Consider the following 139,920-nt stretch of genomic DNA (forward strand, 5'->3'; position numbering starts at 1 on the left):
ATCTGAGCATATTGTCGGCACCTGATGCCCAGACTGAGCATTCCTCCACAAGGCACTAAGCACTACCTTCAGGGATCATTCTCAAGAAAAGTTTAGAGTATCCTACAAAAAATATTTGAATCTGTCTAGAAGAGAGCTCACCTCTGAATATGCAGATAGGTCTTTGGAAAACTTCAGTCATGTAGCAAATCTTTAAAATCTCCACAATTCTGAACTGGACAAACTGCAGGTGCTGTGTGTGGTCATCAAGTCATTTTGGGGAGCTACTGGCAGCCCTGTGCATAGAGATGGATAAAAATCAGAGGCAAAGCTGTGTTATAAAGGATTTAATTACAGAATCTCTATCAGTGTCAGAATTTTAATTGGCTTGTCAATGGAAAAAACAAAATTATTGCTACAGAATTAATGCAGTTTTAATTAGAAATAATGCTTAAATTAAAATTTATTATAAATTCCTTATTGTAAAGATGCCATGATGGTTATTCTCTGTCAAAGTATTTGCATTTGTAAGTGAATAAATAATATTATAATAGTACTTGTTTTTCACCTTTCATTACTAGATCTCATTAGTGTGAACCTCTATGAATAGGATGATCTTAGATAAGTATTTGAAAGTGTTTATGAAACATTAATGAGTTCTGTCCACAACCCTTGGGGGGGAAAATATGCTCTTATAACAATTTAACAGTTGGATAAACTAAGGCAGGTGGTTTATGCAAATTATTAGAGGTCAACACAGAAAAATAGCACCTCTCACATCCTGAATGCTCTTATCCTCCATTAACAGTTTCTGCGCTTTTTCTGTTTCTATTTATTTTATTTAATTACAATTTAAAAGACTCTTCTAAAAGGCTGCTGCCATAGCTGCAGGCAAGGTAGAATCTGGAAAAACACACAGTACCCTGATTAAATATAAATACATTCAAACAGACAAAATATGAGGCAGGCATCACAATGCTGTAAGTCCATATTCAGAGCCACTGTAGATTGTACATAGGTTTTAAAAGGTAGATTAGCTGGTGATAAAAAGAAAATTCAGTTCCACATCCACCTCCTTATTTCTTCCCATGTTCCATCTTCTGTTGTTTGCATAAGAAAAAGATCAACATATTAATGGAAAAGAATAGTCTGTCTCCTGAGCTTAAATGGGAGGGGGTTTGTGGAAATCTACTGCCCAATCTATTGCATCTGGAATCTGACTATACATCAGAGCCACATTGGCAGTTGTACCGTTTTGCTGTTGTACAACAGTACAGACAGGAAAGGCTTTTCAGATTACTATTTTTGCAATAAATAGTAAGAGGCAGAGTGTGTGGATGCCTATGTATTTCCCTAACTGGAAGAAGCCCTCTCTGAGGAGGAGCTCAGTAGAGTACTGTCACTCCTGGCAGAGGCATGGAGGGGCTGCAGGGGGGGAATTGCATGGGATCCACTGCTCCTCCTTATTTTATTGAGAGCATGCCTGTGCCTCATTTATTGATTTGTAAAATCACCCTGACAGAAATTTAAAATCTCTTCTGATCTGTAAATGAAGTTCTATTTTGAAGCCACTATTTAAGCTGACCTAACAAGCCATGTTGCTATCAGCTGGTTTGTAAACATGCTGAAGAATCATTTGACAAGCAGGAGTGATGACATTTCTGAAAGATTGTCACAACATTAGTTATTTAATACTGTACTGAAGTCAAAGACATTTGCCTGTGTGGGGGAAAGTTTCTGTCACAGATCAAACATACTAAGCACTGAGTATTGGCTAGATTACTAACAGTTCAAAGTAAGAATTAATGTATGCCTTGAGGACTGAAGTAGTAGTCTAGAAATAAAGTCTTACTGATATTTTGTTGAATATTCAGTTGTAGATGCTAAGCCTGGAACATAACCAACAAGTGATTAAAGAGATAAATACTGTTCAATTATAGTCTCAGCAGTTATGTTTTCTGGTTATTTTAAAATTAACTTTAGGAGTAAAGATACATGTTGTGATTTTGAAACACAGTTTAATTAAACCTAAATTGATTAATTTTAATGCTCATGAAGCTTTAGGTAGTTGTTTGGAAAAGATGAAATAAACATGTAAAATATCTGGAGACTTGCAATCACTGCAGTCCTCTTTTCTGGGAAGCAAAAATCAACATTCATATCTATGTTGGACAGAACAAGCTAATAAATGAAAACCATCAGAAAGGTTCATTTGCTCTCCAAACTGTGACTGCATAGCAACCAAGGATTTTCATACAGAAGGTGCTGTGGTCCTTTAGTAGATGGATACCTGCTTATTTTCTAGTCACAGTAAGCATTTACTGCTTTTTAATCCATGTGGTTCTGCAGAACCATTATAGGCACTTACAGGGACACCCAAGTGCCACAGCACTGTCAGACAGGTGACACAGGCACAATCCACACAGGGAGAGGGAAACTTGACTTGCCCATGCAGAGGAAACACCTCTAGGCCCTTAAAAATAGCATCTCTGCATCTGAGACTTGGCCACATCCCAAAGAGTTAGCCAACATGGGAGCCAATGGTGCAGTTCAAGTGCTGACATTTTGGAGTAAAACTGTCAGTTTAGTTTCTTCCTCTCAGGCAATTCAAACTCTTTGAATGAAAGGTAGTTCTTACATGATATAGTCATGTTTATCAAAGGAAGCAAACTGACTGCATGATAGGTAAATATGTTTTCATATCAGATTATCAATCAAAAATAATATTTTAGAAGAGCAGCCTCCAGAAATGTCCTGAAGACATTTTTTTTCCTAGCCACAATATAATTATAGAATACCATTACGAGAAAGACTGTTGTTGTGTTAAAATTATCTTGGTAGCTGTAGATTTGCTACAGTAGCCTTATTAAAGCAATCAGAAAATACAACAAGTAATCTTGAAAGCTCATAAGCATATTTGGCTGTGACTTTCATCCCATTGACATCAAAGGAGTCAGTCAATGAATCATGCCTGCTCCATGAGTCTCACAGGAGCAGGAGAGAGGGAGACGAAAGACACAAGGTGTCTTGGAAGATACAATAGTTTTCAGGATAATAATCAACTAATGTGCCTAAATAACACCAATTTTTGTGAATCCACTGTTCTTCAGTGATTGCTACTTTTGAAAGAATATAAAAAGTCTTTAATTGGCCTGAAAGAGTGAGCATATTTCCTTGACTCCTGGTACCCAAAGAAGAATTGTTTAGCTGTGTGGTTAAAAAGGTGTCAGAAGAATGGACATAGAAAGAATTGAATACAGGGAAGCCAGAAAATGAGAACATCTCACCGAGCAGTTCACTGACAAGAAAAACACAGGTTTAATACATATCATAAACGCCAAAAGCTTTTGAGACAAAGCCATAAGGACCAGCAAATAATTCTGTTGTCGGTGGAAAATTGTCAATTCTCACAAAGAAAGCAAACTTCACACTGAGTATACTATAAACTAGTGGATTTGTATCCACCGTTTGGATAGAAGGAAACTTCTCCCCAACTTCATTTAGTGCTGCAAAACCTGTCTGAGGCACCCCATTGCAATAAAAAGAGAAAGAAAACCTTCAGACATGTACTCAGGCAACTCCGAGACCCACGACAAAGAGGACAGAAGCATGAGAAAGGCCCAGTTGTGCAAACAGCAAAGCGAGGGAAGTGAAGAGATGGCTGAAACAGGAGAGTGTCTGAGAACATAAGGACAAGACCTGCTGCCACCATAGGACAGCCAAAACAAAAAGCCATATTCTGAATTAAAAAGACAATATATTTACTTTCCAGAAGATCTATGACCATATAGTAAAAATAAGAACACAGACAGGAAAACAGATGACATTCAAGAAGCAGTCATGCCAAACCTTAACAAACCAGTACCCAAGAAATTTTAAAAACCTCCCTTGCAAAACTTTCTGGTCCAAATACCTTGAAAATCAGCCTGCAATAATTTGAAAGCAATTGTAGGTAATGTAGAATGCTCAGTATTTTTAGATGCTACAGTTTGTTATGCAGTGGGAGAGTTTAATCCCTCAAGCACAGATGGTCAGTTATGTTTCCTAGTTTCCCTTGAGTTCAGTGCTTTCTGATAGTACATCTCAAGTGCAGCCATTTGCAATTTCATCAGACATATGTCTTATAAACCTCCCTCTGGTGCAGCACAGATCTGCTCTCTGGCAGAAACAGCATTATTATTTTAAAAGGGAAAACAGATCATTATTTGCAAGTTCTTTTTATCACAGTGTTTTCTAGTAAGTTTTCAGCTAAATGAAATTCTTAGTGAGAACTAGCCATTTGCCAGACAGTTTCATCTTTTTCAAAAAGCAGTTGTATTAGGTTTGCATGACCAGGTTTTGGTAGCAAGGGGGCTACGTGGGAGGCTTCTTTGAGAAGCTGCCAGAAGATTTCCCTACATCTGATGAAGCCAACACCAGCTCAAAGATGGACCCTCCACTGGTCAAGGCCAAGTTCATCAGCAACAGTGACAGCACCTCCAGGATCATGTATGTAAGAAGGGGAAAAAGAAATTGAGCAGCCAGAAGGAAGAGTGAGACTATGTGAGAGCAGCAGCTCTGCAGACACTCAGGTCAGTGAAGAAGGAAGGGGATGAGGTGCTCTGGGCCCTGAGGCAGAGATCCACCTGCAGCCCAAGGAGGACCTCACACCAGGTGGATGCCTGTAGGAAGCTGTGATCCTGTGGGAAGAAGAAGCAGGCTCCTGGCAGGACCTATGGCCATGTGCAGAGAGGAGGCCATGCTAGAGCAGGCTCCTGGCAGGACTTACAACCCTGTGGGGAACCCAGGCTGGAGCAGCCTGTTCCTGAAGGACTGCACCCCATGGAGGAGACCACACTGGAGCAGTTCATAGAGGACTACAGCCTGTGGCAAAGGCTCCCATTGGCAATGTTCATGGAGCATTGTTTCCCATGGGAGGGACACAAATGGGAGCAGGGGGAGTGCATGAGGAGTCCTCTTCCTGAGGAGGGAGGAGATGTGTGATGAACTGACCACATCCCCTTTCCCTATCCCCCTGCACCACCGGGGTGGGGAGGGAGAGAAAGGCAGGAGTGAATTTGAGTCCAGGAAGAGAAGGGTGGAGGGAAGGCTTTTTATAAGATTTGGATTTATTTCTCATTACCTTGCTCTGACTTGCTTTGTGAAAAATTCAAATAATATCCCAAAGTCAAGTCTGTTTGGCTGGTGACAGTAATCGGTGAGTGATCTCTCCCTGTCCTTGCCTCAACCCATGAGCTTTTCATTGTATTTTCTCCCCCCTGTCCAGCTGAGGAGGGGAATGATAAAGAGGCTTTAGTGAAAACCTGGCATCCAGCCAAGGCCAAGCCCTCACAACAAATTGCCAGAAATCTAAATAATCTAATTTATTTTTTTCTGGCTTTTTGTTTGTGTTTTTTTTAGTTGTCATTGTGTTGGCTTTTTTTTCTTTAAAAATCAGGATTGTCCCTGTGGTAGTTCATGAAAGCTGTAGCTGTCTCCATTCCCCTGTGTTGCCCAGCTTTTCTAGCTGGTTTAGATATCCCATGACAAGTCCTACAGCTGGGAACTCACAGGGCAGGTCAAGGGAGGAGCAGTTTGTTTAAGAAGCCCCCACAGCTGAAGGCTTTGGAATATGAAGCATGCAGACTACTGCTCCCATGAGACGCTTGAGGTATCAAAACAAAACCATTTCCAGTTGAAAGCATGAGCTTCATTTTTCATCATAAAACATAATTTTCATTAAGAAAAATAATTTCTGAGCAGCTCCAAAAACAACAGTCGAGTGGCACACACAGTTCAATGGCTTATTAAAACCAAAGTGGGGAATTTGCATGTAATAAAATTGAGGCACAGCCAGGATATTCTCGGAAAAAAAAGAACCAGGAGACCTTTGCGAATTATTAACAGTCACAGATGCCAGTGAAAACACATTATCCAAAACCCGTTACCTCCAAAGTCCTGCACCTCCCTAAGACTCTGTGAAGGAAGTAATCAGGAAGGATTTGGGAAAATTTAGCAACTAATAAATGCCTACTTTTGCCAAAGTTGAGTAAAACTCCTTTCTTTTGCCAACAAGTGAATGATTCAACATGTGTACCTCTTTCTCCATCTGTATTAAAATGGAATGGTCTTTCCTGTATTTGATTGCTGGGATTATTAGAAATACCAAATCTACAGACAGGATGCATATTACCTAGAAAAGCCTCTGACATTTTCAGCACAAACTGATGCAAATCCCCCCAAGTGCATCTTCGATAACCAAAGTGTGGCATGGCAAGTCCAGGCTATTTCAGAGTACTAAACAGCTCTTGTTTACCTGGCCTTGTTTGCCATTTTGGGATTTATTGGCAGCTGTGAACTTGTAAAGGCTCTCAGAAAGTGGGCACTGCCTTAAGGTCACATTGCAACAACTTAAGAAGCTTTCCCAGCAAAATACATTTGCCCAATGGCTCTAACAGTCAGGACCTTTCTTTTCTCTCAGTGATTTTTCTGTGCTCTCAGAGACTATGTGAGAGGCAGGAAGAAAGCAAGGGCAGAGCTGTTAGGAGCATCACCAGAAGCTGTGTGACTCCCAGCAGCGAGCTCCAGCCCTGGGGCTGGCACCCTACCCCAGTGCTGCCTTTGCAGGGGGAGCAAAGGACAGGCAGCCACGATGGACAGACAGCCACAAAGCAGCTGTGGAGTTCATCCATAATTGCTACAGCTGTCCTAGTGCTTCAGCAGCCCTGGAATGGAGGAAGGCTGGTGGAGGTAGATTGAGGAAGGTTAGGCAATAAAGACAGTGGTTTGCCAAGAGTCGAAGAGCCCAATCTGAGAAGGAAAGCTACAATAGCTAGTCAAATCTATAGATTATAGGTCAAAAATCTGCAGGGGAAATCCACCATTAAGATTGTAGTGGAAGAGCTTCCTAAAAAGGGGGAATATTTGAACATTGTTCTTTGCTACAAAGTTCATATTACTTTTTCTAGGCTCATATTACCTCTCAAGACAGCATTTTTTGTTCAGGCTTCTGTTTTTCATTCTGTACTTACAAAAAAGAAAAAGGAAAAAATCAAATGAGAATAGGTGCAAAAAACCCCATTAGAATGATCAATGGTTCATTACAAGGTGTCTAGTGTTTCCTGACTAGCATTTTTTAAGCAGATTTTAGAAAGAGATTAATGTATAGTTTATAGTGCTTAGTCCTGTCTTTCTATATTCATTCTGCCTTGGACTCTAAAATATCTGTTGGAGTCAGACTCCTTTCCTAAAAATTTTAATCTTTACTGACTTACATTTCCAATGTTTCTTCAAATAAAAGCAACTCCTGAAATACAACCGTTTATCTCCAAAGCTACATTTGAAAGTATATCTGCACACTGTTCCTTAAATCTGTTTTGTAAATTTTCAGTCCTATAATTTACTTATTTGCCAATGGATAGGAAAACCATCAAACTGCATGCTATTTATGAATTCATAAAGTGGTATTTGACCTCTACTTATGCTGTGAGGCTTGAGGACAAGCACAAGGACATTAAGCATCCTGTCCCGCTTTCCATCCATACATATCCCTGCCGAACAGTTTCCCTCAAAGCACCTGAACTTAGGGCAACCCATAAAAAAGCTCCAGCTGGAGTCCAGCCTCCCCCACACTCATCTGTTGAAGTCATCCAGGAGAGAGCAGGTGCCATGACAGTGACCAGACCCAGACTTTCCTCCCCAGGTGTACACCAAATACCTGCCTGAGCCCACAGCAAAGCACATACCAGCTCATAAACAACTTGGAGGCTGGGCGTCAGCAAGGGCTTGAAATAAAAATATCGGGTTAGACATGTCAACAGTGCTTCTTCTACACATGGCTGCAGAAGTGTATTGCATGACACTCATTCATGCCGACAATTACAGAAGCAGAACTCTGTAAAATTCTCTTTATTTGTACATGTATATGAAAAAGATCAGTCAGTCCCAGCAGAGAAAGGTATTACTTAGATGCAGACCGTTGCTTGTATCTCCTGATAACAACAATAAAAAATACAACTCTTAGGTGAAATTGCCAACTCTCTAGTCTTTTGTTTTTTAAATATATTATTGATGCTGGTGTTAGATCTTGCCTGATTTACTTTCATTTGATCCAGGCCTCTACAGAAATCTGTTGCCTAGGTAACAAATGCTGTGCACCATAATAAGGCAAATTGCTGTTGAAATAAATAGTGATTATGGCCCTGGTTTTAAAAGTATTATCTTTCTCTTTGTTTTAAAGTATCCTTGGGTACAACTGTGATCCCTGGCTTTGTTCACTTGCATCATCTCCTTGCACGCAGCCAGGGAAGAGAGAGTGCCCACTCATCTCTGTGTCCTCCACCTCTGCTCCCTGAGCAACACTAAGTGTGTTTGTATGGATATTTTCAAATGCTATTAAATTCATCAGGGGTGCATCAATACAAAGTGCAAAATTCCCATCAGAAAGAGCAGGGTTTGATGTTATTCTTGTTCAACATCTCCTACAAGGACTGCTTATGTGTGAGTGCCGTCTCACAGTCAATTCCACATGCCCTGCCCTCACCTGGGGCCTTGCAAGCCCATTCATATCAATCAGGTGCTGGATTTGTTCAGCATACGTCACTCTTCATCTAACAGTTTGGTGATTCAGAAACAAGTATGGGCTTGAAGGAATCAATAACAATATCATGCCTAACATTCCTGAATTTGTATTCCTAAAGTATTTGCACTGGAAAAACAAATGTGGAGGGGAATAGTGACGGCTTCTTCCACTTATTGCCTTATTCATCAGTTTTTGGTAGAGTCTGGTGGTCGCAGCTCTCATGTGCAATGACCACCTCTAGGGAAGCTTCCCTGTGGGTGCACTGAACTAGTCATGAGAGAGCACTGACTGTGGGGAGTACTCATTCCCCTCTCTCTGGGGGTTCCAGTCACAGTCAACTGCAGCACACAGCTGAGACAAAGTTCCACACTTCATGTTTTTGCAGAGTAATCAGGTCCCAGAGCAAGGAAAACTATTGCTAAGCAGATATGTGAGGAACAAGATGCAATGAAACCACTTGAGAGACTGTAACTCCATTGCACATGAGAGCCATCAGCCAACCCCTCTGCAGGAAAGGAGCACACAGCCTCCCTACTTGGTCCAGCCACCCGTGCAGGGGAAGGAGGATGCTCAGGTTATCACTCCACATGACAGCTCCTCTGGGTGCAGCCCACGTTTCCCCCTGCAGGAAGTGGGGTGCAGAAGACAAATTTATTCAGATGTAAAAGACATCTGTCTGTAAAGAGTGACTGCAATTCTATCCCTAGATATACTTTCCATTGACACCAGATTTACTGGATTGTAATGAACTAAAAAAGCCTAAGTGATGTTCCTCCTCTGGATCAGCAGACCTCAGGAGTGGTGGCACTGTCTTTAAATCATTCTCCATCTTAATGATTTTCTTGTGATTTCCCATGTGTTTCTACCTCTGTAACACCTTTGCTTACCAGAGCCTTTAGGCATTCTGCCTGATAAACTATCATAGATCCCAATTCAATAACATAGATGTGGCAGCAGCTAGAGATGTGAGAGGATATCAATAAATGTTCAAAATAGCATTTTACTCAGGAAAATTACTTCGCCCCATTAGGAGAAGGCTTGGGGTGAAGGCAGGCTTGGTTTTGGACAGGAGTAAGGCTGGTCCTCCTCTTGGCTTCACTTCACTTGTCAGAAGGAGCTGCAGCTCATGGGGACACATCTGCATAATCACATCATCACATCAGGTTTTTGCATGGCTCAATTTGGTCGAGGTGCCTTTTAAATGGAGTCAGGATTACACTGTGGGTATCCTTAGACGCCTGTTGCTGGTAAGGTTTGTGTACCTTTTTCAAAATGCAATAGGAGCTGAAGCATCAGCAGTCAGCTGATGTAAGTGATGCTGATGTGAGCTCTAGACACTGCCCTGGCAGTGGAGGTTTAGGCAGGCTTTAAAAGCTCCATGCTGAGCACAAAATGTTCAGCAATGGGAAGTGAATTTTCACCTATTTTAGCTACTTTTTGATACTTCAAAAAAATTTCAGAACATGGATTCATTGCCCCATTGAGAAAGAATAAGGGGGGTGGGAAAGAATATGGGCCTGGTTTCTTTAAAAGAGCCCTGAAACCACTTAAAAAGAGTAAAAAGAGTGTGTGTGTGTGTGTGTGTGTGTGTGTGTGTGTGTGTAAGTGTGTGTGTGTACATGTATGTACTGGGGGGTAAGAAGGCAGAGGGAGTCAAAGATATTTTATTAACATAACCAGTTCTTTACAGAGTTTGACACACACAGTCTTATCTACTTATTGAGACTATTTAACATCACCTAACTCCAGATAAAAATCTCTTCCCTTCTCCCCTGCCCCCTCTTTGCTGAAACTTAATACACAGAGACTAATACGGCACAAACCGTCTCACTGAGCTTTAAAATGTAAGAGGACAATTTGTCACCTTTGCCATTGATTGCCAGCCAAGTTACACATGGCTCAGGGGCTCGGTGGCCACCATTTGTCACCGTGCTGACAGTGAAATACAGCTCAGCCTATTGTTCTGCAGAAGCACCCTCAGCCCAGCAAAGTTTGCAGGATGTTGTCCTGTGTTCCCTGGGAGACCCTGCAGTGCTTCATTCCCTGGATGATCCAAGGGGTTTGGGACAAGTCACAGCCATCAGGGCAATGAGAGAGCTATTCCTTGGAACAGCTTTGGAAACTAGGGGTTACAGCATTGCCAGCCTGGAAAGGGTGAACAAACATCGTGCTTTGGGGAAGATCATTATATCTTGGATGATAAAAGGAAAAAAAAATCACCTTCCTTGACAACACAGTGTATTTCTACAGTAAGCTGCTGTTTGTGAATACTGTGCTCTGCACACTGGGGGCTGCTATTCCCTCTATGCACGTTTCATTTAGGCAAGGAAAAAACCTGAATCAGACTGTTTACTTGGGTGTAGCTACTCTCCCACCGTGCTGGCCAAATTTGCCTTGTAGGCTTAGAAAAATAGCTATGGGCCAAGTAGGCTGTCAGACAGCTATTCTTTACAATTTGATGCCCACAACTGCATGGGTACAATTGTGAGGCACTTTGCATTATGTAAAATACACACTCACACAATCCAAGTAACTGAGCACTCAATATGTATGAAAAAGCTCTTTGCCTCCAATTTCCACCTTCACAACAGGAACTAAGTTTTCCAGCTGACTCCTGAAGTCTCAAATTAACATCTTTAAAACCTCAATTTAACACTAGAGATAGACACAAAAAATCTTCCTGCTTTCCACATTTCTGCATGTGAGTATCCCAGAACCATCTGCATTTTGGCAGCACTGTTTGAGCACACATCTTTCATTTCAATCTTAGCAGAACTGCTTCATACCCTGCACCACAATAATGTGGCCTTTGCCCATCCTTTGAGAGCTAACCTGGTAATCAAAATGCATTTAATCCTAAACCCATGCTGTGATAAAGATGTTGCTATTCTAATTAGTGTTCTAATTAAGTACCTATTTTGTACCTATTTGGGATGGCAGGGGTGCTTTCCTGTCAACAGAAGTAAAACTGCAAGACAGCCATATGCAGCCAGATCAATGGTCCAGTTCCATCAGTATTCCCCCCAGCAGCAGCAGCCTCTGACCTTCCAACTTTATCAACCAGACTGCTGGCTCATCTACATAAAGGCACCCTCAGTTCTTCCCATCTGAGGATGCTTCTGATCACATGCATAAATCATTCAGAGAAGAGAAATACTTTCTTTCCTACATGAAAGCTCAAAATGTTGCTCCTACAGTGATAAATATATATTTGATGCCAAAAGGAAGCAAAAGCACAATAAGAAAATGGGCAGAAATACCTTGGAAATGGGAGATCTGAATCCCATCCCACCGGGCAAGTGGAAGGATCCAAGTTCTGACCCACTCCCTCAAGTGAGCCCCTGGACTGCCAAGCTGCCAAAGAAAAAGAGAAGGAAAGATATTCAGATTGGTTACAGGAAACAAGATGTTGGGACCTCAGCTCTTAGCACTGTCAAGGGTTTCAGACTTCCAGCCCACAGGTTTGGAAGTATCCTGGACATGGTATCTTCCTATCTTCTAGCATCCTATGCTGCCACATTGATCACATATGTGATTCTATATTTTAAAATGTAGCAGCACATAAGCTTTGGTGAAAGAATACAAGCTTTAATTCTAAGAGTAAATATTTGTACTTCTGCTTCTAAGCACTATGGTATTTGACATTGTTCAAATTAAAGCTCCAAATGTTAATCTGAGGCTCTAGTTGGAGTACAATGAATACAAGCCTTCTTCTTTGCTTGCCCAGTGACCTTAGCTATTCTCTCCAAAAACAAAAATTCTTCCCTAGGATGTGCCCGTGATTTCTGGCTCATCACATAAGTATTGCTGTTATAAATCCAGTAGGAACTTGCTTGACATGTGTAAAAAGACTGACCATTTCTCTTTCTTGTGTTTAGCTATACATCATTTCAGAGTAAGGAGAAAGGGAGTTTGGTGGGGTTTTTTTTATTCTGATCACTGATCTTTTACTGTGAAAAAACCCATAATTGTTAATTATGCTGGGTTTTGTTATTCATGCTGGTATTTTCAAATTCTAAAAGTTAGCTTAATTGGATTAGGCTTCCTAAGGGAGGATTCAAATAATTTAACAGCAGAGTTGCAATCACAAGAGTCCAGTAAAGGCTCTAGCATGTCAGATAGATGGGTCCACTCTGCCCAGTACTATATCTGAGAACAAGCTGACTTCAGAGGCCTGTGAAAGGATGCTGAAACAGGGTAAGCACCTTGTAATACCCCCTCAGCCTCCAACATTTTGCAGATGCTGAGCTTCAGTTTGCATATTATAAATAAACCTTGGCAGGTCTTTTTCCTTGGGCTTTTTAGAAGAGAAAAGTCAGGCTAAGACTGGAAAATACACTGAGGAAATGAGATAAATATCAGAGCTCTGCTAAAATCAATAGATTTACATTTGAATAAAGCCAGTAGTAGAGAAAAAAAAAAAGGTACATTTTAAAGTAGGCTATGGATAAGCAGAGGAAATCATCTTAACTGATTAAAGAAACAACAGGAATATGCCCTGGTATTGTTTTATTCATCTTCAGGTTGACTCCCAGCTTCAAAATGTAAACCCCAAGTACTCTATAATTTTTGTTCACACTGCTGAACATCTATACTGTTACTTCATTTCTGCACACATGGCATTATTCTAATCATATAAATAGTAAGATCCACAGCAGCACAATTTGCAGTTATATTCTCTTTGAAATCAAGCAACTACCTCTTGGATATGATGCACATTCTATTAAAAAATGCTGCCATATATATACATATATATATATATATATATGGTAGAAATTATAGCAGAATAAGCCAAAACATCTCAATGTACGTAACCAATGACTTTTGCTTCCCATCTACACAGGGATGCACCAGCAGTGTGTAACACCCCTAGCAAGTTGTTTACATAAATCATTGTTCTGGCCATTTCTGAAAAGGGGGTATGATGGTGCTGCTGTGTCCACCCTCCATTCCCTACTCCCAGCAAGTAGGGAAGCAGTGAGTGTGCATGGTTTGTAACTCAGTCTTGGGTGCATTGTAGCAGTTTGGAGGAGAAAGCAAGAAGCCTGGCAGCCAGGATAAGACAATCTGGGAAAAGCCCTCAGAGTACTGGCAAGGTCTTTGTCAAATACTGTGCCATGGGTCTGGAGGATTCTCTGCAGTCTGTCTCCCTTTGATGATACAATTGATTCTTATCTTTTTTTTTGAGAATTATATGAAGCAGAGCTGTAACCAGAAAAAGCAAAGGATCACATTATGATGGATATGATCCCAGGAAAGTGATGGAGCCACCATTCCTGGGTCTATTTAAAAGTGTAGCAGTGGTACTCAGGCATGTGGCTCAGTGGTGCACTTGGTAGTGCCTGGTTAATGGCTGGACTCAATGAAATTAAAGGTCTTTTCCAACATAAATGATTCTATGGCACAGAAATGAATGTTTTCACTGTCACAATACAAGACCAAACTTTATTGTCCTCCTAAAACTCTTTGTTTAACTTTGATCAAGCTAAAAAAGCATCCTGGGAAAGAAGAAAATTTGAATTCTGAATATCTTGGAAATGCTATAATCCTAGGATTTGCTTTCAGTATATTCCCTGTGTTTCCAGTTCTGAGAGGTGTTTCCAAGCTAGATTTGGCTTAGTTGTACTGAGTACTGACAACAGAGCTAAGGAGGCGTGGACATGGACAGGTCAAAATACTTAATGTTCCTGGCAATCTTAAATTCATAATGAAGCTTGTTACAAGAAGGGCAGTTCCTTACTGCCAAGAATACTGGTAATTAACTTGTTTGGTGGAAAACACGAAGATGTTCAGTCCTGGAACAATTCATCAACTGCTGTCTTCTGAAACCATTTCAAGAGTCTTGGCCCAGTTTCCATTGAACATGTTCAGACCAGAAACACTGTCACACCTTGTACCTTCTCATATCTCCCTTGACCAGTTCCAGAAGGGTCATCCTTCTGCTACAAGAAATTTCTGTCAGAGCACCTCAGTTTATTGGTGCAACAGTGTTAGGGAAAATGTAATTCTTCATTAGGATAAGTTCATACTTAGTCACATAGCTTCAGGGAGAAAAGTTTAAAATAACCCCTCCCTGAATGAAGATAACAAATAACTAAAATTTCTAAACTTTCTATGCTATGACTGTCTGAAATAATTCATGTTCACATCCCATCTTTCTTGAAGAAAAAAGAAAAATGCTTCTGTAAAAAACAAGACAGAATAGGGAATTAGAAAAAGTTCTATCCATGAACTTAAATACATCACTACAGCCGAAACTTAATCAGAATTTTAGCTGCACAAAAAGCCAAGAAATAATAATGGCAGGGGTAGATTATGTACCTATATAACATACAAAGTTCTCTAGTCTTCATGTTCAAAGCCAAGCTACTTAAGCAACCATAGAGCAAAATCCCTTCCCCTCATCAGGGAAAAATGTACGTATATATGTGTATGTGAGTGTTTGGAGAACTAAGCATAAAGGTAACTTCATATAATGAAGTATTGTCTTGTTAATGTGCTGATGACAATGCCCCTCGTCCCATGCTGTGGCTTATAACACTCTCTGTGAAACAATGTATTGTGGTAGTTTGTTCAGTTTATTTGAGTGCTGCATTAACCAGTGTATTTCTGTTTTGCAGTGCTGGGAGCAGCTAGCCTTGAGATGCAGGGCCACTGCCCAAAGGAGCAGTCAGCCCCACACAGACTGTTCCCCACGCTGTGCCACCTCACCTTGCAGCACAGCCACGCAGCCTCTGAGCGCCCTGGACCAAACCTGCTCCTGGGCAGGTGAGGTGTGCTCCTGGGGGAAGGTATTGGAAATGGTGGAACCTTCTGAGGGTGCTGTTATTGGCACCTCACTCCATCCTGCCTGCCTGCCTGCCTGGGAGGTCAGCCTCACCAGAGCACAGGTCCATGCATCCACCCACAGAGCTGCTGGGAAGCAAATACATGCCAGTTCTGAGAAATGCCAAGGAAAGCTGAAGCTGCAAGACAACAATGCTGTGAGCAATGTTTGATATCTGCTCTCAGATGATTACTGCTGAATTAATCTCTTCAATTAACACCTTTGTGGGAGGTACCTTTTTTAGGACTTTGAGTAATGACTCAAAGTCATTACATCCTTCCACTCCTGGATTTTGTGCTTCGAGCAAGAAGTGCAGCCACAAGCTGATTCCAGCTGCCTTGAGAAAAATAATGGGACCAGTCAGGTTATCTGGCAGGTTTCCCCTTGGGTTCCTTATTTGCTGTTCCTTTTATATGTAAGTTTGTTTTCCATTTGAGTATCAGTTCATGTGGCTCTCAGGATGGGATTCACCTAGCAAGAATGCTAAATTTCTGCTGAGAACATGCTAAAAAGGGGAGTCTGAAGAAGGCAAAATAGTTCCTCTCCAAAAGGCCCCATCTCTCTTCATTGACTACAAAGAGTATTTGGCTAGTTTATATTACACACCAGGCTTTTGCACTCTCAGAATTAGGTGAGGTAAATTTCATTTTCATCAATTACAGGAGCTTGAGCTATATGTTTTGAATTCTGAGGTGATGAGCTCTATGAGAAGCAGCTTATCAATGAAATTTGGGAATTTATGTCAGCTTAAAAACTCTGGTGGGTATCAACAGGAGGCAGATCCAAGTCCCTAGTTTCTTCTGAGCCCCCTGCTCTGTTCAGAGGCATTGACCATTAGCTTCTGTCATTATTCCAGGTTTTAATCTGAGCATGTACTGGGCAATCTTCTCACTAATAACTATTTCAGCAAATAGTAAGCACATAAAGGATAATAATAGTAAACTTTTCAGAAGGTTAATAAAATGTTTACCAGAATATCCTGTGAAACCACAGCGGTATAAACCAAAGCTCTTATTCAAATTTTAACCCTCAAGTCCACCTACACAAACCAACAAAAAAAAATTACCCTCCTTTGGAAGTACTTTGAGAGCAAGTAAATAATCCAACTGAATACTGCAGTTAGACCTGTTTTGTTTTTCTTAACCCAGTATTTTGCAGTGGGGATGCTGACTAACTCAGTTAAAATCTGATAGTCTGCTACTATTTTCCCATCATTTCCCTTGAGGGATAAACAGATTTTTTTCCAAATTGACTGGGAAAGCACAAGAGTTAGGAACTTCACAGTCAAATACCTGCAATAAATTTTAAAAACAATTAAGGAACCACTGTGCACATGTGGGTGTGCAGTTCACAACCAGTTTGAATTAATTTGTCTTCTGAGACCTGAGTGACAAACTCTCAGGCTAGCTTTGAACAAAAACAAACTCCAAAAGAAATTAGTACATTCTCAAAATCTGAAATATTATATTAATTTTAAGAAAAATTAATTGGTTTTTAAAATATTTGTTCTTATGGACTTCTGGGACTGACATTAAGACATGGTGGAACCACACAAATGTTTTGAATACACTAACAAGGATGATGTTCCAAAAAGAGACTAACCAGATTAGGATTTGCTAAATCTTGAAAAAGTGACAACCAGAGGAAAATGTAAGGCTTACAAAGAAATCAAAGTATTACAGGGGGAAAAGATGTAGGGAAAAGAATATTCATTGTTTCTTAAAATACAGGAGAAGAAAACAAATGGAATGACAAGGCAGAGAGGTTAAAATATACAGGAGGAAGTGTTGAAGGGTTTTTTTCCACACAGATTTTAGTTAAATAGTGGAACTCATTGGCAGAGGACACTGAAGGCCATGTGTGTATGCAAATACAAAAGAGGACAGGAAAAGCAGATGGAAGAAATGTCCATCAAGAGCAATGAAACAAAACTCCGAGGAATCAGAAACTGGCTCAGGAAGACTTCTGGGTGCAGACTGTTGGAAATTTATTAGAAAAACAGGGAAAATTGTCTTTGTATGTTTGCCTCATTCTTGTGCTTTTCCCCAAAACATATGTTTTGGGTGACTCAGAAGTTTGACAAGTTTCTTGGACTTCTCTCCTGTTCCAGTGTAGCAATTTTTATATACTTATGTTGTCAGTATCTCTCCCTCAATCTCCTTCATTCTTATGACTACAAACACTTTCTAAAATTTCCCAGTGAAACCATAGCTTCCAAGTGCCTTTTGTCAAAGCTGGTGAATTTTATAATACATCCCAGGTCCATTATTCTCAAGTTATCTATCAGGCCTTTGTCTCCACAAATTTGGTCACATTGAGAACACTGATCTATGTTTCTTGATACAAGCTTTGGATATAAGGAGACTTTCCCTTCACATGTGTTCTTTCTTAAACACTATCAAAACAAAATCTTTTTTTAACAAATACAGAAGATGTGTCTAGTGACATTCTTCTAATATCAAACAATCAAACTGCAGTAATGAGCATGCATTTTGTGAATAACAAGTATGGTGAAAGCAATTATTAAAATGAAACAGAAAGCTCCTTTTAGAGATTTTAAAACCATATTTGATGGAATGCATTTTCTAACTAGCCAGAAGTGTGAGTATGAGAAATATGCAAGAGCAAAAGCCAGAACAATAAGTGAGTGTTCAGCCTTAGAGGTGAAGGAAGTATGAGCAACTTAAAAAGAAACTGAGAGCTGGTAAATAGGAAAAAATAATAAATGCAAATAAATCACAGCTGCAGAGGGAATTAAAGAAAGTTAAATGTTTGATGATGTGAAATCTAAGTAGTTTAATTCTAAGTGTTAATTATTTCAAGTGCCTTTTGCAGCATGCTGAGTTTAGTGAAACAGTATGAATCACTGTCTAGCCTTAAATATGAACCATAATGGAGTTTATTTCAGTGATGGTGTCTGTTTTCTGATTTTTCTACTACAGCAATCCCCAGGCATTGTTTATTTGGGGGGGTTGAAAGCCCTTTCCCTAGCTTCTGTACAGCACAACAACTCATCTTTCACAAATGTTTTCATACCTGAGGTTAAATAGGCAGAAGTGCTATTTTTCATTCCCTAAGGGGAAGAGCTGCCTTGACACAAATATTGATATCACTGTTATTTCAGCTGCCAAGAGTTTGGTCTCAGAATGGATCCATGCTGCACATCAAGCTGCAGCAATGTTTTACTGGAGCTCTGTGTCAAATATTGGCTCCTACATGTATGGGATTTGAGATCCTGGTGCTGTTCTTGGTAAACTCAAAATGCAAAGACATCTCTGAAGTTGCCATAATATGCCTGGGGTTTTTTTCCCATGCCTTGACTCATCAGGGAGTCACTGCTGATGTGCTGAAGGAATTATTCAGATCCTTCAAAAAAAGAGAAAAAAAGAGAGTCTTTGGCTTTTTTCACTTTTCATTGATTCACTGACTCATTGGATCCAGTAGAATAGAGCACTTCAGAGTCCACATTCAGGAGAACACAAGATAAAAGATTCCCCTGATGCATATACCCAGACTTTCTCAGAGGTGAATTATGAAATTCAGTTTATATCACAATGAAAAATCACGTATGGAGTTTTTCAGTCCTTATAATAGCAGCCTTCAATAATTTAAGAAAAACTAAAATCCAGGAATAATTTGCAAGTATCGCTACATCTCAGTTCAGCATTAGTTTTTGTGGATGCTATAGAGGGAAGAATTGTCAAGTTTAGACTATGACACTGCTCATGAGAGAATGTCTCCTAACTTTCAAACAGAAAGGAAGCCTTAGGAACTTATGGAGTTGTTTACATGAATCAGAGTAAGATCATGTCTACATCAATAGAAGTTTAAATGTTAACAAAAATTCTGTGGTAAGAAATGAGCTAATTTTTGCCATGAAGTACAACACATACTTATGCCACTATGTAAATAAGGATGATAAAATGTGATCTAGATATTATCTCAGAATCCACGAGGTGGCAGTGTCATAGTTTTCTTAGTATTGCATGCTAAAACATTAATATTATTTTTAAAAACATTATATTTTATGATATCACATATCATTATAATATTAAGCACCTCCGACTGAAAAATTTGGGGAATTCTTTGACATATCTCCTTCATTTCTAAAACCTGTCAAGGAAAAAATTATTTTCCTAAGAAAAGGTAGAAACTGTTGTATAAAGACATGGAGCAGAGTTCCTGTGAGGCATCTGTCATGGTCTTGGGTGTTCAGTGTTGGGGTGTCTACAGAAGCTTGTGAAGGATTCTGAATTCAGATGTGATCATATCCTGCAACCAGAACATCACATCCGAAAATCAGCCAGTCTTCCAAACCAACTTTTCTTTACAGTGATAAAAGTAAAGTAAAAAACAAATGGCAATTTCTCCCTATTTCATTTTTATTACGAAAACATTGACTTTGTAATTTATAAAAAATATGAAATATTATGCCTATTTTTGCTCATATCAGATCTCTTTAACAAAAAGCTCCTTATCTGGAAAACACAAAATATGTCCCTATGTACATGTAAATATATCTGCATTATGTTTTTTAAATAATAAGGCTGCAGAACTGCTAAGAATATCTAAAGGGAGAAATGTGCTTGTCCTATTCTACTCTTCCCCGGGAAACACCACATCCCTATTGTAAATGAAGGAAAAGGTCATGAAGAATTTAGCAAGTGGTTTCCTTTGAATTCCCTGGCTCGCAGTGCCTTTGCACCCGCAGTTTGCAGGCTGGTGTGTCAGTCCCCAGGGCTGGGGCTGTGGCCATCTCCCAGCTGCTGGCCCCGTGCCCAGTGGAGCCGGGTGGCCCGCGCGGAGCTGCCGGCGCTTTGAGGAGATTAATGTGATTGGGTAGATCACATCCATCAGGATCCGTCAGATTCCCAGGAGGATGATTAATTAGTGTCATCTTATTTAAACTCAGGATGTCAATTTCAATCTTTTCTACATCCAACATGAGCTTTCCTCCCTTCTTCTAGTGAGCCCTTCAATAAACACCAGGCTGTGTGGGGCCATGAATACACAGAGCTGTTATCAGCAGAGCTGGTGCTGGGATTTCCTAACTGCTGGGATTTCCTAGCTGCTGGCATTTCTAGCTGCCTCTCAGAGCCAACTAGCTGCACAGTTGGCTAACTCAACCTGTCACCACCTTCCAAAACAACTGGTTAGGCTCTGTGGCAGCTTTAGTGCTCTTCTTAAAAATTCGTGGCTGTGACTGTACCTCTTCCTTCTCTCCTGACCTCTCCTCTGTGTGATCTCCACCTCGCTGTCTCCAACTCTCCACATGGCTCTGACTCTTAGTCCCTTTCACTGTTCTCTCTCCTGGGATAATCTTGCCCACACATAACATCTCAGCTGTGGTCCCAGTTCTTTTGCCATTCCATACTAAGTTGCATGATGAGGATGACCACCTTGAGGTGCCCACTTACAGGTGTCCACGTGTGAGCTGGCTACTCAGGTCACACTGTGTGGTGGTGTCATTTATACCAGCAGCCAGGTCAGGAAACAGGCAGACATCTGGAGTCCCAGCACACATAAGGCACACTTTACCCTTCTGAGTCAGTCTTTCATCTTCTCTGAACATCTTCCATCTCCAGCAGCTCAGGTCAAACCTGGTTAAGACAGAGCTTTCAGCCTTCCTCAAAGCTTTGTCACCTGTGTCCTGCTGCCACCTCAGACCTACCTGCAGATGCCCACACCTGGCCAGTCTGTAAATCACAAGTTCTGTCTGAGGGAGATCTCTGTAGCCTTTCAAACCCATCTGTAGCCATTCAGAGCAGTGGCACTCCAGCTCTAATACTGGGCAGAGGATCAGGCAGAACCAGTTCTGCATCCCCTCAAAAGGCACGGAGGCAGCTTCCCATCCAGGACAAAAGCATGCAAGGTTTACACTCAAGATGAGGAAAAATACATTAAGGTTTGATTAGGCAGTCCCTTACCCTTTAACTTTCAGATTTAAATGGCCCCCTGCTCCACACAAATTAAATGTTTATAGGCTGTTGGAATTACCAGGATGGAAACAATAGAAGAGAAACACAGTGTTCAGTGATCAAAATGTCTGCAATTTCTTTGTGTCCTTTTAAGAACTATCTTCAAAACTACCGTGACAGAAGCAGATCAGGAGGTCAGCTAGATCAGGTATTTCATTAGCCATATATTAAATGAAATTTTAATAAAATTGTTAATTTGCACAACTAGTGAAATTTTCCCTGTATATTTTGCTACACTTTTAATCTTAACAAAAAGACAGAATTCTACTGTGTGGTCTAATGCTACCTTTCATAATGAGAAAAAAACCCAGAAGTCTAGAGTCAAGCAACTTAGGATAAATTTAGGAGCTTTGTAAGTGTTGGGTTTTTATGTTTTTACCTGTGGATTTTGTTTGCTTTCTTTCTCAAAAGCAAAGTAGTCTGGTACAAAGTCTCTTGGACAACACTGGAGATAACTCAGCAGGAATATTTCCATTGAGAGTTGATCTAAATTAATTAGTTTTGAAAATTCCATCTTTTGCATTTTCCTAGGTATTTCCCTCATACCACTTCAGGCAAAAAACAGCTGGGTTCTTCTTATCTGACTACCTGTCTATAACTGAGACCCAGATAGGAAGATGTCCTACATTTTGAATCAAGTGTATGAACAAAAATAAAGTGATTCATATTTTAGATGCATTGACTTAAATTCTCAGAGGTTTTTCTCTCTGTTTTCTCTCTGTTGCTGTTTACTATAAAAGGGGACCAGACTGAGATCCTTGGGCATCTCACAGGGCACATGAAGTGATCTGGGTCTTGCCTGGGTGAGAGGATGGCTGAGAGCCCACCTCTGACACAGAGGCCACCCCACAGTGGTGTGATGGGGCTGGAGATCTTCCTTTCCTTCCTAGAAAGCAGCAGCCTTTCCTTTTTATCTCCAGTCACACCTCCACCCCAGCCACTCCCCTGACATGTTTGGGCTGAGATTAAGCTTGTCTCCTGATTAATGCCAATAGGATGTGTGCAATGAGACACATCACAGCCTTCTAAGATAATGCTAACAGTTATTACATCATAATTGTCATTAAAGAGCACTAACACATACCAGCAAAATGTTTGCAATACATTTTAGCTCTCAGAAAAGCATTAAAAGCTACTTTAAGATGTAAAAGATCTGTCTAGCTTGCACATTCAAAGGAAATTGAAAACCTCCAACAAATGGCCATTCCCACACTGCCCTCAGTGCAACTTCTGAGAGTTTCTCAGCCCTGTTCCTGTGTTTCTCTGGGGACTGAGAGAACAGGCTGAAGTGACCTGGGTGCTTTGAGGCACCCAGCTGACCTCACAAACTAGCTGGACCAAGGTGACCAGGGTGACTTTCACATGGTGACCAGGATGCACAAGGCAGATGATCTAAATAATTATGATTTCTTCCCTCATGAAATGGTTGCAGACAAAAATCACTGGATTTCACAAACAAGCAGCTATGCGTGCAGCCAAATAAATAAGTTACTAATGTATAGATTAACAACACAACATTGGCAAAAGGAATATTTCCAGAATTAGCATCATAGCTCATGGTCCCAGTTTCAAAGCTGTGATTTTAATTTTATTTTCACATGAGGCTTACCTCTCTGACCCATTTAGACATCAAAACAAACCCCATTTCTTCTAGGATTTTTGGAAATTCAGAAAGATAATTCTACATTAGACCTACTTTCATCCCTCAGCTTCTCTAGAGGTTTCCTTCCTGTCTTAACCTAGTCAAGATAGTGGTTTTCTCTGTTCCTCAGTTCCCTATCAGTAAAATAAAGCTAATAGTACTTCCCAGTAGTGACTTTTGGTGAAGACTAAGACAGCAGGAGTTTGAGATTTTCTTCAGTATGTTAGCATGGGAGACAGCAATAAGAGGGAAGAGCCTATGTAAAAATGAAGAAAAGAAGGGTAAAAATCTTTCCAGTCTCTTAGTTCAGAGTCAAACTTTAGGAGCAAACGTGGGAGTCAATCAGAGCTGGATTTGTCCTGATGGTAATTGCAGCTTTTTATACGATCATTTAAATTGTCTGTCAAATGAAAATATTTCTGTATAATGAGCATGCTATTAAAAACACCCCTGCCAAAGTGAGGGCAGACACAGTCACCACATCTATGAGGGACTGGCACAGATTCACAGCTACCACTGGCCTGGTGAACACCAGAGCACAATGCCTGAGCCTTCTGCAGCCCTCCACAGCAGGCTGGGCAGGTATTCAGAGTGAGTACCATGATTTAATTTGAAAAAAAGCATCAACTTCCAGTCTCTCACTTCTGATGTACTCATTATACAGCTAAATCTCCCGAACTGGACAGGTTTTCTCCTACTGGTTCCCTCTTTCCTGCTGCCCACTTCTTGGTGGGGTGCTTTTGTTCCTTCTTAGAGATAAAATTAAATCTATGAAAGTGACCAAAATCAGTAAGGTGTTCTTACAAAACCCACATTTTAACTTTGAATTTTCCCTTTGTTAAAAATCTCTCAGCAGATAGAGGGAAGTGAAACGTAAAATTACCAAGCTGAAGTAATCCTTTTTGGTTTGGCTCAGTATTTCCTCTGAATTCCTTGTTTCATTTGATTTGAAAATGTTCCCAAACTGAAAGTTAAACTTTAAGCTCACCTGAGTACTTGCTGGTATGTTTAAACATGCTTTCTCCCTGTATGTTACACAACAGTGCTATTAGCTCCCAAAGGAGTACAAACAATAAAATTGTAATAATAGTATAAAGACACTCTGAAATTTTTCCTTTTTTTTTTTTTTTTTTTTTTTTTTTTTTTTTTTTTTTTTTTGGTGAAGAAATGTACTACTATCAGTATAGATGTTGTTAAGGACACAAATATTTCCTGGCTACATATTATGGGTGTGCTCCTGCCTAATTTAAAATTATGGGACTTTAACGTTGACTTCATTCTCCATAGTATTACATTCATAATCAGCACATGTGTCTAATTAAATAATGAAAGTTATTGAAAGGAATAATCTCCTATCAAGATCCTCATGAGTTGGGCTGTATCCTAAACCAGCCTTATGAAATAGAGCTTTTGGCAAATACCATATGCTTACATCATTAGAGAATCAACTATGTTATTCTAAAGTTAACTTTAAAATGCAGATTCTTTAATGATAATGAACCAAATCCAAGCCTGAATTACAATAATTTGGCTTGGTAACAGAATACACTTATTTATCTTTAAAAATGTATAAGAATATGTATTGTACATAAAATGCAACACAATCTGAACCACATCTGAGAAACATCTCATATTTAATGACATTAAGTAAAAAAACACAATGAGATTTTAGAACTGCGCTCTAATTCTTCAAGGAGATGTAGAAAACAAATTTTACACACTCAAGGTAAAGTGACCAGGTTTTCCAAACTGACAAATATTTTTGTGTGTAAGCCCCTGGATGTGGGGAAAATATGATGATGACATCTAGACACAGCACTTCAAGACTAAGCATGTCAGGCAAATTGCCACTATAGACAACATCAGTCTGAGATTTTGCCAAAGACCTCCACTTTGGTAGTTACAGAGAGCTAGGACACAAGTTCCCAAGTCTACAAACACTTGTGTATGCAATTGATTTCATTACCAAACCATTCTGAAATGCCTCTCCTTTCTTTCCTCTTGACACATGGTTAATGTTATGCCAAGAAAATATAGATCAATACAGGATCTCATTTCTTTCTGTATTCTCTGGCATTTTATGGAAGTTTTACAAAGATGGTTTCTGTTTAAAGTGCTTTCCTCTCTCACACCTGCTGAAAAAAATTATTGAGGAAAAAGTCTTTGACTTAATTTGAAAACAGGCAAAGTGCTATAAATACAAGAGCAGAAAGTAAAGGGGCTTTTTCTCCTCAAAATCTCTGTTCCACTCCTTGGAGATAGTCCTTACAGCAGCATTACCTTAAGCAGGAGCATTCTGAGATACTTTCAGACAAAGGAGAAATCTGAAGGTGATGGTTCTCTTTCAGTGCACAGGAGTTCACCAACAGTATTATTTGTGCAAATGGCAACTGCAGAGCTGTGTCATGACCTGCAAGGATGAGCACAACTGCAAAAGCCAGGCTACAAATGCCTGTGGCACTCAGCATCACCTAACCTGGGCAAGAGCTTAATTTTAGGCATCTGATTATCTCTAGTGAAGCTTATATCCTCCAGAAGTAGGCTGAATCAGAACTGTGTTTGCTCATGCATGCTCACACCCGTGTTAGCCGAGTCACACCCTTCCCCTGCTCACCAGATGCACACATAGCTGGAGGCAGGATTTGTTCCTGTGCTTTTAAATAGGCAGATTTTCTATTTTCAATGATCTGGATGCTATGCCCTTTTAAAATAAAAGCAGCAAACTGAGGGGTGCAGGAAAGGCTGCACCTGCAGGAATCAGACTTAAAAGAGACTTTAGGAAACTTTCTAGCAGCTAGTCCAAAAATAATCCTGGAAATATAAAAATCTGAGTAATTTCACTAGTAAACAAAACCAACAGTTAAAATAAAGGGGTGGTGGAATTAATTTAAAATGTACTAAAAACAACATCAAGAAAGAGTTAAGCATTTTAACTAAGTGTGCAATAGCAGTGAACTTATGAATATTATACATAGCGATTTCTTCCCTTTGAAAATATTTTAATTCTGAGTATCATCAGGTTTGTTTTCAGTTATGCAAACAAATCTACTGTTCCAAAGTGGCACATGTATGGTACTGGGTTTGGATTTTGTCACGAAGCAGTTCATGCTGAGCTATGCTAGGAAAGTTCTCCACATCATGTGCTGGAAAACCTTTGTGGCTGCAGTGTGAGCTCAGTGAACACACCACAGTCTACAGCACTTCTGTCATTTTCAGGGACATGAGCATAAAGACTATTCAGCTTTCCATCCCTGAAATGATTTCTTGAGTTTGTATCTTCAGAGATACTCATTCAGGGATTTAATGTATTTCAACACCACTAGGAAAGAAGGCAAGGTTCAGGTGGGGAGCAGTGAGATCCATACCATCTCCTCCTCTCCCTTCTGGAGAGTGAGGTGCCCCCTCCAGTTAAGCTGATGTAAATCTCAGCTGCCATGAGCCCACCCTCCTCCTGGGTTTCTGACCTCGTCCTTTTGCAGCACTAGCACTCACATTACTGCATAGCAGATGGATTTGAAGAGCTAATCTATCTGTAAACTAATCTTTGTTCTTTTGAGTGATTAATTTTTGCTGGATTCCTGAACTTCATGTACCAGTTTCCCACGTGATCACCAAGGCTCTGGGACTGGCACAAAAAGGACATAGAGCCATGGCAATTGAGACTTCAGATGCACTAACCCCATAAACATTTTCCTCCATTTTCAAGAATTACACTTGAAGCATTCACCATTTGGATTTTAGAATGGCCCAGTTGTGTTCATTTACAAGCAGAAAGACAAGGAAGAAAACAAGGAGGAAAACCTCATCAAGTTAAACAAAAGACTTCTCTTTGCTCAGAAATCACCTATCATCCAGAGTGCAATAGGTGGAAACACCTTCTGTTATGATCTGTGTTTCAATACAAATAGAGAACTGCCCAGGGTAGCCTAGTGGTTAGAGATTAGGACTTCTAACTGCAGATTTCTATTCCTGGCTTTGCAAGGGACTTTTGCAACCACCAGTCACAGGCTGAAATTTCTTCCAGTGACATTGTTGACCCTCTTACAAACAAATAGAAAGTACTTATTTAGTTTTCAGAAGCTATGGGCTTAGTTAATAAATGGCTAGGTAATAAATGCCATAAAATGCAGTGATGATCAAATCTTTGGCATCTAGAGATCTTAGTAGCAATTGTGATATTTAGCCCGGTTTCCAGAGAGGCAAACAACACCATGGGCATTTTTTCTCCAAAGCCCAACCCCCAGTCAACACTGTCTCCCTGCCCACTGTGTGCTTTTTGAGCCCAGGAAAGACAGTGAAACACAGATTGTGTCAGAGTGACTTGAAGGGACAAAGTAGTCACAGGAAAATGTGCCTCAGGCACAACCCCTTCCCTGAGCTGCCCCTGGCATTCACAGCCAGGCTGCCTTCCAGTGAATAAGGGTCTACAGGAAATACAGCTGCACATTACCCCAGCAGGCTGTTGCACTGTAATTTTCCCCTTGGATCACTGGTCTGTCAGGCAGTTGAGCTGGGTGGGTTCACCTAAGGCTCTTATTTTGTTTATCAACCTCCAGAGAGACTCAGACTCAGCTATTCTGAGTCCCTGTTGCAGGGTTCTGCGACAGGAAGGTACCTGATACCCACCACGATGAAGCTCAGCTCCAAAGATTTTTGTCTTGTGTGTTCTTAAGCATTAAATTAATTCCTTTCCGCTGTCTTGCTCCTTCTGAAATCATTTACTCATGAGTAAGCTCCACTAAGTCAGAAGTCTCTGGAGCCTCACAATGACATTTGCATTTTATATTTGCTCCCAAAGGTGTGAATGATTGCAGCAGAGGACAAATAGTAAATCCTCTGATGGTACCATATAGCTGTGGTGCCATGTAGTAGAGTGTGGTTCTGCAGCAAGGCACAGTTGATACATGTTTGATTCTGCACCTTTAGAAAATGTGGTTAGATCCAGATTTGCAGAGGTATTTAAATATATATTTTCCTTATTGAAGTTCAGTATAAATTGGATACATAGGTCTATAAACTTCATTTTGCTACCTGTAGTTATGATAAATAATTTCTCAGGTTTTGAACAGAAGTCACAGTGAAACCCATAAAACTGAAGTGGACATTTTAGTGTGTTGAGATGCACTACTGCCAATGCACAGAAGTCATCCTGTGTTTTCATTCCTCATGTTTACACTTGAAACTTTAACTTCAACATAGCCCTGCAACTCATTTTTCTAACTCTATCTTTGTATTCTTGGAAATGTGATAGGGTTTGCTCATCAGCTTCCTATCTCAAAACACGTCAGGGCTGGAAAGCATGTGCCAATACACTCCCTGGTGTGTTCCAGTTCTCTTACTGAACAGATCACCCTCACAGACTCTCCTTCACACTTTTGAATTGTTTTTTCCAGTGCCGTCAGCTTTCTAAAATGTGTCACACCATCTTATGCCAGACTGAAGAGGATCAGCTCCTTTTGGACAGGAGAGAGAGATTAGGAAAACTTATAAAGAGACCAGGATGATGAATAAGAAAGTCACCGTTTCTTTTTCACCCATAACTGCACCTTAAAGGTACTTCAAGCCCCTGAGAAGTTGTTCATGGTGCACATATATCATTGCAAGCATGATGAAAGGAGTATCAGATGATTATCAAAGCCTCAGTGTAGTGTCACTGTCTCATAAAACTAACCTAAAATAACATGGCATCAGCATGGTCGAAATGGAAAGGAAACATCTGTTTCTCCTTTTTATGTTAGTGACAATCTATTTGTTAGCTTTAGAATAGCACAGGCTGTCCCACTGATAACAGCCTGGGCGCTGGCTGCTCGGCCCAGGCAGGTGCACAGCGAGCTCAGGAGCAGCCTAAGAACAAATAATATGAGGGGCTGTCCTTAGGACCAACCCCAGATTTAAATCTTTTTCTTCATCATTTTCTTTCAAAACCCTTAAAGCAGATTCTTCCAAATCTGGTGTGGCTGTATGGATGCACAATGACTGACTGATCTCTAATTGAAGCCCAGCAAGTAGTACAGTCTAATTGTAGCCATGCTTTTCCCTGGGAGGGGCTGGCACTGTCTTCCTTTTCTAACTATTGCTGAGTATTAATTGAAATAAAGGTTATTGAAGTAAATGAACAGATTTCCAGACACTTGAAAGAAATGAGATTACATCAGTCATGAAGTTTAAGAGACAAGTGCTGAATTCTACACCTGGGATGGGACAACACTGGATGGACAGACTGGGGAACAAGAAGTTAGGAGACCAGCACTGTGGAAAGGGAGCCAAGGTTACTGGCTGATGGCAAGCTGAATTCGAGTCAGCAGTGCCCTGGCAGCCAAGAAGACTGATCGTGTCCTGGGGGGCATCACCAGCCAGGCAAGGGAGGGGATTGTCCCGCTCTGCTCTGAGCTGGGGCGGCCTCACCTCGAGTGCTGGGGGCTGGTTTGGGCACCCCAATAATAGGAAAATATAAAGCTGCTAGAGAGCATCCAAAGGAGGGCAATGAAGATGGTGAAGAGCCTTGAGGAGAAGCCTTATGAGGAGTGGCTGAAGTCACTTTGTCTGTTCAGCCTGGAGAAGAAGAGATTTCTTCTCCCCTCTTCAATGAGGGGAGACCTCATTGCAGTTACAACTTCCTCTCAAGGGGAAGCCGGGGGGGGCAGGCTGCCCTCAATCACACTCCTGTTTTTGCACAGAATCAGCTTATAGCTAGGTTAGATGTCTTTATCACTAGTGATGGCAAGTCTGTAGAAAAGAGGAGACAGATAAATTGTGAAAGACTAGCAGAAGACTAGCAGAAAGGTGGCTAACTGCTTTTCTAAAATGTTTTGTTCTCTTGTACAGCTTTGTCTTTGTGCATGGTGACATCCAAGGCCTAAAACAAATACACACAATATTTAATTTTCCTTACAGAATGTTTTGATGTAAGGTCTGACATTTTTCCCATGGTTAATCATGAAACTGGGCAGTGTTTCTTACAGTTCCTTGTACTTCACTCACAAAAAACATTCATCGGTTTAAATGGTATGATTAAGGGGAGCAGAGTTGGGGCCAAAAAAGGAAGCAAGCAAAGGGAAAATAGATGTCTGCAGTAACTTCTATTGGAATATGGAGCCTTTCACTTAAAATCTGGTTTAAATCAGTAGCTGCTGAAACTCGTTACCAGAAAAAAAGATGGATCCTTTGCTGCATGCCCCAGTGTTGAGACTTGCAGTCTCTCGGCAGCTCCACAATTGTACATCGCACAGGCAGTATTGCTGAGTGACTCAGTTTCTCAGCACCTCTGAAAGATGAAGTCATCATCTGCTTTGCAAATCTTGTGAGGGAGAAACCCCAACCTGTGCAGTTTAGTAGGAAGCACGCATGGGGGAAGACAGCTACTTGACAGTCTATATAAATAAGGTCATTTGTTTGAATTACATGTGGATAGACATTTAAAGCACGGTCAGCACTGACACCATGATGGTGCAATATGGGCTAAATTTGTTCACTATTACACAGCCTGGGGGGGTCTCAGGACAAGCCTAGGGGTGCCCATATCTTTATCTCTTAGGGTTAGGCTTTAGTATCAGTCAGGCACTGACACCTGATGGTGGGTGCCCAGCGGCCGGGAGTGAGGAGGGAGGCTGTTCCTACACCACTGGTACCCACTTGGCCTGAAAACACCGAGGTGCAGGACAAGGTCCACCAATGGTCCTCCTGGCTTTCTCCATCCGGGGAGTGACAGCCATCCCTCCTGCCCCCGGGCTGGGGGCGCCTGGCCAGGAGGGACGAGGGGAAGAAAGGAGGGGAGGGGGAGCGAGAGAAGGAGGCCCCCTCCCTCCTTGCCCCCACCGCGCACCCGGGCTCCTGCGATGTGGTGAGTCACAGGCAGGTCAGGACCGCGCCGGAGGGGCGGAGGGAGCGCGGGGACCGGCTGATTTACCGCTGGGAGCCGCCACCAGCGCGGCGGAGGCGCCTGAGGGAAGGGCGCGGAGAGCCGCCCCGCAGCCCAGGTGCCGTGCGGGAGGGAGGGAGGGAGCCCCTGCCCGCCGGGGCGCGCAGCCCCTGCCTCCCCCAGGTAGGGACAGCAGCGACAGCGGGGCTGGGCCGGGGGAGCCCGAGCCCGCGGGGCGGAGGGGAGCGGCGGAGCGGCGCGGGGCTCGGAGGTGAGGCGGGCTGCGCCCCGCTCCGCCCCGCCCGCCCGGGCTGGGCCGGCCGCCGGGCCGGGAGCGCCGAGCCAGCCCAGCCCAGCCCGCCGGGCGCAGCGCTCGCCCCTCCGGCCGTGGTGCCGGCGCGCAGCCCGCTCCGCTCCGCTGCGGTAAGGACCGGCACCCGCGGGGGGACGGCGATGAGCCGGGAGCGGGGGAGGACGGGCAGCGGCGCGGTGCTGCCTGTGCCCCGCCCGGGAACTTCGCGGGAGCCGCCGCTGCTCCGCCGGGGCGGGCCGGGCGCCGCGGGGGCAGGTGATGGCGGTGCGGGGCAGGTGATGGCGGTGCGGGGCTGCGGGCTGGCCCCTGCCCCGGCCGGGCTCCGCAGGGCGCCGGGACACGGGAACGCTGCCGCGGCGGGGTAGGGCAGGGCGGCAGCGCTTGCCGGGCAGCGCTCGGCGGGCAGGCGGGCAGCGCTTGCCGGGATGCTGTGGGCAGCGCCCTTGGCCGCAGCCGGAGCCGCTGCCCCTCCCGCCCCTTCCCGCTCTGCAGGAGCGCCGCGGGGCAGTGTCCGGCACTGCAGCCTGGAACTTCCAACTCGGAGACGGCGGCTCCGCGTTTGTGGTGGCCGGTCCGACCGCCTTCCGAGAGGCGCAGGGTGAGCCTGCGGGATTCCCCAAGTTGGGCATGTGTACTTTGTGGTTGTGCGGGGTTCACAGTTTTCCTTGCGGTATGGCCTTTTTGTGTTGTTGTTGTTGGGGTTTGTTCGGGGCTTCTTTTACCCATTTTTAAAAGCAGAATTTGCTTCGAACGGTAAACAAATCGCAAAGGGCTCATATAATGGCATTCCACCACTGTTTCAATGTCAGCATTAAATTATGTGGTCTTAGGCTTTATAAAACTGAATGCACTCCTTAGAAATTGGAAGTTTTGCACATACATCAATAAGGATTAATAATCAAATAGCAGTATTGTTTAACAAACTGTGCGTTTGTAACCTGTAGGAGGTTTATTCAAGCTGCAGTGCATGCTTTTCCTGAAGAACCTATGCCCTGTGTGATAGTTCATTTGCTTTCATCCCACAGGTGCTTTTTTCATTGTCCAGCTGCAAAAAGAGGATGGTGTCTCTTTTTTGTTGTCTTTTTATTTTAGATCTGAGAGGTTTGGATTCATAATCAGGCAAGATAAAGTGTCCTCACATGTTTCTCAGAGAGCTGGTTAAATGTTTACAGATCATACACTGCAAGAGCAAAAAGCTAGCCTTTGGCAGGAGCTGCATGTTGAAAACAAAGTAACTTGGAGAATGACTGTATCGCTTGTTCTTTGTGCCCTAATCCTTCTTCAGCACTGTATGATTCTTTTTCTGTCTTCTAATACAAACTGAATCATTTGGAAACTGGGATATTTTGTAAAACATTCATCTCGCTATTTAGAGAAGAGAGTCAACTTCTGTGCCTTTTTGGTGGACAGGGAATGAATTGTCTTTATTATCATATAAGGATTTTCTCTTTTTTTCTCTTCTTTTCTCCCTTTTTTTTTCTTTTTTGTTCCTTTTTATTCTTTTTCCCCTTTTTTCCTCTTTTTTTCTTTTTTTTCCCTTCTCTTTAGAGGCCAACCACTGCATAGCAGTTCTTTATTAGTAAGCTAAAGTGCACATATTGTGGCTGGGGAGGGGTTCACAGACGTGTTATTTGCTCAAGTGTAGATGACAGTGCAGCCATAGATGAATGGGAGCTCACTGAGTCAGGGCAAGGCAGCCAGAAAGCCAAAATTCAGCAGAGGTTCAATGAAAAGCTCATGAAAGCAAAACTAAGTAGCAAATGCTGTCTTCCCAGTACTGCCTTTTCCATCCTGATTCTCCTGCATTTATGATTTTCGGGTACCTTAGCTGATGACCTGAAACCTCTTCTGGCTTGTCCAATGCAATCAAAGGGGGAAATCCATCTACTCTTCTTCTTCTATGATCTGCAAATGTCTGCTCTGTATTTTTTCAATTCAGAGGAGAAATTCAAAGCCTGCTGCCTCCCAAATCTGGCTTCCAGAACTCCAGAGACTAAGTGGCACAGCTGGCTGCAGTGTAAGAGCAGCAGTCTTGCCTTCACAGCCACAAAGGGAACCTGATGCCGGCAGCATGCTGTGCTGGGGTAGCCAGAGAGGCAGAGCTGCAGCAGTGGGAGTCACAGAGCACTGGGTGATCTGCTTTGTGCCATGATTGCTTCGTGGTGGGCATGTGTCTAGACTTTATTGCTTCAGGCAGAAAGCAAGGAGAGGTCCTCCATCTCCATCTGTGTTTGTGAAATATCTAGTGTAATGGAAACCCTGCTTGGGCTCCCTCAGCACTACACATAGTTTCTTGACTGAGAAAGGGATAGGGTGTAGCTGAACAGCATTCTCTGAAACTACAGAAACACAGAATTCAATAGGGGGTTACAAGGATCTGTTTGGTGCAAAGCAGAAGGAATGCATGCAGTGTGTGACACTTCAGACACACCTTGCCAAGATTTTGGGTGGCAACAGCACCTTTGTGGTGGGCTCCTGTGAAACCCTTATGTCCAGCCTTCCTACCTCCCTGTTGCTACCTTGCTGTCTGTCCTTTGAGCTGGTGGTACAACTCCATGTTTCATTAGGCTGTTACCCCCAGATGAACCACCAACCTGTGCATCTTGTCTGGTTTTGTTTCCTATGCAGAGGTTGTATTTGGTGATTAAACCTGTGCAACACACCATGGTGGTCATGCCACACTGCCCAAGCAGCGTGCCATCACCAAGGAGGCAGTGCCACAGCTCCATGAAGAGCTCTGAGGATGGCATCTTTCTGCTACAGCCAAGATGAGGAGGTTTCTGTTGTTCTCTTACAAAAACGATGTGTTTTTCCTGGCAGTGGCTTTAAAAATCTCTGTCTCATACATAGCCACTGATGCAAACATGTTAGCAGAAGCCATTTTTAAATCAGTTTCCTTACCCAGGGGAAATGTGGTATAGACAGGGCCTTCAGGAAACGAATAATTAGGTGACCTTTTTCCCCCCAGAATATCAGGTCTGTTTTATGTAGAGCTGTTTGAAGTCACACAAATTCTCATTACTCTCCAAATCTCTAACCTTGCCTTGTTTAAGATACCTTTTAGGAAATCAAATCAGTGTTTCAATCTAATTTCCAAAGGCATTCAAACACATGGTATGTGTGCTAACTTGTTTCCTCTAGCATTAACAAATCTAGCAAATTGCCAAGCTATTTGCCTTGAGGAAAGCTATGATGTTGTACAAGAAGATAATGTATTTTTTTCTTTCTCCAATTTTAAACATTAGAGAAAGGAAAGAGAGGTAAAGTTATCAGACCATGTTAGTCCAGGATATAACTCCTTTGAAGCAAACAGTGTTCCCAAGTAGATTGCCATGGTTTTTGATCTGTTCTGGGACTTTTTAGTCACGCTGTGATCTTTTTCAGTCACTTGATGTGGCTGAATGGTGACTGAGTCCTCTTGGCTCAGATGGACTTTCATTGAATTAGTTGCAATTGAGTCCACCAAATATAAGAGTGGAAAATAGATAGACTTTTAGTGGAGATAAATAATTTAAGGGGCTTATAATCCTCAAATTTTAAGAATTTTATAATGCTTGTGTTTCAAGGAGAGGCTGTGTACATAAGCCAGGCACAAGGGTGCATGTGATGCAACAGTAGCAGTGAATGGTCTGAAACGTCTCCTCTGCCTCTCCTCGCCAGTCGCCAGGGAAGCAAGTGCTCCAGAACATTTAATTTTTCAAGCAGTTGTCAATAACAGAAGATTTTCTGCAATGCTGAGGAGTTTAATAAGCTTAAAATTCTTAAACGAAATGCTGCTTTTTCTGTGCGTCCTACAACTCTGATAGTTTCTTCTGCCTGTCCCAAGAAAATTAACATTCAATTGTCCTTTTGTATGGAAGGCAGCAAAAGGTTCTTGTCTGAATTAATGATAAATTTGATTGCAAATGCATGTGGGAGGAAAATTGCCAAATGCTTTCAGAAGATTTTCATTTTGCCCAAGTGTTCACACCATGGCCATCACCATGGTATTTGATAGCTATCCCCTTCCTTGTGTACGTTGCAGCTTTAGCCTCACATTGAGGGGTCACACTGGCATATCTTTTTTTCCTGCAGTCATACAGAAGTAACAATTTTTTATGTAAGTTGCTTTCCTTTACTGCAGTTCCTTCATTTTGATGTTTATCCAGCTAAACAGTATCAAAATCTTTTTTGACATGTATGGTTATCATTTCTGTGAGGGATCAGTGACCTAGCTTGATAAATTTAAAAGTTCAGCAATAAACCTAAATATGTGACATTTATTGAAATTCATTCTTTGCCATGGAACTACTTTCTTTCAAAAGTATTGAGAATAGTAAGGGATTGCATCTGCAATTTGATTAAATCTACAGTTGTTACCATTTGCCTTCTGAAAATTGATTCTCTCCCCTCCCTGTCCCCTAGCTTGACATGCTTATTGATTAAAAATTCTGTATTGGCCTAAGCCAGCATATATTTGTTAGTGTTTGTGTGCTTCCCATGCAATTTCAGACAGACTTTCAACTGTGGAGGCCAACTCTATTCCTAAACTATTGGAAATGGTAAGGTTCCTTAGCAATTGTTTTAAACTATATGATGACACATCTTTGAACTCCATTGTATGAAGGAAAAATACCTTCTGACTGGAGAGAGGTTTCCTGTTTATGTGTGTGTTTGCTGGAATTAAGCCTTCCCCTGTGTGTTGGCTGAGTATTTTTTTTGTAATCCAAAATGGCAACACAGCAAGTCACCTCCAGAGTTTATTTTTTGGACAGGATACAGGTCTTTTATTTTCAAAATAGCATAGCTGGAGTTGATGATGAAGCACAGGGGCCTCTCAGTTACACTTCTACAAGCAGACTCAGTTAATTGAGGAGGTACACTTATAAAGACATCTAGATTTAAGCAGTAAGTAATTAATTTTTATTGACAATTTTATATTATGTAAGTTGCTCACTTCCCACACAGGAAGTTTTTTGCTTCAGCCAGATTTTCTTTCAGCATAAGGATATGAAATTTGCCAAATATATAATATATTTTATAAAATGGCTAGAATCATAGCTTTGGTTGTGACTGAACAGTCACATAAAATCTGCTTCTCTTCAGAAAGAGCAGGCCAGCAGGTGGCCTCTGGGTGGTAGCCCTACTGCAGGAGGATGGCATGTAATACCTGAGGGGTTTTCAGCTGCTCAGATATGGGCAGGTGACCAAAAATATAGCACATATAATACTCTTGCCTCCTGGAGTCTGGGGTGTGTATATTTGTTACCTCGTGGCGTGCCCTTGTGCCCTACCTGCCACAGCTGGACCTCCTTCAGAGGGGAGAGGTGATGACACTCAGAAAGGCACTTTGCCTGCAATAGGAACAAGGCTGGACCACCATGAATTTAGGCAGTAAAGTTACAGTTATTTATGAAATACAGTGTTAAGGTTTCTGGTTTGCTTCAAATAATGCTCATTTTAAACAACTGTCTGGGACTGGGAGAAACCTGGACTAATGGACTGATTACACTGAGCATTTGTTAGGGCTGAGAGCCACATGGCCCTGGTGTGGCATGTCCACACCCAGCTCCAGCTTTGCTACCCCTGCCCACATCTGGCAGAGCTGCCCTCAGCTGAATTCCAGCCCTTTATCACCCACTGCAAACACTCAGGCCTCCAACAACACATGTGGGTCTTAGGAAACTGGCTTTTGTTACCTGTTTTTGTGGCTGTGCCACTTTTCTGGTAAGAACCCTGAGCAAGACTCTGGTCTTGTGGGTGTCCCTGGGAATTTTGCCACTGACTCTTCATGAACACTGGATTTAGCTCTAGTTTCATGTGTGTCTGCACCATATTTGAAAAATGGATTTCCTCTTCTCTGACTTTAACAGAAAGCTGATATATCTTTTAAATTTTTCTCATTAATAGTTGTACAAGTTGTTAAGGCCTGTAGGAACTATCTATTTTCATGGAAATTTTATGGAAACAAATCCTTTCTGAGCACGTTTAATGAGTTAGATGAAAACAATTATCATCTACATTTAGAATTACATTTATGTTTCTTAATTACTGTTTCTTTTTTTTGTTTGTTTATTTTTAGTTTGTTTGAGCTGGATGCTGAATCTCACCTTTCTTTTACTTTGTTTTGAAACTAATCTAGCTAGTGAGATTTCAAGCTTGGTAGAAATAGACCTATTGTGCCATTGTCAATGCCTAGAGACATACATGACTTTTTATTGTTTTGTCCTTAGCTGTATCATAAGTAAGAGTGTGTTTTGGATTGGTTGACCCAAACTAAATCACCAGAATTTTAGGACCATCAGAGATATTGATTAAGACATTGGGGTTTGCTTCTCCCCCTCTACACACCCACATCATGGATGATCCTGTGAGGATAAAAGTAGCAAATTTCCAAGTAAGCCCAGCATTCCAAGTAATGCTTGGAATGCTGGGCCAGAGAAATGTCCCAAATCTGTGGATTGTCCCAAAGCACGACTAGAAAAGAACAAACTGAAATAACTCCACAAGCTTCATTTGTCTTAGATACATGCTGGGGTAACTCAGACTTGGATTGCTCTCTATCTTTGAGACCATTCTACATTCAAAATTGTACTAGGATTTCTGTCATGGGAATTATATATCCTTTTATCTATTGCTGTTATATATCCTGATATCTGTTATGGGTGTTATTATATGGGTATTATTATATATACTTTCATGTGTCTTCTCATCCAAATAGACCAGATTCTGTTAGGTCTGAGAAAGCAGGATAAAAGAGAGTGAGGCAGCTTTGCTGAAGACAATGAGAGGTGTTGGTAGCTGAATTACTGATAAAAGTTGATTAATTGCCCTCTCCTGATATCACTGAAAATGTTAAATAAGTTACTTTAATGATATTCAGTTTTCCTGTCTATTTCTAGAGAGGGGGTACTAATTTTACATGTTATATATTACTGTCTTGTAAAACCTTTCCTTAAACTCCTTAGGTTTATTTCTTTTGCTCTTTGGATTAGAGGCCAATATTTTTCCTGAGGGAAAATGTTCCTTGTTAATACTCAGTATTCAATATCATTCTTACAAATGCCCAAAGCTGAAGTAAAATATATATGTTTGTATAATTGCAATATTAATAATCTTTTAAAGGGTAGATAGAATGCAAACAGTAATAGGCTGCAGTAAGCAGTGAGCCAATGTGGAGCTCCCTGTGTGATAAAGCACTCTGCATCAGAGAAAATAATCCAAATTTCACCCTAAAAATATATTTACCATCCATTTAGATAAGTGGAAAATGTTGTTCATGTTTGAAGATGCAATTTAGCTTGCAGCAGATGATTGAAAACTATCTTAACTGTTTAACTCTTCTGATAAAGGAAAAGAAAACTTTGATGAGGGAAAACTTTGAACACTTTGTTTTTGCCTTCCTATACATGTTCAAGGATGGAGTGCTGCAGGATAATGAGTTTTATCACTGTGTGTGTTTGCAGCACCTTCAAATAGTAAATGGGGGTTTTTCCCTAGCCAGGATGTAGGTGCCTTTAGTTAAAGTCAGGGTGTAAATTCTATCACCTGCAGTGGAAAATATGCTAGAGTTGAAAACAGAGGACCCAGATGCATGCTGTTTTTATGCTTTACTTTGATTTCTTAATTTCCTAGTATTTAGGGTATATTGAGCCTATTGCAGTCAGAATCTGAAATTCCCAAGTGTCTGTTTTGCCTGGTATTGCAAACACTGGCCTGACAAACAAATTACCAGAGTACATGACATGGTGGCAACATTTCACTGTGTCCTTTTCCCTTCTCAGAGGAATGAATAGCTTCTTTTCTGGGAATGTCCTCTCCTGTGACATTTTCAAGACCTTGTCAGCTCTCCACCATAAATTTCCACAATGGGAAAATCCTATTGAATCTAGCATGGGAACCTTACTATAAGTTTCTGAATTATCCTATGAAATTTAATATTCAATTTGTTTGTGCTTCAGAACTGCATGTTAAAATATCATTACATTTTATCTTCCATTAAATCCCATAGAATTCAGTTATTATTTCTATCAGATTACATTTGATTTTTGTCCTTTTTATCCTGACCTTTTGTATACAAAAGAGAGGGATTGTAAGGCATATCCATTTGTGAGAAAGGGATGATTCTCTCCTTCTCCTGGTTATATTCAGAAAGACCTAACCAACAATAGTCACCTTTTTTTTTCTCCTGGGTGACTATGGAAGGCTACATAAGAGGAAGTGTTGTGAATGCAGAACATGCTAATAGAAGTTGAGAGAGGTGAGAGCCAGACAGAAGGTAAGTAAAGTCAGCACAAGTGCACATGAAATCACAAAAATCATTAATGACATTCTAATGGCAGAACTGAAGCCTATGATTTTCATGCAGAGCTATAAAAAGGGAAAACATGTTGTATGGTCATTTTCAGTTAGAAGACCTGTTTTCCAGTTCTGTGGAGTTTTCTTTCCTTCCTTCTGAAAACACGTTTACAAAAATAAGTATGTATTTGTTTTTCTTCAGAGGTAAGCTGCCCTGATAAAATCAGCTGGGGTAGAGCTCAGAGACAACTTTGCTGCTTCCTGAAGATGGCCAAGTTGCATTTTTGTTTGTTTGTTTTCAAATTGAGAGGTTTTCATATAACATACTTTGAAAGAACTTCTTTTATGCAAATAATGCCACAATTCTCTTGTAGGTGAAACACAAGCTGAGCCAACCTTTGTCTGCAGGTAAGCAGGAATGGCTTAAAAATTCCTTTGACTGCAGTGGGAGAGGTCCCTGCTTATCTGAGCAGAGCCTGTGCACCCAAAATCCCCTGCAGGGCACAAAAATAAGGTAACAACCAGTGAATTGTTTTCACAATATAAAAAGCCTTTCAGGAAGCAGCAAGGAGCAATAAGAGGTGGCTTACAAATAAGGAAGTACCCCTTTCCCAGCTGCAAGAGGGAAATCTAAAGTTATGTTATTTACTGAGACCACCATCACATGCTATTAACAGGGGTAAAAGCCCATCAGTCAAATATTTGACTACTCATGGTTTATTGGGATTTCAAAGACTTATGGAAAGATAATGCCTGTGTCCATTAGCTAGTTACTTAGAAATGCAGCATTGGTTAATTCAGCCTTTCTGTAAAGAGTAATTATTATCTTCATTAACAATATATAAGATTTTAAAGATTTACTGTTCTGCACCTATTATTCCTGTTACGTCTTCTACATCTCAGTATTTACCTCTATCATCAATTGCTCATTTTAAATGAGGTAGTATTGAGATCCTGTCATTGCCACTGATCTGTCTTTCAGCCTGTTTTAAGCACCCTGTTCTCTAGTCCTTAGTCAGCTCAACTATCACAGGAATCAATGAGAGTAATGAATGCATAGAGACTGTGGAGTCAAGTCTTGGAAAAGATGATGGCTTCACAGTGAAGGAATGTAGCTTATCCTCACCTAGCTTAGGTCCAAAACCAGGCTTTTGTGTGAAAGCAAGGTGTGTAAGAGTTGAGATCTGTCCATCCTCACCCCAAACATCAAACAAAATTTAAAATGCTTAAGTGAGTAATTATTAATGATAAGAAGTCCATATTTTTTGTCTGAACACAACATATACGGTGCTAATATGTAATACAATATGATTTGAATATTTTTAGTAGGAGCAGGGATGTAAAAGAAAATGTTCCTGCTAAATGACAGTGACCTTTGTTCAGTACCCAAAATATTGAATTAAATATCAACTGTTTAGTAAAACATCATGCTTAGAAGCAATTGTTTCACTATGAAGTCCTAAATTAAAAACATACATTTACTGACCAATTTCCAATTTTACCACTGCCATATTATTTTTCTTTTGGATAAACAGACCAAGCTTAATATTATGGGGAAAATCCAGAGAGGCTGCTTTGGCATCTCAAATGGGGTTTAGAGTGAGGTCAGGGCACAAGTCCAACAAAGAGATCTAAAAAGCTAACACTCACTGGCCACAAAACTCTCAGGTGCTTAGATTAACCAGTGTCAGCATTTTGTGCTGAATATTCCCTGGATCTCACCTGAGCTGGAGTTCTGGAAGAGAAGACAGAGCAGTAAGAGTCTCTCAGTCCTGGCTGGCTTACAGCTCCCAGCCAAGCTCCTCTGCAGTGCCCAGACAGGATGGAGCCATGCACGGGTCCTGCTGCTGACAGGCAGCCTCCAGCACCACACGCCATCCCCTCTCCTCCTCCCAGCTGGCTTGGCTCCAAAGCATCGGGACAGCTTTGCCCAGGAGGACTCACATTCCATTCTCTGCATCTTCCCACCAGGACAGGAAGAGCAGGAGGAGAGTGAGGAATGGCCATGGGGTGGTGGATTGCTGGATCTCATGGCAAAAGGGCAGGAGGGTGCAGGCAGGGGCTGCAGAGAGAGGGCAGGGGGCAAAAGCAGCAGAGCCAGTCCCAAGTCCCATTTTAGACCTTTGGCCAGCCTGTTCATGCAGGGATGAGGACCATGGTTTTAAATCAGCCCCTTAATGGCAGGCACCATGCTACAGCTCAGCCTTTCTGTGCTATGCCTGTAGTAAACACCAGCATTAAGCCTTTTGTGTTTTGGAGGTGTTTTGTAAGAATGGATCCATTATCCTCATTTCACCCCAATGAGAAAGGTAAATACCCTCTTGAAGTTTGGAAACAGCCTCTTTGCTTATCTCACAGACTCTTATCTGGCTCCAGATTTCTAAAGGAAGCATTTCAGGGTCTAAACAAGTCCAAAACCTTGTTCTGGGCCCAGTATAAATGAGAGCCTCTGAAGAGCAACAGTTGCACATTTAAGCTTCCCAGGTCTCTTCAAATGAGGGGAGAGGACAGGCTGAAAGAAAGTAAATGAACCAGCTGAAAAATCTTTTCAGAAACAAGCTCACAAAAAAAGATCCCATTAGCATGAAAAAACTCAGACTGCTCAGCCATCCCTGAACTCCTTCTTCAAACTATTGAGCTTTTCAGCATCTTCTGAAGGTCAACATAATATTTCAAAATAAAATCTGTGGCTGATGGAGCCTTGCTGAGGGACATCTGCCAAAAAAAAGGGAGCTGAGGCTGCTACAGATCAGCCACTCTCCTGATTGCAGCTGTGACACTGTTGCCTCTGGTGAGAGCCAGGATGTCAGATAGGCTGGTCCCAGGCCATTTTGGGATTTATGAAGGCCAATTCCGTAAGGTCCTTGGAAGGCTATCATGAATCACCGGTTCGCAGCAAGGCAGCGCTCATGCCAATGAGTGTCATTAGCTCCCTCTCTAAACTGAGTGAAAGTAGGGCATCAGTTAAAGTGCACTGCAATAACATAAACTTACAGTGACAAAAGCGAGGTCAGCATTAAAAAGAAAAGGTCATAACCTCCTAACCAAACACAGATGGGAAATGAACACTATCCTTGACATTGCTCCTGTTTGATTATCAAAAAGCCGCTACAAAGCTAAGTAGACCATCAGGTTATTAACTTTGGTATCAGATTATGTATGAAGCTGGGGCATAAATAAAGACCCCATTGCTTTCACTAGCAAATTTACAAACACAGCCAATTCAGTTTTGTTTGTAGCTGTTTTGAGTGTTTGCACCACATTTTCACTTGGGGCAAAGACCACCAAAGCTTTGCATAGAGGTGGTTTGTGTTTGGCAGGGCTGATTATCTCAAACACAGCATTACACAATTGTGACTGTAGGTTGTGGAGCCAGCTTGAGCACGGAAGGAGTGCAGTCTTCTTTCCAGCACTAAGTATACAAGCAGACAAAGCACAATATTAGCCCAACACAGTATCAGCCCAATGGACTGTGCCAGGCCAGACCAGTTCCCCCCACAAAAGTTCCTAGATGCAAGGAGATAACTTGGAGGCAACTTAAAGTCCTCTGTACAGTGCTGACACAGGTCCACCAGCAGAGCTTTTTCTTGGTTTTTCCTTTCCCTGGATAAGCCACCCCCAGCAGAGCTGAGGGTCTCATTCCAGCCTTAGGGCCAGTTCTTCAAATCTGTGAGCCCAGCTCAGTCACACCGATGTGCTGATCTTGCTGGGACCCTACACAGTTTGACCATGACATCTCAGCTTGACAAGCTGTGTATCAAGCAAGGCATCAGCAGCCTTTTGGAAATCCTTGACCGTAAGTTTGGTTGCTAATTTGCCTTGTGGCTCTTGGAGACGCATTAAGTGAGAAGGGTGAAGTCATGGCACACAGTGGCATGCTTTATGTGTGCCCACCAAGCAGAAAGCTGCTGCTTGACACCATCCTGCCAGCTCTTTCAGAGGAAAGAACAGAGCCAGCACAATTTCTTTTGCTTAGTATCCTAGGTATTTGTACCACACCTTGGAAGAATTCAGGGACTTCTTGGGTTTTAGTTGCTGATATTAGTATATTTATTATGACATTAAAAGGAAACTTGGTAATTTGGTGGGCAAGTAGATCCATTGGTACCATTCTAATAAAACATACCTTATAATCACTATTTTGGCCAGCTATAATATATAATATACTTTACTATCTGTATCTATTGACATAGAGAACTTTTTTTTTTTTTTGAAGAGATTAATGTTTGGCTGTGAAGAGTTATTATCTCAGAGACTCCTAAAAACCATTAGCAGCAAATGACAATTAAACTGCAGGAAATGTCCTGCATCAAGATCATTCATAATTGCTGTTAGAACATTTAGATCAAATCTGTATGCTGTCTTGGTTACTCATGGATATCTGCCTTTTAATCTTTTTCATTTTTAAGACCCATGCCATTCCTTTAATTGTCACAGTATGGAAGGTTGTTAGCTTTACAAGATGGGAAAGGCTTCCAAAATATGCTCTGCATTTCAATACAAAAATTCAGGTAGATAGATGTTATAACCATAAAACATAAAGTAGCAAATCTAAGCTGAGACTATTTGAGGGAATTGAGCTAAAACTGTGCTTGCAGCCAAGTTTGCCAACTTGGCTCTTTACAAAAGGAGGAACTACATTCCAAGGAAATCACACTGTCCTCATTCAGTACAGACAACCACAAAATGCTCAGACTCATGCAAAAAAGTTGATCAAGAGGATCAACTCAGAAATGCAAGTAAGTTGCTTTCTCCTACTGTGAGGTGTTTCTGTGACACCAGAAACAAAGACTTGGATCTTTATGCGAGCTTGTGTGATTTCCTCAGTCCACTAGGGTGTGTCTGCATTTATCTCAACTCACTAGAAGTTGATAAAGGCCCTTGCTTTGCATAGTTGGTGAAAATAGATAAGAGATGAATTAGTCTGTTCAAACATGAAAAAATTGAAGTGACCCCCAAATATCTCCATATGCACTAACCTGACCCAGAAGACCAATATTGCCTTGTGATATTAGTCATGGCATGCACTATATCAAGCACAGCATGTTACTCTCCTCACACACACAGCTCTTCTTCTGCTGGTACTGAGCCTTTGCACTGAGTAAGGTGCTCATATGTCAGTCGTCAGGCTGAACTATTTGCTGCAGATACCAAGCTTAAGTCTATGCTAGAACTGGGTTTATTTTACTTCAATTGTAATGGTAAAGTGCCACAATAACACCACAGTTATTTTCTTACTGAAGTTCCACAATTGCTGACTTGCATCTCAGATGAACAGGATGGAATAATTGTGTTGTTCAAAGCTTGCTTTCTATTTTCCTGTTATTGCTAAACAATACCGTAGGTTTTTTTTAAATCCTTCCATTCTTATCATCCAGATGTGGAAAGCTGGCCTCTTCTACTTAAAGACCCAAATCCATCTGCAAATATAAGCATGAAGAGACAGTGAAGGTTCTACCTTATTTGGTGTATTTTTCTGTTTTCAGTCATTCTATGTATATTCTGGACTTCTAGTCCATGTTCTTTGTGGAATTGGTTCCTCAGCCCTTAAAATGAGTACTGCTTTCTCACATGAGAAATTTATCTCAATTGCAAGGAATGATGTATTCCACCTATTAAATTAATCTTTTTGAGCAATATATAGCTCTTGATCAGTTCCACTCATTTATAATATATCAGTGAGTGTTTGCTGAAGTTCATTACAGAAGAACCAGTAGTGCCATTGTAGCCCATCACAACAAAACATGATTAAATAAATCCAGTTGTGCTAGAGACCCATGACATGAGTTGGCTTTAGGATGTTAAGTTCTGAAGCAATTCAAATAAAATACTCTACTGCACTGCAGGACACCTCCAAAAAATGCCAAATGAGTGTAAGAATAGCATTTTCTCCACTGCAAAGGCTAGATTAGTGTTCTTGTGGTTTAAAGCCTGTTAAAAATAAATGTGCTAGACAACAAAAATGCTTCTTTTGATATCTGCTGTGATTTATAATGGTATATTAGACCCAGTAATGGACTATGTATATTAAAGAGTGTGTTTTATGCAGGGATAATTTAATTTTTTTATGTGTTTCAATATTGTAAGGAAAGGCTTACAGATCAGTTGAACCTGCTAATGAAAGCAATTTCTTCTGACACACATGACTGCACTGTGTATGTAGAGGATTTAGTTAATGGTAGATCCTGCAGCAATTGCCTAGGCTGTGCCCTGCCCAACAGTTCTTCCCCATCAGCCATCTGCATGGGCACACACCTCTGAGAATAAAAAGAGCAAATAGAAACCTCCCACCTCTGCTATGAATGAATTTATAGCCTAAATCACTGATAATAAGTTCTTTGGCTCTATACTCTGGAAAACTGAATTGTGCTACAGTGCATATCATGCTGTAGGAAAAATAATATTGCCACCCTAGTCAGGATGAGTGACCTAACCTAGAGCTGAAATAGTGCTGAAGACAAGGGAACATGAATTTTAACTCACATTAGCCATTTGAATTCAGCTCAAGGATAATTTTTGTGTTTGCTGCTGACTTTTTCAATTTCCTTGTTCTTTCTGTTGTTTTAAGGTTACTAAGTTCAGATTTAAAGCCTTTTTTTTTACCTCTGAACTTAGAAAACAGGTTACCCTCACTAAGTGTTTTAGATATTCTCAACCTTGTGTACAGATGCAATTGGTTAATTGAAAAGTCTGGTGAAGACACATCCATTGTGAGCTTTATCTGTTGAAGCTGATGCCACTGCTGTGGCAGATTTGCAACAACTGATTAAAGCTGGATGAATGGAGCTGTTATCACCCCCTCCCATTTTCCCTGTCCTCTTAAATGATGATGTCCTCTCCATGGCACAGCCTCTGAACCACAGGGAATCAGGTCCTGCACTGGCACAGATTTTAGTCCAAAATAGCAAAGCAAACTGAAGTCTCAGGAGGAGTGGTCACTAGGGTTATTCTATATAAATTTGCCACCTCAACTCTGTCAGAGACCAAAGTAACAAAATGTACTCTCCCACTGGAAAAAGTATAAAACCATACTATCAGCTTTAAAAAGGGAAAAGGCTACCATTTGCTGACAATAGAGTTTTTGAAACATGAATTAACATGGCTCTGCCATCACCTAACCTGAAATGACCTATCTCAGGACTAAATATGTTCTTGTACAAACACTCTCTGTGGGATAGAGGACCCTGCCATTTCCTTTTCTGTAATAAAGCTAGGAAAAATGAGATGCACCAAACAACGAACAAAATGCTTTCATGTCAGCATGTTGTCTGAGCTTGTGCAGATCCATGGAGTGCTTGTGATAAGAGATAAATGGGACCCAAGTTTCTGAAATGAGGGAAAGGCAAACAAGCATGCCTGTGTTTTCTGGCTTCCTTGCATATGCCAGTTTGAACATATTCCACAATAAGGCCAGGCCTGACTTGTCAGTACAGTTGCAAACAGTGCCAAGGAGAGACATGATGTTCAATATTTACAAATTATCACCCAAGTCATAATTAGAGGGAATGAAACTTGTTGGAAGAAGATTACCATTTGAGAACTTAATGGTACAAAAACAAAGCACCAGCCATAGCACTCACACTAATATGACACATCATTACCAACCATTTGCAATGGTTAACCAAAATCTATTTTCTCATCAGTTTTACTGGCTACTATCTGATGAGGGATGGAAAAATGAGCGCATCATGACACTGGCTTTGAAAATATCTCTTACAAAAGGAATAATCCATGACAGCTATTGCTCACTGATGGCCATCACAAGCCAAAACTTACAAGTCATCTGTAGACACATGAAGGACACACACACATGTCACAGGAAGGTCACAAAAGATTGAACAGCATCCATCATTCAAACCAAGCAGTGAAACAAAAGGTTTCCTTGTTTTCATTCTGCAACTGATAGAGAGCAGCTAGTTCTTTGACCTGTAGCTATAGCACAAGTATTTTGGTTCTAATTCATCAAAACTCTGTAAGTTCAACAAATTACCTTTGAGTGTATGCTATGGAGAGCTGTTGGACCTTTGAAGAAAGACTGAATTTTTAATTCACCAAGATTTCTCTGCTTCTTCAGGATGTATTCAGGTGAAGTGTATTTGCAGTGACCTGGTCTAAAGGTCATAAAAGAGCAGCTCTGTGCTGGAGCTTGCAGTGCAGGAATAGAGAAAGAACCTGGGTCAGATGCAGATGAAAAGTGGCACCAAATGTCATGAGACTCTGAGAAAGAAGGAGCAGAGTTTATATGATGTGAGGACTGTGAAGTTCATAATGCTCTTCACATGACTCCTGTGTTCTCCCTGAGCTATACATGTCTCACTGTAGGGCATGTTCCTTCTGGTGTCAGGCACCTTGAGAGAAGATTCACAGTATGCTGAAGACCTGGGCTGTGGAGAACCCTCTTCCCTAGAGAGCTGCCCACAAATCTGAGCCAGAGCTTCCCATAGGTTGGAATCAGCAGATTTCTGTCTGGGACGATGCTTGAAACATCTCAAAAGTGCACAAAGGAAAGCACGATGATGAAACTCAAATAGAAGAGAAAAGATGACTTGGTTCTCATTTATTGCTCATATTTTCCTTCCTGTAGTGGTAAAATAAAGTACCTATTATTCCTGGCATCCTTTACATCACACTGAATCCCACCTTTTTTCTTACTGTTAAATTTTCCATTCCAGCCTCACTTGCTAAAGGAGTCTAAGGTGGAATTTTTGGTCTCCAGAACATAGATTGAAATCAGTGGTGTTTTACTGACTGTCTGAGGATACTGGCCTCACATCCCAAAATATGGTTGGAGTGAAAGAATATGTAGATAGTATTTATGGCTCTAAATACCCCTGCAGTGCACATTGGTACTGATTGTTGGACCTCTAGGGATCCTCTTTTTTAGACACTGGAAGAATAGGGAGGATTGTAAACTGAAAACTGAGGGACCTATTGGGTGGGAAATCTATTTGGGAACATTAAAACAAGAATATAGTACAGAGTATACTGCAACAAATAAGGTGCCTGTCAAGTAACCTTCCTTTGATCTTTTTTGCCTGTGTTGGTGGCGCCTCATCCTCATGCAACTCTTGTCCCACCCATTGCTTTGTCTCTCCACTGCAGGGCTGCCTCTGGTAAGTGGTTTAAACTTATTACAGTAACAGTATATCTACCTCTGGCTGGTGTCAGAAATAGAGCACTTTTGGAATTTTCTGCTTAATCTAGTATTTGTCAGAACACGTTGGCTCATCAGAAGTGAATCTGCAGGAATGCATCACATTTCAGCAGTGTCTTGGGTGGAAGTGCTGCTTGAATAGAGGCAGACAGTCAGACCAGGCCCCCACTTCTCCCAGTGCTGGGGCCTGCACTTGACACTGGCCAGGCAGGATGTGAACATGGATCATGTGTGAATTCTGGGTGTTTTACACAAACTTTGAAAGCTCTTGGTTTCATCCCAGCACACAGCAGGAAAAAAATTCACGATAGCAAGATGTTACAGAGGATGAGAAGACAGTTTCCTGCCCTATACAATATGGAAGTCAGCAGTTTGTGTACTGGGACTATTTTCGAATTATAGCAATATCCTTGCTCTTTTTTCTTTTTCTTTCAAATCCAGGCTAGATTTGTTTCCAGGATTCTGTTATCACTAATTAATATCAGAAAAATGTTACTGATTTGAAAGATGATCTTTATGTCTCAACACTAGAAGTGTGACTTGTTTTTACCAGCTAATACTTGCAACTAGCCTGTGTTTCTGATTTTTATTCCCAACTCTCAATCATGATTCTTATCAGATAACAGGGAGGAAGAACAATTAGTTTCCAAAACCTATTATTTTGTGTAATTAAAGAGGTAAACCACAGAAAGAATTCAGTGGACACTGAAATAAAGCACCACAAGAATTATTGATGGATTGTTTTATCCAATCTAGTGAAAACGCTAGATTTATACACAGCTGAAACAGCTCTGGTCTATAGTAGTATTTTCATTTCCTAATGAAATAAAAAACTGGTACAGATTCTTATTATTCAGTTTGTAATTTTCAAGATCATCTATTTTAAATTCTCTTGGTGGTCACAAGCATTTCTTGATTAGCAACAATTGCCTAACTATAGTCAAAGTTATAGGAATTTTCCCAAAGTATGTGATCATATTGCTGTTAGAATGCATAATTGTTTTCTCCATGAAGAAGCTAAATTTGGCTTAGCAAATGTCATGATGTTGACAGAAGAAATCTGGTGTGACAGGGTATAGTGTGGATACTGCACTGAAACGCTCATAACCACAGTTCATTTCATTGATCTTTCAAGGGGGTGAAATATCACACAAGTCATCTGCCTTTGGTTTTTCAAGCCACATCAAACAACTGTGTGGAGATGTAAAAGAAAAAGAGAGAAGTGCTAGATGGTTTGATTTCATCAGTTAATGGCTGTAGGTCACTTGATAGCCCTTTGTTTACAATACAGCGATATGCCTGTGTCTTGTAAGGCTCACCAGAGTGACTTACTGCTGTGGTACAGGGCCTAAAATAAAGCTTGCACATGCCAAACACCACATGATGCATAAAATATTCTAATAATACATTACAAAGCCTTGTCAACACGAGGGAGAATGACTATTCCAAGAAGTAGGGCTGGCTGAAAAAAGACATTCTTTTTTCCAAACTGGGCCTTTATGAAAGACAGTGATTTGAGAAGATGGAGAGAGGGAGAGAGAGGGGTTTCTTCGTTTGGTCTGGTGGAGAAGTCTCTCTTCCTTGGTTAATCAAAAAAAATCAACAGAATATAACTCCATTCAGCTCAAATCTTGGCATTATTTCATGTCTTTTCTATTTCTTACTTTTGATCAACTGTGCTTGGAATCCATTCAGCCCCTTGAGAACTTGACAAATATCTTATAGCCACACATTGAAGTGCTCCAACTGCTTTGTGTGCTGTTGTGCCCTAAGTTTCCTGGGCAGTTTTGCTTTTAGCTATGTGTACACCATCCTGTTCTAAACTGCACCAGTCAGCTGGTTTAATGGTGTTGTGGAAGTAGTCCTCTCTCTTTTGCTGCTCTACAACATTCCAAGGGGTCTTGAGAAATCCATCATAAGAAAATCCTTCTGTGAATTGTTCTAAAGGCAGTGAAATGGGTACCTACAGTGATTGTAGCCGTTTCTAATACAACTATTATGACACTAAGCAAGATTGCAACACTTCTTAAACTGAAATAGCTCAGCTACTACATGCAGCCTAGAAACGGATTTCTGTTGTCTGATAAACTGACGGTTTAGTATATGAAATATAACCAGTTTTCCCATTAAATATATTTTGACAGATTAGATCTCTGACAATGAAGCCTTTTACTGCATATCCTTCTGGGTTTATTGTATTCCTGTTTGCCTTGCTGCAGAGGAGCCATGGACAATGCAAAGAAGCAGCTAAAAAATCAGAGATGAATCTTGGTGTAAAATATGATCTTCCTAACTTCATTGCAGACACACCAATTCAGAATGTAGTTTTATACAAGCATCATGTTTATATTGGAGCAGTCAATAAGATTTACGTACTAAATGAAACTCTCCAGAACATTTCTGTGTACAAGACTGGGCCTGTTTTGGAGAACCCTGACTGTGCACCATGTGAAGACTGCCGAGATAAAGCCAATTTATCTAACAGCATATGGAAGGATAACATCAACATGGCACTGCTTTTAGAAACTTATTATGATGATCAGCTCATTAGCTGTGGTAGTGTGTCCGGAGGCATCTGCCACCGTCACATCATTCACCCTGACAACCCTGCTGACATTGAAAGCGAGGTGCACTGCATGTACTCACCCCAGGCGGATGGAGAAGCAGATAACTGTCCTGATTGTGTTGTTAGCACTTTAGGAACCAAAGTTTTGGTGACTGAAAAGGACAGGTTTGTCAACTTTTTTGTTGGAAATACTGTGACATCTGCGTTTCAACCTCCCCATGTGCTGCATTCAATATCGGTTAGAAGATTAAAAGAAACACAGGATGGTTTTGAGTTTCTCACAGATCAGTCTTATATAGATATCCTCCCTCAGTTCCGTGACTCGTATCCTATTAGGTACGTCCATGCCTTTGAAAATGATCACTTTGTCTATTTTTTGACTGTACAGAGAGAAGCTCTTGACTCACAGTCTTTTCACACTAGAATTATCCGCTTCTGCACTTTAGACTCAGAGATGCGTTCCTACATGGAAATGCCTCTTGAGTGCATTTTTACTGAAAAGCGAAGGAAGAGGTCCATCCGGAAGGAGGTATTCAACATTTTGCAAGCTGCCTACGTAAGCAAGCCTGGTGCAGCTCTAGCACACGAAATGGGCCTTGGGCTCAATGATGATATCCTCTATGGTGTTTTTGCACAAAGCAAACCAGACTCTTCTGAACCAACCAACCGATCTGCTGTCTGCGCCGTCTCTGTGCGAACCATCAACGAGTTCTTCAACAAGATTGTTGATAAGCAGAACATGAAATGCCTCCAGCACTTTTACGGGAAAGAGAGCAAATACTGCTTGAACAGGGTAAGTGATAATTTATTTGTTACATTTTGAGACTTTTGTTCTCTCTTTGCCTATTCCATTGCCAGGTATCCATCCCTTCAGTTTCAGTTACAAAATATAAGCCCCTGATCATTGCAGATTGCTTAGCATTGCTGTTGATTATCCCTAAAAGGATTAGTTCCTGTAAATTGAGTATAAAAATCACTGAGGTCTTTATGGGGCTAAAAAATGTAGTTTTTTGCTTGAGAAACTGATGCAGATAAATGGAACGTTTAGGCAGTTATTTCTTTTAATATTTAAAAAAAGTATTCATAAACATTCATGTGCACTGAAGAGTCCTTGAAAAACATCACATACTTAAAAGTAAGTTAATGCTGAATCACTGCCCTTCTCAGAAAAAAATGAAAGAGCTGGTTTGGAATATGGCATGAAGAGCCAGATTGTAATGTGGTTAGTCATGCTTGGTACAGAAATAGTTCAACTGGCATCAGTTTTCTGCAAGAAAGTGTCGGTGAAATCTGTATCTGAATGAGGGTTCAGGTGGTCTCAGGTGGGAGGGTTGCATTTCTGTACACCATGACTTCAGGAGGCTGCTGTTCTCCAACCATATGAAATACTGTGAGCAGAGGAAGCACAGAATTTTTCCCTTTCTCTTCTGGCCAGTGTCTGTGCTGTTTTAGGTCTTATAAAATAAATACAGAATGTGGGAATCAGATACTTAGAACAGTTACTTTGGAACATGAAACATTAGAACTTTCAATCACCTGCTTATGAAGCAGGCCCCTAAATATCCTACCTGGGGAACTTTCTATTCTCCAATACAAGAAATTTGGAGCTCAGAGGTGGCACACTGTCTTCTACCAGTGGGCCAGAGCCTCTGTGGTGGGGCTCTGCTCAGCCAGTTTGAGGCCAGTGTCAGGACAGATCAACAGCTCAACCTGCATTTAGCGATGGATGGTATCTCTCATATCCCATTGTTGGGACAGCTCAAAGTGAGAGTGGGAGTCACAGACCTTCTTCACCCCAAGTATCACCAGTGTCCTCTTCAGCACAGCTGCTCAGCACAGGGCATCAGGTTAGGATGTTGACACAATGCCCTGGTTGGAGGTGGGAGTCTGTTTTGTCAAAGGGAAGGGCTGCTCCCCACTGCCAGAGGGGAGACAGGGCAGTCTGGGGAGAAGAACCCATTACAGAGACCCTGTGGCTTCTCCCAAGTAGCAGGAATGTGCTCAGAGAGGGTCTGAAGCAATCTGAGCATAACCACAGCAGCCTTGCCATTTGGGGGATGACTGCTTATAGCAGGCCCCAGGTGTTCAACACAGATGTAGCACTGCCAGTGGATGCTGATACAGCAGCTCCAACAGACATAGCATTTCATTCCCTTTTTTGTGGGAGGGGGACAGGCAATTTTCAGGAACTAAAAACAAGTTAGCAAACATTCAGCACAGTAGCTTCTCTCTCTTCACTTTGTTATTGCTGTCCTAATTTTTCATTTCAGGTAGTCATATCCTTTTTTTTTTCTTTTTTCAGTTCATTTTTAACAAGAACCATTGTCCTTCTCTGAAAGTATTTTATTCTATATTCCTGGGGTATATGATTTGTGAATGACTGTCTTTAAAGCTTGTGGCCTTTAACTTATCTCATTCTGCTCTTGCCTATACACACATTTCATAAGGTGATCTCTTCAAAGCAAAGTATACCATTAAAATATTGACAGAATAATTTGCAGCTTTTCACATGCTGGGAAGTACTTTTGTGTTTCAAAAGCTTTTCCAGAGTCTGCTGCTGCTTTGCATATCAGAATGAGTGTCTTGTACTGCCAACGTGTTTATTATAGTTGCCTATTTTCAAGAAATGTCATCAGAGTTCTGATTTCTGCTACATTAAATTGATAAAGGGAAAAATGTTTCTATGATTTCTTGTGATTCTTTTAAATGGCATAAAGCCAGTCAAAAATTTTTGTCCTGATTGTTTGCTTAACACTGAAATATCAAGACTGTCAAGCTTTGCTGTACCATTTCCTTTGCCTTATTCCAGAGGGCTCATTAAGGCTTCACTAAAAAGTGTCCTTTGAGGTTTTTCAGGTTTCAACTAGCCACAGAGATTGGCAAGAATTTGCCAACCATCTTTTGTACACCTGTTTTTCTCTGGTGTGTAAAGTAGACCTGAAGGGTTGGAATGTGAAGGAAGGGAAGGAGCAGGCAGAAAAAGAAGGCACATTATTTCTTATGCTTGGCCCAAAAATGTCAAATCTGGTCTTTCCTGATTTTGCTGGAGATTAAATAACACTTAATAAAAAAAGATTCTCAAACCCCCAACTCTTCTTAGGCCCTTCTTTGTACATTGTAAAAGTGTACATGCGGGCATAAAACATTTTTCCCCTTTTTGTAAGTCACCTTCAACTTAAAAGAAAGCTTTTATAAAATCTGAGAGTTTGTCACAGTTTATAGTTGCAAAGTTCAAAACTTGTTTTTTGTAATGTAGCCAAGATGATTTTTCTCTTTGATGTCAAGAGAATAAAACCACAGATCACTCATGCAAGTGAAAGTCACTGACCACTGCAAAATTAAGTCATAGGACAGTGAAAACAGTCCAGCAGTGAATATGGTATACCACTAACTTCAACATTAAAAAGAAAAATGAGCCTCTAGCACTCTTTGCAAGGAAATGCTCTCTGATAATTTACAGTTAGACTCTGATTTATGAAAGCTATTTCATGTTATCAAAAAAAGGTCCCCCAAGACAATTGTACATAATTTTGTTTGACTTCGGGTAGTCCATCTTTTTAAGTGGCTGTCCCTCAGGACTGTTTCATCTGAGGCTTCTAAAGGTAGAATTAGATCAAAATAAACCTGAATGATACATCCAAAACACTTCCTCAACTTTTTCTTCTCATATTTAAAGCAAAAATAAGTAAAACTTCCACTCATCTTGATATAATAAGCAAAATTTGTTCTGTTTTGGCCTTGTTTTCTAAAGGAATGAAGTTTATGTGGTCATGCTATTTCAGGTCTGTCTCTCTGTTAGTTATCCTTACAGCCTCAGCAATAAGAAATCTTAAAGATGTGAATTCAGGTGTGAATCCAGTGATGAGTCCCATATAGGCTCAGGCTATGGAAACTGATGAAATTTTAGGAGTACCTTTCTAAACCTCAGAAGGAGTCACAAGGAAGGTATTGCCCACCCAGGGGAATAGTCTCCATCAGAGCTTAGTTGAAGAGCAAAGTCAACCAACCACAAGATATAAATCCAGACAAAACTGTGCTTCACTTACTCCAGTGCTCATGGAAAACTTCATAAAATCAAAATAAAACATTTCCAGTTGTGTTTAAGTGTAATACATATTAGGCCAAAACCTGGGCTCACTGAAGTCAGGGTTAGGAAAAGTGAATCCGATGGAGCATCTGATTGATGTCAGACATACTTCAGCAGAGCTGTGACCAGTTAGTACTGCCTAATAATTTCCTTCAGGGAAGAGCTGGCTGACACTTAAATGACAGCAAGATGGAAACATAACTGGCTTTGAATTAAAAGAAAAATTGGGAGTAATAGTAAGGAGGTTTTATTGCTTGAGTCAGGACAAAGATATCTGAGAGGTGGCTGCTGGGGGAGGGGTGTTGAATCACTGTTCAGGAATCTCCCACAACAAAGAGAAAACTGGATGTAGTCTTTCAGCAAAGTTTATTTGGTCAGTTAGTCATTATCAGCCCCAGTGTGGTATACCCAAAGCAGAGGTGTGCTTAGATGAGAAGACAAATGTTGCTTACTTCATTTGCAGTCATAGTCCAGTAGTGTGCATCTTTACCGTGTATTAAATGGGATTTTTCAAGTGAGGAAGATGAGTTGATTTTAGCCTTGACAATCTCAACTATACATTTCAGTTGTCATTAGATATATCAGGATCTTACAGGCTTTTTTTTGTCCTTTCTGCATCTCTTATCTGATAAACTATTGTAAGCCAAATTACCTGACTTTAATAATTATGGACTTTCATGATAAAACACCTCTAATGGTGAAATCCAAATTCAGTTCTGTAAAGATCTTATGTCTTTGTTTTTTCTACAGTTAAGTTCAGGTGAAGGCCTAAAATACTTAGACCTTACAGGAAGAGAAGTCACAGACAGGCTTTTGCTACCATGCCCCCAGGAAGTGTCATAAAGCAACACAAACTGGTCACAACGCCTCTTAAATGAAAGGCACAAAGAGTTGGAAAACATGAAAGGAAAACAGAAGATCACCAAAACAAAAAAAAAAGGGAAGGTAAAAGAAACACATGGTGATGCTTCTTTATTACCATTATGCACATGACAGATGAGTAAAATTAGGTTATGCTTATATTGTAATGGAAGAAAATAATTGCTGCCTTCTATCATGAAACCACAAAGGCATTTATTGATCTGTCATCTTAAGGCTGTGTCTAAGAATATTTAATAAAATAAACAGAAACAAATAACTCTTTTGAGGCCCTGGAACTGTAATATCCCACACCGTTTGGCATAGAATTTTGTCAGGTTTAAAAATAACACCACATATCTCTGATTAAAATGGATTGCTGTAAATTGCTCAGATAGTCTAACAGCACAGAGATGTTTTTATATTGTGACTAGAATGTGACTGAATATTTTCCCTAAAACTCAGATACCAGAATCCATTAGATTTGTCCAGTCATTTATTCCTCTGGAAATGCTATATCAGATGGCATGCAGCACTCTGCCTGGGCATGAAATCTGTTCCCATTTGTATGCAAGCTCCTCTGTGGGGTTCTGACATCTCAGAACAATAACTGAGGAGGGCAGAATGATGGGCAGAGTGCACTGGCACCCTTTAAGACATGCTTAAACCCTAGTAACAAGGGGATAGGCTGCATCCACATTCCTGTTCTGCCTCTCTGCAGTGAGTCCTGGCAGTACCAAGGGTCTCTGCTGTGCCTGTACCAGTGGAGGGCAGGCAGGGTGTGCTCACCAACCTGCTCCCCTCCACCAGAAGGTACATGGCCACCAACCCAGCTGGCCATGGAAGACCTGACTGGGACAAACAGCCAGGCATGAGGGATTGCAGGGAGAGTCTGGTCTCCAGCTGAACTGCACAGGAGGGACACAGGTATGAGTGTGTAGGGGTGAGGTATGAGCATGGCTGTGGGTCTGGGAAGGTTATCTCAGGCTGAACCAGATTTAGCAAACACTTGGCTGCTGAGTGAAGGGACTGGCCACATGGACACCCTCATGAGGGAGTTACTGAGAAAAGGACAAGACAAGGAAAAAGGCAGGTCGGGGAGTTTTTTAGGAAAGTGCCACACCTCCCCTAGTGGTTGATGTCTTTGCAGGCTCTTGGGAGCCCCGGGAGCTATGGAGTTTGGGGGCAAACCTCTTAGTTACCCACGGCTGCAAAAACTACAGTTTTCCTTCTCTTGATGTCCAGTTAGGGACCTGTCTTTCCTTGCTTCCCAGTGCTGCTGCTTGGCATTTTATCATCTTCTTGATGAAAGCTGGATTTCTCTGTGAAAAAGTAGTATCCATTAAACTACCATTTTCTGCAAAGGGCACAGCTTTATCAGCCAGAGTTACTAATAATGTTCCATTTCCAGACTTTTTAATCAAATTCTTCCACTGAAGGCATGGTTCCCTATTGGTTATTAGTGTGGAAAAGTGACTCTGCTGCTTTTCTCTGGAATTGCACAGAAATCATTTCAGGCAGAAAGTAATTTTTATTTTGTTAAAATGAATATCTGGTCATGTGTTTTTTATGTCTCAGTTTCTGAAGGCACTTAAATAAGTCTAAAGACTAGAACTGAACAAAGTGTAATTTTCTTATCCTATGTAGCCTTGCAAATTAGAAAAATTTTATAGTCCCACAAAAAGAGATGTTCAAAATGTATACTAGTAGTAATAGAATACTAAGGATACTCCCTGAAGATGTATAATATTGAGATCTGAGCCTCTTTTCCTGGGTTCAGACCAAATTCTAAGACTCCTTAGTCCCAGATTAAGTCCACATCAAGTCTGCTGATGACTATTCTGCAATGGGACCATCTTAGCCCCTTCTGAAAGATCTGCTTGGATTTCTTTAAGCACATTCCAAGTTCCAGAGGAAGAGAAGCTGATCATGCAGCACTCTGTATGCAGATCTAAGTCCTGGATCCATCCCACCTGGCTTTGGGAGGTGGTTGACACATGAATTTTTCTCGTGTTCTGCTGCCAAACAATGGAGAGACACATAAGTCCTGACAAAGCAGGCATCTGCCTTTCAGCTCACTCAGCACCCACCTTACCTCAGCAGTTTTCTACTTACTCTGCTTATTCTGACTCAAGACCACATCTGGCCATCATTATTGCTCACTAAAGCAGCAGTAGGTAATTACTATCCAGGAGAGAGCTGTGTTACTCAAACTTTCTAGGTGGCATGTGGGTTTCTGATCTCAGACAGCTTTGCATCAGAGTGGAATTACTCCTCATTTCCAAACATACAAGTAAAACCAGAATCAAATCCCACAGTAAATTTAAAAAAAGTAATAATAATGCTGAGGCAGAAGATCCATGGCACAAATGGTTCAGAAAGCAAGTGTAAGCCACATGAAATTATTACTCGTACTGTCTACAGGGTGTGTGAAAACAAAGAAATGCTAGAGAAATGATCTTGCAGGAAGTGATGATGACAACTTAATTTTCTTAAAGCAGATGCCACCTGCTTTTATACACAGTCTGTGGAAATTAGGGCAGATTGCATGATTTTCTTCTAGTTTCTTGAATTCTTTCTGTCCCACACGTCTTGCACCACTGTTTTGGCAAGACATGCAGGTGTTGTGCAATGTTTTGGGGGAATAAGGGTCTCCACATTCAGCATTATCTTTGGATAGCTGGTCTAGATGGAATTCCCAGCTTTTCTATTTTACCACAGCTTCATTGTCAGTAAGGACTTCCATGAAACATGCACCTAATAGACACTACAAATGTACAGCAAAACTGCTTTCATCAGCACAATATCTCCAATGCATTACTTTATTTCTTAAAAATGTGTAATTAGTCAACACCTCTTCTTTGATAATCTGTATACTGAGTTAAATGCTAAATTAATATAAAGGAAATCAGCAAAACACAAAGATTACTTAGGTCCATTTTGTCTACTGAATCAATAGGGTTTACTTAGTGCTAATGCACTAACCAGATTATGAGAACTAATGCAGTACTGTTCAATGACAAAAGCAAATAACTCTTTGAATGATCTTGACAAAAGAACATAAAATCATCTTAATTTGTATTAACTAATTACATTTAACAGAGATGTTTTTTATCTATTACCTTAAGTGAAGCATCAGTAGAGCAACTTCCCCCATCTCATTTTAGGAGTAGATCAAAGCAACAAGAATTAGGAATACTGAAATGATATTGTGTAAAATTTTACACTGATGGAGTTCTTTTAAAAATTTTATTCTCAGAAAGGGGCATGCTTTCTCTGTATTCCATATAAAAATCTTTTAATTGCTTTCAAATGAGGAGTATTGGGAAGAGGAGGAAGGAAGAAGAGGGAAACATTTCTTTGTTTAAAACAGAAGAGGAAGAAACTCTTCTACCTTTTAGAGTAAAGCTTCATTGCCTCGGCAGAAGTTCTTAGAAGCAGAGAACCCAGTCCCCTGTCCCAGACATGTTCTGTCCTGCATGAACACTGGGCTGAGTTCACAGCACCCACACACCCTCAAGGTGTTGTTCGCCAGTCAAGAGGAAACCAGAAGCACTGTGTCTCTGCTTCTATGGGAACTGTTTAGCACATGAATTGGCTTCCACTGGCAAAATCATGCCCTTCAATATGATTAATTTTTCCCTTCCTTAGGATTACAAGAATCATAATTACCATGACAATGATCAAGTCACTCTCATCCTCAGACAACTACCTGGCTTCACTGAATTATTTGGGCCAGAATTACATTCTTGTGTTTTCAATGGAGAGAAGCAGTGATCAAACGCACTTCTCACCTGAAGAGAAATAATGAAAACTACCCAGAAAATTAAGGTGTATCAAGAACCGCAAACCTACATTGGCTGAAAATACATGGAAATATTTAGAGAGGAAAATATGATAAGGTTCTTCTGTGTTCCTCATGGTTATTTTCCTGTTCAGAGTTTGCTGTACATGTAAATTCTTCACCATTATGTGTTTGATTCCAATTGGACCCACTCTGAAAACTGTAATTTGATTATTCATCTTAATTCACTGACTTCCACAAGAAAAGAGACAAGGAACTTATACACTCTGTTAGATTTTAATGGTCTTGGTAACCCATTTGTTCTGTAGAATCACCAATTCATTCAGAAACTCTACAGTAGTTTCTTTGGAAAAAGATTTTTGCCATTTGCAGACAACTGGATCCAGGTAATTTAACAATAGTTTATTTCTCCCTACTCCATGTTATGCCACAGACCTTAAGGGTCTTTTCCACCTTAAGGGATTCTTTGATTCTATGAAAGGAGAAATGCTGTTGGCTCTTGTTGGTGACCGCTTCTCTTGAGGGAGAATCCCAGAGTTCACAGTAGAAAAAAATTTTGATACTTTGAATTTTGATTCTTGACAGCCAGCAAGTTAGAAGTCATATAAACAAACCAGCAGGAAATAAAACTCATGCATATTCCTACTTTCCTTGAGCTTTACATCATGACTGCACTATTTTATGATTGGCACTAGGAAATATCACCAAGTTACTTTCAGACCATTTCTCCAATTTGTCAAATTAAATTTTAATTTTAATGATGTCCTCCAAGTGGCTCACAAGACAGTATGAAATGTTCTGCAGTGATTAAGTCATTGATCTCCAGTTTATTCAAGACATTAAACAAAATATCGAGACATTATACATAATATCACTTTCTATATGAGCACCGCACTTAACTAAGAGCAGGTTTTAACGAGCTCTAGAAGAATGAGCCTGGAGGAGTGTTTCTCCAATTTGCAGTCACTGCAAATTAGAGAAAAGCTCACAAAAATATATTTGGATTTTTTTTCCCTGGGTATAGTATTCAGACCAGAGACTAGACTTTTGGATTTTCTGACACCGACCTAACCAGGTTTGTCTGCGATTTTTCACAAGTTTTTGTAAGAATTCCTTCCCTGCTTTGCACTTTTGGCTTCAAATATGCAACTCTGTCTGAAATATTTTGTTTTTATGCTCACTGAATATGACATATATACCATCAGTTACCTGCAAAACAGTGATAGCTCCTGATAGCTCAGCTCAGCGATGTCTAGATACATTTTTGGCATTTTTGTCTTCTGTGGACCAAATCAAGTGTAAATTCCAGAGCACCACAGCTTCCCGTATGAACAAATAAGATAACATTAATTATCTTCTACCCTTCTGGACACAGCTGTAAGGCAGGGCTTGCTCACACCTCACTGCATTCCAGCAGCACACCTGTGCCAGCTTAACAGTAACAAAGCCCTCTCTGTGAATCACAGGCAGAATTGGCACCTCTTGTCCTACAAGAGAAGCAATATAGCTGAACCCAGGCACTTACCCGTGCTCTAATTGTCCATTTCAATAGTTGTGTGATTTCTCAGTGGAACTTGGCATGATACCCAGAGTGCATCATCTGACATCAGTTATTTTTCCACATTGACAGCCAAATGGATAGTTATGTGTATACTGGGAGAGAGGGAGGGAGGGGGGGAGAGAGAGAGAGAGCGAACCAGACGTAAAAGTGTTAATTTAAAGCAGCATGTTTGACAAAGTTTTCCCTGTTATCAATCTTCCTTTAGTTTTCTAAGTAGCCTTTTAATCTCTGCATTTCTACTCAAAGATCAAAGCCTTCCTATTTCTTGAACAGCCAACCCTACATTATGGTAATCCATGAAGTGCCAGGTTTTTTAAGAACCATATGTGTAACAATCTACAGGTTCTTCAGCAGACAGACAAAATTATGGCATCTCTGAGGAAGGCTGAGCTGACTTTGTGGCTAGCTGACTTTGGAGAAGCTAAGGTGTCAGGGTAAGCAGGAAAGTCTAGCCACTTTTTCCAAAGAGCTTGAGCGGGGTTTCATGAGGCAGCATGTTAGGATGCTTGAATTGTGATGAAATGACTATGTAGGTGTACAGAAACATCTCTCTCCAAAGTCTTTGCTTATGGAAAAAAGCAGTTACAGGAAAGAGCAAAGATCCCATGTTGGGGGAGGGTAAATTCAGAAATCTGCCTTATTTCAAAAAGCATGAAAACTGTACATCTTTCTGCACTTGAACTATTCATACTCATTGTATGAGTAATCTGCACAGATGTTTCAGAAATACTTTTACACTGGGTAGGATATGAGTGCAACAGAATACAGCTTTTCACTTGTTTGGTGGCCAAAACAAAGAAAAGCCAAACTTGCCCATTGATGATTTAACCCAGTCAAATACTGGGTTAAAAAAAAATAAAGTATGTTCAGTGTTCCTAGTTCAAAGTATTAGTTCAGTTCCTGCTGAAGAAAATACACTGTATATTAAGAGTTAATAAGATAACTAATACAGTACAACCTTTAGTATGTGGATAACCAAACTGTTAAGTCACTGCTGTACCACATCTAATTTAGAAGCCCTTTTAGGACACTGCGCAGAGATTTCAACTGCTCATTTGGTCTGATGTAGGCTTTCACCTAAATGCTACAGTAAATTGACAGGGCACCTTCAGAAAAGCTGGCACCATTGCTGACTGCAGCTCCTAGGGGCTGCAGACAACCTCACCTGCCAGTGCTGTTGCTGGGCTCAGAAACATCACAGTTCAACAGCAAAGGGCTGAGCTACTAGGTTGAACATTTTCTTGATAGTATTTTCAATGCCTTGATTTTCAGTCCAGAATTCACCTGAGTCAGGCCAACAAGAAATTCTTTATTCATTGCTTTCTTTTTCATACTCTGAGAAAAGACATCTGAATCTAGAAGACAATAAAATTTTCTCTTTCTTAAATTTTTCTACTTGCTCTGTAAGGGTATGATGCAGATCTGTTTGACTTAGTAACAAGAGTATTGACTGTCTTGAAAAGGTTTCATTCAAGCTTCTTTAAAGATTTTTTAAAACATGTTTTGTGACAAAAACCAAATCAATAAAAAAATAGGAGAAATTAAGCTCACTCTTGATTTCAACAGAGGGAACCACTGTAAGATCCTTTATAATCTTCCTAAATGTTTTTTCATAAAGTATGTCACAGTGGGAACATGCTACATGACTTCCAAATTTAAACTGTTAAAAGATAATTTAAGAGGTTCCTGGTTATTATCTTTACACAATGTCCCCAAAACAGATGATGTAATATCAATAATAATGAAATTATTATTGATAAGCTAATATAATTGAAATCTATTAGTAATAGATTACTATTGAATTGTTAGGAGGTTATATTCCTCTTCAGAGATAACGTAAAGTGTTTTGTTCAAGATCTTTTTCAATGAAAATTAAAAACGTGCAATCTCTATTACCAAAATGAAAGAGAAAATCCTGCAAATGCAGCTGTTATTTTAGTACACTCAAGACATCTAGAGATCAGATGAAATAGTGCATGAACCGCAGATGATCGGTACAATAATCTGAGTAATTATCAAAATCTGTCTTCCCCTTAGTTTAATCAGAAACCTGTTTTTCCTAACTTATCTCCCTTTTCTTTCTCTGGCTTCTTCTCCACTTTAGTGTCTTATTTCTGAAAAAACGTGGTGAAAATAGAGGGAGAAGAATATTGGAAATTGTTATTTTAATGTAAAAAATCATATTGTTAGAGAATTTTTTTGGAAACTGTTTTAGAAGTAGGTGTGTCACTGGGCAGGCTCTGCAGTACAAGAATTCTCAGACTTTTGGAGAAGCAGCATTATGGAAGTCACTAGGAGAAAAGACACCTTGATATATGTGCTTATACACGTATCATCAGGTTAAATAAAGACCCTATGTTTTATTCCTGCAGACATGATTTTAAAAGTTAATCGAAACATTCCCATAACATTAAGAAGTTTTTGCCCTCCTCATGGAACATCATAACTGATGAAGCAATTAAGTTTGAAACATCTTAAAATACTTTTGGTCGAATGCATTTGTGCTAAATGACTTCATTCTGACAAAGATCTATTGCTACTCGTAAAGACAGTGCTCATCTGTACTTCATTTTCAAACAGGCTTTTTCAAGAAACGCTTCGTACTGCAGAGCACGGGATGATGAATACCGCTTAGAAGTCACCACTCCTCTGCAGAGGGTTGACTTGTTCATGGGCCAGTTCAACAGTGTCCTGCTGACTTCAATTTCTGTCTTCACCAAAGGGAACCTTACCATTGCTAACCTGGGAACTTCAGAGGGCCGCTTCATGCAGGTAAACATTACCATATTACCACAGTAACTTCACAATAAAAAACATACTAGCCTTTAGCAGGACGGTGGAAAGGGAGGAGGATTATTACCCCAGTTTAAAATGGCATTAGAAAATTGAAATTACCAAATAAAATACAGCTTCTGTAATATAAAGTGTCTAATAGAGCATTCAGTATTTTAAGTGTTTACCTGGAGCTTGTGGTTTGAAACAGTGGTTGAGGAGCAAATTCTGCCATGAGCTCTGACTGTCTTAGTTCACAGAACAATTTTGGTCCATACAAACAAGAGTTCTTTCAAAGACTAAACTGAAAGCAGTGTCTTGGATAGACATCAAATATGCCTCAACCTCAGCTGAGGCAGAAAGGTCTAAAACAGTGACTGATTATTCAAACAGCTTCAAAAATACACTTTGTATGTATCTACACTCTAGAGGATCAGATTATACCTATTCAATGTAAAAGGCCAAGACAGTTTATAATGTAGAAGCAGGAGCCTCAGCATTAGTTGTTTCTATATACTGATCCACTCCTCTGGCTCCAAATTCCTTGCTAGTGTAGCCATAGCCTATGACTCACAACTGTAGAATTGAGATTAGCTCCTTCTCCACCTACTTTCAAGTTTCTCTGAATGTGTATTAGATTTTCAGGCTCTTGCTCACTCCTATCTCACTCTGTTCTGTTGGATTACAGTTCTTCCTGTCGTAAAACAAGTTTTTCATAAAAAGTGATAAATCACCCTCCTGAGTAGTCTGTCTTGCTCCACTAAGTACATAACTAACCTAGACAGGTAGATTATACTACATGACTTCTTTGTAGGTGACTAATTAAACAAATATAATTAATACAAGCAGCAGTCTTTTAAAATCTTGGCCATAAAAATCAAACACCAGAAGACAAAGACAAAATACTTTGAGTTCACCCAACTTATTTCAAGCACTGTCATCCTGTAGTAACTTCCTTGGAGAGCTTGACTTCTCCAGCTGCTAGAGTCCAGCCTGGATGTGCATCTCAGCCTGGATCCTTCTTGCACCCAAGGACCTGTGTTATTTCGATTTGCCAGTACTATTTGTCTTCTAGAAAACTTCCTGAACTATTGACAGCCTTCTGGCCTTCTGGTTCTGTAGGCCATAGAGAGTCATCAAAGTTAATGAGAAGACCATCAGCTGCTGTGCCATTTCAGTTTTCCCATTTCCCATAAGCTTCCATTAGAAAATAGTTGGGCATGTGTAGCCTTTAATGGAACTAAACCTTTCCTTTCTTCTCTCCCTTTCCCTCCTCTCCTTGCCGCGTGCAGTGGATAGGGTTATATATTGTTCTCAGAATATGCACCCTGTCTGGATAAAGGGAATCCTGTACCTCCAGTCTTCTGCTCAGACTGGACACAGAACCAGCTGCATAATGCAAATTCTGTAATGCTTCTACAGGCAGAGTTCAAAGTGATTTGCCACAAAGGACAGATGAAAAAGTAGAGAAAATCATGTTTCTCTTTTCCTTCTCCAAAAAAAATTAACAAAACTTTCAATGACAACCCTGCCAGTTTTACCTTAACTTCCCATGATGACCTTGGTAAATTTAAGCTGCAGTTTGTCTTCTGTGCAGGAGATGCAAATGCCAAGAGCTACACACTGAGCATGGGCCCAAACTGCACTCTGTTCTTGGAAGCAGATACTGATTCACACAGCAAAATGAGCAATTTGTTTAATCTTTCTGAAGTAATTTCCTTATCTACAAAATACAATTAATAACAACTACTCTCTTACTCCCAGCATTACTTCTGGGCTGTCACAAAGCTTTTAGGAGGGTTTGGTAGAAAGCACAAGGGAGCATTCTTTTTATTTATAATGTTCTTTAAATTATTCATTCAAATCCTGCAGCACACACTTCATTCAGATGTTTGCCCAACTCAAGGAACAATTAAATATTTCCAGAATACATTTCCCATTCCTGGTTTAGTTGCAGATCAAAAGAAAAAGCTATTGTGTAAACTGCACATGGCTATTAGCAGAAATATTCTCATCATTGAATCACACTGGCTTCAGCTACAGGGGGAAGTCAGCATTGGGTTCATATTGTACTAAATAGAAGCTCTTTCCTTGAGGGTTGGGTGCAGCTAGCAGGAGAATAAGCATACTGACTACCTTTAATGATACTACCTCCAAATAAAAGGTTGGTATTTGTTTTGTCTTTAAATGATTTTGGAAGGGATATCAGATCTGTAGGATACAGAAGACACCGATTTTTGCAGATTTTAATGTTCTCTTTTTTTTTTTTTTTTTCTCTAATAGTGATTTAGGAGTGCTTTCAAACATGTTCGTTAGGAAATGCCCAACTAAAGTAGATTTGTAGTGTTTCTATGGAAATATAGCTATTAACAGCAATGAGATTAAGAGCATTAAAAATTAAGTTATTATATGACCATTACTGGAGTAAAATGGGTAAAAAAATCAAGATAATCTAAGAATGGCTTAATTCATCAAAAGGATATCCCCAAAGACTTCCACACATTTTTAGCAAAGAAATGGAATGTTCTTTTTTGTTTCATTCACAAATTTGTTGGAACATATCGCAAAGAATCCTGAGCTCTTCTGACTTCACAGTCATTTGCACAGATCTTTTTAGGTCTTTGTACAAGTAAATACTGAATTTTCCTGTGCAATCTCCTTGTAACTTGTAGCTATTCAAAGCTGACTTCAGACACAGGCATGCTTTCAGAGAAAATTGGTTACAAAATTCTACCTATCAGGGAACCTGTTTTAAAACTTGTTGTACTGTGTTAGTATTTTGAAAACATATTATCATGCCAACTATTTAAAAGCAAAAGAAAAAGTATTAATATATACTTTTTAGAAAGTATAGCTTTCTATATTTAGAAAATCAGCTCAGCCCTTCAAGGGCACCCAGTTCATCTTATATCTTTTTTTGAAATACCAAACCTTACTATATGTAGACAATTTGGTTTCTGACATAAATTTCAGTACTAGTAGCCATCCATGAGATTAAAAGCAGTAGTAATAGAGTATCTCTGTCTTTGATGACAGCACCCTGAAGTGTCCAGATATGCATCAGTTTGGTGAAAGTAATGAACATTTGAATCACATTTCTGCTGTATTAATTTAGGGTTTCTTTTATTTGTTACGAAAGACTGGGGGGGAGGAGGACGGCAGAGGAAGACCTCTTGAAAGCTTAGTGATCTTGTCATCTAAATTGAGTTGGAACTCCAAGCCTGCGCTGTGGAAGCCAGTAGGTGCAGCAGCAAGCTATTGAACCTGAGAGAAATTTATTTGAAAATGTTTCTCATATACCCCCATTATACTTGTTTATACTTGATCAGCAGCCAACCACTTGAGTCAGTCTTTTTTTTTCTTTCCTCTTTCCTGTCATCTTTCCATCTCCTTTTGCTTTTCTTCTTCTACTCATCACTTTCTACCTTCGTGCATTCCTCTTGTCTCCAACTCTATTTCTATCTCCATCTATTTTTATCTCTTTACCTCATGGCTATAGCACAGCATTACTGCAAAATTCAACAGATTTAACATGTATGTTTTTCCTTCTGTAGGTGATGGCTACCAGATTCTGGGCTTTTGATGTATTTAGGGATTTATCCCAATGAATAGTTCCTAACTTTACAAGTGATTCCCCCAAAGCTTATAGCATTACCAATAACCCAACTCAGATCATAGCCCACATTTTACTTATTTTAAAAAAGATTTCTAAAGAACCAGTAATAATCAGAATGCAAAGGCCTGTATGTTTTATCCAACCAAGGAATACTCACCTGTTGTTTTTTGCTTTTAGTTTGATAAAATAGAATTATTCACTTGAACAGCTTTGGAAAGCACTAAGACTGGAAAGTAAATATAGCCTCTTTCACTAAATGTTTCTTTTTTTTCAGCCAAAATCTGGAACTAAAATAAAATAAATCTGGATGGTCCAAATACAGAAGATGCATGTGTTCTTCTAAGGAGGATAATTAGGGCCATGAGGTGAATTCCAGATTTCTCCTGAAAAGTACTGCAGCCCATCCACATACTGAGCATGTTTTGGCTGCCTCAGAAATGTCAGATCTGTATTTGGCCATGAATAGATTGGAGTTTGTAGTCTACTAAATATTGTGGAGTTTCTGTTACAAAACAGACCAGTAATAATTTTTCTAAGACAGCTGACATGCATGAGACAGAAAAGAAAAATGGTTTTACTTCCTTCCTAAGCTGGAGCCTGACAACAAACTTTTTTTTCCCCTTCTCTTTTTTTTTCTGCTGAGAAGTTGCAGCTGTTTCAGCCTTTCTTATTGTGCTTGTTTTCAGACTGTGACTGGGAACACAGACTGTAACTACAGCTGTTGGGTGCAAAGTGAATCAGGTATTTCACAGTGGTTATTTGATTAGAAAACAGCACCCAGTCACACTGCTAGAGCTGAGGGAATCAGATTTTCAGCTGGTCTAAAACAGCCTTATTCTGCTCAAACCAAGCTACTCTGAGAATACAACTCACAGCTAGAAAATACACTTCTATTACCAGCCAGTATTTTGGGAAATTATCGTTTCTGGAAAAAACCAACTCCGTGATATATTGAGATAAAATATCGTTCTTTTTTCTTCTTGGTTTCAAGGCATTTTGGGTTTTTTCTACCTAAAATTGGCATTATTTCAGAGAGTGTTTTTAGAGTGACGATGAAATGAGTTCTTCAGGAAGGGGAAATCTTTGTGGTAGTTCTGGGAAGTGTGGGATATGGGAACGTCTACCAAGATTTATTCTTGAAAGCTCACATTTGGTCTGGCTGTAACAATGAACAAGAGGTCAATGCCCTTGACATAGCAGAGGCTGGATTTCAGCCTGAGAGTATGTGTGGAAGTAGAATAGTGCATGTGCCCCCACACTTGAAGCTGGCCTCAGCAACATAGCACCCCAGCAAAATCACCAACATTACTTGTTGGTGACCTTCTTGAGGAAGAGGGGACTAGAGAAGTTTTCACTGTATGTTTTGCATCTAAAATGGGCAACCACTCTCTATAGATGCAATTTTGGCAGCAGGCCCACCTCATCCTTCTGACTATGCCAGTGAAACTCAGTGCACAGCAGGGCAGCAGTAGTGCAGAATGAGGGACCCCACCACAGGCCCTCTCATCTTCATGGTTCAGTGGGACATCCATCCATCCTGTTGCTTCTGGAGGTGAGGAAAGGGTCTTCCCATGGGCATACATAGACTCTGAGGTGCCATCAGCCACATGCTGGCTGCAGTCCTGTCCCATCTGGCTGAACACGAGCCAGATCTAGCTGAAAAGACAAGCATTAGCAAAACATGGTAATGCACTGTCATGTCTGAACAAATTCTGGACAGAAAACAGCTTTGGGCACAAAAACCAAAGTGTGATGGTACAGATAGGCCTTGCTGGAGTACTGCGCACCAGGCAACAGGCCACTCATCTTCCCAGGGGGCTCTCTGCACTTGTTAGACATGCAACAGTACAGATTAATGTAAGCCTTATTCTAGAGAACCATTATATCCCAGTATTTTTAACCAGACTTTTTTCTAAGAAAAGTTATATGGGGTTATAGTAAAGCTTCAAGGAGCAGAGTTCTGGCAGGGCCTAAGATGGAGAAGGGAGAGGTATGAGACAAGTAAAAGCACACAGTCATACCTTTCTCAGTACCCTCCAGCTTCTGGCACTTAGTGACCCAGAGATACTCTGAGCTGGAAATTGCACCCATATTTGGCACTTAGTAGTCATTTGTGGACTCCTTTCTCCAAAGTTTTGCTTACTGTTTTTTTAATTTATTTTTGTTTTCTCCTCTGTGGTATGCTGTGACAATGACTTTCATAATTTCATTCTGCTTTGAACGATAAAGAGCTTTTTGGGGTTTCCTTAACCTGCTGGCCTATCATTTCTTTTGTTGCCTTTGATTCTGTCTTATGAGGAATAGGAACGGGGCACTCAAAAATCAATGGTTTGGGAAATTCTCACACACTGAGCACAAATCTGTTGTCTTTCACATCCAAGTAGACAGAACACTTGATAATCACACTCATTTCCCAGGAACACTTATGATTAAAAACAAACACCACAACCAAACTTTAACACACATCTCAGTTCCCCAAAAAGAGAGAACTTAGCATGTGTTGTAGCTGCTTTCATAGACTACATGCCAGGGAACATAATGCGTGCTACAGAAATCAGTGAAAAAAACCCATCACATCTGCTTTTTATTTGTAACTGCATTCAAGGATTGGGAAAATTTGTCCCAGAATTCAGCAAGAGACCCAAGTCTTCAATGTTGCTCTCCTCTTGCAAACAGCAAAGCAGCAAGACCTCACCACTCCAGGAATCAAGACTCAGAGCCATGGTGCCTGTCAGCAAAATGAGTTGACACAGAGCAAAGAAATTCAGAGCTTTGCATCTTTCATTGTGCTCAGTCAAATCCAGTTTATACCGTGGTGTGCTAGAAGCCATAGGCACCTTTGAATTTATCAAACTCCTCTTGATGCAGTTCCTGTCCCTCTAGACAAATGTTGTTGTGATAAAACCCACCCGTGCAAGTGGCAAGCCATATTGCACTCGAACCAAGTGCAAGAAGGTCAAGAAATATATGAGCATGGACTTTAAACCCTACAGAGCCTGGAGGAGGAAAGAGTGATGGGATGCCCATGGAGTCATTGCAAAGGCTGTCCTCAGTGCCCACTGTTGTCCTGTCTCAGGGGCCAGCAATTCATCTGGCTTTTCAATACTGGCAGTCTGACCTATTTAAGGCTACATGCAAACTGTACAAACAAGCATTTGTAGGAATGTGAGTAGCTGTAATCCTTCCATCTTTCATTTTTAAGCCAACAGAAAACTCTGTCAGACTCTTGATAAGCAGCATTTTCATATTGGTAGCTCAACTTTTGGCATTTATGATAGCAGTTCTTTCTGTGGTAAAGAATGTATCTTGATTCTCCCAGGGAAAAAAAGGTATCAAACACTGCATAATGCAAAATCCATGTAGCCAAATTAAAATTAACACCTGGTGCTGAATAACTGGTTTGAGAGCACATATGTTTTAATATTCAGTTTGAGTAGAAAAGCTTACACTCTTCAGAAGAGATCCATTATATTCTTCATGGATTAGAATGATATACAGCATTTAGAGAGCTACATATGTGCCCTTTGCAAGGCTAGGCTGCATATCCCAGGGCATTTGAGGCATTGCAGAATATAGTTAACCCTGAGCCTATCTCTGCTGGATAATGGCATACACCTGCCAGACATCTAGGGAAAAAAATAACAACATGATACTTAGATTGGATTCCTTTTAGAAGGCCTCTCATTTTTGCAGAAGATATTTCAACATGTAGACAGTAACATTTGTAATTCAATCCTGCTGACTAGCAGAACTGAGCATTGGAATGATTTTTAAAATAAGCTGTTGCATGCTCGTTTTCAACTCAAGTTATTACAGTCTTAATTTGCCATATTACACACAGACAAACCTAGACTCAAGTCTTCATATTTAACATTAATACTAGCTGATGGCAATGAAATCATATTTAAATTAATAACTTTAGTGTTCATGGACCTAAGTGATCACTGACTTCCAGTATTAAAGAATACATTAATATATTCATTAATTAATTGTTGGCTGTTATCTTCATTGAAGTATTTCATGGAAGTAGTCTGAGCAATGCTGGAAGAAAATTGTGTGTTTTTCTCTAAATAGAGAGACATAAATATTGTGTTTGTCGTAGTTACTGGTATTGAACATGATTCTCAAAAGATATCAGAAGAGCTTCATGGATTTAAATGAAGGGTCCATATAGTTCAGTTCTCTGTCTCCAGTGGTATTGACAAGTGGATGCCTAGTGACCCAGACACACATAGCTTCTGCTTCAAGTTTCCAACTATTTTCTTTTCTGGGAATTTCCTGAGCTATTGACTGTTGTCTGTTTAGCTCTTTCCCTGTACCTGTGCATTTTCCCTTTGGATATAGATATCTCTTGTGTTCTTATCCTTTGACAGGGAGTACCATAGGTCATCACATGTTGCTAGGATGTCATATTCTTTTGTTTGCTTTGAACCCAAGTCTTTTTTTTTTGTCTTTTGGTGGTGTTTAGAATTTTATTTAATAATAGAATCATTTAGGACTGGAAACACCTCTAGTATCATTGAGTCCGACTATTAACTTAACACTGCCCAGTCCACAACTGAACAATGCCATTAAGTGTCACTTCTACATGTGAGTCACCAGAGACACAGCCACTTCTTTGGGCAGCCTGTTCCACTGCTTGACAGCCCTTTTAGTGAAGAAATGTTCCCTAAAATATATTCTAAACCTCCCCTGGTGCAACTTGAGGCCATTTCTTCTTTTCCTATCGCTTGTTACTTGGGAGAAAAGACTAACCCCGAGCTGGCTACAGCCCCTTTTGGGTAGTTGTAGAAGAGAGTGTAGGGTTGGTCTCTACCAGCTCATGATTATCTATTCCTTTATCATAGAGATTCCACACATACCATACTCAATCATTGTTCATTACAGCATTTTGATCATCTCTGTTACCCTTCTCTGAGCTTTTCCCCCTTTTAAAATGCTCTTTTTTCCAGGAGGCAAGTAGAACTGCACAGAGATTTTAAGTTTCAGGCAAGCCATGAATTTATATGATATCATTATCATTATCATTATAATTACCCTGATATCATTATCAGGGTGTTTTCTGGTTTGTTCTCTAATCCTTTTCTAATAATTTCTAAGTTTTTATTACATTGGTTTTGGCTGCTGCTAAGCAGTTAGATAACTATCTAACATATACTGCTTTAAATTAATTTTCATTGGTGTAGTTCATCTGCCATTTTATTGCCTTGTCCTGTATTTCCTTATTTCCTTCTGCCATCCTTCATAGTCTATCCTCATCCTAACCACCTTGAATACCTTCAGATCATCACAAAACTTTATCACTGGACTGCTCAACCACTTTTCTGGTGACATTGACCATTTACTACAAATGTCTGTTTGTTCTCCTTTGGTTAATTATCTGTGCTAGACCTTCCCTCACTCCTAATTGATTGAGTGGAGGCATGGAAATAAGGTTTCATTTCTCTTATGCTCTGAAGAAATGGATGGTTAATAAATTAATTACTAAAATGAAAATAAAACACAAAAAAAATCCAATATCACTCTTCCCCACCCCCCCCCCACCAAAAAAAAAGACACCCCCAAAACCCCAGGATTTTATAGTCTTTGCAGAGGGAAAATCTCCTGTAGTACTGAACAATTTTCATGGTAGTGATCCCTGTATGTCAGTGTGTCCATGACAGATGAAATTTATGCTGCACACATACCAGCTCAGTTCCAAGCTATAAAAATCAGAGCTTTATGAGAACGACACTGGAGTCCTAAGTAGCCTCTTCCTCCTGCTGTAGAAGCTGTCTTCAAATTGCTTTTTTTTTTCAGGATTATGTCAGATAAGGGTAAGATAGAATTTCAAGGACTGGGCTGATGTGTGCAAAAATCACACATTTGTGTGGACCAAAAAGAACATTTTTAACATCTAATATCTGTTATAGCAGATCTGTAGGTTGGTAGATTAGTTCAAAGCAAAATCCAAACTTTCATTCTGTGTGCTAGGAAGTGTAATCTGAGCTCCCTGTATGTCATGAGGTCAAAGTCTAGTCACTTGGGCTTTGAGTAGGTGATTTGACTATCAACCTCAGTAAAATAAAGGTCAGTCCGTGTTTCAAGTACCAAGTAATTTTTCCAAGATTGTAGAGATGGAATCCAAATTTTCGTGTATTGCTCTGAGGTTGGAATGCAGATGTGTTTAAAGAGTTAACACTGTGGCTCAATCAGAAAGAATGCTTGGCAATAAGAGGAAGCCTGGATTAATGATGGAAAAGAATTCTTAGCATTTTATAGCAGTGGGTATTCGAGATGAGACACGGCTAATGATCAACTAAAAAGGTATTTGCAGCTGTGGTGCTACCTCTCCCCATAATGCCAACATTAATCAAGGTTTTTCATGCAGCTTTCCAGTCCATTCTATTTTTCATTGTCCTGAATAGAAAAACAGAGCTCATGCCCTATTACACTGAGTCAGAGACCATACTTCTGTGTCACCAAAAACGATCATACTTTATTGATTTCTAAAATCTGTACTTTCTGTGATATGAAAGAAATCCATAGCAAAGCCCATAACAAAGCCAGTTTCATTTTTAAAGAAAAAAAAGCCTCTTGCAACCCCAAACTATAAATACCTCTGGGATGTGAAGCAGTTATCGGCATGAATTAACTGCTCATATATTTTATTTAAGTCTTGAATTACATCAAAACAGCAGCTATAATTACAGCATCTCTAAGTCTAGTTTTGGAGTCAGCCATCTTGTTGAAAGCCCTTGGCAGTGTGAAAAGCCAGTGAAATTGTGTAAGTCAATGTCCTGGCTGTTCTGATTCTGCCTTCGGAGTCAGAAGAAAAGCTTCATTATAGTAAAAAATGAAACATTTGACATACAAGTTATTTGCAGAATGGCTTCAATCTTTTTAAATAATGAGCCCCATTGAATCCTAACTTCTCAGCAAATGTTGATTATCTAAATTCCTTAAGTAAACTACACGTGATACAGCTTTTGAAACATGAACATGATCTTCCCTCATGTAAACAATCCTCTGCCTTTGTTGCCTGATGCTATCACATTTGGGTGCACATCCTTCTGCATTGCAGGCCCAAGCCTATAAAATGTTGCTATCAAATATCCACCCCGATCTGCAGATGCTTTATGCCTCTGCTTAACAGCCATGACTCATCCCGTTAAAGTCAACAAAGTTACAGTAGTAAAGTTAGGCGTGTGTTTGCAGGAATGGGCCCAGATTCTCAGAAGAATTTAGGTAACTCAAGATGCAGAGAGATGAGTAGTGAGGGAATTTCATACTGGTGTGACTAATCTCCCTAAGATCTCCTGAAACTGAGAGAGAGAGAGATGGAAGGTTTTAGCAAAGGGGCTTCAGGATGACTAAATTAGGCTCCTGTTCTGGAGCATCTCCTAAAGGAGCCTCCACCATTCCCTGTAATTTTAAGAAGTGCTTTGAATGCTCAGTCCTGGTCACCCGGCTCACACAGAAATCAACAGGAGCCAGAGCTGAGGGTGCCCAGCCAAGCCTTGCAAGGAGCCTGTCAGAGCAGTAGCCTGGCAGCTATTTCCATCTGGGCAGCTCTGGCTGCTGAGCTCTGGGTACTCGTGGCTCTGAGTGGTGCCCACAGTGTGACCTGCAGTGCCTGACATAGCTTTGCAATCTCAATGCCCCACGTGCAGCAAGAGCAGAGGCTGTTGACACAGGGTAAAGTTTGCTTTTCAAACTCAAGGACCAAAGTGGGAATAGCAGGAAATGGTTTTGACTTCTAAAGACCTGGAGTTTTAAGATTCTTTTAAATAGACATTATAGATAAAATTCTTCATTCTTAAATGTATAGGACTGACTAAATGGTCAGTTTCTCCATTTTCTGTGGTGATGTATAAATACCTGAAATTGAAGGAATAGGAAGCATGCAGTGACTCCTGCATATTTTAATAAATATGGTGTATTTTGAGGATCCTCCAACAGCCATGATTTTGCTGTATTAAATAAAGTAGATTTTTTAGCACTTTAATCAGATTATGATGGAACATTATGCAAAATATTATGCAATGTAATGCAAAGTAATTAATGCAAGCAGAGAACATGAGACAGCTGAGCAGCATGCATTTGGGTTACAAACTGCCTGCTGATTTTCAAAATTTCTTTCTTTCTCAGATAGTGGTTTCCCGTTCAGAATCCACAACTCCACATGTCAGCTTTCAGCTGGACTCCCACCCCATCTCTCCCCAGGTTGTTGTCGAGAATTCATTAGCAGATGATGGCTATACCCTGGTAGTGACTGGGAAAAAGGTGAGTGGTTCATAATCTAATCCTCCTGTGCTCTGTGTAAACCTCTGTTCACACTGCTGCTTTCTGCACAGCATCCTCATGGCCCTGCCATTCCCTCAGAACACTGGGGATTGTAAGTTTCCTCCAAGATATATTTATTCCCCTGCTAAACAAACTGGCAGCCTCATATTGAGAAATGCTTAAATAATGTAAGAGCTCGTGATGTAAACCAACAAAAGCCAGGAAATGCGAATTTTAAGGCTGAAAACCTGTCCCTAATTCAAGTGCTTGCAAAGACAAAACACACAATGGCTCAAGAAAAGAATAGTGTTCAGTTTCCTGGCTTTTCTTGGTTTGTGTGTCATAGCATTGTGACTTTTTAAGGACGGTTGTGTGTGCTAGAGTTACATACATGTCTTTAAAACTGTAAGTCAGTAAGGCTTGAAAATTACTTTAGCATGTAGTCTACAAAGAGTTAATAAAAGATGAAGAGCCATCATAAATATGCTATTGTCATAAGTAGGTATGCATTGAAGAACAGGTTTAAAACATCAGCAGATAATATTACGGATAATCCTAAACCATAATCGTAAGCAATAATTTGACCCCTTGAGTTCTATAAGGCCTTACAGAAATACATCAGCCATAAAGATTGTTATTAATCATTTACTAGAAATGTATGAGTTATTTATAAGAGTGATCTTCAGAAAATGTACAAAATAAATTTAAGGAAGGTCCTGAAGTATAAAGAAATATAAGGCACTTATATAGTAATTTAATTATATATTGATTTTAATATTTTGACCAAAAATAATTCTTACATGTTTAGAGTGACTATTTCGTAACTATCCTGATATTTTAAGTAATATAAATTTTAAGTTGTATTTTAGGTAAAGTATGGATTTTTTTATGATAGGTGTTAAAAAACAAGTACATGGGCAGTCACATGCTGTACGTGTGCCACAGATATTAATACAGCCTCACCAAAGTTGAAATAGCCATCATGCCTATTTTTACAAATGTATAAAGTAAGGCATACTGAGATACACTGCATAAACTAAGGCAAACTGAGATACTGGGAGGAGCACGCTGCTGCTTTCTTTCTCCATCAGCAAAAAATGCTATCTTGCTGTAAACACCAGATGCTGGTAGTAACTGTATATAACATTAAGATGCCTTTAGGGTTTCTCCCAAGCGAATTTAAAATCATGTCACTTAAATTACTTATAAGATCCTATAATTACTGAGCTAAAGAGAAGTCGAACTGTGGCTTGCACATCTGAAATCTGAGTAGCACCAGCATGCTATGCATAAATAGAGATTCTCCTTGCCACTTAGTGCATGTATTAAAAGGATCATCATGTCTCTCCATCGACAGATAACAAAGATCCCTCTGAAGGGGCCAGGCTGCCATCACTTCAGGTCCTGCAGCCAGTGCCTGCTGGCACCAGCCTTCATGGAGTGTGGCTGGTGCAGCCAGCAGTGCCTCAGGTCTTCCAAGTGCCCCAGCAACACCTGGACCCAGGACACCTGCTTGCCTAGGGTTTATGAGGTAAAGTGGTGGATTTCTTCCATTTATCTCTTGAGGGAAGAACAGTCTGCACTCTGTAGACATTTTCTATTCATGTAATCATGATAAGTCATCAGCTTTCCTCAACTTCCCCTCAGTCTTGATGTCCATGAATCCTCTGACTGGATGCACATGGTCTCCCTGAGTACTGTGGGCTGAGATGCTCATGGATGGACAGGTTTGTCTGATCATCCTTACCAGGATGCGAGATCCCTGGCCCTTCAAAGCACTTCTGATGGGGAAACAAGATGGGTCTGAGCCAGCCTGGCAGGGGTCTGACAGGAAAGCCAGTCACAGAAAGGAGCATCCCTTCTCTTAGGCTTCTCTCAGAGACAAAAGTGGAGGAAAGCACTTCCTGCCCAGAGCCACCACAGCCTGACCCAGCACAGGAGGTCCCTGGCTCCCACTCTTCATCCATCCCCATGCTGGCTCCAATGGTGGAGGAAAGCCTGGTGTTTCTTTGTGAGAAAAATCCCTTCTTTCCCCTACCCAAGCTCCTGGGGAAGTTGTTTTTCCATAATGTCCCTTCCTGGCTCCTTTTTCCTGTGGGTCCACTTGGCACCAACAAGGAACAAGCCTGTAGCTGCACCCCCAGGACAGGGGCAGCCAGAGGCTGCTGCCAGCCAGCCAGAGCTCATCAAGGGTGTGTGAGAACAAGAAGGCACAGATGAGCAGGGAGCTGCACTGGCACAGTCCAGCTTTAATTCAGCTATGCTTAATGCAGGATTTGTACTGTATGTATGTGGGACCAAATCTTCCCGTGTGAAGTGTGGCATGACTGTGAAGGCAGAGGTTTGCAGGGCAGTTGATGGACTAGAAATCTAAGGGAAGGACAAGCATAAAATGTTCTGGTAGCATTTACTGACACATTCACTTATGTTAGTGCATTTAAACTACATCATGTAGTTAAAAATACATTTTCTTTTATTAGAATACAACTTACAAACAGACATGAAAGTTTGATATGCCAAACTCTTAGAAAGGGAGAAAAAAGTGGGTTTTAAATAAATAATGTATATCTTTCATCCAGGCATATGATTTCATGTACAACAATATTTTTAAGTTTTAATGTTTTAGACAAAACTGCTATTAATCTAGAAAGAAGTATAGAAACACATGTTTACAGGGTTGGGTTTTTCCATGTTCACCTTTCAGACATGAAATTTATGATTAACACAGCTAAATTCAGTGAAAAAACAATGAAGAGTTATAGGAATCAAACCCAAAATGGATGGAAAACAGAAGGGGGAGGGGTGGTTTGCCTTCTATGGCCATTTGCTTAGGGCAAAGAAGATGCACAAAACTTGCTAATGCAGAATGTGAACAGTTTACTTTTCCTTTATACAAACCCACATTTGTTTCGAAATGCTTATATTAGATAGTGAAATAATCCTTTACAGCCTTAGTCTGTATGAGATTGAGTCACCAATTCAAAGGTATGCAGTGAGAATTAGCTCTTATATATTTTTCTTTACCTCTGCAGGCCCAAGGTGCTCACCTATTCTGCACAGTTTGTTTCGTCTTTTCTAGAGCTCAAGCACCCTTAATGTTTTTTAATTTGCAGACTTTCCAGAACTGGCTGTATATTTCCATAGATCAAAAAATATTTCTGAGGCTCTGAACTGCTTAGTTTCTGATTTTCAGAGGGGCTGAACTCATGTAGCCCTCTTTAATTTCAATTTTGAATGTGTTCACTCAGCAGTTTTAAGAACCAAGAGACTGCAGCCCTTGTGAAGTGCTGGGAAGGGAGCACACCTTGGATGTGGGGCAGTGGGAACAGTTGTGAGGCTGGGTGGGTGCTTCCATTCCCCATTGGCTCAGCCCAGCCTGCTCAGCACAAGCCCAGTCTACCCCTGTAATGAATATGGAGCTGTGACACTGATGGATCTGAAAGTGAATCTCGAATTACTGCGTGCCGATATTGGTAGATGTTGCTTCCAGAAGGCTTGTAAGGAAAAAAAATGCAGCTGGATACTTCAATCCATTGGATTGCTAGCTGTTAAGACAAATTTCATGCTCTACTGGACCATGACATTTAACATGATTACTGAAAAAAATATAAAACAGATTATTCATCATCTTCTGATCTGTCTTGAAACTCACATGCATAAAATGTAGAAACAAGCTAGTTTTGTTCCTAACAAACGGAGGATGACCTGCTTTGCATAGTATCTGAAATTCAGTCCAAACCTCTCCCTAATATTTTGCAGCTTTCAGAGGGACAGATTGCTTGAGATATGTCATATGATCACTTTAACCTGAGGGGAGCAGATTGCTCCCTGAGGGTCTGCTCCAGTGGATGTTAGCTAAGTCTTCAGTGATGTTTTCCCAGGTTATTACACAGAATGGTGTACAATGGGAAAAAAAATTAATTTTTCCTCTCAGGAGGGATGGCAGAGAAGAAGCCCAGTGTTTTCCCATGGAGTCCTGCAGATCCTTTATCTCTTTCCCCTCCTTTAAGCACTTTCCCTTGGAGCTGTGCGTTGGAAAGGAGCAGTCAAGTCTGCCCAGACATAGACAGCATAGTAGGGCAGGCGCTAAGACACATCCCCTGCACAGCCCAGCTCCCAGTCTGCTCCCATCCCCTGCCTCTGCCAGCAATGAGGATTTTCATCAGCCTGGATGAGCCGATGAGAGTTCTAGAGGGAAGCCAGGAGGGAGTCTCCTCGGAGATCACTTGGTGCTGGAACAAATTGCAGGCATCTGCGCGTGGCGTTCAGGTCACGCTGAAAGGTGAAGGGTGTAAAAGAAGAAATAAATTGGTCTCCCTTCTGATTCTTTGTTGTGGTTAAAAATCTGACATGGTTTGTTGTTGTTTTTAAAGTGAGTCATTTTAGCTGGCTTTTGTATCAGACATATCAAGAACATCAGGCCTTCTGCTGCCTGTTTGGGTTGGAGGCTTTGCTGTAAATTTCACATGTGGTTGTACACATGTGTTCTTGTCTTTGAATTAAAATGAATGTGCTAATGAAACTTTAATAAATAGGTATTTTCTTCCAAAAATATATTAAGTGGATATTAGCTGTGAACATAAATAAAAGGAAAACACAATGCTTTAAAGTTTTCCAAAAACAAAAAGTTAACTTTCTCCCTTAACCAAAAGTTCAGGGAGCAGCAGAATGACAGGACTTGCTCCATGTTATCAGTGGAGGTAACATAATATTTTTTGAATCCTGGATTTCATAGCATTTATAACTGGTTTGATTGTTTTCTGTTACTACCAATGCGATGTAAGTACACAGAAGAGGCCTAAAAATACCTCAGTTCAAAGACCAGGAGATTCACTGTCCATTCTTGTCAACACTCCCAAGAAAAAGTCTGGAAAACTACATTTGATTTTCAGACATTTCAGCATACAGAAAAAATGGAACAAATATAAATTTTGAATAAAAACAAGGGATTTTGGCAGAACTTAAAAACAAAACTTTAGGATTTTGTTTATTTATTTTTTGCTATCTACTTAGAGGTGTTGCCTCCTAAACTTGTTGACAAAATGTACTAAATACTTGCTACCCCTCAAGGCACACAGGTTGCTATCACAAGTCTCTTTTGCCATGTAAGATCACTAAAAACGTGTTCAGTACCTTCAGTTTTTATTCTGTATGGCTTTGTGAAGCCCTTATTTTGCTAACCTGTGGATTACATTTCAAACTCTTCAAATGCCACATGTCAATGTATTGTACAAAACATCGGGATATCCTGTACTCCCACAGAGCAATTTCATTTTCTGCTAGGGTTTTGTTATTTCAAAAATAGATAATGTGCTGAGATACTGAGCAGAGTGGAAAACTAGAATCTGAAGTCAAATCCAGATTTTGAAGAAGAAAACTCCAAAGAAACAAGGAAAAGTTAAACCTGTGAATAGCACAGATTTCATGGGCACAGAATGGCTCCGAGCTCATAGCTGCAATTGTGTGTCAGGGACTGTGTGAGTATCACTCCTTTTTAAAGGATTTGTACAAAAGTGCTGGTCCTGCATAGGTTCTCTCTTTGCTCCTTGAGAGCTGATTCAAAGCTCTTTAAAACAGAAAAGGTTCCTCCTGGCTTCAGTGCATTTTAAGTCAGACTCTTTGTCTGGTTTCTAATGAGGGCAGTAAATTTCCCCATATATAGTATATGGTATAATTCTTTTGAAGTATTCTTCAGCTGCCTTTCTATCTACAATAGTTCATTTGTGAGAGTCTTGAAGTATAGCTACAAGAGAGTTGAAAAGAAATGTGCTGTCTTACTGGATTTCCAGATGAAATAATAGCCAAGTATCACTCAAACACTTTCCTTTCAGCTTGAAAATTAAGCCGGGTCCTTTGAAGGACACAGCTGTATTGCATTTTAGGGGCAAAATTATTATCACTAAAGCATTAAGATACTTAGGCACTATAATCACAAGTATAAATTCAGTCTCTCATTCCTTTCATTCTTTTTTGTTTGTCTGGTGGTACTGGTATGTTTGCAAAATTGTGCAGTATTGCTGAAAGTCCTCATAATTCCTGAACTAATGTCTTTTCTTTTTGGTTGGTTTTTGGTGGGTTTTGGGGTTTTTTTACTGACAGTACTAACCGGTACTTTTACTGAGTTTGTAAGACTTCTATAGTGTTCCTACGTTTTTCCCACCATTGTTATATTTTACAGGACAATTTACAATACACACACACACACACACACACACAAAAAAAAAAAAAAAAATGTATTTCCTTTGTAGATTGTCTCTGTGTTTCTGAGGGGCAGTTTATTTTTAACTTGGAATTAGAGGTGACCAAATGTAAAATGTTTAAGGAAAGAATAGCAGAAGTCATGTTAACTTTATCACAGTCAACGCAATATTGGATTATGGTGTCTTTGAAGCTACTTCACTCTGAACCCAACTTCCATCAAGCTGGCAAAAAACGGTCATTTGGGGGCCCTTTTGTGTTCAGCATTCAGCTTCTAACAAAATAAGTATATTGTATGTTTAACACACCAGAAATAAGATGTGAAAGACAAGAACTGCAGGATTTAAAAGACTATTACAATGCACAGCTTGTTCAGTGCCCCTAAACACTATCTTTCAAAGCCTTCTAGTATAGGTTTTGTTATTTATTGCTACTGTCATAGAAAGCTCATAATGTGACAAATGAAAGGTGAAGAACAATTAAGATGAATGCTAGGACATAGTCTACCAAAAGAAATGCTTTTCTAAAATTATTCCTTTGCCCATTCTTTAGCTCCAAGTGAAGTTCAAGAAAATCTGATTCAACTAACACAATATTTTTTTAACAGATTCTCCCAAGCAGCGCTCCCATAGAAGGTGGGACAAAATTGACACTGTGTGGATGGGACTTTGGATTCAGCAAAAATAATAGATTTGAATTAAAAAATACAGTAGTTCATATTGGAGGACAAATTTGTCCTCTGGAAATGAAATCTAGCAACAAAAATAGGTAAGAAACCTAAAATATTAATTTTCATTTATACAGATGTTCTTTATGTGGTATGGAATTATTGCAAATACAAACATTCAGCCTATAAGTATCATCTCTGATTCTGAAATTTCAAATTTGAAGAAATCCTGTGGTTTAATAAACTCATCAAGAAAAACAACGCTCAAAATGGAGATTAAATAAATCTAGTTTATGCCAATAGCTCCTGCAGCAGGTTTTCTGATTTGTCTGTGAAATACTATTCAACATCTGTGAAAGCTGGCAAGAATGAATCTATTCAAAGGTTTGAAAAGGGGGCAGTTCCTTTGGCTGGGATCCTGCTGGGTTAAGTTGTGTCACCTCGGTCTTCCTGATCTGTAAAGCTGCTGCTCGAGAGAAGTGTGAGAAGATGCAGTTATTTCGTCATCCAGAGGCTTATGACCCCTAACTGCACCTCTCCTCCTCAGAAATAAGTATCTGAGGCACAGGGATAATGGGTTAACTTTAAGACAGAGGTTACTGTGATTGTTACCTTGCAGAAATACAAATTCAGTAAATATCCTCTCTCTACCACCAAAGCAAAGCACAAATCATGGCACAGCTTTGCTGTTCACATACATAGCAGTGCAGATACTCCAGCAAGTGCTCCAGAAGTGTTGAGCACTCTCCTAACTGCTGTTCTGGACAGTTTCAATGGAAACAAGATGATTTAAGGAGACTAGATTATATATGAGACTATGTTAATGTAATATAATACATTGACATATGCTGCTGCAGAAGTTCAAGTTTAAGTTTTGGTAATATTTACTTTTTTTATAACAAGCTCATGTATATGATTCATTTTTTCTAATGCTATTGTCTGCCAAAATTTGATATTTAAAGGAAAATTTTTACAAATCCATCAGCCATTGAATAGAGATATTTGTTTTTTCCATCATGCCTCTTTTTTCTAAAATATATATGATATACTAAAATTATTTTCTGTGGCCAAGTATTATAAAGTCCACAGCATTTGTATTTATTATTAAGGATGAGGGCTACAGTTCTTTTAGCTATTATTTCTGAAATGTCTGTGGTGCACATAGATTGATGATCTGTTTAGTATGGATTCCCCACTATTATGAGTTTGAAGTAGTTCTATTTTAATATGAAAAAATCAATCAGAAAAAAAATGTAATCCCATTTTTTTCCTTGTTTTCTAAAGGCTGGAATGCACAGTTCCTGCTGCAAAAAGTCCAGGTTTTAATATATCCAGTAGTGTTTCTGTTGGACATGGCAAAACACTATTCAATACATTTTCATACGTGGTAAGCACTAGATTAAACTTTTATAGTCAAAATTAGCTTCAATATTAACTGTTAGTGACTCCTCATGAGTCCAATCCAGCATAGTAAATTCTGTATCCATGTTGGCTTTATTGTTACTTCATGGTAATGTTAACAAATGTTTTAAGTCCTCTCAATATTTTGAAAATATGTTCATAATCCACTGGTTTTATTTTTACCTCCCCTTAGAATCCTGTAATAACAAGTATATCTCCCACCTATGGCCCCAAATCTGGAGGAACATTGCTGACTGTAGCTGGAAAATACCTAGACAGTGGGAAATCCATAAGGATTTTTGTTGGTGAGCAACCATGCACTTTGAAAAGGTAATGTACTAACTAAAACACAATGCCTTTAATACTGAAATGTCTTGATTAAAAAAAACCAAACTTAAACATTTGCTTTCCTCTTCTTGTGTCACTTATTGGGGAATTTATAATAAGCAGTAAGTATCCTGAGTTTAGGATACTTAAAAGATTTCTAAAAGGAGCTACAGTTCTCTGGAAGTCTTGTTTATTCTCTAGTGTCTTCATTAACCTCATTGAAAGGTTGCATAGAGAAGGGTCAAATCAGCTTCTAATGGACAAGAAACTGCTTATTTCCCATCATTTTTGTCACCCTGATTCCCACACACTCAGCCCTCTCTCTTGTATTAGCAAGAGCTGCTGTTCATGCAGCAACTGCCAGTGAGCAGCCAGTGGGCACAAGTTACCATTTCCTACTGCCTGCCTGGGTGGAAACCTGGCCAGGGTGACAGTGTCCATCCCATGCAGAGGAGCACTATTTCTGCACTGCTATCAGAGAACAGCCTACAAAACAGAGGCAGCATCAGTTTGGCAGCATCATACTTCTCCTGGTATTTAGAAAATTGTTTTGGAGGTTTAAGCCAGAATTTCTTGTGGCTCTGTACTGGATCCAGCAGGAGCTCAGTCACAAATCTGTGATGTGTTTGATCACCAAACACAGATTCTCCACTATGGGTAGACGAGTTCTGAATTTGGTAGCCATTCTACCATGGCATAAATCCAACTTGGTTCTCTGCTTAGGAACAGCAGGGTGATTCCAGAACTGTCACTTCTGTGGACAAGGCAAAATCTGGCCCATTGTGTTCCTGAAACAGGACATCCAGCAATTCCTCTGAAATTTGAGCATCATCTGATGATTATGGAAAATCATAGTGGTTAAACTTCACACTTGTGGAGACCACGGGGAAGCAGTAGCCTATAAGTTAACACAAGACTCAGAGTCAGGAGAGATTAAATTTATTCTTTACTGCTAAATAATTTATTGTATGTTCTTGATCAAATCAGCCAAGTCTGACTAAATCAAGAAAAAGGATTTAGATATTCAAGTGTGATCACTAAAAAGATCTTCATGATTTTTCCGTTCCTTAACAGTTAGGGTTGCATTTCTTGGTGTCTTTGTCAGCTAATGGAGAAATAAATAAACCTTTTGGGAATGATTCATTTGAGACATCTACTATGGGGGTGGGACAGCAGCCAGCTCAGATGCAGATGTTGGTCAGGTCGACCTCTAGGTACTGAACAATAGCTGAGACTTTCCCAGTAAGTATCTCCAGATCCCCTCTTTCTCACTAGCCGAGTTGTCTGGAGATTTCTGTGTAAATCTTAACCAATTTCTCAAGGCAGGTGTTTCTCTAGCTAAAAAGGCAGCTTTCTCCAGTTCTGAGGGCAGCTAGAGCAAGGTTTACTTGTTTCCTTTAAGAGATGTTAAAAACCTTCCAGATACAGATTAATTAATTGCTATCCATTATGGTGAACCCCACCTTCCTGGAAAGCTTCAGAGGTTGTAGCAAATGTCCCTTTTGTCTAATTTGGAGACCATCTCTTACATTCTATGAGAAGAACCTCACTTGGCCCATGGATGTGCTTGGGGCCAAATCCCTGAAACCAGCTGGTAGAGTTACATTTACTTCCCAGTCAGTTGCCACCCTTGTCTTTGATGTGCCCTGGTTCCTCTGGCCACATTTCATATGCTTCAAACTTCAGGATCCTCCTGCTGTCCACTCACCCACTGAGCTTAGTGTAGGAGGAAGAGGACTTCCATGGCCAGGCATGATAGCAAGGGAAAGGTGAATATCTCAGAGACTCCACTGAATTCAGCCATGTCTTCTTGAATTTTTTCCTTCTTTCTCATTGCCCTCTGCTTGCCCCTCAGCATCTGGTACATACCACATGAGCACCCTTACTTGAGGCTTTTAACACAGCATAAGTCCTGTGGATTTGAAAGAGGCATTATTTGGTTACGGCAGATCAAATCATTCTCCTTAAACCTGAAGTGTGCTCTTGTTTTCCAAGCTGGAAGCTGCCTTTGCAGGGTTCAGGGGCTCATGGGGTTGTCACCAGTACCGGGACAACACCTTCCATCAGAAAGGTGCAAGTCAACTGAATTAAGATTAATCTTGATCTTAAGCCATACTGTTGCAATTTCTACCTTATGTCATGCTTACTTGTTGCAATCTGATTATCCAGCAGGAAAATCAATGACTTTTTTACAAACAGATCCTTAGGCAAGGCTGGGGCTCAGTAAAGGACAGTGTTTTAAGCCAAGTACATGTTTTATAATGGTGACAAGCAATCTGTTTTCAGTCCTCCCAGCATATCGGCGAGCACTGTGGAGTGCTACACTCCAGCACAGCAAATTCCCCAGGAATATCGTGTGAGAATGGAAATCGATGAAGCTATTCGAGACACAAGCAGCCATTTCACATACAGAGAAGACCCAGTTGTTTTAAAAATTCATCCAGCCAAATCTTTTCTTAGGTGAGTGAAATTTTCTTATATAAATAATAAAAGCAGCAAATGAACGAAGAACGGCTATGCTGCTCAGCAATCTATCAGAAGAAATTGCATTTTTATCGCTATCTTCCGTGCCAATTGTTTCTATTATGGTGCAGTTGCAGAGGGCAAATCATTTCCTTTCAGAGGTGAAGGAGAAGGGGGAAGGGTGCTTCTTTTCTCTTTGTGATTTCACTCCTAGCTGCTGCTGAGCCTACCTGTGATGTCCCACTGAGATACCCACTGCACTGCTAAGTGTGTCTCCTATGCTGTGTCTGGACATTACACTGATTGCTGAGGAAAATCATTTAATGTGGCAAGTCAGCGGACTCAGGAGAACAAATGGGTTTTAAAATAGTCTAAATCCAGTGCTATATAAACATTATGAATATATATGTATGCTAGTATGTGTGTGTTTTCAAGTGACATATGGTCCCAGTAGCTCTAATCCAAGCCATCTGCCTTTGCCAAAAAAATGTCAGCAGTAAAAGAGTCACCTTTTTCAGCACCACTGAACACAATAGGTGAAATAAGTAAGTTAGCAAATACAAAGTACAAAAAAAGCTACCTCTTTTAAAATTTACGCATTTGTTTTATACCCTGGCTTATCACAGTTTTAAAAATTATTTTTCTTTTCTCTTTTTGATTAGTTGTTATAGTAAATGTAAAATCTGTTTCCCAGAAAAATTATCTCACTGCTCAAAGCTATGTATTTGCATTTATCCAATGCATGTCCCTAATTATCGTTTTATGTTATCATTTACTCTAAAATATAATTTGTAATTAACATTACATTATCACAGCAGTCATTTATTCTACTTATCTTCTCTTTTTCTTTTCCTTCCTTTTTTTTTTTCTTCTTTTGCTAAATTTTCCTAGTGGTGGAAGTACAATCACAGCTCAGGGAATCAACTTGAACTCAGTGTGCTTTCCTCAGATGGTGATTACTGTACCTAAACTAGGAATGAACTTCTCTGTGGTGAGTCAATCTTAGAGAACACAATCTGTTATCTTTTCATCTTGGTATAGTGAATGGTTGTGAATTTTCAGCCCAATACTTTGACTTTTGCCTTGAAACTTTGGGGCTTCTACTGATATTTTGGTGTTTTCTGCAAAGGCTGTTTTCACTGTACAGGAAAAATTCAAAACAAATTTGAAATTAAGGTGAGGATAAAACAACTGTTTCCAATAAACCTTTTCCAAAGAAATAAGGCTAGTACAGTACCTGATAAGAAGATTTACATATTTCAATTTAACAATACAAATTGAATGACTAAACATGCAGCAGTGCAATATAGATGTATCAGATTACGCGACAAGTTCAGGCACTACTGTGATACTCAAGTGGTGACTGTGGGTACATATCAAAGGAAGAGGAGGAGTAAATATATAAAATCAAAATTAAGTATTATTTTTAAGAATTTCTGATTGCCAAAATCTCTTTTGGGGAAATCTGTCCTAACTTTGATAAGTTCATTAAGTTTTAAGATGGATTTGGGGTCTTGCAATTGGGTACCTCTGCTTAAACAGCAGGTGTCAATCAGAGATGTAAGTCTTCTTTTTTTTCTTTTTGTTCCTGAGTCAACACTACACAGTGTCCAAATCTAAGACTATGTCATCTTTAATTCTTATAGGGCAAAGATGGCATTTGTCATCTAGTTTTACTGAAACTGCCTTCTGTAAGCTTTTGTCTACACAGCTGTGTTGTACCTCCAACATTTTCTTATCCTGTAAGGTTTGTTTAGTTTGTTTGAAGCTAAATTGCTAAATTGACCTACACTCTTTATGACATGCTACTTACTGTTCATATTCTCAGCTTATTTCTAATGATCATCATACACTGTTTCCTGAATTGAATTCTAACTATTAGACCTAGGTTTGCTCAATGCATTTTAAATGGTATGTCTGCAAATTTGCAGTCTTTCATAGCTTCAAGGTCATCATATTCTTCATGATCCTAATTTGTATAATATTATGAGTGTCAGGACCTGAATTTCCGCAGCATGTAGTCGTGGCTTGTAATTTAATAGGTTCAGATTTTAATCTAAAAATCAGTTCCTTTCCAATGTAACACAGTGTTAAGTGTTATCAAAAAGTCACTTTACCCATCAGTCAGAAAATAAAATCTTTCAGTGAAATCTACAAAACTCAAAATTTATTAGATTTTGAGTAATGTGAGCATAATTATTTCTAAGCACAAAGGATTTTGAAGGAAAATATTGTTGCTGAAATCAAGTCTTGAGATTTTGCTTTGTGCAAAGATCATTTGTTTGCTTTTTCTATTCCCCTGTGGGAATATGCAATATTGTTTATCTTCAGGCCCTGATACTGTACACCCTGTCAAATATTTAGGACTTCTTAGAATCTGAACAGATTTGAAAGATCTGAAGTTTTAAAGAAAATACACTGTCCAAAAGTGACTGGCAACTCCAGGCAATAAACACCATAGAATTTACTCTTTCCCCCAAATATTGGGGAGCAATCTTGAGCAGTGTTTTGCTTTCATTCTGCCTTTAAGTTGTTGTTGAAAAAAATCCTGGACTTAGTCAGAATTATCTCCTTTACTCTTTTTCTTTTCATACCATGCAATGTGTTTGACATTTGGCAACAAACAAATCTCCTGCCACTGCTGATCTCTAAGGAATTGAGATTGCCCCAGTGTATGAGCAGGTGTACACAAGGTCATTCTCCCTGCACAAAAGGTGGAATATAACCTCAAATGGATTATAATCCAAAGTGGTTTATACTTTGACATTGCCCAAGCAATATATTTTTGCTCTATTGAAATTAAAGGCTTCTGGCACTCAGTTGCATTCTCTGCCTCAGTGGCAGCCATTTGTTCTGCCACTATCCTCTACCTCAAGCATATTTCTAAAGGAAGAGTATTAATTCTCAGGTAGAAAGAGAAGATTATAAGTGGCGTAACAAGACTGTACTGTGTAACTGAGGAAATTTCTGGTGGAGGATGCCTATGGCTGTAGTCTTACCCATCCTGCACTAGAAGTTCTGGGCTCTCTGCATGGGAGATATACCAAAAAACCCCAAGTTCATCCAGTCATTATTAAAATAAACAACAATGAGGAACTATTTCCAGCAGAGATCCAGACCAACTATGCCTTTTATAAAGGAGAAGACAGGTTGTTTTCCTGAGCAGACCAAAGAAGTGCTCAAGAAGTGCTATAGCTGAGGTAATGAGTCTTTTTGCTTCCTTAATTTGGGAGAGGATAGCTAAATGAATCATTTTTTAAATTGTTATTCAAGCCCTTTTTCTTTTCAGTTTTCTCTCACTAGCCTCCTCCAAGAAGCTGCTTTTGTCAGCATTCAGAAACTCTGGCTCTTGGGAAAACCAAAGCCAGCACTGAGACACATCCCAAAGCATCAAAGGAAAGTACAGCTGGGAGGGACACAGCAGCCAAGCATGGCCCACTTCCCTGTGCCAGGAGCAAATGTGCCCAGACCACTGCCTACCAGATACTTGTTTAGGCTGTTATTAAAGCTCCTTGTGAAAGACATTTCACAATCTTGCTTAAACAAGCTTTAGAGAGAGCTGCTCTACCTGCTTACCTAGTGGTTTGGAAAGACTTCTTTCTAATAATTAACCCAAATCCTGTGGCTAATTACCTATCTTCTTGTTTAACCCTCTGTGGAGACAAGCAACAGATTATAGGTCCCTCCTGCTAATTTTATATATTTGCACTAAATTATGATTCAACCTTTCTCTTTTCCAGTCAAAACAACCAAACCACTCCAAACTCTCCTGATAAATGCTGTTTCCTAGAGCTCTTCTCATTCTTTCACCCACCTCTCAGACCCTAAGACTGGCAGTGCCCAATTTAAAATGGGTCTCACCTTTTTCTGTCAGCTCTCTATCCTCAGGTGTTTTGTGGCCTAGAGTCCTGATGGAGTCACAATGTAGGTGGAGGGTCATTTCTGTAAACAGCAGGAGCTGTTGGGGATGCTCTGCATCCCAAAGTCTCAGGGAGCAGAGCCAGCAGACATGCCCTGAGGCATTTGCTTTTCTCTGCCTCTTTCCATCCCAGTGGTAGAGGTGAGTGGTACAATTGATGCAAAAGTTTTTCTGGAAGAACTTCCTATAAGAAGAGCAGTTTCACTGAGACGGAAAAGTTTTGGGCACAGTATGCCAGCCCCCATAGAAGAAACATTTAAATTGAGCTTTTCAGCTTTCATGTTTGTAGTTTAGTATCTCTGAAAATTTTTCTTCTATAGAGCAAAAAATGCCTTGTTTCTATTTTACTGTATTTTTTTCATATTTATTTAAATTTCCTTAAAATTGTTCAGTACTGTGTTCACACTTGTTGCATTTATATTACATTTTATGTTAATACTGTCAAAATAATACATTTTGCCTTCTCTGAATTTATTTCAATGAATGAAAAAAATGTATTGAACCATATGTTTCAATAATTGCAATGTGTTTTTTTTTTTAATTTCTATTTCATGAGTTCTTTTGATCATTTGTTCCAACTAGGGAAAAAAATTGGAATTTAGGCAGTGTTGCATAAATTCCCAAAAGCTCTAGAGAATGCATAAGAATACGGAAACCTTCTCACTTCTGTTCACATATCCAGTTCCTGTGTGAGGTACACAAGCAGGGAAGCAGCTTGTTCCCTCCTTTCATTGTGCCTGTAAAAATACCCAAGGAATACAGTTTATACCCAAATACCCAAGGAATACAGTTTAAACCCAATACCCAAATACACAGTTTGGAATAGTGTTTGATCAGGAACCTGTGCTGTAAGTCATGCTAGATGACTCTTCTGCTTCTGAAGCACTTGGGAGTAATATTTTTTTCTTTGAAAGCCTGTAGTTTGCCTTGATTCCCCCAAAGTGAACAAGTGGTCATTTGGGGATCCTTTCTCATAGCATTTTTAATATGCCATCTATTAGCTAATTTCTATATATATTCCCTCTGCCTAATCTCTTCTAACAATGAATGTCCCAAGATATGCAAGGCTGCAAAACTAAGAAGAAGCATTTTTATTACATGACCTTCAACAACTGATTCTGTAGCTATGCAACATCTTCTCTTTCCACAGACTTTTAATTATCTCTTCAGTAAGTAGTCTTTTGATTGTTCTTCAGCATTTTTAAATTTTTCCCTGCCACATGCCATTTCCTGTTGTTTTACAGGACAATTTTAAAATAGTCTAAAGTTCATTCAATGTTTACAAGTCTGTAAGCAATCCGTACTCATATTCATCAAGATGCCTAGAATTCAGCAGTGAGTGTCTACCTTAGATGTATTAAATCATGATAAAACAAATTCCCTGTTAAGTGTGGGCAGTGAGTGTGTGATTACTGAAGATATTCATGATTCCCTATCCAAAGATTCCTAGGCTTGGATCCTCTATCTCTCTTGACTCTGGGGCACAAAGCTGCCACAGAATCCCAGTGAAGTTTTCCCCCACAAAGGGGAAAATTCATCTTTCTTTCTGTGCCAAATCTGTAGCTCACACACATCTCCTGCCAAGAAAAAGGTATAGCAGGGGATGTCAGGGGAAAGCCACTGTGTGAAATCACCAGGGTGCCAGGGATGCAGTGCTACAAGGTACATTGACCACCCCAAGGCCAGGGAGGAATTTGGACTCCCAGTTAGTATTGACCATGTTGTGCAAAGGGCTGGCTCTCAGACCCAAGAGCAAGAGACATTTTACTCTACCTTCTGCTCTCATGATCTGATAGACTAGAAGCATCATCTCTCATGCCTTCATCCAAGAAGAAAACTAAAATACAAAGGCTATCAATCCATCAGGATCATTCATTGTACCACCCAAAATGGCAGCAAAAGGCAATGAATTAGCTGAAAAACCCTCAGGATATGCTCTACACAGAAAGGTCTTCTGAATGGGCTTCTCTTCATGTTGGATCTGTATTTTCTTCTCTTTCTATTGAGAAATCATCCTTTGGCAAGGATGGTTGGAGAGTCTCCAGGTCTGTCTTTAACTTCATTCATCTTTCATTCTTCACTGGAACTCCAAAAGTTTACTTTTTATGAAGGAACAAATTGGCCCTTTTCTCCTTTCTGACAGCTGCAGATCCTGTAATACACACCCAACTGCCCCTCTCTAATCTGGGTCAGCTGCTGAGAGACCTCTGGAGCTCAGAGATCCTCCCTCATACTTTTCCTGTTGTTCTATCAGATGAAAAAGAATTGGGCACTGAAGTTCAGGTTCTGTAGGTCAGGTTTGAATTAATTGCCTCAAGGGTCATATTTTACAAATGGAACAAGAATACATACCTTAAGTGATGAGTCATATGCATTGTGCAATGGATTATTATTCCCTTTGGGGTATAGCATTTACTTATGCTTGTGAAATGCTCCATAATTTTTATAGTTTTTCTTCCTCTTTGTCTTCAGATGTAGATTATTGTCACAAGAAAAATGTAGGCTTAGCTTTTAAAGTGAATCTACTTTAAAGTTTAATTAAATAAAAGTTAAAGGTGCTGGATGATAGGCAGTATCTTAATTGAGAAGGCAATAGATTGAATTAGGGGGGTTTTCTTGGAGATCCTCAATCCAATATTTCTTGAAAACTAAACCGTCATATTCTTCAATTGCTAAAACCAATTTCAAGGTAAAAATGTCATGTCAAATCACGTACCAATAAGGGCATTGCAAATAAGATTTTTCTTGACCTTACCAATCAGTCACATTGCATCCCCTCCAAAGAGTATTATTAGATTTTTATCATTTTCTGAAAGCTTCTGCTTCACAGACCAGCCTGATAAAGTAAAGTATCTGATTCTAATAGATAGCCACAAACAAAGTTATGAATACCACTGCTATTCATTTAATGGACATCACTACTCTACAGTAGATAAAGAGTCTAATGAATTTACGTTAATCAAATAAATATAATGATTACTTGGGACATACTTGGTTGCATAATTATATATATTTTAGTAATTATTTTTAAGAATTGACACAATATGATAGATAACAAATATTCATACATCATGGAAAAGTATGGCTTGATCATCCATTATACTAATGATGCATCTTATTATTTCCATACTAATTGAAATTCATTTCTAGATCTATATGATAGAACAAAGCCTGAGATATGGTCAGTGTTGTATAACAAGGTATTCTAAAGAACAATCTGATACTATAAGCAAATGGAGCAAAAATTTGCCTTGTCTTGTGTCCCACAGTTTACCTTGTTGACATGGGGGTTACAAAAATATTTCTGAATTTCTGCTAGGAATATAAATGGGATGTTAGATACACAGGTGCAAGTGCCATTAGCATCACAGAGAGCTCCACCAAGTTATTTAACTGAGTGTCAAACTCACAGCTCACAGGCACGTAGGAGCTCTAAAACTAATGCTCAGAATGTTGAAAATGTTTCCCTTGGCGGATTCAAGATTTCACAATATTATTCACAGAAACATGAATTGCTGTGGTGATAACAAAAACCCCTGATTTGCAGCTGGTTTGCAGCTAATTTAAACCCGCTTTTCCAGCTAAAGTGGGTATATAGCTGATACAGCCTGAGTGATTTGAAACAGCAAAATTACCTTGCATTAATTTAAACTAATTTCAAAGCTCTTTCAGGCAGCATTTGATAATGAGAACAAATTTATTTTGAAAAACAAAACAGAAAAATATGTATTTTGGCCTTCTCTGGATGCACAAAGGTATTCAAGAGCATTGTTGATCTCCCAAGGAAATCTCTTGTAAAACAAATGTAAGCTTTATGATGACAAGGAGCTTAGCCCCATTCTTTCTGGAACATATGTCAGATATGCTCCTTTATATTTTGTAAAAAAAGAAAAAGTTCTTTCTTCTCTCAGGGCACAGTGCAAAAGGGACTATTTACAGAAAGTTTGTAGAGCTGGAAAAGAAATGCTTCTGTGGAGCTGAAGCAACTCTGTCTGTGCCAGAAGTCCTTCAGCCGTACCGTCGGTAGGCAGCAGGAGGGGCAGGCCAGGAGGGGAGTACACAGTACAATAACAAACAGCCCCTCTGCAGCTGGTGTGGTGCAGTCAGCACGCACCGTGCCTCCCACTCTAGGGGCTGCTGACATTATAAGCAAAGTACTCCCGTAGAAACCTTCACAGTCCAGACAAAGCTGACCCTTCTAGAGCACCAGTAATCTAATTAAAGATTAGATGGTTGTCTAAGGTGGATCAGATGGAACCCACTATAGATGAGCTGTTGTCCCTGTCCACTGCAAAGGCAGTTCAGACGAGTCCTGCATTTTGTACTGGATCACATCCCCATAGCACAGAGCATCCTCTCAAAGGACTTCTGATCATGGGGTGCAGCTTCCCCCCATTGCAGGCTGCCATGAGGAGTAGTGGCAGAGTCGGGCAGGTGTGGCTTCGTGCCTGCTGTCAGTCTGCTCCTGCAGCACAGTGAGGTGAAACATCTTATCCCTGCTGTTCCCAGATAGAGTGCAAAGCATCTCCCACAGGCAATGCTCTCAGCAGGAACTTGCAGGACTCTACCTCAGCACCAAGTGCCACACATCTGGGGCCTTAAATATATATTTTTAGAAAGAAGATACACTTTGCTGAGCTTTTGTGGCCCAGAATTCGAAGTGGCTTTGGCTCTAAAGCCCTTTCTCAGAGTCCACAGTGCCTTTCTGGAAACATAGCAACTTGGCTGCACTGTGGGTAAACAGTGCTTTACTTCTGTTTTCCACTGTCCCAGTTAGTATTGTTGGCTTTTACCTTGTCCTCTGGTCCCTTACTATTGCTTTGGTAGTGTAAAAGAAAGAGAAATCCATGTTGCAGTCACTGTGGCAGGCTGGGTAACCTGAACTATAGCTGCTCGGTACACCAGGCTAGCCTCCTGATGGTCCTTGGCTTTGGAAATCATTTTCCATTAATTATCTGCAAAATATTTACTTTAAAAGTGCTGTGAACAATCAGGCCAGGAAGCTTGTTTACTTGAACATTTCCTCAACAAGAGTGCAAACACCATTGACGTGAAGTTTTTATACTTTTCTCCCAGCTCTACATAAACGCTGTGTAGCACGGATCAGGATTTTGCTTTGGTTAAAGGAGAACAAGACCCTTGGTGTTTATTTTTTCAATATATGTGTATTGTTAAAGAAAATTGCATTAATCAGTGACTTCCTCTCCATGTAGATACTGCAACTACCTCTTTTTTTTTTCTTATAGGCATGTAGCCACCGCTCTAGCTCAGAGATAATCTGCTGTACTACACCTTCACTGAAAGATTTCAATCTCCAACCACCCTTTGTGACCAAAGTGTTCTTTATTTTTGATGGTGTCAGCTCCCTGTACTTTGATTTTGATTACGTAAATAATCCTGTATTTAAGCATTTTGAAAAGACAGTGTTCATCTCAAGAGGCAACCAAAATGTTCTGGAAATTAAGGTAAGAAATGCTGAAATAAGTTTTTCAATTATTTGCAAGTGCACATCAGCAGCACAGCGTGGAAGAGACGTTTTGATGAAATAAAGGAAGCCCCAAGGAAGCGAGGGCAGAGAGAGCACTGTGTTCAGTACTGCATTCACCCCAGCCCACTTGTCACCATTTAAAAGATTCAGAGCTGAAAACAAAGATATGTGTGTGTACCAGGGTAGTTGTTGTCATCAGGTTAAGTGGGAGAGGGGCTTTCCTTTTCCTCATGGGAGGACCACGCAGCATCAGCTTATGAGTGCAATAGGCTGCACCACCAGTTCAGGATTAAACATGGCCAGGAGCCCAGAATATGAAATATGTGGTCTGTGTGTAAGCCCTGGCTCTTACTGTCCCATGGTTATGTGTCCTTCCTCACAAAATATGTGGTCTGGCTTCTTCAGTTCTCTGGAGCTGAGGGAAACTCTGGCCTGTTGACAAAGTCACTCATGAGGATCAGTCACTGCTGTAGCCTAAATATTTATGGATCCATGAAAAATGCAAAGTTGATGCTGAATGCCTATTCAAAGTGCACTGAGAATAGCCTACATAGCACTGAGAAGCATCTCTTAGGAATTTGGGGTCCTCAAGAGCACAGGTCTCTCTCTACTACAGTGCTGTGGAGAAAGTTAAATCCATTTTGCGAGAGTCCAATTTCTTGAAGTCTAGTTTTTTCTGAGTATTAAATAGAAAAGTTATAAATATGGGTATTTCTAGTTTACACTGAATGCTTATGAAAAATTTTTGGTATTTATATGTTATTTACATAGATATCTATAATCTATATAAAATATAATTGATAAAAATGTTTTATGGAAGATAATCAGTCCTAATACTTAGGTTATTTCTTTGTGTCACTCCTGCATAGCTCTGTAAGCCAAAACTTTTACCTCATCACAATGAAAAAAGCTTGAAGCCCTAAGGTCTTTGAACCCAACATGGTCCAGTGGGCCAACTTCTGGGCTGCAAGACATCAGAAGGATTACTTCAGAATTCCTGTCAGCTATGCTGAGTTCCAGTCAAACTCTGCATATTAATCCATCTCTGCAAAGTGTTTTAGGCAAATACCAAAGAATTATTGGTCTGATTTTTACTTTTTACATTGTTTTTTTCTACTTTGAGCTCTTAGCCATGCAATCACTTCTTCCTCAATGCAGAGCAAATCTCTTGCTCAGTTATGGAGAAACAGAAAGAGTTCTGATGTGCGGGTCAACAGATCTGGGAATATATAGCTGCTGCATGGCTCAGTGCCTCTGTGCAATGACAGCAGTGTTTTCCAGTATTTTCCAAGTCATGCATATCAACCAGTTGGAAAGAGGACTAGTTTGGAAAAAATTTCAGAATAATGTAGATTGGAAGGAACCTCTGGAGGTCTTCATAGTCTAACCCCATTGCTCAAAACAGGGCTGAAATAAAAATTAGGTCAGGCTGCCTATGGCTTTGTATAAATGAGTTTTGAAAATCTCCAAGAATGGAGATTCTACAGCTTTAAAACACTCAGCTGCACTTGTCTTGCCTGGTGTATCTTATGCTTGAGCTCCCCTCCTAGCTCAACGACCCCCTTCTGTACTTCATCCAGCTTGTCAGTACCTCTCTTTTTCCGTGGGGTTCAAAACTTGACACAATTCTCACAATTCAGCTCCACAAGTGCTGACCAGAGAAGAACAATCTACTGGCTCTGCTGCTAAAATGTGTGCTGAGCCTTCATCACTAAAGTGGCATACTGCTGTCTAATTTCACATTATGGTCCAGCATATCAGTCATTTTATTAAGTTTGATATCATCTGAAAGCTCAAGGACAGTGCATCCTCTCCCTTTGTCCAAGCTGTCAAAAGATCTTAAGCAGTATTGGTTCCACTATCGTATAAAGATTTGATCTCTGTCCAATCTGTTTTTCACTCATTTTATATACCATCCATCCAGTCCATACCATCTTAAGTTTTTTTCCTTGTTAGGAGAGGTTGTGTTGCAAAACTTGCTAAAACCAAGGCCTGCTTGTCCAATGCTCTGCTTTCTTCTAGAGAGCCAGTCCTGTACTCCTAGAAGGTTGGGCAGGCAAAATACACTCTTGGGAAACCTGTGCTGGCTGTTCCCAGTTGTGTTCTTGTCCTTCCTCTGCCTGGAAGTGCATCCATGAGGACTTGCTCTATAATCTTCAGAGACACTGAGGGTCAAAAATTAGTTGGTTTTTAAACTCTCTAATTTGCTTACTCTTTTATTCTCCCTGAAGAAGTCTCTGGTGCTGTTTATTGCTGGGAAAAAAACATTTAGATAAGAAAGGCTGACTGAGGATTGTCATAGTGACAAGTGACCAAAGTCACAATTTTGTAGTATTGACATGTAGTGATGGCACCCAAGGCAGATATCTCCCTAAGCCTAATGTCCTGGTTATTTCCTGACAACCAGCTGAAGAACAGCATTAGTGAAAGGTGGTCTGCATGAACAGGCACCAATTTAACATCTTCCTCTAAACAGAATTAGTTATAGTGGGGTGCTTCTTGAGACAACTTTCAAAAATTATAGTCAGGAGCCAAAAGAGCATTACAAGCCATATTGGCAACACTTCCCCCTCGCCCCGTACCCACATTCAAAAATACACACACACAACTTTACATGCCTCATGATCATATTTTGTGGAGTAATTAAGCAAGCTCAGCATGAAATTAAATGGCAGCTTGCTTCAGTGAACAGTCTGTTCTACCAAACCAAAGTTCTTTTATCTCTTTCTTAATTAGTTTCAGAGGGGAGGAGGGAACTTTTATCACAAGTTTTTCAATCTAACTAATCTAGTGTGACATATTTGGCTTTCATCAAATGACAGTGGGTACCGATTGAAATGTTCTGTTTGGTTTCCCCTGATGACCACAAGATGTTTTTGTAAGAAAATGTTATACACAAGAAAACATTAGGTTTTCTATTTAAAACACAGTCAGGGCACTGTGTGCCACAAATGCCAGTCCTCCTTGTCTTCAGTGCCAGCCTCTCAACATCCCACATCATCCCTGTCTTCCTATGCCAAGTATGTGGCTCTTCCAAGTCTCTTGGTGCCCACCATGCCCCAGTCAGAGGGGTCGTGACAGACAACTCTCTGCTTCAACACCATGAAGACACCACTTCAGAAGGACTCCGATCTCCTGCCAACAAGGAAAGCTGTCAGGGCAGGAGAAATTCTGGTGTTTCACTCCTGAGTCTGCTGAAAAGGACAGAGTCCACTTGCTGCCTTCCCCAAAAGCCACTGATCCAGACCTGCAAGCTGGGCGGCTGACAGCCAAGAGCATCCTAGCTGAGGGAAAAAAAACCAAAAGAAACCAAAAAAACCAACCCCCAAAAAAAGAATCCACCAAAAAACTGAGCAACAAATAAATAAGAAAAGCATCTTTCTTCAGTTAACCCAGAGGCCTGTTCTGTTCTGGGGTTGTGATTGTGCACTAAGATGGTGCAGGGACTCTGTGCATTGTTCCAGAGGAGGCTAGGCATGGGCCACCAGAAATGAAAGTATATTTACAAATATAAATCTTCCACTTGAGAAATACATAGCACAGTTGAAATTCAATGTGTAACAACTGGGATGCTATACAGCACATTTGAGATCTTGGCTGTGCTCTGGCACTTCTGTCTTAAAACTCAGAGTAGGACAAGACTTACTAATTTGCCTACTCTATTCTTAAGCCAGTGCAACACTTTCTTTATGAGACAGTCGTAAGGAAATCTTCTTGCCTCTTTAGGTCACTCTATTGTCAATCTTCTTTCACATGGCATAGGAAATCATGACTCTAAAAACCTGGTCCAAAAGGCAGCAATATGGAAACTATGGAATTTTTGAGCAAGCTGAAGAGGCGCCTCTACAGCTGCAGTAATTCCTCATTGTTCCCAAGTCAACCTGCTCACTCTGCTGAGGAGCCTCAAAAATGCTTCTGACACCAGTCTCAGAATTTCCACACCTTAGTTAGTTTTCTGTTCTTCTGCTGCTTTTAGACTTTTACCTCAGTTATTCCCATCTCTCTAAAAGTTGTGAGGTGGCTGTGCTATCAGGTTAGATTGCAACAGCTACCCAGTACAGCTTGAGGATTAACTTCTCCCACTTGCATTCAAGGGGATTGCTCACCAAGAAGGGGGTAACACACATTTGAAAAGAGGAAATATCATTTCCAGTTCTTACAGCAGCCAGTTTCCTCCTTTTCCTAAAATTGTAGGCAAATTCTGTTGTTCCAAGAGCAAAACCACTGCTGAAAGCATTTTGAAACTCTTAATATATTTAGATATCATGGTGAATATATTTGAAACTATAATATATTAATGATAACATAATATTCATAGTAGTAAATAAAGGCTGCCATCTTTATAAGTGGGTAAAGACCACCTTAGGAAATATCAGTATTTTTTTCCCCATTTTTCCATCAGTTTTGGTGGAGGAAAAATTCTAGGCTTTGGTGTAGAAGAAGAGACCAATCAACCACACTCTCCAGGATGATATATTTATCCTGACGATGGAATAATTAAATTCAAATCTTTTGAGGTACATCATTCAGAGGAAAGCTATGGCTCACGATCTGCCACAAGTCTCCAAAAGAATAAGCAATAAGCATTCATATGGTCCCCAACCCAGGAATATTTTATTACTTAACACCAAACAGAATGGCTTCGACTAGACAGAAGATAGAGTGCAAAATGGACTTTTATGGCTAGCAATTAAAAAGCATTTACCTGGGGTATGGCTTTGCCATCAAAATAGGACAATAAGCTGGCTCTCCTATACATTTATTACAGTTTTCTCAAGGTTCAGTCTCATTCTGAAGCAGATCTAAAACATATGCCAAAGTAAGATTATTTTTTGCCCCTCAGAATGGGATTCTTGTTTTCTTTCCAATATACCAGGCTTCACAGTGGTGTCAGCTGTGACGCCTTCCTCCCTTCTCATGGAAAACTCCCAGATCCAGACGTATAAATAGCCTGTATTAGTCCCTCCCTTCTCCCTTCTTTCCTTCAATCCCACTTAATATGTTTCTTCTTTCATCTTGAGCTGGGCTGAATGTGGGCTAGGGCAGCACTTAAATAGAGATGCACTCCTGAGCACAAAAGATCCTAAACTTGGCCTTTGGATTCTACTGTCACAATAGCAGAAGCAATAATTTCTCACCCAAGTCTGGGATGTGAGAGCAGGTTTTCTGGGTAAGAAGTGTACTTTTCATGCCTCATCTTTACCAAGAATTTTTCCTGTTTGGTCTGTGGAACATGATTTTAACAGACTTGTGTATTATTTTAATTAATTGCTTCTTTTTGAAAGCTTCATTTCTGCTACCATAACCACTTGCAAAAGAAAATGTTTGAGATGCCTTTAGCTTGTGGATAATATAATGCCAGTCTTGTGTAAACAACGTCGTTATATAATGTGTTCTTTCTTAAACAAATTATGCAAAAATCTAAACAGGACCAACAGGATTAATCCCTCAGACACTTAAAATTTCAGAAGTCTGTATGAGTGACAGCAGATTTTATCTGTAAAGTTTACCATCCTACACTGGCCCCTCCGTCAAAGTCACATTTACATGAAATAAGCCTATACATGCATATTGACAGGACAGTGTAAATTCTCATTAGTCTTTTATTTCACAATTTATTCTTCATTAAAAATATCTTCCAAGCTTGTAACTACTTAACTTTTATGAGATGGTTATGTAATATGAAATTGATTTTTTTTTTTTCTAAGGGAAATTATATTGATTCAGAAGCTGTTAAAGGTGAGGTGCTAAAAGTTGGAAACAAAAGCTGTGAAAACCTTCTCCTGCAGTCAGAATCAATTCTGTGTACGGTTCCCAGCGATCTCCTGAAATCCAACAGTGAGCTAAATATAGAGGTGAGGCAAGTGCACCACACATGAAATATTAATGCCATTTTTATTATTACTCACAGTGTCATTATTGAACCAATAAACTTTAAGCCTAAATAAAATTTAAGCCTAAGCCTTTGCTTACAGAGATATCTCTATCCCTGTTTGTTTGGGATGGAAATTCAAATAATATCAGCTATTTTAAAATAAATATGATTGTCATTGTTGTTATTACCTGTTTGTACAGAGACTTTATGGAGCCTTAGGCACAAAGTAGGACCTGAACTAAGCATAGAAATAAAATTATAGTTATCAATCCAAACACAAGAGGAAACGTGGGGAAAAATGAGAAGCTATAGTGGAGCAGTTTTAGTTTGGAACTCACAGGCCCTTTTTTCAACAAAACATTCTGCTGCAGTCAAGAGGATCAAATCTTTCCTGATTTTTTTGTTTTTTCTGCATTTTATAATTTCATTTCAATTCTTTTTATAATAAGAAGACACTTAGGACAAATGATTGAGTCATTGCTTTAAAGGTGGTCTCATTAGAGTCATTCAGTGTGCTACTGCAAATTTGAATTGTAGACATACTGATTTATAGAATAAGACATAAATCTTTCAATACATTTGTATTTTTTTAAAGATATAAAAAAATGAAATTGGAATGGGATTACCTTTAAACTATGAAACTGTACTCTGATTCACTGAGAACAGTGGAGACTTTGCTGATCATGTAAGTGTGGTTAGGATCAAAGTCTAAGTAAGTTCTTTGAAGCAGGGACATCTATTTTTTCAATGTCTTTATGACATTCATCTCACAGGATCCTGGGCTCTGAATGATATTCCAATGTGCTACTGCAATCTAAGTAAATAGTAATAACTAATTTGACTTATTAATATGGTAACTAGTAATTTATTTTAATATCAATTTCTTTTTAAAGTAAGTATTTATTTTCTTGGATATATCAGGCAAACTATAAAATCAGATGCAGCTCTCTTTGGTGTAGGTCTCCCAGATTTCTAAGTGCCTAGTTTCACATAATAATACATATGCACAGGTTGCATTCAGTTAATATGTTGTATTTTTACATATCTGACCAGTACTAACATTGCATTCAATTAGTTCTACTCTGTGATATTTTCTTAAATTCTAAGAAACAGATATGTGTGACATGTTTCATGCACAGAAAAGAACAAAACATAAAGGGGTTAAACAAGGTTTCTACTTGTTTACTGGCAAGGAGACTCGGAAATTTTAGTCTGCCCAGCAAAGAAGAAAATTTGCTCTTTTGACGGGCAAATCCATCATTACAGTACCCAGAGGGATGAATTCCACAGGAGGAAGAGAAAAGATGGCCAAATGCATTCCAACTGACTGAGCTAGTGCTCTGTGACCTAAAACAGTTTTTCCCTGTTAGCTGCTTGGTGCTTGTTTGGTTGATGGTTTCTGGGGTTGGTTTTTTGTTTAGTTTTGTTTCTTTAAACTGTCAGCAAGCTAGAAGCTGGCAAGGGACAGGCTCACGTGACCTTGGGAACTAAAATGCAAGCATGCTGTCAACAAGAGAGTGAGTTTGATGTTACAGCATATTTGTGCCAGAAGGACACACATTAAAGACAGCTGGGCTGTTTTTTTTAATGTACATGTCAGCCCATATAGCCATAGGCCCATTCTGTGCAGCATATGAGTAAAAGTAGGAATTTAACATTTTGAATTAGCATCTGGTAACAGTGGAACCTTGTTATCCAGAGTGCATGTGAGTGCATGCTGTGTGTGTGGTGTATCAAATACAGAGCTGTGTCACTACCAGAGCTCTTGAAGGTGAGAAATGAGTCATAAACATGTAGCTCTGTTTTCATGTACACCAATATAACAATTTCTCCACTCACAGTGTCTTATCGCAGTACAGCATCACAAAATCAAGATTTAATACATATGAGACATATCAGCTCATACTTTAGTACTAATAATCTAGTTCTTACTTGTCTTTGGAAATCATTACACTATTTTTTCTTTGTTATTTCAGTGGAAGCAAGAAGTTTTGTCAACAGTTATTGGAAAAGTGCTGATCCGGCAAGATCAGAATTTCACGGGATTAATTGCTGGAATTCTTTCAACATCAATCTTAATTTTTATCTTTTTGGTGGTTTTCTTCTGGAGAAGGAAGAAGAAACAAATTAAAGGTCTATAATAGTCAATCCCATCAAATAATTCCATTATTATCTTAGATTTTAAAAACTGACATAATTTTGTGCTTTGCTTAACTGCCGTGCATTGCCCTGTTGTAACCTGTCAGCAGAGGTTTCACAATCAAGTCCCAATGTTTAGTTGCATTTCAGTGCTTGGCAAGAGCCTGAGCTGGGTGAAGGGCCACATTATGCCTTAAGCAGAAGGATTTCTGAGGAACTCTGAGCTATTAGGAAAACTTAGTAACTTCTTTTCCCTAATCAGCTTTGGAAGAGGGGATCAGTAAATGTGATGCATGGAATCACAAGTACTTCAGCTTCATCCAGGCTGTGCATGAGTTGTGCAAGACACAGAGTGCTGCAGTCTCCTGGTCTTTTTTTACCCCAAATCAGGAACTTGGTCAGACTTCTGTTCTTCTCTGGCCCCTATGTCTGGGTTTCCTTCCAGTGGGAGCAGCCACACTATGTAAGGTGGGAGGAGGAGGGGAGCTAGTGCATAACCAATTCTTGTCCTGATGCACTATCACAGTCAGACCAGGAAGCTGGCCCTAGAGTCTTCAAAGCAGTCTTTGATCTTCCAGTATAGCTAAGAGTTAGAGCTAAATCTTCAACGCAAGATTTTTTTCCAGAAAGTCTTGCACTGTAAAAATAGATCAAGTTCAAGTCCTGCACATCTGCCACAGCAAGAACCTAACCCTCTTCCCAGCAGAGCAGAAAATCTAAATTTAAATAAGTAGATAAATCAATATTGGCATACTGAAAGCATGAGGGTTTTCTAATATTGCTTTCTTCTCCCCCTCTAGATCTGGGAAGTGACCTAGTTCGTTATGATGGCAGAGTGCACACTCCTCACCTGGACAGGCTGGTGAGTGCAAGGAGTGTAAGCCCAACAACAGAAATGGTTTCAAGCGAATCTGTAGACTACAGATCAACTTTTCTAGAAGGTATGACTCTAATTAGGAATCAGTATGGAGGATATTTTACACATCTTGATTTTCATATGTCTTCAGATGATAGCTATTTTGATCAGTATCCTAATTTCAGTTTCTCATCTGATTTGTCTGTGTCTGCATTTTTGGGACTCTCATGTATTCACAGGCTTGCTATTTTAACTGAGCTTCTCAGGTGCTTCCCAAGATCAAAGTGCATAGGATTTTTACTTTTACTCAGGTTGAAGGAATAAATAAAATACAATTAGTAAAAACTCTCTATAAGTATGCTCCACAAGTTATTAGGAGCTAGTGTATATAGTGATTCTGTGTTGTCACAAGATCCATCACACCATGCACAAATCCCCTTAGAAAAGGTTGATTTTAATGATAACATCAAGTGGCTGTAGGTTAAGTGTGTCCCAGTGACTTCCTACAGTTATGATAAAGCAGTTCTGTTGGCCCAACATGGCACATGGAGTTTTGTAAACTGATATTCTTTCATCTGTTAATGCCCCTCCTGTAAAATGGGACATCGTACAATGCAGAAATGTTAACTTCAAAAGTTAAGCTAAAAGGATATAAGACTGTGACAAATTGAATGGAGGTCCATATGCCATCTGCCATTATGCCAGTCTCAGGGAAGAATAATCCTACACCAAATATGTTTTTGTGCTGTATAATGTGACCTTAAAGTGGGTATTTTTCAGAAGAGCACTCTGCTACACTTATCACACCATGCTAAGCTCCTTTAACATGTGTGGAGACCATGTTCTGTGATTACCATTAAAGAGCCTTTATCTATTAGGAGTTACCACATTATGGTGTGTGAGATATCACAGATAATTGTTAGTCTTGGTATAGACATAGTCTTGTACTACTTCAGGTGCTGCTGTATACAACTCAACAGAAATAACTCCAAATCTTTGTTCCACCTTTGCAAGCCCCAATCACAGATCTATCTGAGACACAGGCCTGCTCCCAGCTTCCCGTATTATTCTTTAATTGCTGCCACCAGCTTGTACAGGAAGTTTCTTGATTGAAAAATTTCCAAAGGGCAAGAAAAGCCCATGCTACTGGTTAGAAGGGAAAGTAGTACATGAGACAAAACTATGCAAAGCTCCTTGGTGAAAGGCAAATCCACAGTGGTCATGCAGCCACTGTGTACTGGCAAAGCACAGTGGAGAGTGCATCCAAGAAGGGTGTGTGTTCATCTAGTGTTCCTGTAGCAATGTTGATGTCAATATTATCAAAGAATGAAATAAAAGAAACATTAGAAAACATGCAGGTTTACATTTCGCAGCTGTAATTATTATTTTGCGGCCATGGCTAGATTATTTTACTGTGTTTATTAAATAGATATTTGCCTTTAGTTACAAATAAACACATTTGTAACTTGTAAGAGTGGTATTTTTGCTCCTAGATAAAATAACAGAGTATTTCTCAGCTCCCAGAGTGATAAAAGCACTTTATAAAAATTCCACAAGTTTTATGCAGGAATAAATAAGGAAAATCTGTACAATATTTTTTTACTTTTCGTAATAAGATATCTGATAATTTCTGTTAGTAAATTTACTCTCCTTTTTTTGTTTTTGACCCTGAACTAAATTCAACTCATCAACTCCACTGAAATCATTCCAGACTCAAATTGATGTAAACTAAACATAGTTCTTTCATTCAGCCACACAAAATGCTAGGGAAAAGGTTTTAAACAAAACCAATTTGAAATACCTGAACAACATGCCGTTGATAAAATCTCAAAATAGATACTCCTGGATTTACTGAAATATTTTAGTTTCTGCTATATCAGATGGCTCATGTTATTTTCATGAGTAGCACCAACTGTAATATCTTCAGCAGTTACAGGAAATGAATCACCTCTAGGCATTTCCCTGGTTGAATATTTACCATTGGATAAATACAGCTACTCACCAGCACTTTGGAAACCTTCGTGAAGTGTAAAGTTTCCTACCAAATTAGAGCATGACAATAATAAAAAGCTTCATGTTTTCAATTGTTCACTACCTCCTCCTCTCATATGGCCGTAATTTTTCTGTTTTAATCTTGTTACTCCCAATTGCTAGAAATGCTATAACCTCTCTTTGGCAAGTGACAAGGCTTCATTGCATCCCCTCAGAAAAGTGGAAGTTTTGCCATTTACTTTCTTAAAAGTAGAGCTGAGATAAGCATAAGTTTCTAGTGACATGGTTTTCCTGGAGGCTGGCAGATTACCAAGGCATATTTTCATTTTCCCTTTGTGACCAAAACTTCCGTAAAGCCAAGCCACTTCCAAACTGATAAAATCAAACCTTTCTTACCAATGCAATAAAACTCTTCATTTTTCAAGGAGAAGTTTGAAAGGATTATAACAGTTTCTGTTCATTTTCCAGATCAGTTTCCAAGCATGTCTCAGAATGGATCGTGCAGACCTGCCCAGTATCCTCACTCTGACCTCTCCCCGATTCTGTCTAGTGGAGATTCAGATTTAGCCAGTCCACTTCTCCAGACCAATGTCCACATAGACATCAGTGCCTTAAATCCTGACCTGGTCAAAGAAGTGCAGCACGTGGTTATTGGTGCTGACAGTCTGATTGTGCACTTCAGTGAAGTCATAGGAAGAGGTGGGTACTGCAACTCTTACATTGCAAACTGCTCCTCTTTTTGCACACCCATTCTGAATAAGGGGTCCATACAGAGATTTTTTTCAAGCTTTTCAGCTCTTATAGCATTGTGTACCATATACTGAATCAAGGAGGGAATGAAGGGGCTTTCCTTTGAAGTCAGTGCATCTGATCAGTTGAGAAGACACCATCAGAAGGAAGGAGTCTGCCAACTAATGAGGCTCTTTTAAACTCATGGACTTGCTGGTCCCCCTCCAACTGCCTCACTCTCACCCTTTTCCAGGCTACAGAAAGCTCAGCCAGGGCTTCTGAGCCATGAGGCTGTGGTATGGGAGTGAATCTGCCAAAGGATATTATGTGAAACCTAAGGCACACACCTAAATGGCAGGGGATGCTGAGGAAGGAACACAAGTGACCTCAACCTTGGAGCCTATTGTCTGTCAGGATTTCTACACGACACAGGAGAACTCCTGCAGTCATTAGTGCACACAGTAAAAGACTCCGTGGCCCAGGTGAAATGCCCACACCCCTTTTCCCTCCTCAAGTTTCCACCAGCTCTGAGGAATTTGCTGCTTGTTTCCTCCCAGCAAATGCTCTTCATATCACCTCATTCCTCTCATGCCAGCTGCAGAAATATGTAGCTCCTGATTCACTTCCCCTTAGTTTTGTCCCTGATTTAGCAAGTCTCCTATTTTTCTAAATTTCTCTCATCACTCCTATTCCTCTACATCTTCATAAGCAAGCTCCCTTTACCTTTCATAGCCAAGGCCAGTATTTCTGTTTGGGACACTTTTAAACTCTGTGTGACTGAGTACCTATTAGTAACCAAAGTACAAACTGTATTTCAGTATTTCTACAGATCATGCATGAGAGGCCTCTTGTTGAGTATCAGAATACTGATAAAAAATTGGCTATAAATTATATTCTTAATGCCTCTTCTGCAGGACAAGAGCCACAAATCAAACAAACAGTCAGTGTGTTTCACTTCTATGTATTACACTTCATCATCCCCCTAAGCAAGGGTGGGCCTTTTTCTTTTCTTTTTTGTTTTGGAAAACTCCAAGTAATTTCCCATTTTTTAAATGTTGAAAAATATCTGGAATGACACTGAGATAATTAACTGTTTTAAATTTTCTCCCTTCTAACTAGAAATGGGCCAAACCCCAAAATATTTTAGACACACCCAATCCAAGCTTTAGGATTTGTGCCCAGGCTCCAAGCAATCTGTGGTCTGATGGGATTTTAGTTGCTTTTATAAAACAAACTTTGGATTAATTTTACTTCAAGCCAAAAGCAAAGCAAACTGAGCTCTGACCATAGCTTATGACTGGAACGTAGTAAAATTAATCAGATAGTCTTGTTCTCTGTAGAGCTCACACTTAAGAAAAAAAATTATGCTTTCTAACTGCAAATATTAGTATTTTAAGTTTCCAGTAAATAGTTCATCTGTGAAGGAAGCCACAACTGCATGTACATAATTTGATTTGGAGAAATTAATGTGTGAACCTGGAGCTCAAACTTCACTGTTTCCCAAACTGGTAAACCTGACTTCTCATAGTAAGTTTTGGTAGACAACATCATTTGCTTGGCAGGAAAACACAGGATTTCTGTGTCCCTGGCTGTTCATTTCACTGCTCAGACCATGAGAAAGAAGGCAAATTTTGTTCATCATCTTTTAGTGATATTTTATACTTGGAACTAGGCCACAGAAAAAAACTGCCAAGTGGTGTCATCAGTCTGTGATCAGTAGAGCAACTCCCAAACCATCCCCAGCCAGCACATCACTTTTAATATTCAACATTTTCCATGGAGTAGCAAGACCTGAGCCACTGTAATCCCAGAGTGGCTGTCCTTTCCATCAGATGCATCAAGTTTGTACAGTCCATTGGACCACTTAGCATGGGCTTGCAGATCACTGGGAATCACCAATCCAGTGGTCATGTCAGCTCCTAACTGCTCCCTGTGCCTCCCAGGTGTCCTCCTTTGACACCAATGTCAAAGAAGATGATGGGAATGGGCTGATGTGGGTTTCGTGTGCTTAGTCATTACAAGAACACAAAATATTTGTGGCGCCAGCCTTGTCATTAGTTATACTCTCCATTTAGGTCAAGAAATACCAATTATGCTGCAAGTAGAGTTTTCATTTTATGTAATGGTGGTTTTATGTAGTGGTGGTTTTATGTAATGGTAATTTTATGAATGGTGGTTTTATGTAATGGTCCGGTTCCATTTATTTTAATATGTTAGTAAGGAAGTGTATATTACAAGTGTTGGGAATTGGATAGAAATGGAGTGTGAGCACTTTCTTACAGTATAATTGCTACCCAGTGGAAAATACCAGAAAGCTAATTTTACTTCTTAAAGCTAATATTGCTCATTTTTTTATACAGGACATTTTGGCTGTGTGTACCATGGGACATTGCTGGATAACGATAGCAGGAAAATTCATTGTGCTGTGAAGTCACTGAATAGTGAGTTACATGTTTAATAGTGAGATGTTGCTATTAATTCCAAAGATAACTGGGGTGAACCAATAAATTCCAGTGAAGTATACATTCACAAACAAAGATTCTTAGTTGCAGCTGAATCAGATTTATCTTTGAGGCAATTCCAATTATTCCAAATTACCACAGCACATTGGCATATATTTTTACATCAAATCAAATGTCCATATATTTCCTCTACAAAAAAAAAAAAAAAACTCTGGAAAATAAGGGAAAGGTAGTGTAATTTTTTTTATTCTACTGAGTACTGAAGATTTGGGTTTGGAAGTTAAACTGCTGAAGAGTGGGCAAAGCTGCTGGAAAAACAGGAAGATAGTATAACGTTTATTAAGAACTTTACTCAAGCATTGTTATTCAATTTTAAATCATTCAAAATAAGAAATGGAGAAATAAAATTAAAATTACCAACAGCCTGTATTTGGTCACTGTAGGAAAACCAATGCACATAACCTCATTGTAATGTGGGAGGTGGAGAGCATGTTTGTAGTCTCTCATTATCACTTTGCTGTGCAATGACATGCTGTAGAGAAATGAACGCTATTTTTTTTTCCGTTTCTTTTAATTAACTCATTTTATGGCTGGATTTCTCAGGGATTACAGACCTGGAAGAAGTATCTCAGTTTCTGAAAGAAGGAATAATCATGAAAGATTTCACTCATCCCAATGTTCTGTCACTCCTGGGAATCTGTTTGCCCAACGAAGGATCCCCATTAGTTGTTCTTCCATACATGAAACATGGAGATCTTCGAAACTTCATTAGGAATGAGACTCATGTAAGTACCTGGTGAGTTATGGAGGGTAATGCAAGTCTGGCCACACCCTGCTCCAACACTTACAGGCCCTCATAATTACATTACGTCTGCAACTTACTGCTGTTCCTACACCTTAACCTTTAGCACTTGCTTAGTCTGGCATCGAGCCCAGCCACAGCACTGCCACTCCTTCTCCTCCCCCTCAAATTCCTCTCTAGAATGTTTCCCAGAAATTATCAGCAATAAGTATTTCTCATTTCCCATCCATAAGCCTCTTTATAAACAAATGTGTTTATGAGATCTACGTCCAGAGACCCAATCATCTTCTGGTTAAACTGGCACATCTCTGTTAACTTTAGAACAGCAGTGCCAGTCATCAGCATCTGCTTTTCCAACTCCCAGGTAAGGGAACTCCATGTCCAGCTAGTGTCACAGTATATTCCTTATCAATATTTTTTCTTCTTATCTTAAGAAAGAAAAACAGGAGCTATACAAACTATGTATACTCTTTTATCAGCAATCTTTCCCATACAAGCTATACAAACAGGAGTTATACAAACTGTGCATACTCTTTTATCAGCAATCTTCCCCATTTCCATTGAAAGACTGTAGATTCCTCAAATGTGCCACATTGCTTTCTCTCAAGTAGAAGACCACAGATATTACCTCAGGCAGTGTAAGCCCACTTTGCACTGTAGTATTTCACCTATTTCACAGTGTTAAAACAATATAAAGTGAGTTCTGAGCCAATAGGATTTTGTCCTTTCTTTTACGGCAATCAGCAATAGCCAGTACAATTTAAAAAAAATTCATTTCAGCAAATTCTGGAGGAATTAAGCTTTCTGAGGCTGGGACCTGCCTTGACTTGAGCTTCTTTCCTTCTACAAGCACCAGGACCCTTGTCTCTAAATAGTGCCATGGTCCTTCCTGAAATAAATAGAATAGTGATCACAGTTGAATCAGATTGTTGCACAGAAGAAAATTATGAGGAGCAATGTCAAAACCACAAAAATCTGTAGGATCCTTAATATTACAAGTCACATGATTGCCATAAAAGATTTACAGGTTTATGTCTGTACTTATTTTGATATTTAACATTTTGAGTATCATCTCACCATATAGGCAAGAAGAAAGAGTTAACAATCCTTGCCAAAAATCTTCCTCTGGTAACTGTTAAGGTCTCATCTGCCTTTTTCATGAAATCATACTGCTGCACCTATTTTGTGCCAAATAGGACTTTCTCTTCTCTTGGTCATCTCCAGCAAATGAGCTCTGAGTTCACAGTTAGTGCCTTCTACTGTGTTACATGCTATCATCCTTAAGTCCAGATATGTGAATTTTTTGTATCATCTGTGATGCTGCAGTTTCAGCATACTGTTCCACTTCTCAGGTCAGGTTATGCTGCTTATGCTGCAAACTCTACTCTTCTGGAGACTGTCAGCTCTTTTTTTTTCTTATAGTGTGTTTTCTCACTAGGGGTAAGAAGCTGAACTAAACTTAAACCAGTTTCACTACAAGCACCAACCTTTCTTGATCATTCTGGTGGCAGGAGAGCTGTATAAAACCTGAAGAGTCACAGCATAAAGCAGTCCAATCCTTAAGCTTCTACATTCATTTTATCATAAATGTTTGTATTTTACAGAATCCAACAGTAAAAGATTTAATTGGATTTGGCCTTCAGGTTGCAAAAGGAATGAAATACCTTGCAAGCAAAAAGTTTGTCCATAGAGATTTGGCAGCAAGAAACTGTATGTAAGTACAAACATCTACTTTCAGCCACATTACCACACTCTTCTGTGTAAAACAGTGAGATGAGATAAACTGAAGTTTCCAGGATTCTGCTATTTTTTAGTAAAAAGATGGTGGTTTTTTCATTGCTCTGCAATTATACTGATGTTTGTCTTGCATACTGATGAGCTACTCATCTTGCTAAGGGCTCATTTCTAACACATAAGCTTTTTTTGAGTGTGAGAAATAAGAAAGCTGAGGTGAAAGCGTAGCCTCTCAAAATCATTGGTTAGAGTTTAAAAGGCATCTCCTAAGGGAAGTTAAACTGCTGTTGCCTCAACTTGCTGTTCTTCCACCCAGCCTCTTCAGAAGCAGCATGTCTCTGCTGCCACACCTAACCAGGAGGGAGAGGAACACAGGGGAACTTGGTGAGAAAAACAGGAACACAAAGAAAAACCAGTGAGACCTCTTGACAATAGTCTTTCATTACATGAGTATGAGCTTACTTTGGCTCAAACAGGCACACAAATTATTATTCAAAGAATCTTAGTAGTGTCTGGGAAGCCAGACAGTTCTGTTCCACAAAGAAAAACTGATACAGGCTTTACCAATATGATTATGCTGATTTATCACTGATGTTGTGAATTAATGAGGCACAGCCTTAAAGTTTATTTTTAGCACATCATAAACTGGAACTCTGGCTGCAAAAAGGTCATTAACCTGTGACATCAGATGTTTTACTCTTTTTTCAAGGGTGCACACCTGTGCAGCTGAACAGTCTCTGAAAAAGAACATTTTGATACAGGTATTGGTCTTTTTAAGGGATGAAAAAAGCCACAAGCTTTTCATATTTCCTAAGAAGAAATGCATTGGGTTACTGAACAAAAGACCAAGTTCATCTAATCAAAGTCCAAATGGTGGCAACAGGACATTCCCTTTGGCCTACTGTCTCTTCCTTGGGTGAGGAAGGAACAGCTCTCAGGGTGTCTCACATGACCACTGAATGTACTTCTATAGGGATCAGCACTTCAGAGCCTGGAGAGCTGCAGCCACAAGACTCACTTTCCCCAGTGGCCATGTGCAATCCAACACTCAGTACAGGCCCTGCTGCAATGGGCCTTCATCAGATTAAGTTACAGCATCAATAAATACAGCAGATTTACAAGTCCCGTGTACTGACTTCAACAGACCAGAGTTGTCCAGACAGAAACCTCATAAATTCAAGACAGGGAAATGTCATGTGCAGACACTGAGAGAGACAGGATCATTTAGCCTAGAGAAGGTTCAAGAGGATCTTATCCATATGTATAACTGATATGGTGGATTAAAGAAGAGGAAACCAGGTTCTTCTAAGTGGTGCACAAGGACAGGCCAAGAGGCAGTGGGCACAAAGTGAATTAGAGAAAATTGCATTTAAACATAGTAACGCTTTTATTGTACGGATGACCGAACACTGGCCCAGGTTGCCAGAGAGGTAGTGGAGTCCTTATCCTTGTAAATATTCAAAACCACCTGGTCATGGTTCTGAGCAACCTGTAGAAGCAGACCCTGCTTTGAGCAGGGGAGATAGTGGTGAACTAAATGATCCTCAGGGGCCCTTCCAACCACACCCATTCTGTGACTGTGTGATGCTGTAAAGAAGCCCAAAAGGAAGTGCTTGCTGTGACTAGGTCAGCACATGTAAAGAAGGACAGGCCTGAAAATGCCCAGACCCACACTCTGTTTGTAGCAATGATACCATTTATCAGGACAAATACCAGGCTTAGGAGAAGCCAAGCTAAGGAGGTCTTCTGGTATGGCAGAGCCGTAACCCCAACAGAACTTTTGTTACACCATAATTTTCCCCCAGAATACACACCAAACTCATCCTTAGTTACAGGACTACATTATTACATAAATAATATATACCAGTCACTGAGATAATGATGGACCCCTCCTTAACAAAACTGAGAGTAAGTAGAAAAGGTGATGCATTAACTTGGAAATAAAAATGAGCAGGTTTTAGGGATACAGAAGAAAAAACAGCTGTGGAAGAAATGATGTAGAACTCAATCAGGATGTATAGGCTATTAGCAAAAATCTTTTTATACATAGCAATTGTTTTAAAATAGCTGTAATTCGAATTGTATTATCAAAACAATATCAGTAATTTCCTGAGTTCATTCACTGTGTTAAATGGGTGTCAAATATACTTTGCTGCACTTTTGTTTCAGTGTTGCATTAGTTCATAGATGCCAAATAAAGTACTGCCATCCAAAGTCACAGTCTCAGAAATGCAAGTCAGTCATTATAATCCACCAACAAGGTTAAGTCTTGCCCACTCAGTTGCAAATAATATCTCTTGTCATTTCTCTAGGTTGGATGAAAAATTCACTGTCAAGGTTGCTGATTTTGGTCTTGCTAGAGATGTCTATGATAAAGAATACTACAGTGTGCACAATAAAACAGGAGCTAAACTGCCAGTGAAATGGATGGCTTTAGAAAGTTTACAAACTCAGAAGTTCACAACAAAGTCAGATGTGGTAATGTAGAAACATATTTGTATCACCTATTTATTTCTTATATATTGCCTGAGGCATCTTTCTAGTATTTAATTAATGGAACAGCTCCAAATGAAAACTGATATTTGAATCTAGCTTTTGTTCACATAAGAACAAAAGAGTCTTTCTACATCCAGAAAGTGTATTTGTCCCAATCACTAAGCAAGAAGTTGTTGACCTGATTATATGTTACTGCTCAGGAAAGAATTAGGAGTTAAACCCTGTTCCAAGGGAAACTAAGAACATTCCAAGAAGCCAAGAACTCTGCTATAGGAGGGGCTCTGGAAAGCTTGACAGAACAGGTTAACTTGGAGACTCGTAAAAGTTAATAGTTCTCCAAAATACTTCATTTGCTTTATAAATATTTACTGGCTGCCTACAGCAATCTCTAGTATTACCTGGCCACGTACAAAGAAAAAATTGTTACAATGAAGTCATTGGCTGGATTGCTTTGTGGTTTAGCTCTCTGTTCAATCCAGATTCAGATTGACCTGTGATGCATAGAATTTTCACCATGTATATTGTCTTCAGAACGTATTTACACGAAGTTCGTCAGATCATCAGTTCATGTAAACTGGCAGAGCTCCATTAACCTCAAAAGAAGTCTGCCAATTTATACCAGCAAAGTAGCAGGCCTATAGGCTTTTATTTTCTTTCATTTACTTAGTTGAGGTTCTCTGGCTCTTATTTATGTGGCTCCTCAAGTCCCTACAGCATTTATTAGCCCACTTAAAAGAAAGCTGAGTGCAGTAAAACAACTTTTCAAAGGGAAAATCCATGCAGTTGAATGCTTAAATCTGTCAAACCATCTTCTAAAACAGGAATGTAAAGCCTTCCAACCCTTTAACTTTTTATTTATTTCTTTGTTTTCTTAGTGGTCCTTTGGTGTATTGTTATGGGAACTTATGACACGAGGGGCACCACCTTATCCTGATGTAAATTCTTTTGATATAACTGTTTACTTACTACAAGGAAGAAGGCTGCTGCAACCTGAATACTGCCCTGATCCACTGTAAGTAAACAGTTTGCAATGGCTTCTGCAAATGCTGCTGATTCTTCTGCTATAGTAATTGAGGAAAGAGAGAGTTGGTTTTTTTCTTTTTATGTGATTTCATAATTGAACACTTCTTCTATTTGAATGGCAGGTATGAAGTCATGCTGAAGTGCTGGCATCCGAAACCTGAGATGCGTCCAGCATTTTCTGAACTTGTTTCAAAAATATCAACAATCTTCTCCACTTTTATTGGGGAACACTATGTTCATGTCAATGCTACTTATGTCAATGTCAAGTCCATTGCTCCCTATCCTTCTCTTCTATCATCACAAGACAACACAGACGTGGATGTTGACACATGACGGGTATGTCTGAAATTAAGGAAAATCCATTCTTCGTTGTATGAACAAAAAGCAAAACATTTTGTCCACTAGTTTTTACTGCCCAGTCTTTGTGAGAACACTGTTGCACATGTTTATGTTGTTGCCCAAGTTGCACTAGTACAAGGACACAATATCATACCGTTTAAGGATACAGGATTCCATAAACCATCACAGTAATTTCCAAGTATTTGGAGAATGCCATGAAAAGAAATGTGGTGTGCTACCCTCCAGAGTTAGTTCCCACAAACTGTCATTAATGTGTGCTCAGACCCAAGAACAAATGCCATGGAAGTAGAATATCAATCAGTATGGCTGGAAGGACTGTTTCTGTGCATGTACTTTAGGATAACGAACAGAATGGTTTTCACACAAAAGGCCAAGAAATGCGTTGAGAATTACAGGAGTTTAAAATGTATTTTCATCCCACATGGGGAAAACTTTGGATTTTTGAACTACATCAACAAGGTTTCTAAGAACCTAGGAAGCCAAGATAGCCAGCCTCGTGGTGTCTTAACAGAAATCAAAATCAAGAAATGGTGTGCAGTAAAATAAGTATAGAAAAGTATGACTGAGTAAGAACTGGGTGAGGAAGACCAAGACAAAACTGGAACTGAACCTGGCAAGGGATGCAAAGAATAACAGAAAGGGCTTCTACAGGTATGTTAATCAGAAAAGTAAGGCCAAAGGTGTTCCCTCTCTGTTAAACAGTGCTGGTGGATGAGGAGAAGCCTGAGTCCTCAGACTTCCCTCAGTCCTCAGACTTTCCTCAGTCTTCAATGGCAACATTTCTTCCCACACCTCTTGAAAGGATGGACAACAGGATGAGGACTGGGAGAACAAAGCCCCTCCCACTGTAAGTGAAGACCTGGCTCATGACCACCCAGGGAACCTGGATGTGCACAAGTCTATGGGACCTGATGAAATGTATCCCAGAGTTCCGAAGGAATTGGCCCTCACCAAGCTGCTCTCCATGATATTCAAAGAGTCTTGGCAGTCAGGGAAAGTCCCCAGTGACTGGAAAAAGGGACCAGTGTACCTATCTTTTAGAAGAGAACAAAGAACAACCCTGGGAACTACCAACCTGTCAGCCTCACCTCTGTGCTTGGGAAGGTCATGGAACAGATCCTCCTAGAAGGCACATGATGGACAGAGCAGTCCTTCACCAGGATTCAAGACACCAGCACAGCTTCTCCAAGGGCAGGTCCTCCCTGACCAGCCTAGTGGCCTTCTATGATGGAGTGACTACACCAGTGGACAAGGGGAGGTGTACAGATGTCATCTACCTGGGCTTCTCTAAGGTTTTTGTCACAGCCCCCTACAACCTCCTCTCTGAACTGGATAGAGATGGATTTGATGGGTGGACTGTTGGATGGATAAGAAGTTGTTTGGACAGTCACATCCAGAGGATAGAGGTCAATGGCTCAGAGTCCCAATGGCCATCAGTGACAAGTGGTGTCCCTCAGGGGTCAGCACTGGGACCAGTGTTATTTAATCTCTTCTTAATGACACAGACAAAGGGCACGAATGCACACTTGGCACATTTTCAGATGACACCAAGCTGAGAGGTGCAGTTGACACACCTGAAGGATGGGATGCCATCCAGAGGGACCTGGACAAGCTCAAGAAGAGAGCTGGTGAGAATGTCATGAGTTTTAACAGGACCAAGGGTAAGGTGCTGCAGCTGGGTCAGGGCAACCCCTGTATCACCACAGGCTGGGGGAGGAACAGATGCAGAGCAGCCTTGCCAAGAAGGACTTGGGGTGCATGAGAGGCTGCACTGAGCAGGCAAAGTGCCCTCCCAGCCCAGAAAGCCAATTACATCCTGGGCTGCATCAAGAGCAGCGTGGCCAGCACATCAAGGGAGGGGATTCTGCCCCTTCTCCAGTCTGGTGAGACCCACCTGGAGTGCTGCATCCAGCTCTGGGGCCCATCCCAGAAAGGATATCAATCATCAACCATGATGATTAGGGAGTTGGAGCACCTCTCCAGTGGGGAAAGGCTGGGAGAATTGGAATTGTTTAGCCTGGAAGAGAGAAGGCTTTGGCATGACCTAATTGCAGCCTTCCAGTACCTGAAGGGAGCCTGCAGGAAAGATGGAACAAAGACTATTTACAAAGGCATGTAGTGACAAAACAAAGGGGAATGAGTTTAAACTGAAAGACAGTAGGTTTAAATTAGATATTGGGAAAAAATTCTTTACTGTGAAGGTGGTGACACACTGGAACAGGTTGTCCAGGGAAGTTGTGGATGCCCCATCCCTGGAATTTTCAACATTAATCAATACACCCACAGCAGAGGGGCTGGAACTATATATATAATCTTCAAGGTCCCTTCCAACTTAGGCCATTCTATGATTCTCTGATTCTATGTCTTACCAGTTCTCTGGTATAGTCAGACGGTACAAAAAACAAAGGGAAAATCATCTAGCTTAAAGCATTCCTAGTGTTAACATTATTCCAACATTCAATCATTTATTTGAGTCAAACAGTCTACAGCAACAGATCTCCTGCTGAAAAATGAAAAGCCTCCATTTCTTTCAATAAACAGTGAATCACTCTGGGAACTAAAACTTGAAGGCTGCTGTCTGGTGAGTCACTTGCTGAGCAGCTGAAGCTCTGCCACCTCCCCTTGGGTAGAGCTACTAGCAAAGGCGAGCAATGAGCAGAGGTGTTGCAGTCTGCCCTGACCTAAAAAGACCCCACCATTGCAGGCATATCAGTAACTTCTTCATACCAACCCTGAAAAGCAGAGAAGACTGATCAAAAGAAGAAATGGCTTCAGGCCCTCTTTACTCTCTTCTTGGATCACACAACCCAGTGAATTATCTACTTTTGATGCTAAGTTATGACCAGAGAAACAATTTTGAAAAGAGATAGTAAATAAAACTTCTATTCATTAGGGAAGAGTACTATAACTTTAGGGCAAACATCACATGTCATTTCTGTTCCTGTGGAATTCTGTGCATACTACTGTATAGTTTGTTTAGAATAGAATAGAACTGGGTTTGCTGGTGTAAACACATAAAGTATTCTATTTTTATATTAAAAAAAAAAAGTTTATTTTTAATGACATTTACAAAGTTTGGTTAGGCCACAAAATACTGCACTGTGAACATTTCAGAAAACGTATGTCAGTGTGTCAATGTACATGATTCATAAACTGTAGCAACCTTAAGAAATACTGTGTAAATATTAAAAAGGAAAATAACTGACTGTAAACACACTCCACCCTAAGTATAATATCTGCATTGCTGCAGGCCAACCATTTTAAGATCTTCAAAGAGAGGTAATGCAGATAAAGAACTGATATTAGGGAGATATATTGTTCTTAGGAGACTGTGTAATAACTGAAAGATTTATAATGAGGACAGAGTGTGTAGGCAAGCTATGAGCAGATAATATTGTATTGTGTTTCATCACCACTTTCATTTCAGAAATGAACTTTCATGTCTGCTGAGAGTGATACTAATTGTAGATTGCTCAAGGACAAAAGGCTTTGCTGCAGGCAAAAAGAAATCATCTCTATGGTTGTTAAAACAGCTAAGGAAGTTTATGACACAAAGATTTGGAGAAGTTACTCCAAACTTGTACGTACATGCTTAAGGAACGCTGCAATGTGAAACAGAGGACATTTTTACTATTTATGAACTTTTGCTTAATAAAGTTAATGTTGTGTCTGGGACACTTGTAAGAATATGTGATTCTGGTAAGATTTGATGTTAGTAAGTTCATATATCAGCAAAGAGCTGAATGGTACTTATGTTTATAGTTGTTGTCATGACCGAATAAACATGTTATTAAAATGAATTATTGTAATAATTGTAATATTGTAATAAAAACTGTTAAACTGACAAGTTTAACTGACAAGTCCATATGCTTCTTCTGATTACCATGGGAAGAGAGGGGAAAAAAAACTCTGAAATCTAAAAATAGAGAGTGCAGCAATAAATCAAACACAGAGTTAATCAGCCTCCTAGTCATACCTGCGTCAGAGAAAGATACCAAATATTTGTTGTCAACAACTATAGCATAGTTTGTTTGAATAGGAAGCCTCTTGCCTAAGCACAGGCTCCACCCATGCAGAGCCTTACAATTCTTGAGTTGAGGTGGCATTTGAAGCCTGAAATTTTGCTATCACAAGGAGTACCTGCATGACCCAACAAGGATGCCAGCACTCGCGTTTGGTATCCAAGTCCTTGATCAGTCACAATCCACAAGAAATTTCAATTACCTGAATCTGTGTCCCTCAGGGTCATCCATCCCGTGTTTCATGTCTGTGAGGTGTTTTGTATCTGTGAGAAAAATCCATGGGGCTCTTGGTTCTTCTGGAGCAAGAGGAGCCTGCCCCACACATTTCCTCCCAGTCAAATGAGATGTCTCCCACTGAATTCACAAGTTCTCTTTCATGAAGTATATTTTAAGTGGGTATCCCACAAACACTGCAATACACACCGTCCTGTGCCTCTCTAAGTCAGATCCTTCACACTTATTTCTCCAGTGTTTTATCTCAGGGGAACATTTTGTACTTAACTCACTCAAGACTATTTCAATGCACATCATCTCATGGACAGCAGGCTGAACATGAGCCAGTGTGTGCCCAGGTGGCCAAGAAGGACAATGGCATCCTGGCCTGGATCAGCAATAGTGTGGCCAGCAGGACCAGGGTGGTGACTCCTTTCCTGCACTCAGCACTGGTGAGGCCACACCTCGAGTGCTGTGTCCAGCTCTGGAAGTTTAGGAAGGATGCTGAGATGTTGAAATGTGTCCAGAGAAAGGCAACAAGGCTGGTAAAGGGTCTGGAACACAAGTCCTGTGAGGGGCAGCTGAGGGAGCTGGGGTTGTTTAGCCTGGAGAAGAGGAGGCTCAGGGGAGACCTTATCACTCTACAACCACCTGAAAGCAGGCTGAGCCAGGTGGGGGTTGGCCTCTTCTCCCAGGGAACCAGAGACAGGACAAGAGGACACAGTCTTAAGCTGGGCCAGGGGAGGTTTAGGTTGGAAGAAGGTCTTCACAGAGAGTGATTGGGCATTGGAGTGGGCTGCCCAGGGAGGTGTTGGAGTCACTGTCCCTGGAGGTGTTTTAGAAAAGACTGCATGAGGCACTCAGTGCCATGGCCTAGTCGACAAAGTGGTGTTAGGTCATAGGTTAGACTTGATGATCTGAAAGATCTCCAACCTAGTTAATTCTGTGATTTCAACTGATGAAAAACAGTATTTGTATGTCCTTGTCAATTCAAAATATCAGAAAAACCCAACATCAAAACACATTTTTTCCAGACACATTTACTTCTTAACAAAAAATATATATACACAGTTTTACCTCCAAGTATATTTCAGGGAAAAGTTCAGACTTGATGATCTCAAGAGGTCCCTTCTAACCCTAAATATTCTTTTATTCTGTGAAAAATGCATTGAAAATAGTAGCTAAGAATGAAAACATTCTGCTATGTCACAAGACTGAACTATTTTTATTCTAATTATTTACATTTAATTTACTTTCCAATAAGTGTTCAGGATTTCCCTGGTTTAAAACCTCAGAATCTCTGAGGTTTTATAACAGTCTGCTGTTAATACCAGGGTCTCCAATCTAAACCAGCGTAACACACAGTCAAATGATGGTCTGAACTTAAATACCAGATTTGTAACACATTCCTCTGATTACTTCTCATGATTTCTCAGGGATGCTATATATTGCATTTATGAAAGGGTCAACAGAATCACAAGCTTCCCATGCTCAGTTTTTCATCCTAGTAATTTTGATTATACCAGGTACACAGTGCAGCAGATCTGCAGCTGACTTAACACTGGCAGGCTTCCCACCACAGGAATATCAACAGTGGATGGGGCCCATGGCCAAAACATTGCATAACAGATACCCTACACAAAAGCCAAGAGACTGAAAAATAGGCAGGGATATCCTCACCCCACAGAAATTTTCCTGTTGATTTTACACCAACTTTTTGAGTGCGCTATTAATTTAACCGTTGAGAATCATTTGCCTCTATTTAGGAAGACTTTTATTCCATTGAGAGTAACTTGCCTCTATTAAGGAAGATTTTTAATACATCCACCAATATTAAAGGTTTCCAAAACAAAGGAAAATGGTACACAGTACCACTGGGTTGCTAAGGCTTAGCATATTGCTAATTTTCTGTCTCTGGTGTTAAAATCAGTCATGAAGAAGAGACCTACATGCCTTATGTAAATAAATTATGAGGTTGCAGTGGCATAAACAGTACATGTGAGAAACTGTAAAAGGGCCTCAAAATAATTTTATACCTAAAGATGAAACTCCCCCTTCAGAAATTTGATTTCTGGAATTCAGCCATAATATTATATCAGAAGAAAAGGTCATAGTAGATAAATGAAATAGAAATCATAATAGGTTTTTTACTCACTAAGCAAAACATCTATTCCTGAAAATTCCAATTTCCATTCTTTTTAACAAGCAGGTCATGAACTGAGTATTCCGAGCATGAAAGAAAGACACAGGAAATCTTAGGATTGTGCCAAACTGATTAGTAAAAACATTTACAAGAAATTGTGATCTCACAGACAGCAGGGAGAACTCAGAACAACTTTATTGACTCAACAGACACCAGCCCAGTGGAAATCAGTCTCTCACTCCAGAACTGTTCTCTGACACTAAACCTGAATTTTCCTTTTGCAATCCCCATCCACCTGCTAACACTACAGGAGCATTTTTCCAGTGAGGATACCAAAAGAATCTTTCTGATTAAGGCTAAGCACTTGTAGCCACTCCATGACCTCTTGGGGGGACAGAAGAGAAAAGATTTCTGTTTTGTAAGAGAATCTGCTTCTCTGGCTGCTGTTACTATTAATTTTGGTGCTTTTTTTTCAAAAGCCAGCAGCCTCCTCACTACACACAATGCCTGGGAGAGACCCTCAGCAGAAGGTAAATCCTTGCCATGTTCAGCCCAGGGGGACCCACTGGTTTGCATGTGCTTTTCTGTTTCAGCAGGAAGTACTTTGGTGCAGCCTGGTGCTGTTTGGAGGTTCATCCCTTTCTTACATGCACTACAATTTAACAGGGAATTCATCCTTGCTCGGGCCTCTGAGGCTCCAGGCATTCCTACAAACACCATGCATTAACACTTGCCAGGTTCTAATTATCAAGCACACAGTGAGACCCTCTCTGGCACAAATGACAGTTGAATATCCTCCTTTAGGATGTGAAAAATGTTATTGCCAAAAACTTAAGGGTGCATGACCAAACATGGATACCTCAGCTGCCAGGAGGCTGCAGCTCACTGGGGCAGTTGGCATGCTTTGCAAGTGTGACAAAACTGAATGCAAATGCTAAAAATAGAGCTTGAAATTTAATTAGGAAGGGAAAAAAAAGCCCTCCAGACAACAGTGGTATATTCTCTATCTTGTGTGGCTCAATATAAAATAAAGGGAGTATAAGAAAGACAGTGGGGCTGCAGGCTGTTGGAGTTCATGGTGGGGAATTGATGGCAAACATGTGGGAAGATGTGACAATACATACACCCTCGTCAGCAAGTGGAACATAACAAGGAGTCAGTCACATCCAAGTCCAATTGCATGTTATCAGTTTCTTTAAGCAAACCTTAGAAGAGGAGACTGCTACAGGAATGACAACCGCCATCAGAAGTTAAAAACACTTTGACCATGTGATTTTTGCATTTTGTAGAGAAATGTAATTAAATTAATAGCTTCTTCATTCATTGTCAGTTACTGGAAATGTACCTATTGAAATTACCTGGTCTATTAAATCACTAGCCATGCCTATGTGATCTATCTGCCACCTGTTTACAAGAACTGCAACAGCATTGAAACATTTCCCTCAAAGGTCAACAGCTCAATAACTGTAAAAATGCTCCAGCACTGCCGTGTCCTCCATATGGCTTTGAGCACCAATATGTTGCAGCTATTGTCAGAATTTTCAAACAGTAGCTCTGAATCAGATGGGAAGAGGGTAAAGAATTGTCAGGCCCATGCAATTCCCATGAATTATGTCACTGAAGTGATGAAAACAAACTCACCTTATGGAAAGGTGAGTTTGTTTCATACAAACATTTCATACACCTGACCTGTTGTATGAAATGCAGGTAAACAAAAGGCAGACAACAAAAGGTAAACAAATGTCAGAACTATTTCTACTTCTTTTTATGAATATTGTTTACTGAAAAATATCCTGAAAAAATACCTGTACATCTGTAATAACAGTGATAAAATACATTTGCTAGGAATCTTATTATTAATTTGCATCAGCTGGATTTTCTTAAGGCCATCACAAAAATACAAAGTAAATGATTTTAAAGTATGTTTAAATCTATATCATATATCTAGGAGCTTCAAAATGTATCTGCCAATTCATTTGGATAAATGAAGGGAATTCTTTTCTATTGGCCATTCTGGGCACTTTGAAATAGGTTTTGTGTCTTTGCCTCTAGTATCTTCACACTACTGGAGGTTCTGTGCACAAATACCTACCTGATATTATTCTCTGTAGATAATTTTAAATAGGAAGATAAGTCTGGATGGTGATGAGCAATATGCTTCTATTATTACTACTGTGATGAACAAATCATTATTGACACAGCACTTCTCTCAAGATTCCCTTCCAAAGTCCTTATAGTACTTACCATAAAATTTATGTAGTTATATCTTTTACTGCATAAAATAGTGAATGGTGTTAAAATAGTAACTTCATTGCAGGGGAAGTCGTGTCCATGAAGGTTAATGGTCCATACTGAAAAGCCAATAACAAATGTCTTTGCTTAATGAAATGCTTGGTTTAGATCCTATTTTTCATATTGTACTTCTGCACTAGTCTGCCAAGCAGATAGTATAAAACAGACTCATGACTCATTCATAAAGTACAACATACAGGATCAACACTCTGGTATTTTCAACCTGAATTCAAATCAACAAGGTCTCATTTCAGTAAAATAAAAACCAACAAAAACCAACTCACCAAACTTCCTTTATCACTTGAATGAGAATATAGAAACTTTGTCCATCATTTCTACATTCAGCCACAATCAGGAAATTAGAGACTGAAAGAAAATGAAAGGATTTTACTGCTCAAGGTATCCAACACCATTTTCTACAAGTTTAATGCCACTCCTCCCCACCACTCTTACTAATACCCCTAAATAGCTAGGTCAAATTTTATGAGGAGTAATTTTAAAAGCTGGAAGAGCTAAAATAATAAGATCTCTCTGGAAAAAAGCCATCTGTTTGAAGTGCTCAGCTGCAAGATCTGAAACACTTCCCAGCATTTTTTCACTTCCCAGATGTACTTGCTGCAAGTTCCAAATATCTGAGCATGAAGTGACAGATTTGCACAGTTGCAAGGGAACTTCTGTTCAGTCGTAAAGCACAAGTGAGCAGTAAGCTGCCAGATACAGGGGATCTGAACAAGGAGGGCTGCTGCTTTGACTTATCTATGTTTTGCCATGCCAGTGCTGTGTTCTTCATGTATGTGAAAGGTATCCACAAATGCAGACACTTATGTTGTGCGGTGGGTTTTCCTCAGGTACAGATTGCATATATATTACATCTTCCCACAGAGCCAAGCTACACTTAGAGAACATGAGAGATATTCCTCCACCTACAATCATTTTTAACTAAAGACAAGGGAAAAACTGATAAAAAGCTGTTGAAAAAGCATCAAATCCATCCTACCTCTGTGATCAGCTAACATCAGTACACTGTGCAACATGCAGGAACTAACCAGTAATGCAGACCACAGCATACAGCTCAAAAATCAATCACTCTTAGGAAGACTTGTTAAGGAAATTATTAGCAAAATTATTTGTGTTTAGGAAATACTGAAAATTGTCTAAGTGTCTTCATAAAAGCCTCCTTGTTTCCTTTGATGATACTTCTAATCAAGCACTCCTCTGATTAAACAGCTAATGAAAATTTCAGCCTGCTATGATAATGCATAGTGCCAAGGCCTGAGGAGGAAAGCTGACCAGAGAATTCACAGAAAGAACCAATTTTATCTCCCTTTTTGGTGATTAAAGTTTTCATTTATTATAATGAATACTACTACCTAGCTTGGAGAGAGTGCTTTTCATAAATACATTTCAAAGCACCTGAACAGAAATACAGGGCTGGAAGATATGTCAGATTATTTGGTCCAGCCCCTGTCACTAAGGGTAGACACACTTAATGTTTGCCTTGGCAAACATTTGTCTAATATTTTCTTTTAAAAACCACTTGTACAAGCCACAAGGATTTCAAGGTTTCATTATTTTTATAGTGAAAGAAGTTCTCCTGGATTTCTTTTCTAAACCTTTCTCACTTGGTATGAGATCCATATCCTTCTTTTTTCCCCAACACTGGCTACATAGTCAACAAACAACTGTCGGGTTATCTATAGAAAAAAAATTAAGCAAAGATGCCCCATCTTAATCTCTGTTTTTCTCAGATTAAAAAGCTCTTTTCATCCCTTAGTCATAGCCTTTATTTTCTTAACATATTAAGTTTCTTCTTGCTGGTTCTTCCCAGTCTATCTTTATTTCTTTCCCTCTAAAGTGTGGTGCCAAAGATAAACTCGGTACTCTCAGAATGTACCACTTTATAGAGTGATTAGGTCAGCAGCTGTGTTGCTCATGGCTAAACTAAGTCACCAATAATATAACCAAGGTTGCCTGGACAAACAACATACTGCAGCACATTACGTGCTTAGAGGTTTTTTCCCACAAACAGATTGAGAAATGTGGCTCTAGGTGCAAACAAGGAGAATAAGTAACTTGCCTGAGGATCTTTCTGGTCATACAAGTTAGATGGGTCTGCAATACACTGAGTCCTCTTTTTTATAAGTCTATATCCTACTTTTGTCTTGAGATGATGTCCCTCCCCTAACTCATTCTCTTGTGATTACCTTAGTTGAACCACTGCACTCAGGAAAGCTGCTCCAAGAGGACAACTTTTAACCAAGGAGCTACAGCAAAGCCAGGAGCAGGAGCTTAAGTTAGTTGGAACCCTAATCCTGCATACCTTAGCCTGCATTAAAAGAATATTACATTCATTTTACATAATATATATATTTTAATACATATGTATTTAGTGGTTTCACACTTCCTTTGTCTCTATTTTAACTAATTTTGATCCATTAACTTTGAATAACTTGCATAATCCAGCCAGGCAATACCAACAAATGAGACACCTCTGGCTTCTAAAAAGGAGCTGTACAAAAAGGAATTTCTTGAGCACTTATTCATGGATGTGTCAGGCAGAAAACAGGCCAGATTCAGGAAGCAGAGCAAAGCTAAGAGCACAATAGAGACATTGTTCATGGTGTAATAGGGAGTTATGATATTTGGAAAGATGGAAACATTAGACTTGGGTAGGTGAGGGAGGAGGTGCACTGAAGCACATTTGCAATGTTATACCAGCCCTCCTGCCACTCTCTCCCTCATGCCAAACCTGATGCATGGGAAAAATGCCCAAGGACCCCGGGAGGTGTCTCCTTCTGACCAGGGCTCTCTGAGGCCACTGACCCTGACAGAGAACTCTGGGAGACTGCAGCCAGTGGGCAAGGGACGAAGTTCTCTCAAACTCCTGAGAGAAGCTGATTCTTCAGCAGTGCTTACACACATATTGGTAATGGCATGTTCTGTACAAAGACTGGCACAGCAGTTAAAACTCACAGGCAAGCTCATTGAGCATCAGCTCCCTCTACTGTAAATACGATGGGATGTGTTCTTCTGCCACCCCAGAGCTCCCCAAAATGCTCAGGTTTGACAAAAGTACTGCTCTGCAGCACTGGAAAAATGGATCCTGCAGAACTGGCAGACAGAAAGACAGCACAGATTTTTCTTTTCAGTTTTTGTGGTTATGATAATTGAGTTTTCAGTCTTCTTGTATATCCATCTTATATATATCCATCTCTAGTTTGTCTCAAAACTAGAATAAATTTCATGATCTTAATCCAATATCTTACAAACAACTGTAGGCTACAGTCTACAGAACAGTCTGCTGCAGTAACTGCAGTCCTGCCTTTATTACTCACAATATTAATTTCTGACAGAAAATGTAATGGCATGGACCCTAACCTCTGCTGATCATTTTCCTAATTATGATGTTTTGTCTTCCTGAAAAGGTTAAAATTCTAACAAGTCTCAATATCTGATGGCTGTGTCCATCTGTACTGAGGGCTGTTCTTGGTTCCAGCAGAAATCAGAGACATTTGCAGCACAGCTCAGTAACATAGCTCCATTAATTGATAAGATTTACTCAAAAGTATTACTTGAAAGGACAGAAATATTTGCTCAGACCAGACTGAATTAAATTAATAGTTTAAACATAAAAATACAAGAGGCTGGCTTTTTAAAGAGAAACAGAAATATTTTTTGTTTTGAAATTGACCTTATTTTTTTAATGTTAGACTAAACAAAAGTTTAATTTCAGATTAAACCAGTGCTCATGGTTTTTCTCAGCATGAAATCCAATTAAATGATCAAAGTATCAAAAGTCAGCCAAGAGATCAACAAAGATGAGGACAGCAGAGAGGCTATCCAAGAATGGATAGTCAGAGCCTGTAGTAAAATCTTTGTGTAATGGAAAGCAAAGACACAAGATCAGAAAGAATCCAAACATCCAGAGAAGGGATCAATAGCCTATCCATGAAAATGGCTCATTTATTGATTACAAAAAGGAGAAGGAAGGTGTTAAAGTTGTAAGACAGGGATAGAGAGCTGAGTGCTGAGACTCCAGTTTGCTTGGATGTTGAAGAACAGAGACAAAGAAGAAGATGAAAGAGTGAACAGATGAAAATATGATCAAGGAAGGTTAGCTCAGAGGAAAAGGACGCATCAAGGGGATAGGCTGAAAGCACTGAAAGAGCACTGAAAGCCAGCAAGTGTCTCCAAGTAAGGAACCTGAGAGACACACAGAGCTGCCCTAGACAGTAGGAGAAAGGGACAGGAGGCATGTCTGACAAGCATGGGTTGGAGAGATTTCAAAAAATCTCTCAAAAATTCTCATGGCATCCTTCTAATATGCTGTAGTGCAGATGGTCACATCTCATCCTTAGCCATGGGCCTCTAGAGTCCCCAAAGACAGATAATGAGAGAAAAGGGATAAAAAGCAGGAAGTCAGTTTGATCAACTTAATGCCTACTTTGTGCCATTCCTTTGATAGGAACAGAATAGTCAAAGCAGATAAAGCTGCTTTGAAATAGGAATTGACAAAATATAGCAAGTACATGAGTGGAACTTTATCAGAATTATGCCAGAACTCATTAATCTGTATCACAGTAATGGTGTTACTTTAAAGTTAACACTAGTATTTCAAAGCAAAAGGTCTTCTGGATCTCTAGCAACTCCCTGAAAACCCTTTACAGCTAATCAGTATCATTGCTTCAAAGGAAATTAAACTGTCTCCACCCAGTAACTCCAGTGGCATTTGATCTACAATTGGCTTGAAGTTAAAAATTAATTACCCTTCCAACATATTGATTACATGACTATAAATATAAAAGCAGCAGCCCAGAACAATGTACACTGACCCTCTGTTGAAACAGCATGTTTGTTTTCAAAAGGAGCTAATTAAGACAAGCTCCCGAGAAGAGGAGCAGTAAAACTAAAACCAACATTGCCATCTAGTGCATTGCTGGGGTCAGAGCATCACACAGAACCGCATCATTCTTTATTTCACTATTTCCTCGTGCTAACGGAAAAAAGGACTGGTAAATTAATGCCACACTCTATTTGCCTGAGGTCCCGAGGTGGGGAATATATAACTTTCAGGCAAAGACAGTCTTACATCATATTTACATTTGTATCATAGTAAAACCTCACAGTTAAATCTACTTAGTAGATTTAACTACTGACTGGGAATTACCTGAAACAAATAAAGGTTTACACTGACATTTATTCTCACGTTCTAAATAATTTTGTTTCAAAACAGCTACACTGAAACATTTTTGTTATTTTTAGATGTTATCTAGGCTGAGAGAGGAGTTGCTCAGCCTGGAGAAGGCTCCAAGGAGAGTTTACAACATCCTTCCAGTATCTGAATGCTGGAAGAAAGCTGGAGAAGGACAAGAAAGCTGGAGAGGGACTTTTTATAAGGTATGGAGTGACAGAAAAAGGGAGAATGGCTTTAAACTGATAGAGGGTATGTTTAAGTTAGATATCAGGAAGAAAGTATTTACTGTGAGAGTGGTGAGACAATGGAACAGGTTACCCAGAGAAGCTGTGGATGCTCCATCCCCACAAGTGCTGAAGGCCAGGCTGGATGGTGCTTTGAACAACCTGCTCTGGTGGAAAGTAGCCCTGCAGGGGCAGGCAAAGTGGGGAGAGAGGGTGCAACTAGGTGATCTTTAAGGTCTTTTCCAATCCAAGTTATAATCTTTATAATATGCACTAAAAGAGATAAAAAATTCTGCATATGTTTCAAAGCTTTTTATAAGAATCACAGAATATGCTGAGTTGGAAGGGATCCACAAGGATCATCAAAGTTGAACTCCTGGCCCTGCACAGGACAACCCCAAGAATCACACCATGTGTCTGAGAGCATGGTGTGATTCTTGTCCAAATGCTTCTTGAACTCTGTCAGGCTGGGGCTGTGGCCGCTTCCCTGGGGAGCCTGTTACAGGGCCCAAACACCCCCTGGGTGAAGAATCTTTTCTGAACATACAACCTAAACCTCCCCTGACTCAGTTTCATGCTGTTTCCTCAAGTCCTGTGACTGGTCACAAGAGAAAAGAGATCAGTATCTGCCCTTCCTCTTCCCCTCATGAGGAAGTTGTATCTGCAATGAGGTCTCCCCTCAGTCTCCTCCAGGCTGAACAGACCAAGTGACCTCAGGCACTCCTCACACAGCTTCACCATCAAGGCCCTTCACCTTCCTCGTGGCCTCCTTTGGATGCTCTCTCATAGCTTTGTATCTTTCTTACACTGTGGCATACAGAACTGCCCAGAATATTCAAGGTGAGGCTGCCCCAGTGCAGAGCAGAGCAGGACAATCCCCTCCCTTGCCTGGCTGGTGATGCTGTGCCTGATGCCCCCCAGGACAGGGCTGGCCCTCCTGGCTGCCAGGGCACTGCTGGCTCATGTTCAAGTGGCCATAGACCAGGACCCCCAGGCCCCTTTCTGCAGCACAGCTTTCCAGTCTCTCATTCCTCAGTCTGTACCTACATCCAGGGCTCCCTTTCAGGCAGACAGAATACAAATTCGGCTCCCTTTTCCCAAAATCCTATACAGTCCTCCCACTGTATCTAGCATCATACTTGGCCCTTTACACTACATTAAAGTACATTCATTGTCAGCTTTTAATATAGACTGGCTTAAACTACAAAAGGGACCCTAAAATTAAGGCTGTATATCCTGCAGCAGGAAAAGAAAGATTACAATCTCTATGCCAATTGCCTCAGATTCCCTTCTACCCTAAGGACTCATATTTCACCCGGGTTTTTTGTACCTATAGCCTGGTATCACTAATCTTTAATCCATAAAATATAGTGTCAGGCACGTCTCAGTTGACATTGGGCACACAGATGTGTGCAGCATGCACAGAAGTCAAGCACACATCCTTCAGACTTTGAAGCTTTATTCATCAGCTTCTCCCTGACATCAGGGGAACTAGTCCATTGACATTCACTGAAAACACTTCACTATTTGTTTTGGTTTCCCTTTTGTTTTGTTTTGGTTGGCCAAGAGAAACTCCTGTAAATGTTAAAACATAAAACCCTTGCTATGACATGGACCTGGCCCATTTTAGTCCATTCCTCTCCACCTTGTGCTGTGGGCAGGATCAGGTCCTTGCCACTGTCTTTCCCAGCCTCTGCCATGAGCAGGGCTGGTCACCAGCCAGTGACCCCACCAGCCTGTCCACCATACACACAACTAAACCCCAATTTTGCCAGGTTTAGAGACCTGTAACAGACTTTCATGACTCAATCAGGGTTTATTAACAGACCATTTGAAAAGTCCTTCCCTGGAACACAGCCCACAACAAGAGACAGGCTATATTACATGGAAACTGTGAAGGGCAATGTGCTGTAAGAAAAAAAAACCAAAACCATGAGATCTGCTTCCCTTTTCTCCCCACCTTCCCATTTCCCCACTCCTTTCCTAGGTGTTCTCTATCTTCCCTGGCTCCCAGGAGAATCCCCAGCAGACAAGGCAGCGAGCAATGGTGGAATCAGCAGTCTGATGTGGCTCAGAGCAAAGACTGTGACTAAAAGGAATGTAGAGCTAAACCCAGAAACAAGTGGCAATGAAGGGCTAAAACTACCAGAAATTAACACATACAGCTCCAACCATCATGTACTGCCCAAGGGGATGGCCAGAAAACCATGAGTGATGACACAAGTTGCATGAGGGAGATATACTCAGTTACAGCAGTTCTGTGTGTGAGCTCAGCCAGGTTTAGAAACAGCTCTCCATGTCACCATGCCAGCAAGCAGCACAGGAAGGCAGTTGTCCACCTGTGTCTTACCACCTCCACCATCTTTCCTTCTAGGTCTTTCAGAGGTTATCCAACTCTCATCTTCTGCTACCATTATATTCCAAGAAAACTCTATCCTGTGCTGCATCTGAAACATCTATAAAGGCACCTTGCTGCTCTTCTTCCCCCTTTCCCTAAAAATTACTTTTGAGGGCCACAAAAGTTTAAAAAACAAATAATAGGGAGACTAGAGAACCCTCTTCATCACACTTACATATCTAGATACCCCACTTCTGCTTGTAGCTCTTCATCACTTCATCCTACACATCACAACAGAAACATGAGAATTCTTTTTTTTTGCTGCATTTCCTGATCTGACATGAGAGATTAAAACCAGAACTTCAAAATCTCACTGTGAGGAAGGAAGTGGAGCACAGTATTTGCACTAACTTTCCACAGATTGCAAAATCCTGAGCTTACCATTTGGGAAGCATGTGCACCAGGCTTTTTCTCAGACTAATACTGATCCATATCAGTCAGGGATATCACTATAGCACAGCAACAGGAATTAAAACAGGCACAGGTATGTAGCAAATGCAATTCTCTAAAAATTGGAAAACTAGTTAAAGTGCATGTGGAATAAAACTTTGTTCTCTTTCAGGATCAAAAGCATTTTCTTTGGTTTGTAATAATTCATCTAGTTATTAAAAAAATTTAGTGAGTTATTATTTACTACCAAAATACAGTTACAGTTCTGAGGTTTTTCATTCCCAGTTAGTCCATACAAAATGCTTCCTAAAGTGCCACAAAGAGGGAAATGACAGCATTTTTTGAAGTATAATGATTTATTCCTCTGTGCATTTCTTGAGCTTGGGGAAATGAAACTAGTAAAATCAGACCTTCAATCTTTGTGTTATTTTTTTTCTGAGTTGCTCTTCTTAACCAAAAAATTACTTCTTGGTGGGTTGTTGAGAACATTATGATGGGTTGTATTTTCTCTGGGTTTGCATTAGATATTTGTCAATTGTCTTCATGACAGCTGAGGGAGAACAATCCCTATAACATAATTTACTGCAACAGCAAAAAGTATTTTCCCTTTTTACAACTTCTCAGGAATAAACAGAATTGTTAATCTAATCAAAAATTTATTCCCATTGAGATAATCAACAGTGGAAATACTGGGACAGGGAGTGCAAATTCTTCCTTTTAAACAATTGAATAAGAGCTTGTCCATATGAAGCCTATGAAGTTGGTCACAGCTGAATTTCAAAACAAGCATTTGTTGATTAATAATTCTTGTTTTGAACTTATTAAATTAATAATACAATGGAGAATTCCTGTACTAACTTTGTTATGCCCCTGATATTGATCTTGCTCTTTGCAACAGACGTCTGTACAATTATAAACCAAATTAAGTGTAAAATTGTGGCCTCAGAAAAAGAAAATGTAGGGGGTTTAAGTCAAGTTGAATGCTATCTTGGGACAACATATAGTGATATAAAAGCATTCCCTCAGACACACTGCACATTTATCTGTAACTTTCCTTGATTCCTGCTCATTTAATTTATCTGACTTTATCTACAGTCATCATCAGCTTCAGAATCCATGTGGGTAAAATCTTGGCTCTCTTGCAGTCTCAAATTTTCTATGACAACAGAAAATTGAGAACTATGTAATTATTTCAGTCATATATAGGACTACTCTTGCTAAAGTCAAATGGCAAGAGAAATTCTCCAGTATCTTTTACATCTAATAGGGTTTCACTGTGTTCCAGTGCAGTGTTAAGAAACAACAGATCTCCCAAGGAAGCAGATCTTGGGCTCTAAGATCATGGGTGAGCCCTGACTGCTACAGGCAAATTGCACCACTGTCTCAACCAGTCTTTGATCCAACAGAACACTGCAGAACAACAACAAAAAAAAGGAAAAACAAAACAACAAAAACCAAACAACAAACAAACAAAATAAACCACACAAACAAAAGAAACATGTTTTAATAGATCAGTGTGATTTTATCAAGACACAACATGAAAACCGTTTCAAAAGTAGATAACAGAAATAATGTTCCTACATGAACATTCAGACACTGTCCTGACTTTCACAAGTATTCAGGACTTTTACTGAGGTCAGAAGCAAGTGTACTCAACTGCTTATGCTGTTTATCATTCAGATGCCCAACATTCAAATATAAAATTATTTTATTTCAAAATCCAACCTTCTCTTCAATATGTTCACAAGATCAAAAAATTAAGGCCCCACTCCACTGTTAAACAGCATGAAGTACCACTGACTCTGTGAGGCATTTTTCTCTATACTAGCCCAGAAATTCTCAGCTCTTTACTCACATCTGCTTGAATGGTTTATCTTTATTGAGATTTTATCTACATAAGACATGCAGTTCTACAGAAAATAAAACAGAAAAAGAATTTGGACTCCTACAGTGAATCTCAACTTCATTAAACAAATCAGCACATTTGCCATTTCCTGTTGAAAAATAAAATTGCCAAACAATGTCTCCTTTAAAACAAAAGTAAATAAATCCAGCTAGAAGACTACACTTCCTTTTTTTTTTTTTTGAGGAAGGAATAACTAAAAATATAAGCAAGAACCAGGCTCAGTGAGAGGGAAGGAAAGGATTTTTTATGTTTTCTTATGGAGCTTTTCAGAATTAGGTGTGAGCTACTGTTCTATTCCTGTAACAATTTGATGGCTGGGGCAAGCAGTGCTCCAAGCTCCTTTGCTCTTCTCAGTTTTGCTTTCTCCTGCTGCTTTCTCAATCTGTCCTGGTACAGAGCAAAGGCAAACAAACAGGTACACCAAAAGAGAGAGAGAGACTGGCTGAGGCTGGAGAAGATGTGTGTTGTATTACCACAGATTATTGCAGATGAGGACTTGCTGTAAGGCACACTGCTAATTTAAGGGCCCTCTATATGGGGTGCAGAACTCTTACACTTGGATTCTGGTCTGTTTCCTAATTCCCAGCCTATCCTCTTCCTTTGTTAATCCCAATCCTGCTCTATCTCCATATTATCAAGAGCTACTGATGCAGCCTTCCTGATGTCTGAGTAGGAACTGCAATAAAGGCAGTACAGAAGTAAAGCCCTCTTGGTACAAAGTCCTTTGTGCATAAATATGTGATTTGCCACTTTGATTTCAGCTTCCCTAGGGAGCACAGAGAAATGCTGAACTACAAGTGTAGTCCTCTCTCCTTCCCTTAGCTTTTTAACTTCAGCTGCCCCTTGTGCTCTTCCCTTGGCCCTTGGCCTCTTGTGGTCCATCACCTTCTTTCCTTTTGATCTTCTAAAAGTAAAAGGGGTTTTGGCTGTCATAATACAGGTACCTAATATTTAGGCAACTGGATCTGAACTCATATAGACAATAACCTTGTCCTAAGATAGGTGTCTCAGCTAGGTCAGATGAATCTCACCTTTGGAGTGCTTATTTCTCCCTGTTGATGGAAGCTGAGGGTCATGAGCTGAGACTCAGGTGTTTATCAGCTAATTATCAAAAATACTCCCCAATAATCCAATTTTAAATACTCAATGAAACCTTTTTACAGATGATTCATTTGACCATTCCACTGATTCTGCAGCCTGTATTCTTTGGATATAGAGGATCTGATTGTAGGTTTCTCCAAATGTGTTAGTTATCTTTGCTGTCTTAGTATGTTAACTTTTTAAAAGCCACAGTGTTAGCTATTAAAATGTAGTAAATGTAGTAAAAGTCTACAGTGGCCAGCTTCTTTTCTTTACCTGTCCTTTGACTCCTTGAATGTATTGTTTGATAAGATTTGCAGACTTGCAAAAGGGCTTATTCCAAAATTCTCTTAAGAAAGAATCCTGATTTCCTTCTGAAATGTAAAAGGAAGTAGTCAAGCAAAAAAGATTAGTGACTTCTTATAAAACATCTTTCATTACAGAAAATCTACAGAATGTAGTACATCCTCCAGGTTAAACAAGTAGGCCCCAAACGCACCTCTCATGAGATTGTCCTTTGAGCAGATGCAATAGATAAAATGTCAATCACTTGCCTTGATGAAGAAGAATGAAAATGCAATTTATTCTTCTCTGCCTTTTTGATCTCAATGTTTGGGGCCAGTGCAGAAGGCCAGAGGTGTGCTGTGCTAACCACTATCACCTCACTGCCATCTTCAGGATGGCCTTAGCACAGAAACTGCTTGACTGGTAGCTCTACTATGTCTGATCAGATTAAGTAAATCTCAATAGCTGTTGTTTGGGGAGTGGGTGGGTTGTTTTTATAATAAATTCCTTTTTCTCCCACTACATCACTAAACCACGTGCTGCTCATCAGACAGATCTGCTAGCCCATGGTGAGCTTCACATAGTGGGACTAGACAGCTGCTAAGACATGAGCTAGCTAGCAAGCAACAGGATATTCTGCTGTTCTGTATGTGATTGTAGTGCAAATTAGCCCTTGATCAATGTGTAAAGACAATGACTCATGAAAAAATATGAATTTTGTATATGAGATTTACTGGTTGGAAATTGGCTGTATTCAATTTAAAACAGCAAGCAGAGATCTATGACTTCATAGAAGATGCATTTAAATTCCAAACTAGCTCATGTATCACTGCTATATCCAAAATCACTTCTCAGTCTTGACAGCCTTAAGCCCCATGTCCTGAAATTTTTTCTGCATCTCCAGGATTATTTTCAGTCCTCCTTTAAAATCCCTCTGAAATTTCTTCCTGAGGAGACACACAAACCATCCAAAATACTTTAGTCACAAAATACAAAGCCACAAAGTCACATTATTTCTGCATGATTATTCATTCCCCATTAAGTCCTAAGGTCACAGTAAAGTACCTGTGAAGGTACTATTAAGAAGATTCACATCAGTTTCTATGATGACTACAGGGTCCTCCTCTGAATCATTCACGTCATCTTGTTAGTTTCAGCAAACTTCCAAGAAAAATCTGGGCTAAACATGGTACATCCAACAGACAGATATATTTACTTACAAGAAAACTGTTCACATTTATCTGAGAAGATCTACCTTTTGAACTATCTTCCTGGTAGACATTAAATAAAGCAACACCCATGGCAATATATGGCAATATCCCCCAGCTGGCAAACCCCAAGGTGTGTTAAAAATTAACAGAAGCATTTCACAGACCTCAGGCAGTTTCTCTTAAGACTCCTGGGTAGAAGTTATAAAGTACTGTTGTTGCATGACACTGAATGCTGTACAATGCTGTTCCCTGCTACAGACCATTATCTTTTATTATTGAGATATAAAATCTATAATATATGCAAAATATTCAAAACCCAGATATCTCTTAGATACACATCTTATGTTCTATACTTCACTCTAAATCTAGCAATGGTCCTGTCAAACATTAGCTTTGGTTGTCATTTATCTTGTTTCTCACATAAATACACTACTGTCCATTATCTTTATCCTCCATGGCTACAAGTATTTAAAGTCGTTCTTCAACTGTCCTGAACTAGCCACATTGTCCAACCAATATATTAATTATTTTTACTTATTTTCATTTACATGTTTTCATTATATACTGACTTTCTTTGTGCCATTAGAATACCACATTTGGCTTGAACCACTTTTTGTCCAACTTCACTTTCCTTCACTTTCATGTGGCAGTCCTCTTACAGCATCTAGAGTAACAGCCCTGAAAAATTCTACAGGTATAGGCATATTTTGTTCTGCTGCACTTTGGCAGCATTTATGCAGAAATATTCATGCAAGAAAGACAGATGTGGATGAGCTCCACAGCATAACAAGATCCTTGGGCTTGAAGCTGGCTGCATTCACACCACTAACCATGACTGATGTAGGTGTATCTCAGCACCTCAACGATCAGCTTTTTCTTGTTCATCATAACTGAGATGAAGTACACTGTGCTGGACAGTAAGAAATTGTATTTTTAAATGTTACCAAAGAGTAACCACTAGCTCAGAGGCAATCCTTGCAAGTCATCATGCCAAATCCCCGTGTAGCTGCAATGTCACATTGCTGGATGACATTCTTCACAATTTCTTAGTCGGGAGGTAAAAAACTTTCAATCTACTTATTTTTCTCCCACTGATGCCATTCATGTCCAATTTCTACAGTACAAATCACTTCACACATTTCTGTTGCTGATATTAGACAGAGCTTCCCACAGCCTCCGCAGCACCTGTGGGGCGCCCGGGCCCAGCCCCAGCCCTGGCACCCACTGAGCACCTGCTGTGATGGGGCTGAAACCTGGACACTCTGCTCCTGCCTGGGGGATCGGTGCCTTCTCCCAGGCAACCAGGGACGGGACTAGAGGACACAGCCCTCAGCTGCGCCAGGGGAGGTTTATTTTGGATGTTGGGAGGGATTTCTTCACTGAGAGGGCAATTAGAGATGGAAATGGGCTGCCCAGGGAGGTGGGAGGGGTGCCATCCCTGGAGCTGTTTAAGAAACTGGAGGCGGCACTGATGCCACAGTCTATTGAACAGGTGCTGTTCATCATAGGTTGGA

At 40.0% G+C, this 139,920-nt stretch overlaps 1 protein-coding gene across 1 annotated transcript; it reads left to right on the forward strand.

The window, feature by feature from the left end:
* Window positions 1–31,148: 31,148 nt before the first annotated feature.
* Window positions 31,149–120,901, forward strand: MET (MET proto-oncogene, receptor tyrosine kinase). Its single transcript, XM_077178967.1, has 21 exons — window positions 31,149–31,266; window positions 50,732–51,946; window positions 64,045–64,236; window positions 75,983–76,117; window positions 77,475–77,648; window positions 82,923–83,083; window positions 84,267–84,369; window positions 84,577–84,713; window positions 86,997–87,170; window positions 88,065–88,164; window positions 96,339–96,557; window positions 102,289–102,435; window positions 104,432–104,588; window positions 105,395–105,535; window positions 107,911–108,141; window positions 110,532–110,612; window positions 111,237–111,418; window positions 113,040–113,149; window positions 115,482–115,647; window positions 116,541–116,677; window positions 116,811–120,901. Exons 2-21 carry the CDS (start codon window positions 50,747–50,749, stop codon window positions 117,019–117,021), a joined length of 4,158 nt encoding a protein of 1,385 aa, XP_077035082.1. The 5' UTR covers window positions 31,149–31,266; window positions 50,732–50,746; the 3' UTR covers window positions 117,022–120,901.
* Window positions 120,902–139,920: the final 19,019 nt, after the last annotated feature.

This window comes from Agelaius phoeniceus, chromosome 5 (assembly GCF_051311805.1).
Source record: "Agelaius phoeniceus isolate bAgePho1 chromosome 5, bAgePho1.hap1, whole genome shotgun sequence".
NCBI lineage: Eukaryota > Metazoa > Chordata > Aves > Passeriformes > Icteridae > Agelaius > Agelaius phoeniceus.

Excerpts from the sequence above, each read along its gene's own strand:
- MET (XM_077178967.1), top strand. The coding sequence starts at position 50,747 with ATGAAGCCTTTTACTGCATATCCTTCTGGGTTTATTGTATTCCTGTTT. Across the intron at positions 96,558-102,288 it reads AAAATGTTCTGGAAATTAAG|GGAAATTATATTGATTCAGA; the intron begins GTAAGAAATGCT and ends TTTTTTTCTAAG. Across the intron at positions 108,142-110,531 it reads CAGTGAAGTCATAGGAAGAG|GACATTTTGGCTGTGTGTAC; the intron begins GTGGGTACTGCA and ends TTTTTTATACAG.